Source organism: Barbatula barbatula (genome assembly GCF_947034865.1).
Source record: "Barbatula barbatula genome assembly, chromosome: 2".
NCBI lineage: Eukaryota > Metazoa > Chordata > Actinopteri > Cypriniformes > Nemacheilidae > Barbatula > Barbatula barbatula.
In genome coordinates this window covers 29,374,075-29,518,253 of record NC_136767.1, presented here as the reverse complement: position 1 = coordinate 29,518,253, position 144,179 = coordinate 29,374,075, and the positions used below count along the sequence as shown (strand labels likewise).

The 144,179-nt window shown below is 40.8% G+C and overlaps 6 protein-coding genes across 6 annotated transcripts in view; 5 read left to right on the top strand and 1 right to left on the bottom strand.

Annotated features, from left to right (window-relative positions):
* LOC306903012 (leukemia inhibitory factor receptor-like) overlaps window positions 1-5,138 on the bottom strand; it is a gene marked incomplete at both ends in the record, with an annotated part of 10,781 nt that extends 5,643 nt beyond the window's left edge. Inside the window, 8 exons of the mRNA XM_079471932.1 lie at window positions 259-409; window positions 620-753; window positions 1,701-1,861; window positions 2,170-2,299; window positions 2,559-2,822; window positions 4,079-4,217; window positions 4,304-4,443; window positions 5,120-5,138. Of these exons, the coding sequence (XP_079328058.1) occupies window positions 259-409; window positions 620-753; window positions 1,701-1,861; window positions 2,170-2,299; window positions 2,559-2,822; window positions 4,079-4,217; window positions 4,304-4,443; window positions 5,120-5,138 (1,138 nt within the window). The remainder of the gene's footprint in view (window positions 1-258; window positions 410-619; window positions 754-1,700; window positions 1,862-2,169; window positions 2,300-2,558; window positions 2,823-4,078; window positions 4,218-4,303; window positions 4,444-5,119) is intronic.
* Window positions 5,139-50,748: 45,610 nt separating this feature from the next.
* On the top strand, window positions 50,749-54,501 carry LOC306903001 (serine/threonine-protein kinase pim-3-like; the record flags this gene model as incomplete). Its single annotated transcript, XM_079471921.1, has 10 exons — window positions 50,749-50,810; window positions 51,486-51,632; window positions 51,732-51,814; window positions 52,041-52,088; window positions 52,408-52,783; window positions 52,995-53,165; window positions 53,253-53,354; window positions 53,498-53,583; window positions 53,917-53,968; window positions 54,374-54,501. The coding sequence occupies exons 1-10, from the start codon at window positions 50,777-50,779 to the stop codon at window positions 54,499-54,501; spliced, it is 1,227 nt and encodes a 408-aa protein (XP_079328047.1). The 5' UTR covers window positions 50,749-50,776.
* A 1,325-nt stretch (window positions 54,502-55,826) lies between these two features.
* On the top strand, window positions 55,827-57,543 carry LOC306905818 (uncharacterized protein). The gene is made up of 5 exons (XM_079476746.1): window positions 55,827-56,203; window positions 56,291-56,392; window positions 56,536-56,621; window positions 56,956-57,007; window positions 57,414-57,543. Exons 1-5 carry the CDS (start codon window positions 56,122-56,124, stop codon window positions 57,479-57,481), a joined length of 390 nt encoding a protein of 129 aa, XP_079332872.1. The 5' UTR covers window positions 55,827-56,121; the 3' UTR covers window positions 57,482-57,543.
* A 14,882-nt stretch (window positions 57,544-72,425) lies between these two features.
* On the top strand, window positions 72,426-84,230 carry LOC306902990 (leukemia inhibitory factor receptor-like; the record flags this gene model as incomplete). The annotated part of the gene is made up of 20 exons (XM_079471910.1): window positions 72,426-72,444; window positions 73,121-73,260; window positions 73,347-73,485; window positions 74,743-75,006; window positions 75,266-75,395; window positions 75,703-75,863; window positions 76,811-76,944; window positions 77,156-77,306; window positions 77,732-77,808; window positions 77,883-78,087; window positions 78,181-78,357; window positions 78,782-78,883; window positions 79,300-79,458; window positions 79,600-79,752; window positions 80,848-80,929; window positions 81,057-81,129; window positions 81,223-81,521; window positions 82,563-82,635; window positions 82,729-83,025; window positions 84,174-84,230. 20 exons carry the CDS (start codon window positions 72,426-72,428, stop codon window positions 84,228-84,230), a joined length of 2,892 nt encoding a protein of 963 aa, XP_079328036.1.
* A 2,175-nt stretch (window positions 84,231-86,405) lies between these two features.
* On the top strand, window positions 86,406-130,427 carry LOC306902979 (2-hydroxyacyl-CoA lyase 2-like; the record flags this gene model as incomplete). Its single annotated transcript, XM_079471899.1, has 15 exons — window positions 86,406-86,429; window positions 87,041-87,242; window positions 87,329-87,456; window positions 89,345-89,483; window positions 89,649-89,760; window positions 89,872-89,971; window positions 90,189-90,286; window positions 91,230-91,366; window positions 91,487-91,621; window positions 128,592-128,706; window positions 128,831-129,000; window positions 129,097-129,167; window positions 129,313-129,384; window positions 129,683-129,788; window positions 130,246-130,427. The coding sequence occupies 15 exons, from the start codon at window positions 86,406-86,408 to the stop codon at window positions 130,425-130,427; spliced, it is 1,791 nt and encodes a 596-aa protein (XP_079328025.1).
* A 3,565-nt stretch (window positions 130,428-133,992) lies between these two features.
* Window positions 133,993-144,179, top strand: part of LOC306902968 (2-hydroxyacyl-CoA lyase 2) — a gene marked incomplete at both ends in the record, with an annotated part of 77,688 nt that continues 67,501 nt past the window's right edge. The window contains 9 exons of the mRNA XM_079471888.1: window positions 133,993-134,001; window positions 138,927-139,128; window positions 139,215-139,342; window positions 141,222-141,360; window positions 141,515-141,626; window positions 141,738-141,837; window positions 142,055-142,152; window positions 143,123-143,259; window positions 143,380-143,514. Coding sequence (XP_079328014.1) covers window positions 133,993-134,001; window positions 138,927-139,128; window positions 139,215-139,342; window positions 141,222-141,360; window positions 141,515-141,626; window positions 141,738-141,837; window positions 142,055-142,152; window positions 143,123-143,259; window positions 143,380-143,514 — 1,060 coding nt within the window. The remainder of the gene's footprint in view (window positions 134,002-138,926; window positions 139,129-139,214; window positions 139,343-141,221; window positions 141,361-141,514; window positions 141,627-141,737; window positions 141,838-142,054; window positions 142,153-143,122; window positions 143,260-143,379; window positions 143,515-144,179) is intronic.

Genomic DNA, 144,179 nt, shown 5'->3' with positions numbered 1-144,179 from the left:
AAAGTAATGCCGAGTCAATATTATAAATGATAGAGACTCAGTGTTAATAATGTTTTTATTTCTGCTTTTTCAAATGTGTTTATAATGTTTTGGTCGTTTGAATGTCAATTCCATTCATATTTGTCTCTACAGGGCATCTTACAATTGTTATAAGTGGTGTGTTTCTATCATATTGTGACTCTAGGATTATATATTGTATTGAATTGTGAGCGGAGTGTATTTTTACAGACCTAAGTAACAGTGCTTCATGACTTCTACCTGTAAGAAAGGCTCTGGAAGGTGTCCATCGGCCCCAGTCATTGTCCTGTGTGGCGCAGCGACCCCTAGCGGTGTATCTCACGCTGGGCTGCAGTTTCTGTATCTCGAATGTGAAATGCTGAAGCGAATCTGAACCTTTCATCTGTAACTCCTGTTGGTACAGAACAAAGAACACATCATTGGACCGCTGACACTGGACGTTACTAGAGACGTACAAAAAAACGGGGGGAAAAAGGTTCATTTTTGCTCTGAGGTTTGGTTTTCACAAGAGGTTTCACACGCTCAGCCGAACAGGAAACTGCTTCCTGTCGTAATTTTGATGAGAATGATATGACGGTCAACACACGATGAGATGTTTTACCTGTGTCATCCCTCCTGGCTCCACTTCAATCTGACAAGTAATGGAGAGACCTTTAAAGCTTCCGTTCAACTGTAAGTCCATCACAGCATCCAACACACCGGCCGTCACTTCAGAACGCTCAGGGAATGGAAAAACTGGAACACATTTATATTCATAAATTATATTTTTTGATACCTTTGATACTTCTCATATGAATAGAAACCTGCGTTCTTTCAAACTATCAAGCTAAACATGTTCCTTGATAAGAAACGAGGAGATTCATTCAACTGAGAAAAGCTGTGCAAACATCATTCTTTTACATTTTACATACACTGTGACTGTGAATAATATTATATTGTGTATGTCGGGGAGACTTTCCTGTATCTCAGAGGTCAGAGCATGGTGCTAAAGGTCATGGGTTCATCCCACGGATTGCACGTCCTCAGAAACACATGTATAGTATCGTGCAATGTAAGTGGCTTTGGATAAAAGCGTCTGCCAAATGCATAAATGTAAATGTGATGTAAACGACAAGGGACGGTTGCTGCACGGTTTATTCCTCCGGTCAGGAATGAGCTGGTGTATGATGCTCATGGTTTGTTACTCTTTACTTTATAGAGTCAATTGAACTCTTCACACACGAACAAAAAAACAGAGTTCAGTTCAGTGCGCACAAGTATTTCAGTACATTTTCAGTATCTTGTTCTTTTATTTAAAATATTTTGCCAGTTTCACTTTTTAAAGACCCTGTTTGTTCACAAATAAAATAAAGAAATATCAAAATGATGTTATACAATAGTTTTATTACATATTAATGAATGTTGCAACCGTCCCCTGTTATGGGTCAGTTGACTTTGTATAAAGTGTATAAAGTGTGCGTATATTATCCTACATACACATGTTACAGAAGTGTAGGCGGATAGCTGACAGATGTGGGTTTAACAAATGATCGGCTTTCTACTAAAAACAGTCTCATAGAAACTGAAGGAAATACAAACACGTCCCCGGTCCGATGTGTATCACAATATCCACATTTCATGAATTTATAAGAATATCAGTGCCGGATCATGAACAGTTTGGATGAAGTTAAAATCATATTCACCTGTGTCTGTGATGTTGAATATGTAGTGTTCACTCTCTCGCCCCAAACTGTTTGTGACACATAAAGTGATGCTGTAAGTGACCTGCTGTTGGATGACTGGAAAACTGCAGGAGACCAGAAGATGACTGTTCTCCAGACTACACGTGACAACCTCAGAGTCCCTGTTCTCAAAAACAAAGTCATAGATAATAACCATTATTGGACTGAAGCTCGAGCAGCATTAAGGTTGTGGGGTTGATTCACACACGTACTGATGAATATATAACTTACTCAGTCGTCACTTTAGGTAAAAGCGTTTGCCAAGTGCATACATGTAAAAGACTAACTCGAAATGATTTATTTTACAGCCTTGCACGCTCTTTTAAATGATTCATATCTATCATGATGAAAAACAACAGATAACTGGATCAGGGTGCGTTTCGTCTTTGCTAGAATGTGTTTTTGTGAACCGTGATGAAATCTGAGTCACCTGATAAGTAATCTGTACTTCCTTTTGTGGCTTCCGCCGAGGTTTGGAGCTCTGCTTACTTTCCATGTGCAGGTGATGTTTCTCATGTCTGTGGTCTCACATCGAATACGATGAGGTTTCTCAGGAGGGACTAAAGAAGGAAATAAAAGTCAAGTGAAGTGTTTCGTAAATGCAGTGAGCACAAAAGTTACTGCACATTCAGTGACACTTCAAAACGCATGAATGCTGTTGCATTAGATAAGAAATTATTAAACCAGTTATTAAAAAAAGTGAAGACAAAACCTTTCTTACTGTAAAGGTAATGGTTAGATGTTAACGTGTCTACATATATTTAGGCGTTTACGAGGAATGATATCATTTTTATACGATTTATTTAAAAAGGGACTTACAGGTGACAAAGTTCAAAGCGACCCCAGAACTCTCTTTACTGCAGTTAAAACTGACACCGTACAGGTTTGTGGCGTTGATGTTTTCCACTCGAATGGCTTTGACCCGTGAGCTTATGTTGATGACTTTGTATTGGGTTTTGTTGAACAAGATATCCGTGATGTGAGCATCTTCTGAATAAACACAGCAGAACAGCAAAGTGGATCCTTCTTTCAGCACCTGGTGCTTTGGATACATCTTGACATCTCGAGACAAGTTCTCATCCCCTACAACACAAGCCAATAGAAAAGAACTACTGTAGGATAAACCACAGACATGAACTCATCACATCTTTTTAATATCTCAATTCTTTCTCATTGATGTGAATAGGATTTAATGGAAAGCAAATGGAAAATGTTGCTTAAAACTCATCTGCATCTCATATGTTTCTCCTGAGAAAATCTCACAAATGTCTCCATCAGAAGAGATCTCAATAATGTCTCAAACTGAGCTCAATAGTACTATTGAAGTTTTACTAAACTGACTCTCAATAGGCCTGTTAGGAGCTCAAGGTGTATCTGATAGCTCACGGGATCATTGTGTGATTCTAACAATCTAAAAAGACAACCAGCTTAGTTTTGTGTGAGGCGGGTCGACAAAAAAAGCTTATTCATCCCTGACAGTTGAGAGGCTCACAACAGACATGAACCATGTAAATGACAAAAAGAAGAAGTTCATATCCTACAACGTTACATCAGAAGTCAAATATGGTTTAGTGCTAAAAAAGTCTGGTTTGTTTGAACCCTTTGGGTAAAATATGGTTTATGGACATTTACATTTAGCCGACGCTTTTATCCAAAGCGACTTACAGACGGGTAAACAACGGAAGCAATTGGAACAAAATAAGGAAAACAAAAAGCACAAGTGCAATATAAAAGCTGGTCTCGCCTACCACAGTATACAGAGAAAAGACAGAAGTATTATTGTTTTTGTTTTAAAGAGTAAAAAAGAGATTGAAGTCAGAACTGATCGGTCAGGTGTTGGTGGAAGAGAATCTACAGATCTTGTAGCAGCGGGCAGATCCGATCCAGAGAAGGTACGTGAGAGAGATTAGAAAATGAACATTGAAAATGTCTGTATTTGACCCAAACTCGGTTTGAAACAACCCAACCTTTTTTTAAGCGTATTAATAATACTAAAAATATATTATTTATATACAATATATACAAAAACATATCAAATGTAGTTAACACGGATTCCATTTCAAACACCATTATGAACCATCAGTTGTTTACCATTAAAACCAGAACAACATTTCTTAATGTAATATGTGTTTTATTCCTGTAGGATTCAATGGTGTTGATAGGTTCTCATCCACCCAATAAAATCCCACCAATAGAACACAACACACTACCAGTAGAGACCCCCAGATACCATTAAAGCTTCCTTTAAAACCAATACAGCTCTCACTGTGAACATTTTTTTCAGCTGGGATGTGACGCACATTATTATCAGCACAGAAAACTGATTTTAAATTCCCCACCATAGTGAGTTTTCCATGCGCTCCAGGATCCAAGTGTTGAGTTATCAGAGATGCGTCTTATTCTCACAGAATGATCTGTGCAGTTCAGCGGTATCTGTGACGTCCAGATCACTGTGTCAGCAACAGCATTCAATGACATCTGTCAATGCACAGAAAATCATTACTGTCCATACGAATAAAAACACAAAACTCTGTGTCAGGAGGCAGTGGGACGGTTAAACTCACTCTGTCGATAGTTTCCATGTTTTTTGTGCGACCAACTTGTATTTTATACGTCTGATTTCTATGTTCTTCACTCGTCTTCATCTCCAGTCTCCACATGTCCAAAGCCCGAAGTTTGATGATGTTCGGCACAGTGATGTCATCTACAAGAATATCATCGAAATATGTAACATAAATAATGCTTTACATCGCTATATGCCTTACATATTTAGTGTGAATGTAAACATTAATACAAACAATGTTTGAAGAAAAGCAACTTGACAAAAGAACTAAAATGAGTATTTTTTAAGCAGAATGGACATAAGAAAAACAAATGATATAAAACAGCAATAAATTCATCTGACCTGAAGAATCACATCTCTTAACATGTTGAAAGATGATGATGAACATAAGTATGTTTGTCCAAGAGTAAATCATCTCGGTGGATGTACAAGACCTCATGTTGGATTCATCTCTGCTCTTCTGTTCCATGTGTCACTTTCTCCGCCTCCTGCTGTCTGCTCTTTACATTAAAGCCATAATGCCTGTGGAATCACATTGATATCACTTTGTATGAGTCAGAAAAGTGTTTCAATGATGTTTATTGTTTGGTGTTGAATGTTATTATATTCTGGTGTCGATCATTGATATGCTTTTAAACTCAACGCTATTATATGGATCCTTTATATAAACGAAGAGCTCCATCCACCGGTCATTAATGGAAATGCGTTTGAAGAATATTAATACATCATCCATTAAACTCATGAAAATACCAACAAACAACCCACAGATCTCACGAATGAACAATGTTGATCTTTAAGACGTTGTAAAAGCGCAGACTTTGGGGTTTGGACGACATGACGGTGAGTAAATAATGACTTCGAGGGGAACAAGGACGATCAGTGGAACCAAAACACTCGTGTGATTCCGTGAAAACTCACTAGATGTCAGCAAATGAACCGAATCACGAGGCTTGTTTTGGAGGAGAGAGGTTTGTGAAGCCTTCGGTTGTTTGGACAGATCATCGACGCGGTCTTTGCTTTGTACCGGCCGATGATCACGTGATAAATAGGTCAGGATAACCAAAGTGGTGTGAATGGAGCAAGGTGGGCTTTACGAGCCTTTGCGCATGCCCAGTAGCTACAGCGAGCTGAAAGTGTGTTTAGTGTCTGGTTAAACTGAAAGTGGCCATTATAAGAGACATTACAGATACTTAGCCGATTGCAGAGACTTTAGTATGACCCGGGTCAGATAACATCCTCCCAGAACACCTTAGCAACGCCTTAGCAACACTCTGCAGGTGCGGGCGGTTATTGTAGGGGTTTCTATTAATAACACAATAAATGATGATCATATTTATTAATAAACTTTTTTAGTACCAAACCAGCGATTCTCTCCAGTTAACTAAAGCCTCACATCTTCCACCTGTTTTTTTAACAGGGCCTAAAACACTCTTAGCTGTTATAAATACACTTGTAGCCCACTGCTTCTTAGGGCTTATTGCAAAGAAGCGGTTATTCCATATGCTTAGCAAGGTTTCATGAAATAAAGTAAATAAGTGATATTTAGGCTATGTAATGCAGCCAGCACTTATTAATCTGGATATTTTATAACAGCTCATAACACTCTGCTCAGCCAATCAGAATAAAGGACCAGAACTGACCGTTTTATCATTTTGTTTTAGAAGCCCCTAATGGACAAAACACTGGACACAGTTCCCCCCAAAATTTATCTCATATTGGGAATAGCCTTCGTTCAATGTAGACTGTTTTACAAAAACTTTTCAAGTGTGCATCTTGTAACAAATCAATGGCTCTGGTATATTTTAAGATATATTATTTTAAGGTAAGGTTTGTCATGTGTATCTATATGATTGTGTGTGTTAGACTTTGGTTCTCTTGTTCTTTGTGTCAGAACACATTACATGTTTCCTAACCATGTGTTCACATCTATCACCATCTATAACCAAGTCAACACTCACACACACACACACACACACACACACACACACACACACACACACGACACAGGACAATTCTGAAAATAGACTCAATGTCATGAAACCTGAGGAAAAACACCCCAAAAGAAATTATGTAAATATGTTTTTGTTTTACAGAAAGCTGAATCAAATTGTATACAGTATACGACTTAATGATCTGTATGTGAAATAAAACATCTAAACAACGGAAACAGGAAGTGCTTTGGTACTAGTGTTGTTTACGTCTTGTGAAATGCTCTATAGGAATGAAGAAGCTGTTTTTTGGTTGGAGGGGGCTTTGCGTTTTTAATAATAAAGTATATTTCAAAACGGTAAAGAAAAACTTGTTCTATTAAAAGCAACTTCATCTCTTTAAGTGGAATGACCTTTGATCAGAAGTATTGTGGATGATGCACGATTGTAAATTAAATGCGTTTCTTTGACTGTAAACAACACTATTATCATGACCATCAGAGAGCATTTCAGGATTTATTGCTGTGAGACTGTCAGATTGTAAGTCAGCGTAGTATGACGTATCCAACACGAGGAAAGTGAATATGCCTTTATGGGAAAAGGACTCAAGTAACAGTTTAAAAGTTGCTGATGTACTTCATGTACAGTGTTATTTGAAGCACGGTGAAGTGAACAGTATAAATGATTATAGTGATGGTAATGGCAGGGTGCAGGTCTTTTAGCGTGCCGATATGACTACAGGTAGGAATTCTGGTCCATAGCCTTTGACTTCAATAATCAAAAGTAATCTTTTAGCCTTTATCTTGTTCAGATGTCCTGTGTGGGATGGGTTCTCCTCCGCAGTAGATATTTCTCATTTGATAGGAAACATCTACTGGTTTAAACTTTTGCTTTACCTTTTCAGGAGTGACATGCCAAGTCTGTTCGCCGTTGAACATGGTGAACCTCAGGACTTCTCGCCCGAGGCTTTATAATATCTGCTGTGAGAGTTTGAGACAGGAATGAGTTTGTCTAGTGTTGAATGAGATAAGAGACGGACAGAGATAACACTTTCATCAGGAGACAAGATGACTTTGAAGAAAAGAGTCTAATGTGGGCCAATCTGAATCTAGGAGTTGCTCTCAGTTCATGCACATCTCAGCTTCCATCGGAGTTATTTCTTTGTGATTTGATGACAGAACAGTGATATTGAGTATAGATTGTGAAAATCAGTGATGAATCAGATTCTGTGTCTTTTGATTGTCATGTCATGAGTGTTTGTAGGTAAAGCTGGTACAGAACACGCACTTGTGTCTCTTTTGCACTCTTCTGTGAAATAACCTCAAAAACTAGTGAGACGTTTGTAATGTTTCTAAACTCACACGCTATGTCTGGTCTCTTCTGTGCACCGGAAACAACAACTTTTTCTGCCACGATATGGCACGACACGGATAATTCACAACACGGCAACAATGAGAACACTGCTTTTCTGTCTGATGTAATCCACAGATATCTGTGTAATGATGTTTTATTGGATTCTTGGACTTGTGGTTTTTGGAACAGCATTAAATGGTCAGAATGAATAAGTGCCATCATTTTCCTTTTTTACAGAATACACGGTTTCACTTTTTTGTAACTACGTCACATGTTCGATGGTACAATAGCTTGATCCTGAACAATGAGAAAGGGATTTGTTGAGATACAACATGGCTTTTGAAACACTTTAAACTTGAGAACCGCTTTGCATTGCCTGATGGGTCATTTTTGTTATTTCCATGGTGTTGATGGAGAACTTTTATTAAAAGCCCATAAATGTGTTCTATAGTTATTTGTTCTGTAACAAAGGGGCTAAATTTAGCCATTTAGTGAATAACTGTTGTAAAGAAATCACACTGTACAAGTTCAATCCAATGAGTTAAATTAAAACAAATATGTGTTTAACAGCCATCTGTGTCCGGGAGTGATAACATACATCCAAACTGTGTTTAAAGACATTTTCAATTTGTTATATTTATTTATTATATTGTTGAGAAGCAGATTTACAGGAAACATATATGAGAGAACCGTATGCATAAAATTAAAAATACAAAAATGTAACTAAATATGTTTAATATATTAAGAGTTTCATTCATAACTTTCATTCACAAATTTCAAACATGTATTTTTTTATTATTGTGCATTCCAATGAATATCAATCAAACTGCAGTTGGTTTGTTAAGCCATAATAAATAAAGAGATTCAGCCAACTACACAATAAAACAATAAAAACACAACAATAATGAAAAACAATGAGTTTTCTCATTATGAAACCAAACTCATCGTAGATACATATATTGCACATAAAACACATTTTTGCTCTCTAAGGATTTACCATAAACTAGTATATTATTAGCCGACCAACGTTACCAGCTGTCACCCGTTTGTCGCTTCATAAGCCTTCGTGCGGGTAAAGTAATTCCACATCATAATAGCAAACGTGAACTAAAACATCATAACTCGAAAACCATAAAAATAAACACTTAGTTTTACAGCGTCTATGAAAAAAACAACCCCTGTTTCTTTAAGAGCTCGTGACTCGCGCTTGTTACATTTCGTTATGACGTCATCAGAGGCATTTATATAGACGCGCTGAGCTTCAACTCTTCAGTTCTTAGCAGCGCTCGAGACGAGATCTCTACTGGTGACAAATGGTGTGTGACAGCACGTTCAACCGTTGCATCGCTGGTTCGAGGAGAAAAGGAAAATCATCCTGGTGTATGAAAATCCATCCACGAGCTTGAAGAAACACCTAAAGAACAGCGGGGGATTTCTGCATGAAGCGGAAGCACGTCTCTTATTAAAGCAGGCAGCTGAAGGTGTAAAACACACCCTGGACCACAGCGTTTTTCACCAGCAGATCTGGTCCAGAAAATTCTATATAGACAAGAGGACAAAGCTGCTCAAATTAAACCTCTTTGGCCGTAAGGAATTCCTCCCCTCCCTCGAAGAAATCCACGCATTCAAGGGTAAGTGTGAAACAACGTTTTGAACATCATGTACATCACATCCAAGCTTAGTGCTGCAACAATAACACTGTTGGAATTGACTGTGGGTTGGGTGCCATGACATATCCAATAGATATTCTCTAATCCAACAAGAGACTGATATCTCACTGTTGGCTGTCGGGCTAAACTGTGAAAATCTCTTAACTATGTTAACAGGTCGAGACATCGAGCTCGGCCACATGGAGGCCGAGAGACTCGATGCAGAAACATTAACAGTTTGGTGTCTTGGCAAACTGGCCTATGAAATGATGCATGGGCACGAGCCCTATAAAACCAAGAAGGGGAAAAAGACCAAGACACTAGACCTGGACTCCAGTTTATCCAGAGGTGAGAAACATACATGACAACATTAATGTGCCACATGAAGAGAACATGAGACGCATAACTAATGATCTTTTGTAAATTCTTTCACAGAGTGCCGTGATTTCCTCACCAAGTGCCTGAAGAAAAATCCAGTGTGCAGAATGGATCTGCAGGAGATGATGGCACACGAGTGGATGAATGAAGTACAGGAAGGTAAAGAAATATTGGCAGTGTAATATACAGTTTAACATTCAACCAGTGGCGGCTGGTGAAAAATATTTTAGGTGGGGCTGTTTGTGTGTGTGTGTGGGCATCTGGGGGGATCCTCCCCCAGAAATTTTTTAATTTCAAAGATGTGATTTCCTGCATTCTGGTGCATTTTAGTCCATGTCCCTTGCCTATACCAATAAAAGAACTCAAACCAGTCAATACCAATGGTCTAAAAAGACAATATTAATTGAACTGCCATGTAGAAATCAAGTCTCACAGGTAATGATAATGAACAAGTTACATCGCTCAGTGTCCAGATAGGAAAAAGTGAACAAAAAAAAACAAAGCAAGCATAGTTACATTACTATTAAGATCAATATTTTAATGGCAAATGTGTGTGAAATGTGGTGTGGTGAGTGAGAGACTGAGTGAGTAAGAGAATGACAGCGTGTGTGTGTGTGTGTGTCTTTCAAAGTGAGTGAGTTGGAGAGATAGATGGAGGGTGAGTGTGTGTGTGTGAGAGTGTGTGTGTGTGTGAGTGTGTGAGAGAGTGTGTGTGTGTGTGTGTGTGAGTGTGAGTGAGAGAGAGAGAGAGAGAGAGAGAGTAAAGAGTAGAGAGAGAGAGAGAGAGAGAGAGAGAGTGAGAGAGAGAGAGAGTAAAGAGTAGAGAGAGAGAGTAAAGAGTAGAGAGAGAGAGTAAAGAGTAGAGAGAGACTAAGATATGGTGTCTGTGACAGATTTGTGTATGAGAGAGGTAGATGGAGTGAATGCGGGGGGGGGGGTGAGTGAGTGAAGGGGATGGAGAACTCTTATTTGTACAGGAACTTTGCTCGTCTATCTTTCTGAGTGGCAAATCTCTCAATGACCCTTGTGTTGAAATCTGGAATGTCCCGTGTGAGTTTCTTCTCTATAGAGAGCATAGCCAGAGCGTCGAGGCGATCTTGTGCCATAGTGTTCCTAAGGAACGTTTTGATCCTCTTTAAAGTAGAGAAGCACCTCTCTGATTCTGCTGTTGTCATTGGTGTGGTGATGAGGATCTTGAGAAGACTTACAGTTTCAGTGAATGTGTCTTGAAGGTTATTTTCCATTACAACCTGAAAGAGAGCCAGTGCACCACTGCAACCCTGGAAGTCCTCATTTTCATAGATAAGGGACAGTTCTGTTTTAAGTCTGGCTTTGTCCAACATGGGATAGGCTTCCACCGTGGTTCCTAGTGCTGAATCTGGGAACTTTCTGCTGTGTTGTGGGAACAAGTCTCCTTGCAACAGAGTGGCACTGATGAGATGATTGGTGAAAGAAAACCTCTCCTTGGCATGGCTCATAATGGTATCACACACCTATGAAATTATACATAATTGTAGAAGAGTAAGCACAGAAAACATTAAGTTTTCACATTTCTCAGTTCAACAATACAATAAAATCAGCATATTCATAGCAGTTACAATTTTGTTATGAGCAAGTAAGTTTTATTAATTACAATACAGACACTAGCTCTCACTCACTCACTCGCTCGCTCTATTGGCGGTCTCTATCACTCTCTCACTCACTCGCTCTATTGGCGGTCTCTATCACTCTCTCACTCACTCGCTCTATTGGCGGTCTCTATCACTCACTCACTCACTCACTCGCTCTATTGGCGGTCTCTATCACTCACTCACTCACTCGCTCTATTGGCGGTCTCTATCACTCACTCACTCACTCGCTTTATTGGCGGTCTCTATCACTCTCTCTCTCTCGCTCACTCACACATACAAACCATATAGCACTAATTAATAAAATCACAAATGTGAAAAAAAAAGTAGATAGATTTGACAATTCAGAATACAAAAATGTGCAAACAAACACAAATACATATAGGCTATAGAATACAGAAACAGAATTTCTGTTACTGCTTACCTCTATTGCCAGATGCTGTTGCGTTTCTTCTCCCATTGCCCTCCGTCTCTTCGGGGGTGGTTCCTGTACGGGTCCCCTATACTCCTCATCCTCAACTAGAGAAGGAACGGAGTCCCTGATCCAAAATAAGTTTCACAAGTCACTGTCCACCCTGAAATTACTGTATCAGAAACCAACTTGCTAGAGATATAAACATAATTTTAATAAAACTGTATTAAAATATGTGCTATTGTTGTGTTGGGCCTAGTCAATGTTATCTAGATTCATCACAAATAAATTCACTAGTCTAACATGGTGGCGAAATTGTAATATTTATGATAGGTTCTGTTGTGCTAAGCCATGTGGATTTATGTTTTTATTGTTTAGGCTGCATAAGCATGTTTTTAGCCAATATGCAAAATCGTAGCCTACCTGATCACCTGTATGCTGTGAGTGAACCTCTGGGTGATCCCTGCGATGAAGACAGAGTCTATGTTCCTCTTCTGCAGATGGTTAAACAGCATGTCTACATGTGGCATGATTTTGTGGAATAACGCCAGGATGAAACAGAAAACCTCATCTTCCAACATTCTCATACAACCCCCGGCCTCTCTCTTCGATATGGCATCAAAGTCTCCTCTGTCTCGAATGGTTTGGAAGCACTTAACCAGTTCATCTTTGTGCTCGTAAACTGTGTTAACAGCACGACTGTGGAAGTTCCATCGCGTTGTTGAAGCACCTGGAAGTCTGTGTGCCACCACTTCATCCAGCACTGCCGTTCGTTTGAATGACTTGGAAAAAAATGTAGAAAACCCCCCAATGTCTGAAAAAAACTGCCCGATCTTTGGGATGTTGCCTGCTGCATAATGAGGTTCAACTGATGCGCATAACAGTGAACGTAGTATGCACTCCCGTAGACGTCTTGCACTATACGCTGCACTCCACCTGTAGCACCCCTCATCACTGCGGCACCATCATAGGCCTGGGCAATTAATTTTCTCTCTTGTCCCGCAGGAAGGATGGTGCTCAGCCTTTCCAATAATGCAGTGGCAATCGTATCAGCGGTCGCATTTGGAAGCGCGATAAACTCAAAAAAACGTTGTTGAATGTTGTTGTGGCCATCTATGTACCGTAGCACAAGCACAAGCTGACAATGAGTGCAGATGTCGGTTGTCTCGTCTGCCTGAATGGCAATATAGTCCGACTGTTTCACCTCTTCCAGAATGCGGTCTCTGAGAACTGACAACATGCGCAGTCTAACAGTTCATTTTGCACGGTCTTCGAAGTGCCTTTAAAAACAGTGGCGTTCTCCAGGTGCACCTCCAACTCACGGTCGATTGAGGCCATAAGATCAATTAGACCCAGGAAAATGCCAGGGTTTTCTGATGCGTCACTCTCATCGTGACCACGCAAAGCAAGTTCGAAGGCACCACAACATTTCACGGCATCAATGATCTTTGACAAAATATGCCGATTCCTGTCCACCTCCTCGTTGTGCCTTCTTATGGCAATGCGGTGTCCCTCATCTAGCTGTGTGGCTATACTAATTCAGCCTAGCATGGCTAGCTTCACAGAGTTGTCCATATGCACTCTTGCCCGTTCATGTTTCTTAATGCGTTCTGACATATGTTCAGGTCTGTCACCCCTGTCTGTGTCCACCAGCTATCACAAGCACTTGTTTTAAACAGTAAGCAAGGGAAGCAAAAGATTGCATTGGTGTAACCACAGCTAGTAAGCCAAACCTTTCGATCGAACCAACCTCGGGAAAAGGTTCTCTTGTAGGTTTTCTCCTTTTCTCGCGCCTTTTGCGTTATATTCACTTCTGGCTTGTCTGGTCCGAGTTCTTTTACAATTAGTTTTTCCGCTAATGTTCTTCTTTCGAATGGATACAGGTGTAGAGATTTTACTGAATTTCGCACTCCGCTCTGAGGTAAAAGGTAAAAAGTGGTGCACTGCTCTAATCTTGGTACTACGGGCGATATTTTCAGAGCCCCTGTATCCATTGTAGAGTATTTTCTCCATATATTTACCAAAGACGGTTTAAAAAATGCTGTTTGAAACTGCCTCTGTTTACAACTTCATGTGAGGCATAGATGTGGATGGTGCATATACTACATACAGTATATAACCATCACTGATGTTTCAGCTCTGCTTCTGCAACACCAGCACACGCTGCTCACACGTCAAATGAAGCATCTATGTATACAGTACAAATGTTACATTTCAGCCTTTTTAAGGCATGAATAAATCATAATCACAGGAAAAAACCTTTTACAGATGCTATTTCAGTGCTAAAAGATGAGTGACACAACGACACATTATTGAATGCGGTGGGACTTTGAGTGAATTAGCTAACCAAGCAACATACAATAGATTTTGTGTTTCAAAGCCTTTTTTTTCGCAGAAATGTATGGCAGCTGTTCATGGTGATCCTTACATGTTTCAACTTGTTTGACATCCCTTTGGACATGGCCTTTGAGGATATCCACGAAAGGTCAAACAAGATTTGGATGTCTGTTAATGTCATCTCAGACGTAGTGTGTTGTTTTGACATCTTGATAAACTTTCGAACGGGATTCTTCAATGAACATACTCGGGTAGGAAACCAGCCGTAACAGCGTTCTGGGTGAAAAACAAGAAACGAAATGAAAACTAAACCTTTGCATTAGCCAGATTACTGATGAACGCCTTAATAATGCCAATCACACATTTTTAGAAATAGTCCAGTTTAACTGATGACAACAACGTAAATATGATTATCTTACTTAGCTGCACCTGTCTATGTTTTTATATTCAAAACAGATTTTCAGTCCGCACTTTTTTGTTCCGTCTAGGTGCCCGTTCTTGATCCTCAGCTGATAAAGAAAAACTATCTAAGATCGTGGTTTGTTCCAGACCTGCTGGCTGCGTTTCCGGCTGATGTCTTCATCATAATTTTGGTGAGTTTGCTTATTCGGCCTTATTAATATCAGTCACATTGATGATATCAACTATTCGACGTCTTACTATAAAACCATATTTGATTTGTTTCAGGAAAACTATCACGTTGACACGAGCTCGCTGACGGCCTCAAAGATCATGAGGATCCTCATGTTTGTGAGGATTCTGAGCATGATACGTCTGCTCCGTGTCCCGAAACTCACCAGGTGTTTCTTGAAACTTGAAGAAGTAAGGAATAGCCAGTTTCTTGCATACAAAAGTAGACATTTTTGTTGTTGTATGGAGAGTGATTGTAATGGTTGCATGGTGTTTTCGTACGTGCTTGTGTGGTTTTACACATCCAGCTTGTAGCAGTGAGAAGACTCTTTAGAACCTTGTTTGGTGCAGTGGTGCTGTTTCTTATTATACACTGGAACGGCTGCATGCAGTTTTTCCTCTCCGGGCTGGGTGATTTTCCACCTGATAGCTGGGTCACACAAGAACACCTCCTGGTACGTGGTACATGGTTTTTAATATGGTGAGAAGTCACGTGAATTGAATGCCTGTTTTATTCTTTTTTTTGACACATTACGTAGAATGCCTCAATTGGAGAGAAGTACTCATCTTCTTTCTTTCGTGCATTCTGCCAAATGACCGGGACACTGTATGGAGCTTCTGACCCTCCGACACGTACGTCACACTTCCAACATGCATTCGAAATACTTAAATTCAGCGATGCTTGTGTTACACTTTTAAGAATGAAGCGATGTCATTTCCTTGGGCAACACGTTTATTTCTGTAGAAAACAGATAGAAAATACAGGTGAAATAAAGAGCAATTTCTCCGCACGTTCACCGCAATACATCTGGTGCTGAATACTACGTTCACTCTACTATCAGCGACTGATGCATGGTGTAAAAACAGGGTACATAACACTAGACACGTTACTCTCAAGAAATACATGCTCTAATTATATAAACAACACAACATAGGTCTGAACATGTACTGTGCCCTCTCTCACATGATAACGTGACAAATAATGCAATTAACGTACCACAGACTCTCTTAGCATGCATACGAGCGAGTTATAGGTTTAAACTCAAATATAACCCTGTCAATAGCACTTAGAATGAGTAAAATACAGACATTTACAATATTTTAGTCTAAATGCACATAACTAGTATTGATAATAACTGTACATATCTCTTAATACTCCTTCCAATCACTGTTTTAATTGTCTTCAATTCCGTTTTTTTATCTTCCAAGGAATATGCTAATGAACTAGATTTTAACAGATTAACGTTTACCGTGTTCTCACTATTAACGTACAAAATGATTAAATAAAAGCATTTTACCACTGTATCTGACTGGAGTTCTTGTTAACCGTATTGAATGCGCTTTTACATGTAATGGCTGACAAAGTTACGCTAAATGAGGGTTCACAGGTTATTTGTGGACTAAAAATAGACACGTGCGCCTGCTGAACTCAAACTGCCCAGACTTGCGCCTACACACGACTTAATCAATGTTCGTCCACATCTATTTGGTTGATTATCCCTCTTCTCACACTCCTCTCGAGTATGTATCATTTTAGGCTTTTATTCCTCCGTTTTGCTCACGTTAAAAGTTACTAGTTCTTCTCGTGAGTTATGAACACTCTCGTCCGCCATTTCACGCACGACACTCTTAATTACAGCTAACATTAAACTTTTCTCAACGTACCAGACACGAAATACAGCTCCATAAAAATATAACATTATTAGGCATCAATAATATAAAGATTATTGTCAGCTTACCTGTAGAAAACAGATAGAAAATACAGGTGAAATAAAGAGCAATTTCTCCGCACGTTCACCGCAATACATCTGGTGCTGAATACTACGTTCACTCTACTATCAGCGACTGATGCGCGGTGTAACTCTCGGGTGCCCTCTGCTGACGACTCTAAGGTTTGCCAAATTGAACAAAGTGTAATCAAGAAATGCAAGTAACTACCTAACAAGAATGATCACATTTGAGATTTAAAGGGGGTGCAATGTTATTTGTCCATTTTTACGTTCTTAGGGCTACACTCTCCCCCACAAAATTAAATGTCTCTTGACATTTCCGGGAACAAATCAACCGGTTCTTTAGAACACCTCAGCCATCCAAGGCCTCCAATAACCCCTAGTCTGTGTTACCTGACTCTCTGTTACCTTACAGTCTCTCTTTACCAAGGACGGTTGACCCAATGTATCATAACTCAGTACAACAGGCTGCTGTCTCAGTCTCTGTGGACGCTGTCTTTCTCCTTGCATCAGAACCAGCGGGTTGGCCTCTGATTCACTATTCTCAGGCCTGTCAGAACTCAAATCAGGTCTCTGAGATTGTAGTGGCACATCCTTTTCGCTATGTAGTGGCACATCCTCTTCGCTATGTAGTGGCACATCCTCTTCGCTATGTAGTGGCACATCCTCTTCGCTATGTAGTGGCACATCCTCTTCGCTATGTAGTGGCACATCCTCTTCGCTATGTAGTGGCACATCCTCTTCGCTATGTAGTGGCACATCCTCTTCGCTCTGCTGAGGGTGGAAGGGCTCTGCCAGGGGATTCAGTGAAGGATGTCTCTGTTGTCTCCCCCTACCGGGTCTCAGATTCCACTGGTAGGTACCCCTGCATTCATCCTCAGAGGTTTCACTTGGCTCTGGCTGCTGCCGGTGCTGTCGTCGTGACTTGGTTCTTTCCTTTGGGGAGCTCAGGCAGTCTTTGCATGGCTGACGCAGCCCTGTCGGTGTCTGATCAACGGGTAGGAAATCACAGGGCAGCAGCAGGTTTCTATGAACCACTCTGTCCCTTCCTTTGCCATTCTCTGGCACGATCTCATAAACAGGACTACCATCACCTTTCCTCTCTTTCACCTTGTACACTTGACTTTCCCAATAGGACTGAATCTTTCCAGGCCCCCCTCTGGGAGTTAGGTTTCTGAGTAGAACTCTATCACCTGGGTGAAGGTCTCTTCCCTGTACTTTCTTGTCGTAGAGGGCTTTTCCACGACTTGCACCTTTGACAGCTGCTTTAGCCGCAATCTCGTATGCCTCTTGCATTCTTTTCTTCCAATGACTCACATAGTCATCATAGGTGTCATGGGCCTCATCTTTTTCAAGTTTGAAAAACAGATCTATGGGCAGGCGAGGAGAACGTCCAAAGGTAAGGTAATAAGGCGCGTAACCCGTTGCCTCATTCTTTGTGCAGTTGTACGCGTGGACAACTTTAGCGAGGGACTCCTTCCAATCCTCCTTCTCCTCGTCCTCCAAGGTACGCAGCATGGATAACAGGGTACGGTTAAACCTTTCCACCTGCCCGTTACCCTGGGGGTGGTATGGTGTAGTGTGCGAGCCCTGGATGCCAGAGAGTTTCTTCAAGTTAGCCATCAGTTTGTTTTCAAACTCTTTGCCCATGTCGTGATGTAGTCTGCTTGGGAACCCGAACTTAAGTGCAAAGTCGTTGAAAATCTTGTCAGCTACCGTTTTGGATGATTTATTCCTTGTCGCATAGGCCTGCGCAAACCTGGTAAAGTGGTCCATGACCACTAATATGTACTCGAAGCCATGCTTGCATTTCTCCAAATGCAGGAAGTCTATGGAGACAAGCTGGAAGGGATAAGTGGTCTGGATGGACACCATAGGTGCACGGCTCTGCTTACTCGGCTTCTTCTTCTTGAGACATTCGCACACCTTACTGACAAAATGTTCAACATCCCTGCTCATCTGGGGCCAGTAGAACCGTTCTCGAATCAGGTCGAGTGTCCTCTCGACCCCCAGGTGACCCATGTCCTGGTGCAGTTCTTTAAAGACCAGCGGATGGTAAGCTTTGGGGAGCAGCAGTTGTTCTCGATGAGATGTTTTGCGGTGCAGGACACCATCTGGACCAACTTGAACCTTGAGCCACTGTTTCAGCAGTATGGCCACTGCAGGGCTCTCTGCTTTCACTTCAGTTCTACTTGGCCTCCTGTTTTGTAACTTGTACCAGAGGACTCTTGACAGGACTTCATCCTCCTCCTGAGCTTTGCGGATCTGATCTGGGGTGAGAGGTGTGCTGGTTTCACTGTCTTTCACCAGGCTCAAAGCACTAATCTGGATCAACCCAACACCCCGGCAAGGGTTTATCCTTTCCACCGCAACTCTCTCCATCGATGCACTTATGACCTCTTGACTGGCCTCAGCTGTGCAGCTACACATGTAGTCCTCAATTTCCAATGGCATCCGTGACAAACCATCTGCATCAGAGTTTTTTTTTGCCTGGGCGGTATCTGATCGTGAAGTTATAATCGGCCAACTCTGCCACCCATCTGTGTCCTGTAGCATTTAGTTTTGCGGTGGTGAGTACATATGTTAGTGGGTTGTTATCAGTATATACCACAAATGACGGGGCATTGTAAAGATAATCCCGGAACCGCTCACATATGGCCCACTTCAACGCCAAAAACTCCAGTTTTCCAGAGTGCAGATGGTACCTTTTCTCCGCTGGGCTCAGGGTGCGGGAGCCATAGGCGATCACTCTCATTTTCCCCTGCTGTCTCTGGTACAACACCGCACCCAGACCAACTTGGGATGCATCACAATGTAGTACAAATGGTTGGGTGAAGTCTGGATATCCGAGGACAGGGGGCTTTGTGAGTGCGTCTACCAGCTGATTCAATACTTCCTGGTGGGAGTTGGTCCACTGTATAGACGTCTGTGATGGTAAGTGACCCTTTTTTCTTTCGGTTTTGCTGGACCTCTTTATGCTCTGCTCTAAAGTGCAACTTTTTGGGTTTGGGATGGTGAGTAGGTTATACAGTGGGTGGGCCACGCAGGAGAAATTGGGGATGAAGGGTCTGTAGTAGGAGAGGAATCCAAGAATCTGGCGTACATCACCCACAGTTGCAGGGATCTTCTCTTTTAATGCGTGCACTGGAGCCATCTCTGCGGGGTCCATTGTATATCCCTCTCCTGTCACCAACTTGCCGAGAAACCTCACACTTGATTTAAACAGCTCACATTTCTTTGGGGTCAGCTTCACACCATGTTCCTTGTAACGCTGGAGAACTAGACGGATGTGCTCCAAGTGCTCCTCGAAGCTTCTACTGTGTACCAGGTTGTCATCAAGGTACGGAAGGCAAATTGTGTCTCTCAGGTCCGCCAAACAGTGCTCCATACTCCTCTGAAACTCTGCCGGTGCCGAACTCAGGCCAAAGGGTATGCGCACCCATTCATAAAGCCCCCAGGGTGTGATGAAAGCTGTGAGAGGGCGGCTTTTCTCATCCAGATAACCCTGGTGGTACGCTTTACCCTGGTCTAAGACCGAGAACCACGAGCTCCCACCCAAAGCATCCAACATATCCTGAATCCTCGGTATTGGGTGGCGGTCCGGGACTGACTTACGGTTGAGTTCTCTGAAGTCAACACAGAGACGAAGACTGCCGTCCTTCTTGCGGACACACACCACCGGCGACGAGTAAGGAGATCGAGAATGTGTGATCCACCCTCTTCTCAGTAGATCCTGTAAGTACTGCTTGACTTCATTGTGAAGAGGCTTTGGGACAGACATGTAGGTTTTTTGGACTGGGCTGGTATCTTGGAGGGTTATATGCATCTTGAGAGATGGTATACTGCCCACATCATCACCGTCAAAGGAAAAGGCCTCACATTCCTCCCTCAACACTCTCCTCACCGCCTCCTGCTGTCCCTCTGGGAGATGACAAAGCTCTACAGGGGGGTCCCATGACTTCGGTTTTCCTGCTTGCTTGTTATCTGGCTGTATGCTACTTGCTTTGCTAGGTTTTGTCCCTGTGTTGTCCATCATTATGGCTGTCGTCTCGTTCTCCTCTGTTAGTACAGGTGCTGAGTAAACGGTCTTGATGGGTTCCAGGTGTCCAACCACTCTGTGACGGTCCAGAAAGATTGTGTGATCAGTAGTGTTGGTCACGGAGATGGGTATGTATGGCACTCTCTTTTCTGGGATCTGCACCAGTACATCATTGTATATCACGCCTTCTGGTGAAGGATTAAGCATGTCGGGTGAAAAGAACATGTGTTGGCCTTGGGCTCGTGAACTCACATGCGCTCTTATATAGACGGTGGTGACTTGTTTCGCTGGAACGGGTACTCTTTTCCCGCCAGTACGAACTACACCAGTCTCTGAATCACCGTTCTGCATCAACTTCACCAAACGATGAGCCGTTTTTACTGTTATCGCAAAAGCTTTACTCACTTTGTGTGTCAACTGCTTCCTTTCACCGTCCGTGTTTTCCCCTTTTCTGTTGATGATGGCCTCAATGACGTTGTAACCGATGATGGGGTCACTGGCAACTGCTGGGTCGCTTGACACTAGTACTGGCACTTGTAAATCGTTTGTTTTGGTGTGGTCACTGTCTAGCCTGAAACTGACTTCAATCCAGCCGATATATGGAATGGGTGTTTCATTAGCAGCAACAACTGTCAGTGTCTCTTCCCCCAATAACTCTGAAATGGGTTTGACAACAGTGTGGGGGAGGTGGTTCAGTCGCCAGAGGTCATTCACAATGCTGGATTGTGCTCCCGTGTCCCACAGGGCTCTAACTAGGCAATTGTCCATAAAGCAATTCACAATACACCGGCTACCCACAAGGCTTATCAACTGTGGCTGGTGTCAAGATGGTATGTAGTTAATTGAACTTACAGCTGATGGGGTGCCAGGTGCTCTCTTTTCAAAGGCTGTTGTTGGTTGCATGACTGGGCTGGGTGATGGTCGCTCGTTTTGGGGCAATCGGCATTGGACTACAGCTGGCCCCACCTCAGTAGTCCCTGCCCGTTTCCCGACGTGGTTCTGCACCCGCGAGAGAAGTGGCCCTCCTGCCCACATTTAAAACAGTGCGAACAGTTCTCACCCGTTCCTTCATCCTTACACTTTTTACAGCCTCTCACTCCCTGCTTCAGTCCATGAGGGCGGGGACTCGCCTCCATTACAGTCCGAAACATCTGCCGCATCTCGTTGCGGAGCTCTTCCATCATCTGCTGCGCATTTATGCTGTCAGACTTAGTCTCATTCCGCCTTACAGTTTTAATTGACGTTGTTGAGTCGGACTCCATGTGTTTAGAGGGGTTCTGGCCAGGTGTGGATTTTAGATGAGAGTCTGCTTGAAGCTCCTGTACTTTGGGGGATTTACCAGCAGTGGATCTTTTCCGTTTCTCTTGTCTCTCACTTTCGACTTTTGCCGCCTCATCAACTTTCTGTATCAGTTCCTCATCTGTTATGCTCACATCGCTGAGATGGGGTAGAATTTGGAACTTCACAGAATCACTCAACAGTCCAGTTTCGATGGAGCGGAGGAACTTGCGCTGAATGACGGCTCCGCTGTACTCCTCATCTGTGTCTTCGTTCGCAGCTTTCCATAACAGTTTCTCTTTCAGCTCGATCGCACGGAATACAAAGTTCAGGGCAGTCTCTTTAGGCTCTTGGGAGATGTTAAGAAGCTGGTGGTAAAGCTCTGTTGAACTGTCTACTCGATAGTGGCCCTTCAAGATGGTGAGGAGTGCACTGAGTGTTAACCCCCGCTTGATTTCTAACATGTCTCTCAACGGCAGTCCTGGACTAACAGCCCTGATTACAGCCTCAACCACTTCAGTCTGTGTGTGCCCCTTCTGTGTTCCCAGCTCAATCTGGCGGACTAGACTGAGATACGACAATTTATCCCTCTGACCACTCTCTCCAATTTGCCCACAGATTTTAAACTCCCTTCGCAACGTTACCTCAGGCAATGGGCCAATTGGCTCTAGCCGGCTCTCGAATGGTGACCCCGTCTTTAAAAGAGAGTTGTGTGGTGAGACATACATTTTTTGTCCTTCTTTTGGAGCTTGCTTCTCTGATGGGTACACTTCATCTGGTTTACCACTTACTTCACTTTGTCTTTCAATGAATGTTAATAAATCAGCACAGTACCGTTCACCTTCATCGCCATCAAGTTTCTCCTCAAGCGCATCCAATTGACACTCGGCCATCCTGATGAGCGCCCTCCGTGTCCTGCTGAGGGACTCTTCACTATCCAGGCTATCACATTTCAGATACCGGCAGACATCCACGAGAGACTTTTCCCCTAGCTGCCACAGAGCTGCACTCACTTCATCACGTACGTTCTGACTGGAGTCCATCTTGTTAAAGGTTCGACTCTTTGGGAAGGAGGGGGTTAGTAGTGCTGGTCACTCTGTCGCCTCCTCCTGGCTGGCTCGCCAAAATATGTTACACTTTTAAGAATGAAGCGATGTCATTTCCTTGGGCAACACGTTTATTTCTGTAGAAAACAGATAGAAAATACAGGTGAAATAAAGAGCAATTTCTCCGCACGTTCACCGCAATACATCTCGTGCTGAATACTACGTTCACTCTACTATCAGCGACTGATGCGCGGTGTAACTCTCGGGTGCCCTCTGCTGACGACTCTAAGGTTTGCCAAATTGAACAAAGTGTAATCAAGAAATGCAAGTAACTACCTAACAAGAATGATCACATTTGAGATTTAAAGGGGGTGCAATGTTATTTGTCCATTTTTACGTTCTTAGGGCTACACTTGCATTTAGACGAACTCAGGGCTTTGACCAAATCCTTAACAATAAAACTTACCACAACCTAGTAAAAGCAAGCAGCACTCAAAAAGGATGTAAAAAGATGCAATAATGGCGTTTGCATGGATGTGTTTCTCTGATTTGTAGGTATTGAAGAACAATGGGCCGCCATCATAAGTACTGTGATTGGCCAATCGATGTTTATTGCACTTGTTGCATGGCAGATAGCAACATTTGCAGCTAGCAATGCGAACGTAAAAGAGGTGCTCTTTTGTAACATTTGCTCATTTTTATTAAATGAACTGAAGGTACGTCAGATAATATAATGGCATATTTGATATGTTACATCTGTAGCTGAAAAACTTCGAACATCTGCCCAAGGCATTGCGCAAGCGTGCCATTGCAGGCTACAGATGGCAACAGAAAAGGAGCTGTCTTGGCCTCCTGCAAGAATCGCTAAAAAAGGTTTGTCAAATTGAGAAAGTTAGATTTTTTAAAATATGAACTGATGTGTGCAGTTATACCATTTTGTCAAATGTTGTCACTGACCGATCAAAAGAGTGTAAATGTGTATACCTTCTAAACGTTTATTTTGTTCATGTGTAGGAGCAAATTAGCATATTCATGAGCTCAAAGCTAAAAGACATTCATGTTTCGTACTGTAGGATGTTATGAAAGTCATGTGCCCAAACTTGATGAAGGGATGGCTGTTTGCTAGTGGCGATATCACGCTGATCGAGGCCGTTCTGATGAAGCTGGAGTGCGAAATCTTCCAGACAGGCGACATCATCATCCAACGGAACGGTCCTGCTGACAGGATGTTCTTCATCGAGCGTGGACGGGTACACGAGGAGATCAAGTCTTTCCAGCAGGAGCTCTTGTCTGGAGAGTACTTTGGAGGTGGTGTATGAGAAACTTGCTTTAATTCAGTTTGAACTTTACAGAGACACACATCATATCATTTTTACCAAGAACTTCCTACTTTTGACAGGAAGCTGGTAGTATGTGTGAAAGAATTCAGACATAATTCGGACAACTTGGAAAACGACCGAAAAACCTTTAAGTGTGCCATTGGTATATTTAAAAGAAAATATACATACAGTATATACTGTACCGCCAGTCTACTTTTTATGTTGACTTACTGTAGATCTACTTGTTTTCATCATTTGATGGAGAAATGCCGTACTCTATAAAAGTGTTATGACGTATTTGGCTTGTAGTTAGGTTTCTTGCTTATATATTGAATGTTTTTTCTATTTGGATTTCTCTGTTATGTCTTTGCAGAGATCAGTTTGCTCTTGGGAGGACAGCAGCCTGCTCAACTTCGTGCCTTAAGTTCCTGCACACTTTTTTCCTTGTCTGTGGACAAGCTGCAGGAACTTGAGAAGAGCTTTCCTGATGTGATCGCTGATCTGCGGGAAGCGGCTCATCAGCACCTTTCAGATATCGAGCGTACGAAGCCTTTTCAAAGCAGTCAGACTGGGTGTAGTGGCTTTAAAAAAAATCTTTATGCTGAAAAAACAATGCGAGTGACGTTACAGTCCATTTAGCAATGCTCAAAACAAAGCTCAGAAGTTCAGCTTGTGTTGGTTTATTATGTGTGCATTAACTCTCTGCTAAAGTGTTTTGTTTGTGTGCTTTACAGAAGGTGCTGCGGAGGATGAAAATGAAGATCAAGTGTGAAGAAGATGGAGTGCTTATTAATTAAAACTAAGAAACGTTCACACACTTGTCTCTGATTTTTTGGGCTTCGTTGGTTCTTGTCAATACTAGTGTTAACATATGGAAACATTTAGTGGTTTGCCCTTTAGTGCTCAAGTCACAGTTTTGGCCATCTTATCTTTTAATTTGACATTATTTGAAGATGAAAATACCTTTGCAGTAGTGTAATGCTATGGAGGAAGGAGAAAGTAAGCGGGATTATAAATCCACATTTGGTGGTTATGACCTAAATCAGCTTTAAAGCGATCCTGGTTAAGGCCTTTGGTCCTAAAGCGGCTTCTTCAAATGCTCCAGAGACTCAGCTTGAGGCCGGACCAAGGAGACCAGGTTGTCCAGCAACCTTTACCAGAATCATCTTCTCCACTGGGAGCCCACTCACAAGCCCCAGAAGCTTCTGAATATCAGAAGGCGTGAAATAAGATGCTGTTCTCAATGATGTTTATGAGTCTTTCGTGATTTTATTGCAATCAAAACATCTTGATGAATTATATAACAATACCTTAATGATTCTGTGAATCACAAACCTGAGGAAAAGAACTGTGATATAGAAAGGTCTCAGATTGAAAAAATACAGACTACTTATTTCCAGAGGTTCTTATAAATATATTTTACGGTAATACTTAGATTAAAACTAACATGTTTCTAAACTTCAATTTGATGATCCACTGATTCCGTCATACAGTAAGCATGCACAATAACTGTAACTGCAAAGTCATGGTCTTCAGCTTCAGGCACACCATGCATATATCACACAAGCAGCCACACTAACACACAGATCAGTCCTTCATTGTCATATATTAATGTGCTTGGAAAAAATGAAATAAATATTGAAAGGACCACAACATTTCTGATCTTCCAAAGCGACACACTAAGGCACTGCTGCTCCTTAAGGAAATGGGTGAACTTCAAGAAAAAAAACATGTCCAGGCCACCGTATACAACTTATATTTTTCTTAAATAAATAATTTTTGCGATTGTGACATTGTGACCTACTTTAAGTACATTAATAAAAAAAATTCATTGTTATGGGTCCTGTATAGGAGGTTTCAATAATTCTCATTATTCTAAATGGTGATTCTCATACTGTAATACAGTACGTAATATAAATAAAATAAGCATAAATTAAAGCCAGTACAACAAATTCTACAACATGGTACTTGTCAAATTAAGTATTACAAGAAAAAAATAAGCCTTATTTCCCCAATACAACACTGAGACATTGGGTAAATGTATGTGCTTACTTATAAAATAATGTCACAATGTAAAAATGTATTAAACATCAGCTCTCTTTGAGCGAAATATTGTCTTATTTCTGGTGGAGAGAAAGATGACCACAACATGTCCTTTTTCTGAGTTTCACCCAATTTAACTTTAAAAACTGTCCTAGTTACAACACCGCTGCAATCTGGTATGTTGTTGCACACATTTGATACTCTGCTTCCATTCCAATAACTTAACTTCTTTTTGTTTTAACAAGTCAGTCTGTAAATGTACTGAAATGTGCACCGCATATAAATTAATTAGGCTTTAAAATTAAAACATAAAATTGAAATGTAAAACATAAAAGAGAACTTTGGGTTTCTAGGCAGGATCGTGCACAGTGTCGCTGTTTAGACGGAGATAGAGCCCTCCCTGAAGTTGGTTTTCCCAATCAGAACGTTTAACAGAATGGCTTTTCGCTCTCTACTTTCCTTCTGTGCCTTTTTAATGATGTCATCAAGTTGTGACTCATCCTGTCGCCCAACCAGGTAACCCTTGCCCCCATAGCCATCAGCTACGATGTGATAATCTGCAAGCAGAAAAAAAGAAAAAAACGAATTCATACTTTTGTATCCAAATACAGTATAGAAGAAAGTCAAATGTCAGTGCTGCTGTATTCCTTGAGTGTACAACTGCTGGACACTATGCAATCCTATAATGTCACAGGTGCTACGGAAGACTCAACAATAAATTACTAAATAACAAAAATGGTAAATAACTGTGACCCAGACTTCTCTTTTAAAGCGATTTTACACGTAGTTGAACTGTACGGTACAACAACATTCAAGTAAATCATTTCCCTGGTTAGTAATATGACATCACAGGTCAAAGAACATACATGCAACAATATCCTTTTTCTGAAAAACATCTTGATCCACATATTTTTTTGAAGACTCGGGAGGTGTAAATCCTACATTTATGACAACATTTTGAAAATATTATTAGAGTAAACCATCTCACCTGTGAAGGCGAGACCACAGGCTACATTGCTCCCGAGCAAAGGCACTTGTTCTCTGGAGATCTGACTCCAGCAGGCATCATTTCCGACCAGAGCGATCACCGGTGTCTGACATGACGTGAAAAAACAGCTCATTTACAATCGTTCTGGCTTATATACTGCATTTATGCATTATGCACTTACAATATAAGTCTATGGGGACAATCACATAACATGCTTCATCTGCTGTTGATCGCATATGGAAAGGGTTAAAAATGTTATGATTTTTTAATTCATTTGTAAATAAATCAAATGTAATCCAAAACCCTATTACGCCCTGTCCTGTCTTTTAAATAGATATGTAAACTACTTTGTCCCCAGTACATAAAAGGGATTTATATGTGAGGTTTGGCCGTGTTTTCCCCACCTTGTGGCGTGTAAAGGTATCAAATTCAGCTACACTGTATCCAAGGGAACCATCACCGTAAATGATCCAAACCTGTAACACACACATCGCACCACGTGGGAAAAGCTGTTTCAATAACTGGGGCAAATGTCACTACAGTCAGGTCAGCTAGGTCCTCTGGTCAAACAGAGATCAATATCAAAGCATTCAATACAATTTAACTTCTTTACAGTCTTACCTCAGAGTCAGGTCGACAGAGCTTGGCCCCCAGAGCAAAACCTCCTCCAACACCCAGAGTCCCAAAAGCTCCTGGAGTGAATAGCAGAAAACAGAATCATCAATTCCTTCAAAACGGTGCTTTAGATGTTCACAAACAGGTCAAAAAATATCGATAGTCCTGCTAAACTGGGTCTAGCCAGCGCAGCGGGCCCCGCGGCCTCATGATATAAGCAGCACTGCCGACAAAATCTCCCCCGGCGGCCACTATGATGCTGTCCTCATTCAAAAGCTCATCCACCCGGTGCAGAACATTCAGAGGATTCAGATGCATCTCTGTCTTCTCATCTGCTTTGGCTCTGAGATAAACAAATAGGCAGCGAGATGAAACTAAAGGGAGTTATAGGTCATAGGTTTACACATTCAGTCTCCTGAGACAAAGCTGACATGCAAGCAAGAATAGAAAAGGTGGGGAAAGTTCACCTGTTAGTTTTCTCTTTGACGTAATCTCCTTCTTTCAGACTTTGAGGCCATTCCTCTGGGCATCTGTGTCCCTTGAGGGCTTTAGAGAGACGCAGGAGGAAAGAGCCAGCATCGCCTGAAACATTTGGAAAATAAATTGTCAGTGTAGAACCCTTTTTTAGTAGTGTATATGTACTGTATGTATACACAGGTTATAACTTAAGTTATACAAATATGATGTAGCTGTAATCCGCTGAGCGGCTAAACTGGGAGTGCTGTATTTGTGACGCATCAAAAAGGACATCATACATACAAAAAACAGAAAGCTTTCCAATACTCCAATTATTACTCCACAAACATGTTGCAAAAATAAATTGCTGGTCAACAAAGAGTACACTTACTCCCCATTCACCCCCTCCTGACCCACAACAGGTGAGCAGGTGCCCGATAACCACTTCCTACATATCTCACGACCCCTCCCAAATCATGTGACGCATTTACCATTTCATGTCCACTACAGATGGATTTTGATTCTAGTTTATTTAGTGCAGAGCTTTTTAAACTTCAAAAGGTCCCAAAAGATATACATATTTTATATACATATAATATACACAATAAAGTACAGTCTCTTTACAAAACATTGATCACAAGATTGTAAGTGTGTAATGTAAATGATGTGCCCAAATGATAAAATACTGTAGTAGAGTATACTATAATATTTACTATAGTAAACTGTAGTAAAATGTCAAGATACTCCGGTATAGGGTGTTCAATTAAGTATAGGCCTATTACAGTTAATGAATTAAAACTAGTTAGATACTATAGTTAATACTATAGTACAGAGAATTTTATTTTCATTAATGTATTATACATTATGTATTCAGGAAAGAAATTAAACTGCACTTCTTCACCTTGAATGGCCACTGTTGGTTTCCAGAACATGTCCGAGTTCTTCAATAGCTGACTTCTGTCTCTGTTAACTGCAATGATTTTACTCCGTCGGTTCAGCACCCTTCCATAACCCAATCTGAAGTCACACACTGTGCCTACAAACCAAAACAAATCATGTATTGACATCTAGAAAAAGAATAGCTTAGTTTTCTAAGCATTCCGAACAGTATAAAACCATAGAAAATAAAAAGACACTAGATGGCGCTGTTACTCACCTGCCAGCAGCACAAGATCAGCATCTTTCAAGGCATCTCTCCTGTTCTGTCTGATGTGCAGTGGACTGTTCTTTCCCAGCATGCCCCGAGACATCCCACCCAGGAAGCAAGGAATGCCTAAAGACTCTAGGGCCTTTCTGTAAGACACACATCCAAAAAGAGAGTTCAAACTTCAACCATGAGTTACATGTCCGGGTGCTATAAATCAATAATTGTTGCCGTTTTTGGCTCATGCTTACACAACTAAAGCATTATTCTATATGATCAATTTATTCAATACATACAGTAACTGTGTTGGTTGCATATGGAGCATAAAAACCCTTTGGACCTAAAGCAGTGGTTCTCGAACTGGGGGCCCCAAGATTGATCCAGGGGGACACGGAATTTGTATCATACTTTTCACGCAATCAAACACTAGAAAAATAACCAAAATTATTTATGTTTCAGCATTGTATAACTGAATATGTTTTTGGTTTCTTAAAATTCTAGTTTAGGATTATGCGACTTTATTTTGGGGAGGGTCGAAAATGCACTGTACAACAAGGAAAACGTTTGAGAACTACGGACCTAAAGGGATAGTTCACACCAAGATTTAAACTCTTTTTCTGTAAGAAAAATAAATATTTGTTCTGCAGAATACAAAAGAAGATATTTGTTGGTAGCCAAACAACACCGCCCCATTGACTTGGCCCCAAAATGATTTCTCAACATATTTTCTTTTCCACATAAAAATGAACCAGAAGTTTTGAACCACATGAGAATATAATTTTTTGAGAAAATTTTTTTTGAGTGTTATTTTATACTTCTAATGCCCTTTATTGCAAAGAAAAATAAATAGTAAGCAGGTCTAAAGTAGCAGAACGGGTTTTTTCACGATATGATTTAAAAAAATGTAAAGGTGTCAACCAGTATATGTCAATATTAAATGTTTAATGTTTACTGTTTAATGAAGGAGGGGTGTCTTTAAATATCTAGACTGGCACCACAAAGACAATAGGTTTAATATCCAGAAGGGGATTGATGAACTACTCCATGAACGAGTATGACACAAACTGGGTAAAGACAGAATGGCTAAATGACCTGACATCATCTGCAGGTGTAGGCGGCAAGGTTGCTTGGCTGCCCAACAGTATGACGGGTTTCTTGGCTCGGCTCACCAGTTCCACACATCTTTGAATCTGGAAATGAATGAAACAACTTGAATACCGAGTCATGTAAATAAGATCTAATCTGCCATGTCTGAAGTAAAAGTCACAGCTTTCTAGATCGTTTCATTCTGCCCTGTTATGGTTCATGTTAAAGATGATGAGAATCAAATGAGATCTAATGTGACGCAACCATAAAAGCAATTAATAATACATCTCAAATGGCCATTAAACGATTGACAGGTCTCACCTCATCCTCTGTGGCCTGCGGGATGTGAACGGGAAGTGGGGAGGGATCACGGTTTTCCCAAGCTCCAGCAAATAAGTTAGATAAGTGATTTTTAAGATACCTGGCGGATAACAAACAAAAACACTTTCAACGTAAAAGTGATTGCCTTTCCTTTAATAATGAAATAAAGCGTAAGAAAATTGGAGGAAATAAAAAGTGAGAAATGTTTTACCATGCAGTGATTTTGCCCATAAGACCTTTGGGAGTGTTTTTAGGGGCAAACTCTTTTTCCACCACATGGAAAGGGTACAGCGTGTCTATGGGAAGCTCGATAAACACTGGGCCTGTGAAATTGTTATACACATCAAACTGTACTTATGCACACAGAGTCAGGTCATGTACTCTCTAAAAAGTGTGATTCACTATATCTTAACTTAAAAGTGACATGTTTCAATCACTCACAAAAATGATAAATGATTAAATGAAAAAATGGTCATTCGCAGCATTACCTGGTGTGCCAGACTGTGCCACGGCCAATGCTTTTCTCACAGTAGGAACGATTTCTCTCACTGTTCTCACTGAAGCACAGAACTTACAGAGGGGTTTAAAGAGAGACATCTGGTCAAAATCCTGCAGGGCTCCTCTACCCTAAAAAACACAAAAATCGAATGTCAAGAGGAAGAGTGGTGGGTTATTCTTGTACAAATTGTAGATTTTCATATTTATAACAGATCACAAAACCATCACATATGACACACACTTAAAATATTACTGTTCGCTGTATTAACATAAACAATTAATGTCTTAAGCTAGGATCTCTTCTACGTTACACACACGACTCAACAGAATGTTCATATCAAATGTATTTTACAGTAAGATATACTATGTCTGCAACTTTTCAGCACCAATGAGAATTTATGGGATCAGATTGACAACACATTCTTAGGAGGACAATACTCACATATTTATATCCACATCCTAATTTTATTTAAAAAAAGGAGTTTTATGTTCTTGCCATAAAGATCATCAGAAGTTAGAATAGCTTCACAGATGTTTTATACATGGGTCGACATAAATTGATAAAGTGATTTTGTGTCCATAGAAAGCACATTAAATATAAGTAAAATGTCTTTTTACTTACAACGTAAAGTTTCTTGGACAATAAAGTCACAATTTGGTTGAAATACTGTTACATTGTCATTCAGCGTAACACAATATGTACAAATTCAGAATTTTACTTAATTAAAATATATAAAATAATTAGGGGAGCATTTACATTTTATTGTGCTTTAAATATGTAAAAAAGATTATTGACCATTGGCCGAATTTTTTTTTTTTACAAATCATTAGCATTTAGTGTGAAAGTAACTATTCTCTTTTTATATGTGATAAATAGATTTTCGTGATAAATAGACTTATTTATTTTATGCTTAAACCCTTTTTCGTCAAAAATAAAAATTATTTTAGCAGTGCGGAATTTCATTTGAATATAATGATGATGATATAATGACATTCTTGTTCAGAGCAAGTCGAAACATTGAATGTCACAAGTATTCCGACAAATATAAAGTAACGACTTTATAATACAAGAATAAGTGTTCACAACATCATAATGCTAGCTAACAGTTTACTTTTAATAGCTTATTGTTTGGCATCATACGTCTTCCAGAAGGAAATATTATGCGCAAACAATGGTGTCAGAGACTCCTCTATATTAAATTATGAGCGAAAGAATCCCTCCACAATAATTGATCATTAATGTCACTCAACACATCGTGTTAATATATATATACATGAGAATGCGATGTGCTTGTTACACTGAAAGGTTTGATAGATAAGTATACTGTAAGCTCTTGACCGGGCAAGTAGAAACAAAGCATGTCATTTTATTCTTAAGAAAAAATGAAGCAAACATTGAAGTTTCTTCTTTAGCTCCGTTCCTTAAGCTTCATCCCTGTACACCTGTTCTTCTGTTCATACTGAAATGAGATCATTTGCTTTGTTATTTTCTTTCTAGTGCGTTTCTTCTCTTCAACATGCTTCGTAAGATCCCGGGTAGAGCGGTTCAATAATAATATAAAAGTAATTGCTGACTTATTTGCTCTCTGTGTGTACACTTGTACTGGGCGGGAGGAACCAGGAGAGTTAAGATAAGCCTTGAGGTGAGGTGATGAATACACATCCAGTTTACTGTGTCAGAGATACATGGAGATAAAACCCTGTAATTTCATCACTACCACAATCTCATGAGTGCAGAGAAAGCATGTTAAGCATTCTTATACACACAGTTGTTGACAGACTCAATATTAAACTCACAACTTGCGCATGAAATGTTATATTCAAGTTTTAGAATTAAATTCATAAAATGATTTCTACTTTCAGAGCCTCACTGTTGCGGTCAGGGGGTTACCTCTGTGACGGACAGTTACCTGATATAATCTCACACCAATAGCGATATGAGGAACAGATAAGGCAGAGGTGTTCCAGCACGCCAGGCTGAGCAGAGAGTATGTAAAGTGAACCTTGAAGTAACTTTCTGACCTGCAGTAGAGTAGCAGCTGCACCACCGATGAGAAGCAGAGGAGATTCGGCCATCTGAGCGTTCTTCACCGCAGTGACAGTGTTGGTCAGTCCAGGTCCGGCCGTGACTGCAGCCACACCCACTGTGCCTACAGGGGCAAAACACTAGATTATCACCATCTAACATCCTCATGCAACACGAAGGACCCTCTTGCTTTCTTAGATTTGTTCTTACCGGAAAGTCTCGCCACGGCATCGGCTGCAAACACAGCTGTGGCCTTGTGCCGCGTGTCGACGATGCGGATGCCCAGTTTCTCACAGGCCACCAGGATGGGCGAGATGTGTCCTCCCACCAACGTAAAGACGAATTTGACCCCGTGAGCCCGCAGGACCTCCGCCACGCTCTCTCCTCCATGCCGGGGACTCTTACTTTCTGTCTGGGTGTCACAGACGTTGACAGTTAGAATAACATTCCCTGGTGTATAATGCAACAATCTTTGTCACTGCGAGGGGAGGAGAATACGCCTCAAGAGAATAGAATAATAGACACATTGTCGGATTGTGGGAGTGGTGTTTCCCTGTCCTGATTTATGGATATCTGCCAAAACAGGTGTTCTGCACGAACGTGTTTACATGCAATGTTGCAGTAAAAACTTGCATTTTTGGCAATACAACAAGAATGCTTAAGTGTCAAATAGGCGCATGAGATCAAAGACAGCAAGGCTTGTGATGCAGTGAGCTGCGCGTGCACACCTGTCTGCCATCCCCTGGGATCCAACCCACAACCTTGCGATGTTAACACAATATCTTCCTCTTACCACTGAGATACAGGAAAGCTAGATGCAACGAGACCAGTTTACCGGTTTAGTCACGTGACATTGGACATATACCCTAACATTAGAAAACCAAATGCCAAGTGCTGCTGTGAATAGAGATTTCCCTCTTCTCCCTAACTTTTGTCTGTCTATCACCATCTATGTTAGAAACTAAATGTATAACCGGCTGACACGAGAGAGCGTGAATGGCTGAGGTACAGACTCAGGTTTACCGGGAATGTCTTTGCTTCTCTCATGATAGATCCGACTATATGCTTGCAGATCTTATAAATCCAAACTCCAGTTTGGCTAGTTCTCTCTTCGTCAGGAAATGACTAAATCAGAAAATATGAATACTGTGAACGAACCACCAGGTAGATACAGAGATGAAGGGAAGAACAGCAGGCAGGAGATGATGTGATGTTGAATAAAATGAAAATGATTTATTAAATAATCTCAGTTGTGCTCAGTCTCTGACTGCACAAAGATTCAATAGTTATTATTATATGAACCTAATGTATGTATGTTTCTACTCAGACCTGTCACTCACCTGAGCCAGAAGAGGAACCTCACACCATGGAAGCACATTCAGTTCCTAGACCATCACTACTGGCACCAAGTACAGGGGCAGCTACACCTCACTGAAAGACAAACCTGCTACTTCGTTGTGTGGACCACAAAAGACCACGTCATTATACCCGTAGCCCGAGATGACGCATGGATGTCAAACCTGCAGGTCCTGGAAAACTTCTTTAAAACCAAGATGCTTCCAAAGATGATGTGAGAAAAGTCATTTTATAATAAATATATAGTTTAGAAAGAGTCCCGGTTATTAGAGAGTTGACTCAAATATGATTATCATAAAAATGTATGTAAGGTAATGTTATTTGGGATATAAGATGGTTATTGTTAATAGTTGGTGGGTGGAGTCTCCTGTTTGTGTTGTTGTGTAATCCATTTTGTTAAGATTAAAAAAAACATTTAAAAAAATCTGAATAAAAAAGCTGTTGAATGATAAATACACAATGTTTACTCCCCTGTTGAAAAATGGTGAAAAATAAAAGATGTGAAATCAGAATTCAGCTGTCAATCTCAATATTATAGTGGTTCAGTTGTGCAGTAATATGCTGTAAAGCATTTTCTTATATATTATCATGCAGTTTGATGACCAGTCACAAACCAAATCATAGTTTTTCTCTAAAATATTCATAATAACTTTTAACCTTAAACCTTGATGGAAAATACACATAGTGTTATGCTTTAGCTGGCCACGTGACATGCGTGTGAATTTCAGCGCTCAAGTGTGAACGGATCACATGTGTTTGGTGTTTGTCTTTAGTTCTGTTGTGTTTTAAGAGTTGACTGAGGTTCTGTAAGACTGAACCTCTCTTCACATGTTCTACAACATGACCTTTGACCTCACACACATACACCGGTTTCATGGTGTCTTTACGTAACCTTAGTTTTTATCATCATTAATAATCTTCAGAGAAAGTAAAATAAAGGTCCCCATCACATGCTTTTAACCATGATTTTTCCAATAGTACACAATGCACCAAAAAACATGGTTCATTTCCGTAAGGTTTTAAAACATTTAGTCATTCTCTTTCATAAAAACAGACCAAAAGGTTTCAATGCATCATCGCGCACTACACACATTTCTGCACCACAGAATGAAAATGTCCCTTATGAACGTCACGTACCTCTGAACAACCTCAACAGAGACATACGGAGACAACAGAGCATTAAGGTTCTGAGCTTCCGCTGCTGTAGTAAAACTACATTTATCACAGATGTTTCACAATCTCTGTATCCGTTGCCACTTGGTTGGAGATGCATTTGTGCTTGTGTTCTGTATTTTTATTGTTATGTGATTCACTACTATGGTCCGTCATGACTCTTATATCATCCGTGTGATGGTTTCCAGCGCTATCTAGTGGTGTAGCTCATGATGGGCTGCGGTAACGTGTCTGAATCTGAACGTTTCTAAAAACAAACACAACATATGTGCTCGCTGTAGTGAAATATTCCCTAAAGTGGTACAAATGTTCAACCAATGTGTCATCTACAATACTGTATATTGACTGCGCACGTACGAGGTGTTTATCACTGTAAACACTTAGCAACTCAAACATGCACTGAATTTTTACAGATACTGAAACTATGTCAGAGATGTATAAACATGTAAATAGAGTCTTGACGATATTTCCAAATATATGAATGATCAATATACACTACCCGTCCAAAAAAAGTCTTATGACCACATCACCCCTATTATGAAGGCCCTTCACTGGCTGCCCATCCAACACCGAAGAGTTTTTTAAATCCCTTTATATGTCTATAAGCCCCCAGTTATTTGTCAGAGCCGCTGCATTCCTACATGCCTCAGGAACTTGAATCTCCTTACGGTCCCCCAGTCCAGACTTAAATGCAGAGGAGACCGAGCATCTTCTGTAGCTGGCCCTATGCTTTGGAACACTAGAGGTCAGAGTGACCCCCTCTTTTTTCATTTTCATATCACGTCTAAAAACGTATTTATTCGATCTGGCCCACCATTAAGGATGTTGATTTTCAGTTTTTTTATTGTATTTGCTTTTATTGCTGTTTTTTAGTCTGAGGTCTAGACTGACTTTGGTCAGTCGTGTGCTCTATAAATAAATGAACTGATAGAAATATATGAGTATACTCTTTATGCACATTGAGAATGTTTAAAAACACGTTTAGAAAAACAAAGTTATTGTTAGATTATTGTTAGATTGAAGATTTCATAAAGCTTTGCAGAATGAATGGAGTATATGAGGCACCTCACAGAAACATGCAGCGCAGTGGCAGATATCACGAGGATCAAACTGAACATCTGATGGCATTACACATGTGTTGTGTCATGATTCTGCTGCATCATGTCATGTTTCTCTTGGTTTAGTGGCAGGATCATGACATAACCTCATGTTAAATGTGGAGAGAGACAATTATTGTTCTTATGGCCTTCCATACTCTCTCCGGTCTCGTCATTGTTCCCATCCTCTTGTTACCTCGTTATTGATTATTGCCTACACCTGTTTCCCTCTTGATTTGCTCCCTTATTTAATGCCCTTGTGTCTTCTGTCTTGTGCTGGTTCATTGTGGTTTGTGTGGTGAGTTCACGTGTCTTGTTAGTTTAGTTCAGTCTAGTGTAGTTTTGATGTTCATGTTCATAGTTTATTTTAGTCTTGTTTTGTTATTGTACCCATGTTCTGTTCTTTTACCTCCACGTGGGTCTTTGTTTTATTATTTATTAAATATATGTTAACCCCTTACCCGCTGTCTGCACCTGGGTCCTCTCTCTGTGTCTCACCACTCGAGAATCATGACAGATGGGCTGCTTTACATGTTAAACTAGTGCTGTTAATTCAATCTGTTTATGTAGTTTAGAATATTGATATATTTGTTCAAAACTACCACCTATAATGTCATAAAAATACTTTAAGTAAACAAACAATAAATTCTTCTTCTAAAGCAAATGTTATAATGCGATTATTTCATTGCCTCAGATTGAACTTTATGAAAGGTTTGTACAGCTCTGGTTGAAGTGATCACATTATAAATGTTTCAGAATGCTTGAGATGTGACGTAATCACTTATAAACACAGAGTTCTTGGCCTCCTGCACTTTTTCATCCGTCTCAAACATCTTATCAGATAAATCCTGCTGTTCAGAAGACACATAAGTGAAGTTTGTGAGATCTGTGTTCTGACTGTCCCATATTCCTGTAGTGAGCTGGTGGGAGGACGTTACTGTGACTTTATGAGAAATGAACAGATGATTCAGATCCTCAGTGTCGGTCAGCCGTGTGTTCTGTATCATGGTGCTGTGATGGGCGTCTAAAACCTCAACATCACACCAATGACACTCCTCTATACTGAATGTACGGATCTTTTCACTCGCCTTGAAAAAAACAACAACATGGCAACAGTGACATTGAAGCTTAGAAATAACAAGCATGAGTTACATTAAAATATGTTTATAGTTATGAATTACGTCATAAAGATCTTCATCCAGGTCCAGCGCTTTTATGTGCAGAAATCTGAATTCTTCATGAATTTCTCTCAGTCTGGAAAAGATGAAACATTGAAACGTCAACATGATGAAGAGAAGAAAACAATAGTAAGTGCTGCATTCAATCGCAGGACATGTGATGATATTCAAATGATGTTCTTTAAATATATTAGAAGACTCACTTTTTCTGGCAATAACACAGACAAATGCAACAGCCGACCAACACCAGGAGCGAAACTAAAATCTTAGCTGACAGCAGATAATCTGTTGACAGAAGAATTATCACACAAATATAGACATATTTACACTAAACCAGGAGTCTCATTTATCAACAGTGAGTAGAAAAGGTTTTATATTTTGTCCTACGAATGAAAATTACAATGTGCCTACGTACAAAAAAAACTGTATTTATCAAATTTGCTTGCGTGGTTCTTACGCACACCCGTAATGAATCATTGATGATAAATCCCACATGTTCTTAAAGTCCCAGTGAAATAAAAAATGACAATTTCAATTTTCCACAAAATATTGCAGCTTTTATAGTAAAAGGTTTATCAATGTGGGTCATTCTCTTTTAAAATTCATCATCTTTAGTTAAAATATCATAATGCACTTCCGTCCTGTAGTGACTATTCATCTTAAATGACGTATGTTAGACTGCTTGGGTGGAGCATCCGTTAACTCCTCCCCTTCCACTGTCAATCTGCTGCCATTTCCAAATGCAAAGGCGGTTTTTAAACATCCAATGAAATCGCAGAGAAAGATAAATGACGCAGACACTATTTTTCTTGTTTCTTGTGACAAAAATGTCAACATACGGAAGTAAAATGATCTCAACTTCTGGTTCACGGGGACTTAAAGCACCATGCTCGTTCACGTTCATTTGCATTAGGAAACGGCTCCAATAAAGCTTATATGGTGATGACACCTCCCTTTATAAATCTCCATAACATGTTCTGTGCTCTCACCAAACAGATCAACTCGCTCTTTGAAAACTTTTTTGGCGCAATGCATGGTTTGCTCAGTTTGGTTTTTATTGTTTATTTCATAATATTTCATAATAATTCTCCAAAAAATAAAATGGTCGGAAAAGAAATCAAATAAGCAGTTATTTTGGTGGAATTGCAATGTTAATATGATTTTGGGCTTTATATCTGCGGAATGATGCAGGTGATAATTGTTAATGTAGTTTGTCTCGTGTCACACGAGACTTGAGATGAACGGTGTAGTTTAAAACTCAATATAGTCTGTCACCATTATAAACATTTTAAACCCAGACAGAATCTTTAAGTGTTCATCTGAAACCAGTTCATCAGATTGAATGTGATTTTTCTACAGGGGTTAAGCTCACAGTTTGTTCTGGTTGTGATGGTGGTGGAGGTCTCTGGTCCACAGCCCGCCGATGAACACGCAGACAGATGAAACGTGTACGACCGGTCTTCCTTAAGATCACTGAATGTAAAAGATTTACTGTGGGGTTTATTTATCATCTGTCTGTGAGAACCTGCGATAACACAAAACAGTAATATAACAACTTTGACAGCACAGTTGCATCAATCTTACCTATAAAGTTTCTATATATAATAGATCAGTTTATAAAGCTAAGAACATAACAGAAACTGGTTGAGTCATTTTGAACACTTACTCCGGGAAATATCACCATCTAACTCATCATGTACTGTAATCTCATATCCTGTGATGAATGCGGTGTGAGTCGGGTCGTCCTCATTGAAACTCCATCTTAGAGTCACAGAAGACCACGTTACGCTTGGATGAGGGTCCAGTGTGGGGCCCTGCGTGGGCTCTTCACCCGTCAGAAAGACAAATCACAGATTAATCTCTCGTTTATTTCTCCTGCAGAAATCCCTGAGATCAAATGGAGAGCAAACTTTTGTTAAGTCTCATCTGTGTCTCAGATATTTCTCTTGAAAAAAAGAGTCAGAATGTCTCTGTCATTAGAGTTTGAGAAGAGATGTCAAACTGAGCTCAGATTTGTCAAGTCTGTAACCCAAAGTCATTATTATTGAATATCTCAATATGAACTTAAACATTTCTCATCAGATTTACCCAAATCCAGATTTCATTCATTTTACACCTCTGAACTTTCTCTGGCCACCAAATAAAAAGCTTCTCTGAGGTCGCACATGTTGAGCAATGTTTCAGTGACATTTCTTAACACAATGTGTAGAGCAGGAAAAGGAGGATGTGTGTGTTTCTTACTTTGTTCTTCCAAGTATCCGATGAGTTTCTCGTGAGGTCTGTGTCCTTCTGCGTTACACCAGTAGACAGTAAAAGCGTATCTAACACCGGGTCTGAAATACTCTAGAAAAACAATCTTATTGTACAGTCATCTTGAACAATCATGGAAATTAATAAACATTTAACATGTGATTTCAATGACTTGTAGTTGTGATGCCAAACTTTTATTTTGTCTTTCTTGCGTGAAGTTTAAATAAGGAGAATTTAGATTTGATGGCGGCAGAGGAAAGACAAAAATCTTAAAGGATTTCAAATGTATATTGGAGTCTAAAAACAAGCCTCAGGTAGAAAACAAAAGTTAGAAAGGGCAGATGGATGGTGCCAAGTTTGGTGGAGACAGTTTGAAGAATCAAAAGATTTACGGTCATTTTACGGTACAAAAATGTCTGTAGACGTTGACAGAATGTTGAGATTGTGTTGTGACTTGTGTCGTGATGGTGTTCGTACGGATGTGTACTATGAGACATCACATGAAAACACATCTAACCTGCTTCGAGTGATAAGTAAGTCTGGTTAACCGGGACTTTTCTCCACTGTAAGGAGCAAGCGACTCCCAGCATGCACCACTCTACGATGTAGTCGCACGTGGAGGCCGATCTCCTCGTCCAGTAGAGCTGAAATCCCTCTGCGTTACCCACAATCCTCTTCTCATTCATCACAGCCTCTGCAGGAACAGCATGTTTGGGATGCACAAAATGAACTACAGATTGTACCTTAAACGCTGTATGATAACGTAAAGAAAGAAACGTATGTTTACCTGTATACGCTGAAGGAATAGTTATCTGTGATGGTACAGATAAACCCGTCTGAGAGACCGCCCGCACCGTGAGGTCACACACGTGGACATCAACGGGTAAATCCACACGTGTCTGTGTGACATTGATGCACTTATCGCTCTGTGGATCTGTGTGGTTTTCACAAACCTCATAGGCCTCAATATACACTTCTGGATTGCTTTGGACCTGAGAAACATGAAGTTGAGTGCGTGATAATGTCAGTGTATGTTGGGTTCAAAGGTTAAGAAACAGAAACATACAGTGCGCCAGAGAAGTGTGACGGTGCGAACCGGACCGTTTCTGATTTTCCTCCACACGTCCACCGTCACCAAAGGCCCTGTCCAGAAACTAGATTTACATGCTTGTGTAAAACATACAGCGCTGGTTCTTGAAGCGATGAGGTCATCATGTCGGAGGTCGGGTCAAGGTTTCACAATCTGGGATATTGTTTGGGTCGTTCAAGTTAACACATCAGTGGTTTTGATCCGTTTATGAACAGTAATAAAAGTAATGCCGAGTCAATATTATAAATGATAGAGACTCAGTGTTAATAATGTTTTTATTTCTGCTTTTTCAAATGTGTTTATAATGTTTTGGTCGTTTGAATGTCAATTCCATTCATATTTGTCTCTACAGGGCATCTTACAATTGTTATAAGTGGTGTGTTTCTATCATATTGTGACTCTAGGATTATATATTGTATTGAATTGTGAGCGGAGTGTATTTTTACAGACCTAAGTAACAGTGCTTCATAACTTCTACCTGTAAGAAAGGCTCTGGAAGGTGTCCATCGGCCCCAGTCATTGTCCTGTGTGGCGCAGCGACCCCTAGCGTTGTATCTCACGCTGGGCTGCAGTTTCTGTATCTCGAATGTGAAATGCTGAAGCGAATCTGAACCTTTCATCTGTAACTCCTGTTGGTACAGAACAAAGAACACATCATTGGACCGCTGACACTGGACGTTACTAGAGACGTACAAAACAAACGGGGGGAAAAAGGTTCATTTTTGCTCTGAGGTTTGGTTTTCACAAGAGGTTTCACACGCTCAGCCGAACAGGAAACTGCTTCCTGTCGTAATTTTGATGAGAATGATATGACGGTCAACACACGATGAGATGTTTTACCTGTGTCATCCCTCCTGGCTCCACTTCAATCTGACAAGTAATGGAGAGACCTTTAAAGCTTCCGTTCAACTGTAAGTCCATCACAGCATCCAACACACCGGCCGTCACTTCAGAACGCTCAGGGAATGGAAAAACTGGAACACATTTATATTCATAAATTATATTTTTTGATACCTTTGATACTTCTCATATGAATAGAAACCTGCGTTCTTTCAAACTATCAAGCTAAACATGTTCCTTGATAAGAAACGAGGAGATTCATTCAACTGAGAAAAGCTGTGCAAACATCATTCTTTTACATTTTACATACACTGTGACTGTGAATAATATTATATTGTGTATGTCGGGGAGACTTTCCTGTATCTCAGAGGTCAGAGGATGGTGCTAAAGGTCATGGGTTCATCCCACGGATTGCACGTCCTCAGAAACACATGTATAGTATCATGCAATGTAAGTGGCTTTGGATAAAAGCGTCTGCCAAATGCATAAATGTAAATGTGATGTAAACGACAAGGGACGGTTGCTGCATGGTTTATTCCTCCGGTCAGGAATGAGCTGGTGTATGATGCTCATGGTTTGTTACTCTTTACTTTAGAGAGTCAATTGAACTCTTCACACACGAACAAAAAAACAGAGTTCAGTTCAGTGCGCACAAGTATTTCAGTACATTTTCAGTATCTTGTTCTTTTATTTAAAATATTTTGCCAGTTTCACTTTTTAAAGACCCTGTTTGTTCACAAATAAAATAAAGAAATATCAAAATGATGTTATACAATAGTTTTATTACATATTAATGAATGTTGCAACCGTCCCCTGTTATGGGTCAGTTGACTTTGTATAAAGTGTATAAAGTGTGCGTATATTATCCTACATACACATGTTACAGAAGTGTAGGCGGATAGCTGACAGATGTGGGTTTAACAAATGATCGGCTTTCTACTAAAAACAGTCTCATAGAAACTGAAGGAAATACAAACACGTCCCCGGTCCGATGTGTATCACAATATCCACATTTCATGAATTTATAAGAATATCAGTGCCGGATCATGAACAGTTTGGATGAAGTTAAAATCATATTCACCTGTGTCTGTGATGTTGAATATGTAGTGTTCACTCTCTCGCCCCAAACTGTTTGTGACACATAAAGTGATGCTGTAAGTGACCTGCTGTTGGATGACTGGAAAACTGCAGGAGACCAGAAGATGACTGTTCTCCAGACTACACGTGACAACCTCAGAGTCCCTGTTCTCAAAAACAAAGTCATAGATAATAACCATTATTGGACTGAAGCTCGAGCAGCATTAAGGTTGTGGGGTTGATTCACACACGTACTGATGAATATATAACTTACTCAGTCGTCACTTTAGGTAAAAGCGTTTGCCAAGTGCATACATGTAAAAGACTAACTCGAAATGATTCATTTTACAGCCTTGCACGCTCTTTTAAATGATTCATATCTATCATGATGAAAAACAACAGATAACTGGATCAGGGTGCGTTTCGTCTTTGCTAGAATGTGTTTTTGTGAACCGTGATGAAATCTGAGTCAGCTGATAAGTAATCTGTACTTCCTTTTGCGGCTTCCGCCGAGGTTTGGAGCTCTGCTTACTTTCCATGTGCAGGTGATGTTTCTCATGTCTGTGGTCTCACATCGAATACGATGAGGTTTCTCAGGAGGGACTAAAGAAGGAAATAAAAGTCAAGTGAAGTGTTTCGTAAATGCAGTGAGCACAAAAGTTACTGCACATTCAGTGACACTTCAAAACGCATGAATGCTGTTGCATTAGATAAGAAATTATTAAACCAGTTGTTAAAAAAAGTGAAGACAAAACCTTTCTTACTGTAAAGGTAATGGTTAGATGTTAACGTGTCTACATATATTTAGGCGTTTACGAGGAATAATATCATTTTTATATGATTTATTTAAAAAGGTACTTACAGGTGACAAAGTTCAAAGCGACCCCAGAACTCTCTTTACTGCAGTTAAAACTGACACCGTACAGGTTTGTGGCGTTGATGTTTTCCACTCGAATGGCTTTGACCCGTGAGCTTATGTTGATGACTTTGTATTGGGTTTTGTTGAAAAAGATATCCGTGATGTGAGCATCTTCTGAATAAACACAGCAGAACAGCAAAGTGGATCCTTCTTTCAGCACCTGGTGCTTTGGATACATCTTGACATCTCGAGACAAGTTCTCATCCCCTACAACACAAGCCAATAGAAAAGAACTACTGTAGGATAAACCACAGACATGAACTCATCACATCTTTTTAATATCTCAATTCTTTCTCATTGATGTGAATAGGATTTAATGGAAAGCAAATGGAAAATGTTGCTTAAAACTCATCTGCATCTCATATGTTTCTCCTGAGAAAATCTCACAAATGTCTCCATCAGAAGAGATCTCAATAATGTCTCAAACTGAGCTCAATAGTACTATTGAAGTTTTACTAAACTGACTCTCAATAGGCCTGTTAGGAGCTCAAGGTGTATCTGATAGCTCACGGGATCATTGTGTGATTCTAACAATCTAAAAAGACAACCAGCTTAGTTTTGTGTGAGGCGGGTCGACAAAAAAAGCTTATTCATCCCTGACAGTTGAGAGGCTCACAACAGACATGAACCATGTAAATGACAAAAAGAAGAAGTTCATATCCTACAACGTTACATCAGAAGTCAAATATGGTTTAGTGCTAAAAAAGTCTGGTTTGTTTGAACCCTTTGGGTAAAATATGGTTTATGGACATTTACATTTAGCCGACGCTTTTATCCAAAGCGACTTACAGACGGGTAAACAACGGAAGCAATTGGAACAAAATAAGGAAAACAAAAAGCACAAGTGCAATATAAAAGCTGGTCTCGCCTACCACAGTATACAGAGAAAAGACAGAAGTATTCTTGTTTTAGTTTTAAAGAGTAAAAAAGAGATTGAAGTCAGAACTGATCGGTCAGGTGTTGGTGGAAGAGAATCTACAGATCTTGTAGCAGCGGGCAGATCCGATCCAGAGAAGGTACGTGAGAGAGATTAGAAAATGAACATTGAAAATGTCTGTATTTGACCCAAACTCGGTTTGAAACAACCCAACCTTTTTTTAAGCGTATTAATAATACTAAAAATATATTATTTATATACAATATATACAAAAACATATCAAATGTAGTTAACACGGATTCCATTTCAAACACCATTATGAACCATCAGTTGTTTACCATTAAAACCAGAACAACATTTCTTAATGTAATATGTGTTTTATTCCTGTAGGATTCAATGGTGTTGATAGGTTCTCATCCACCCAATAAAATCCCACCAATAGAACACAACACACTACCAGTAGAGACCCCCAGATACCATTAAAGCTTCCTTTAAAACCAATACAGCTCTCACTGTGAACATTTTTTTCAGCTGGGATGTGACGCACATTATTATCAGCACAGAAAACTGATTTTAAATTCCCCACCATAGTGAGTTTTCCATGCGCTCCAGGATCCAAGTGTTGAGTTATCAGAGATGCGTCTTATTCTCACAGAATGATCTGTGCAGTTCAGCGGTATCTGTGACGTCCAGATCACTGTGTCAGCAACAGCATTCAATGACATCTGTCAATGCACAGAAAATCATTACTGTCCATACGAATAAAAACACAAAACTCTGTGTCAGGAGGCAGTGGGACGGTTAAACTCACTCTGTCGATAGTTTCCATGTTTTTTGTGCGACCAACTTGTATTTTATACGTCTGATTTCTATGTTCTTCACTCGTCTTCATCTCCAGTCTCCACATGTCCAAAGCCCGAAGTTTGAAGATGTTCGGCACAGTGATGTCATCTACAAGAACATCATCGAAATATGTAACATAAATAATGCTTTACATCGCTAGTCCTGGTGCTTTACATATTTAGTGTGAATGTAAACATTAATACAAACAATGTTTGAAGAAAAGCAACTTGACAAAAGAACTAAAATGAGTATTTTTTAAGCAGAATGGACATAAGAAAAACAAATGATATAAAACAGCAATAAATTCATCTGACCTGAAGAATCACATCTCTTAACATGTTGAAAGATGATGATGAACATAAGTATGTTTGTCCAAGAGTAAATCATCTCGGTGGATGTACAAGACCTCATGTTGGATTCATCTCTGCTCTTCTGTTCCATGTGTCACTTTCTCCGCCTCCTGCTGTCTGCTCTTTACATTAAAGCCATAATGCCTGTGGAATCACATTGATATCACTTTGTATGAGTCAGAAAAGTGTTTCAATGATGTTTATTGTTTGGTGTTGAATGTTATTATATTCTGGTGTCGATCATTGATATGCTTTTAAACTCAACGCTATTATATGGATCCTTTATATAAACGAAGAGCTCCATCCACCGGTCATTAATGGAAATGCGTTTGAAGAATATTAATACATCATCCATTAAACTCATGAAAATACCAACAAACAACCCACAGATCTCACGAATGAACAAAGTTAAAGGTTTACATTTTACCTTAATTATTAAATCAATTATTTGATCATTCATAATGTATCTAATTGTTTAATTATACGTTTAGATTTGAATGTGTCATTAAATATGTTTGAATAAAAAACATAGTTTATAAAACTAAATACATAAAACATGTAAATACTTATTAGGTAAATTCGGCGAAATAGCAAAGGCTCATAAACATGCTCATCCCATTCTTCTGTTATGTACTCGATACTGGTGACACAAACATTATAAATTGTTATTATTATTTTTGTTTGTCTGTATTGAATTTTTTAACTTAACTTTAAACGCTTTATTTTCTTTAACCTTTATTTTGATGTCGGAAGAAACGTCAATGGCGTCGGTCACGTGATTTTCGGCGCCATGTTTGAATATGCGCATGCGCGACCAATTTGAGCTTCATCGCTTAACGTCAAAAGTGTGTCTGGTTAAACTGAAAGTGGCCATTATAAGAGACATTACAGATACTTAGCCGATTGCAGAGACTTTAGTATGACCCGGGTCAGACAACATCCTCCCAGAACACCTTAGCAACGCCTTAGCAACACTCTGCAGGTGCGGGCGGATTATTGTAGGGGTTTCTATTAATAACACAATAAATGATGATCATATTTATTAATAAACTTTTTTAGTACCAAACCAGCGATTCTCTCCAGTTAACTAAAGCCTCACATCTTCCACCTGTTTTTTTAACAGGGCCTAAAACACTCTTAGCTGTTATAAATACACTTGTAGCCCACTGCTTCTTAGGGCTTATTGCAAAGAAGCGGTTATTCCATATGCTTAGCAAGGTTTCATGAAATAAAGTAAATAAGTGATATTTAGGCTATGTAATGCAGCCAGCATTTATTAATCTGGATATTTTATAACAGCTCATAACACTCTGCTCAGCCAATCAGAATAAAGGACCAGAACTGACCGTTTTATCATTTTGTTTTAGAAGCCCCTAATGGACAAAACACTGGACACAGTTCCCCCCAAAATTTATCTCATATTGGGAATAGCCTTCGTTCAATGTAGACTGTTTTACAAAAACTTTTCAAGTGTGCATCTTGTAACAAATCAATGGCTCTGGTATATTTTAAGATATATTATTTTAAGGTAAGGTTTGTCATGTGTATCTATATGATTGTGTGTGTTAGACTTTGGTTCTCTTGTTCTTTGTGTCAGAACACATTACATGTTTCCTAACCATGTGTTCACATCTATCACCATCTATAACCAAGTCAACACACACACACACACACACACACACACACACACGACACAGGACAATTCTGAAAATAGACTCAATGTCATGAAACCTGAGGAAAAACACCCCAAAAGAAATTATGTAAAGTTGTTTTTGTTTTACAGAAAACTGAATCAAATTGTATACGGTATACGACTTAATGATCTGTATGTGAAATAAAACATCTAAACAACGGAAACAGGAAGTGCTTTGGTACTAGTGTTTTTTACGTCTTGTGAAATGCTCTATAGGAATGAAGAAGCTGTTTTTTGGTTGGAGGGGGCTTTGCGTTTTTAATAATAAAGTATATTTCAAAACGGTAAAGAAAAACTTGTTCTATTAAAAGCAACTTCATCTCTTTAAGTGGAATGACCTTTGATCTTTAGTGATAACACGTCATCAAAATGATTGTGGATTGAAGGAGAAATGCAGCTCATGTTTGTGTTCAGTCATTCTGTTTGTTCAACCATCATATTTAGAGAACAGATGTGACCCATTGATCTAAACACACACGGCTCTGAGAGGATATTGATTTGTTGACCTCTTTTAGTGGATTTAGTTGCATTTTGGATTCTTTTCTCCCGCAGAAGTATTGTGGATGATGCACGATTGTAAATTAAATGCGTTTCTTTGACTGTAAACAACACTATTATCATGACCATCAGAGAGCATTTCAGGATTTATTGCTGTGAGACTGTCAGATTGTAAGTCAGCGTAGTATGACGTATCCAACACGAGGAAAGTGAATATGCCTTTATGGGAAAAGGACTCAAGTAACAGTTTTAAAGTTGCTGATGTACTTCATGTACAGTGTTATTTGAAGCACGGTGAAGTGAACAGTATAAATGATTATAGTGATGGTAATGGCAGGGTGCAGGTCTTTTAGCGTGCCGATATGACTACAGGTAGGAATTCTGGTCCATAGCCTTTGACTTCAATAATCAAATGTAATCTTTTAGCCTTTATCTTGTTCAGATGTCCTGTGTGGGATGGGTTCTCCTCCGCAGTAGATATTTCTCATTTGATAGGAAACATCTACTGGTTTAAACTTTTGCTTTACCTTTTCAGGAGTGACATGCCAAGTCTGTTCGCCGTTGAACATGGTGAACCTCAGGACTTCTCGCCCGAGGCTTTATAATATCTGCTGTGAGAGTTTGAGACAGGAATGAGTTTGTCTAGTGTTGAATGAGATAAGAGACGGACAGAGATAACACTTTCATCAGGAGACAAGATGACTTTGAAGAAAAGAGTCTAATGTGGGCCAATCTGAATCTAGGAGTTGCTCTCAGTTCATGCACATCTCAGCTTCCATCGGAGTTATTTCTTTGTGATTTGATGACAGAACAGTGATATTGAGTATAGATTGTGAAAATCAGTGATGAATCAGATTCTGTGTCTTTTGATTGTCATGTCATGAGTGTTTGTAGGTAAAGCTGGTACAGAACACGCACTTGTGTCTCTTTTGCACTCTTCTGTGAAATAACCTCAAAAACTAGCGAGACGTTTGTAATGTTTCTAAACTCACACGCTATGTCTGGTCTCTTCTGTGCACCGGAAACAACAACTTTTTCTGCCACGATATGGCACGACACGGATAATTCACAACACGGCAACAATGAGAACACTGCTTTTCTGTCTGATGTAATCCACAGATATCTGTGTAATGATGTTTTATTGGATTCTTGGACTTGTGGTTTTTGGAACAGCATTAAATGGTCAGAATGAATAAGTGCCATCATTTTCCTTTTTTACAGAATACACGGCTTCACTTTTTTGTAACTACGTCACATGTTCGATGGTACAATAGCTTGATCCTGAACAATGAGAAAGGGATTTGTTGAGATACAACATGGCTTTTGAAACACTTTAAACTTGAGAACCGCTTTGCATTGCCTGATGGGTAATTTTTGTTATTTCCATGGTGTTGATGGAGAACTTTTATTTTAAAGCCCATAAATGTGATCTATAGTTATTTGTTCTGTAACAAAGGGGCTTAATTTAGCCATTTAGTGAATAACTGTTGTAAAGAAATCACACTGTACAAGTTCAATCCAATGAGTTAAATTAAAACAAATATGTGTTTGTCAGCCATCTGTGTCCGGGAGTGATAACATACATCCAAACTGTGTTTAAAGACTTTTTCAATTTGATATATTTGTTTATTATATTGTTGCGAAGCAGATTTACAGGAAACATATATGAGAGAACCGTATGCATAAAATTAAAAATACAAAAATGTAACTAAATATGTTTAATATATGAAGAGTTTCATTCATAACTTTCATTCACAAATGTAAATTTTTTTTTATTATTATTGTGCATTCCAATGAATATCAATCAAACTGCAGTTGGTTTGTTAAGCCATAATAACTAAATAAATTCAGCCAACTACACAATAAAACACAATAAAAACACAACAATAATGAAAAACATGATTTATAACTAATTTAAAAACGGAGTTTTCTCATTATGAAACCAAACTCATCGTAGATACATATATTGCACATAAAACACATTTTTGCTCTCTAAGGATTTACCATAAACTAGTATAATATTAGCCGACCAACGTTACCATAGTTACCAGCTGTCACCCGTTTGGCGCGTGATAAGCCTTCGTGCGGGTAAAGTAATTCCACATCATATAGCAAACGTGAACTAAAACATCATAACTCGAAAACCATAAACACAAACACTTAGTTTTACAGCGTCTATGAAAAAAAACAACCCCTGTTTCTTTAAGAGCTCGTGACTCGCGCTTGTAACATTTCGTTATGACGTCATCAGAGGCATTTATATAGACGCGCTGAGCTTCGACTCTTCAGTTCTTAGCAGCGCTCGAGACGAGATCTCTACTGGTGACAAATGGCGAACATCGAGATGAACCGCGTTGTGTTCGGTTCGTTACTATTTATTGAACTATTTATTGAACTTCCATGAAACTTTTGCAAACATTTGAAGACTGTTTGGCTCGTGTAATCGAGGAGTTCGCCAAATGTTTGGCTTTATAAAAATATCAAATGTAACGTTAACTGCCGCGCATTTCACATTAGCGTTGTATGCTAACTTTATTTCGGTTACATTGAGAGTAAAACTGACATTTTAACGTGTGAAAGCAAAACTGCTTAAATCTGTCGTGTTGAGATATTTTGTTAAGAAATGCAGTTATCGCCATCGCCACAGTTTTATCCCAAAACAAATGTAATGGGCGTGGCCTGTTTGTTACAGCTCTTAAGTCCGTTTTAACTTGTTTATTGTTTGTAAAGCAAAAACACAAACATGCAGAAGCTTTATTTGCTTTGAATCCCTTCATGTGTGAATCAGCCGCATTAAGTTTTTCCATGTGTTGTTTATGCTCTTAAAACAAGAGTTTTGAACATGTTTTTCCAAATATATATGTTCATTTGAGTCAAGCTCATCTGTAATCAAATAATGACTCAATGCATTATAATCAACTGTTTACTTGTCAACATTAAGCTTGTTTGTTGAATTCAACGTTGTAAACTAAAGCTGTAAATGATTGCCATCCTTTATTTTGATGTTTAGTCATAAGGTGTTTTTCTCTCTCTTTCAGATGAGTATCCATCAACTAGAAAACTACGTTTCTGCTTCAGAAATAAGTGGTTTGCCTTTAAAGAAGCTCTGGGCATTAGAGAGAAGCCTCGGGTGTATGACCCACTGCCTGTCATGCCCGAGTTCGATTTGACTGGGCCAACTAAAGGTGAGTCCACTTTTAATGATAGATTGTCATCATATGTATGGGATTCATTTTGGACAACTAGCATTGTGTATATTAACCATTTTATTTTGTGTTTTTCAGTTCCATTCAAAGCCATGTATGATATACAAGGGAAGGTGAAAAACGGAGTTCATGTGGCTCATCGGAGGTCTGATGGCCAAGAAGTAAGTGTCATTTTCCTAGCCGTGTACACCGAATAAAACATTAGAGTTTTGATTAATATTGAAATACGACTTAAAACATATTTTCGCAGTTTTATTAAGAATTTCTTACATTTGTTGTAGTTGTTAATGCAGAGCACTGCTATGAATGTTTATATAGATGTCACGTGTGCGGTGTGAGCGCAAATTTGATCATTTTACAAATGCTTGATACCTTTTCTCTTTGCAGGTCTTCGTCAATGCTTTGTTCAGCTATGAAGATTACGACATTAGATGTGTAAGTAGAAAAGATTGTACAAGATTCAAAGTAATGTAATTTACAGTGCAGTCCAAATGTCACACTGAAAATCGAAGGAAAACCTGAACATGAAAGTGAAGCTTTTTGTTTGTGAAAATGCATAGTAATCCTTGTCTTAATTATAATGTACGAGTGTTTATTAGTAACACATTCAGATCAAAATATCTCGTAAATTAAAAATATTTGTATTCGTTTTGTCAGACTTTTGGACCCCACTGTATCTTAATACAAACACTACATAGAAATGAAAGATTGTCCTTAGACAGCTAACCATTTGTTTGTTTAACATTTTCTCTAGCCTGGCTTCTACAGGTTATTAGATGAAGAAGTGGTTGTTAATGTGATGGTGTCAGGACGAGAGAGAAGCCCGCACGTTCAACCGTTGCATCGCTGGTTCAAGCAGAAAAGGAAAATCATCCTGGTGTATGAAAATCCATCCACAAGCTTGAAGAAACACATGAAGAACAGCGGGGGATTTCTGCCTGAAGCGGAAGCACGCGTCTTATTCAAGCAGGCAGTTGAAGGTGTAAAACACACCCTGGACCACGGCGTTTCTCACCAGAAGATCGGGCCCAGGAAATTCTATATAGACAAGAAGACAAAGCTGCTCAAATTAAACCTCTTTGGCCGTAAGGAATTCCTCCCCTCCCTCGAAGAAATCCGCACATTCAAGGGTAAGTGTGAGCACTTGTGTGCTGTGATCCGTTCACAAAGTTTTGAACATTATGTACATCACATCCAAGCTTAGTGCTGCAACAATAACACTGTTGGAATTGACTGTGGGTTGGGTGCCATGACATATCCAATAGATATTCTCTAATCCAACAAGAGACTGATATCTCACTGTCGGGCTAAACTGTGAAAATCTCTTAACTATGTTAACAGGTCGAGACATCGAGCTCGGCCACATGAAGGCCAAGAGAGTCGATGCAGAAACATCATCAGTTTGGAGTCTTGGCAAACTGGCATATGAAATGATGCATGGGCACGAGCCCTATAAAACCAAGAAGGTGATAAAGATCAAGACACTAGACCTGGACTCCAGTTTATCCAGAGGTGAGAAACATACATGACAACATTAATGTGCCACATGAAGAGAACATGAGACGCATAACTAATGATCTTTTGTTAATTCTTTCACAGAGTGCCGTGATTTCCTCACCAAGTGCCTGGAGAAAAATCCAATGCGCAGAATAGATCTGCAGGAGATGATGGCACACGAGTGGATGAATGAAGTACAGGAAGGTAAAGAAATATTGGCAGTGTAATATACAGTTTAACATTCAACATCTGGAACTAATAACGTGAAACGGGACTGTTATTGGAATTCATTAAGGATCATTCGCATTGTGTATATTGTGTAACGTTTCCTTTTGTATGTTTTGAAGCAACATTTGAAGATTTCACGGATCAACTAAAGGAAAAGCAGCTGTTCCAAGGAGCTTTTATGACTCGAATAGCTGATGGCAGAAAAGTAAGTGTTATTTTTGGATGCTAACATGTAGACTGATTAAAACAAGAAAGAAATTGCGTTTTGATTAATATATTGAAATGTGACTTAAATGCAATGAGAGATGAAATAGTTGTCGTTTGTTTTGCTATATTTTCTATTTCTTGTATTTGTTGAGGTGCTGATTCAGAGCACTTTTATTAATGTTTATATATGGCGTCTGCGGATTGAGTTGATGTACTAGAAGAGGTCCTGTTAAACACATTTTGTCATTCAGCTCAAATTTATACAAAAAACACAAGTGTAAGTTCAAGTTTTATCAATTTACAAATGCTTACGGACCTTTTCTCTTTGCAGGTCATTATAAAAGTTCTTATCCCGGATGGCAAAGGAGCGACGCATTCGTTGTGTAAGTTGACAAGATTTGACTGATTTAAATAATGTATCTACAGTTGTGTCCAAATATCACACTGAACATCTAAGAAAAACCTTGTCATGAAAATGAAGCTTTTTGTTTGTAAAAAAAACTGATATTGAAAATGTATGTAATGTCGTAATTACAAAGGACAAGTGTTTATTAGTAACATAAATATTTCTGGAATAACACATTTTAAATAAGAAACATTTAGTAATCAATGCATTTTAAGCTCAAATTTATATATTAATAATACAATTAATAATTATTAAATTCGAAGGATCAGAAATAGTATTTTTATGGCTTGTTTCAGGCTTTTGGACCCCACTGTGTCTTAATACAAATGCTTCATAGATAAGGTTTTGTAGTCAGCTAAACATTTGTTGAATATTTCTCTAGCCTGGGTTCAGGACGACCGTCAGGACATTCAACAGATGGATCTGATTTGCCAGAAAGAGGCATCCTTAGAGAGTTTACCAACCCAGCAACCCAGTAAGATAAGGCACTCGTGCTGTATATGCATGTGATGTATAGCATGTGATGTATAGCATGTGATGTATAGCATGTGATGTATAGCTTGTGGTGTATAGCATGTGATGTATAGCATGTGATGTATAGCATGTGGTGTATAGCTTGTGGTGTATAGCTTGTGGTGTATAGCTTGTGGTGTATAGCATGTGGTGTATAGCATGTGGTGTATAGCTTGTGGTGTATAGCTTGTGGTGTATAGCTTGTGGTGTATAGCACGTGATGTATAGCACGTGATGTATAGCACGTGATGTATAGCACGTGACGTATAGCACGTGACGTATAGCACGTGACGTATAGCACGTGACGTATAGCACGTGACGTATAGCACGTGACGTATAGCACGTGACGTATAGCACGTGACGTATAGCACGTGACGTATAGCACGTGGCGTATAGCACGTGACGTATAGCACGTGACGTATAGCACGTGACGTATAGCACGTGACGTATAGCACGTGACGTATAGCACGTGACGTATAGCACGTGACGTATAGCACGTGACGTATAGCACGTGACGTATAGCACGTGACGTATAGCACGTGACGTATAGCACGTGACGTATAGCACGTGACGTATAGCACGTGACGTATAGCACGTGACGTATAGCACGTGACGTATAGCACGTGACGTATAGCACGTGACGTATAGCACGTGACGTATAGCACGTGACGTATAGCACGTGACGTATAGCACGTGACGTATAGCACGTGACGTATAGCACGTGACGTATAGCACGTGACGTATAGCACGTGACGTATAGCACGTGACGTATAGCACGTGACGTATAGCACGTGACGTATAGCACGTGACGTATAGCACGTGACGTATAGCACGTGACGTATAGCACGTGACGTATAGCACGTGACGTATAGCACGTGACGTATAGCACGTGACGTATAGCACGTGACGTATAGCACGTGACGTATAGCACGTGACGTATAGCACGTGACGTATAGCACGTGACGTATAGCACGTGACGTATAGCACGTGACGTATAGCACGTGACGTATAGCACGTGACGTATAGCACGTGACGTATAGCACGTGACGTATAGCACGTGACGTATAGCACGTGACGTATAGCACGTGACGTATAGCACGTGACGTATAGCACGTGACGTATAGCACGTGACGTATAGCACGTGACGTATAGCACGTGACGTATAGCACGTGACGTATAGCACGTGACGTATAGCACGTGACGTATAGCACGTGACGTATAGCACGTGACGTATAGCACGTGACGTATAGCACGTGACGTATAGCACGTGACGTATAGCACGTGACGTATAGCACGTGACGTATAGCACGTGACGTATAGCACGTGACGTATAGCACGTGATGTTTATATATCTGGATGTTGTCCACATACACCGTGTAAACTCGCTTCTGATAAGCGCCCGGTTAACGTACGCGTGGATAGGCGCCCGGTTAACTATGGAAAGCCGTTTGGGTCATATTTCGCCATCAACCAGACGCCTGGTGTTCAGATGACGCCTGTTTTTACGCCATTCAAGACGTACAGACGCCGTAAATTACGGCGTTTGCGCCTTAGAAACGTTGTTAATAACAGAATAGAACATTATCAGTTTGGAGTCTTGGCAAACTGGCCTATGAAATGATGCATGGGCACGAGCCCTATAAAACCAAGAAGGGGAAAAAGACCAAGACACTAGACCTGGACTCCAGTTTATCCAGAGGTGAGAAACATACATGACAACATTAATGTGCCACATGAAGAGAACATGAGACGCATAACTAATGATCTTTTGTAAATTCTTTCACAGAGTGCCGTGATTTCCTCACCAAGTGCCTGGAGAAAAATCCAATGCGCAGAATAGATCTGCAGGAGATGATGGCACACGAGTGGATGAATGAAGTACAGGAAGGTAAAGAAATATTGGCAGTGTAATATACAGTTTAACATTCAACATCTGGAACTCTTAACGTGAAACAGGACTGTTATTGGAATTTATTTAGGATCATTCGCATTGTGTATATTGTGTAACGTTTTCTTTTGTATGTTTTGAAGCAACATTTGAAGATTTCACGGATCAACTAAAGGAAAAGCAGCTGTTCAAAGGAGCTTTTATGACTCGAATAGCTGATGGCAGAAAAGTAAGTGTTATTTTTGGATATCAACATGTAGACTGATTAAAACAAGAAAGAAAATTGCGTTTTGATTAATATATTGAAATGTGACTTAAATGCAATGAGAGATGAAATAGTTGTCGTTTGTTTTGCTATATTTTCTATTTCTTGTATTTGTTGAGGTGCTGATTCAGAGCACTTTTATTAATGTTTATATATGGCGTCTGCGGATTGAGTTGATGTACTAGAAGAGGTCCTGTTAAACACATTTTGTCATTCAGCTCAAATTTATACAAAAAACACAAGTGTAAGTTCAAGTTTTATCAATTTACAAATGCTTACGGACCTTTTCTCTTTGCAGGTCATTATAAAAGTTCTTATCCCGGATGGCAAAGGAGCGACGCATTCGTTGTGTAAGTTGACAAGATTTGACTGATTTAAATAATGTATCTACAGTTGTGTCCAAATATCACACTGAACATCTAAGAAAAACCTTGTCATGAAAATGAAGCTTTTTGTTTGTAAAAAAAAACTGATATTGAAAATGTATGTAATGTCGTAATTACAAAGGACAAGTGTTTATTAGTAACATAAATATTTCTGGAATAACACATTTTAAATAAGAAACATTTAGTAATCAATGCATTTTAAGCTCAAATTTATATATTAATAATACAATTAATAATTATTAAATTCGAAGGATCAGAAATAGTATTTTTATGGCTTGTTTCAGGCTTTTGGACCCCACTGTGTCTTAATACAAATGCTTCATAGATAAGGTTTTGTAGTCAACTAAACATTTGTTGAATATTTCTCTAGCCTGGGTTCAGGACGACTGTCAGGACATTCAACAGATGGATCTGATTTGCCAGAAAGAGGCATCCTGAGAGAGTTTACCAACCCAGCAACCCAGTAAGATAAGGCACTCGTGCTGCCCAAGTCACGTTGCCGTCTTTTGATCATTTTCTTCTAAGATAAGAAGCCTTAGAAATAGTATTTATGTAGCATGTGATATATAGCATGTGATATATAGCATGTGATATGTAGCATGTGATATATAGCATGTGATATATAGCATGTGATATTTAGTATGTGATATATAGCATGTGATATTTAGTATGTGATATATAGCATGTGATATTTAGTATGTGATATATAGCATGTGATATTTAGTATGTGATATATAGCATGTGATATTTAGTATGTGATATATAGCATGTTATATGTCAAGTCAGCTTTATTTATATAGCGCTTTTTACAATTTTCATTGTTACAAAGCAGCTATACAAGAAAAAAATGACTGAGTAAAACATAAAAGGTTGTGGAATTCAAAACACAGGTCAAATAGCAGACACACAATAAATTCCTATATGCATTGTTAATTTAAATAAGACTATCATATGTAGAGAAGCAAACTGAATTTTGTAGTAGTAGTGCATAGCTGGTTTATTTATATGCATATAAAAGTTGAATTTAAATTTGTATCCAATTATTTTGTGCACTCATTGCGCTCTTCGGGCAAATTTCCTAATCAAGTTTAAATTTTCAACTTGCATGGATTACCCAATTGAGACTAATATAAATCATTTGCGGCAATCGCACCACCCAATTTGCATCATTGCCGTCGCTGAAACAGTGGATATCAATGAGCTCTCCTTTGCTTGTGTGGAAGGCACTGTTAAAGCAAATATTGTATCTTGCAACAATCGTACTACCAAATTTGCGCCGTTGCCTGGCATGAGTTCATGTCTTTGCATTGACTAGTTCCGTTCACTCTTGGTGTTAACAGCATTACGCTGTAGATTCACTCCTTAATTTAAATGCTGTTGTCTTAGAATTTCTGTGAATTTGTATTTCACTGCACGTACACTCGTCGTCTTTATACAACACAGGCTGTGTGGACAAGTGTCTTCTTCATACAACGCGGACAAGCTTCCTCTTTAAACTGCGCGGACACATGTCCTCTCTATACACCACGTGCTATGCAGACATGGGTCCTCTTTATACAAAGCGGGCTGCACGGACACATGTCTTTAAACAACGTGGTCTGTGCGGACATTCGTCCTTTAAATACAGTGTGGACAAGCGTCCTCTTTACAATGCTGGCTGAGCGGACACGCATCCATATGGGGTGTGATAACTGAACCTACTTTTCTAACTAAGCAGCCAATCATGTCGTGGCTGCTGATATAAACGTGCATAAGCGCCTTGTTAACTTGCGCCTGCATAAGGGCGTGAATAACGTACATGTGGATAAGTGGCAGGAAATTATTACTATACTATTCGCTGTAGGCTACTTCCGTTGTGCCCAAAGAAGGTTTTAAATTGGAATGAAGTTTTAAAATATAAACCATATAAGTCCAGGGGTAGGGATTACATGGTGCTGTGTTTACATTTGTCTTTAACATGCGAACTGCAACGTTATCTGGATGTTGTCCACATACACCGTGTAAACTCGCTTCTGATAAGCGCCCGGTTAACGTACGCGTGGATAGGCGCCCGGTTAACTATGGAAAGCCGTTTGGGTCATATTTCGCCATCAACCAGACGCCTGGTGTTCAGATGACGCCTGTTTTTACGCCGTTCAAGACGTACAGACGCCGTAAATTACGGCGTTTGTGCCTTAGAAACGTCGTTAATAACGGCGTTTTAAATGCAATACGAAACGCCGTTCATTTCGCCGTTTGAACTTCCATATTACGCCGTAAATTACGGCGCTTCCGTGTAACAAAGACGCCGTAAAAAGCGGCGTTTTCTATAATATTAAAATCAGCCCAGCCTTTTCTACACAGTCCAGCCCCTCCAATGAACACAAAGACATGTGTAGTAGATTGTCGATCTGAATAACTGTTCCTGTTTTTAACTGTATTGCGAATAATGCTTAGACTTTTATCATGTGATATTTTTCCATTGGGCGCGTTTATCCTCCTTTCGAGCGGCATACTTTTGAGCGAGTGGGTTCATGACACTTTGTGCGTTTATGTTTCTGAAATCCATTGACTTCGAGCTCATCGTTGTCATACGCGGTGGCGTAGTGGACTGCGTGCGCAGCAGCGTAACTTCATTTCTTTTAACGATTGGAGTTCGACTCCGCGGTCCGACCATATTCTTCATTCCTTTTGAATTGTTCATCGTTTAGTTTGTCTGTTTTTTAAACTGTAGTAAAAATCTGCATAATAATTATGCACAACTGAAGTGTTTGCTACTTTAAGTCACATCTTCCTTTTTTAATAAATACTACGTATAATCATTTTCAGGTCTTGAGTTATTTATTAGTATTGGATTTATGGATTGGAATCGGAAACGTCGGAAACGTGTGCTTGGAAAAATATAACATCCGAAAATTCACTTCCAAATGAAATGTTCTAGGTTTTTTATTGCCATGAGAAGGCATATTAGAAATAAGCCATAGCTTTTTCTTAAAATATTTATTGTGTAGAAATATAAGAATTGCTCAAGAGAAGAATGATCACTTTAAACTGTGTGTCCTGGTTACGTTTCTCGTAAGAAGTCAGCAAGACAACTGACGTCTCTGTACTGCAACATGGGTCATTTCATAAATGACAGAAACAGTTCTGGCATGAAACTCTAGATGGCGCAGTCCTAAACTCTAATCCAATCTTAATAACTTTACTACACTGATAGTAAATCGGTTCCTTCCGTATCATCAGCCAATGAGCTCGCTGCTCTACGTTTAAATCTTGGTAAGTGATTGTTGTAGCAGTGCAGCGCGTTTTGTCACTACACGATCCGTTCCACCTGCACGATCCGTTCACGCATGCGCACAACGACATTGTAGAAACCGCTCATGCGCAAATGATGATTTTGTTTTGCGACGATTTACGACACTGCACGATCTGTTCCACGCTTGCGCAGCTTTGTTTTACTTTATTTATATTTTTTACTGTTAAATAAAATACAATACTCAATTTACTTCGCTTCGTTCCACCTGGTCCCATTTCACTATGCGTTCTGTCAAGTCAGTTTGAAATACTGTAATGTTTCCCCTGACTTTATAATTTACATGAAGAAAGAACTACAGTCTAGTTAGACATGCGTGTTATGTTCCTTATTGGCTTCTGTAAACGACATTGAAGGGATTATTTTACTAATTTAGATTAAATGGATAGATATATTAGCCTATATATAGGCCCATACTAATAAGTTACTACATAAAGTCAACTAGTATTATCAGATTTTAATTTAAAAAACGACACAAACTGTCTTTGACAATACTACTGACCTTAGATCGAAACACGGTAAGGTTAATAGACATGATACAGCAATGAATCGCAAAATGGAGTCTGGATGAAACTGAAGATTTGCAGTCGATAAAAATACTTTATTCCACATGAAACCAAAATCATCTATGTTCATGTAACAACTCTATTATTTTGGATTGGCAACCACATAAACACATCGTAATCATGGTAACGTAAGCGACATTTCAAAACGTAAAAAAAGAATATGCCGCCAGTTGTGCCACCTGCCGCCAAACGTTTCATCGCCTGCGTCACGGTACAAATAGTGTAGGAAAACCATGACGTTTTCTAATACGTAATTACGCGCATGTGTGAACGGATCGTGCAGGTGGAACGGATCGTGTACTGACACGTTTCACACACAGCAAGTCTCTGTACTTATATGCACACAGCAGTGTTTTGTGACCTTATTGGCAGTAGCAAGTCTCTGCACTCGCTCCTCGTCCGCAGCCTAGTAGATCTGTTCCGTCAAGACCAAATACATTTATATGATGTTTGATCTTTACTTCTTGGTCATACTACTGCCTTACTTATAAATATACATCATCATATGGTGTCCTGGTGGTGGGCATCCCCTTGTGTGGTGACCAGCTGGATCACATGGCTCAGGGGCTATAACATGATGACTCGAGACCTGTTAGACGGATTCAATGCTGTCGTAAGTCCCCTTTATAATCGATTGACAGGACTGTTGCTTCCAGTCTTAATATGTTCTAACTGTTGGACTTCACATGTTATGTGTAAAGTCAAGTATTTGCTGGCATATTACAACATGTCTGCAGGTGATTTTAAGATTTAGGTTTTTGGAGCTTGATAACGTGTCAATATGGTAAAATAATTTCTCAAAATGTCTTTTTTGTTATCTAAATGAAATCATACAGCTCTAGAATGTCATGGCGGTGAGTGTAGGTATAAATTGTCATTTGGAGTGACCTGTTCCTTTAACCAAAGACCGGTGATGTTAGTCACAACGCTTCTACATCTTATAAATGTACAACCCAACATCCTCTCTTAAAGATTTAAAGCCCTACGTTTACCCTTCATCTCACACACCTGCTCTCTCTCTCTAACCAGGTTTCCATTACAGATTTGCGCAAAATATAAGCGATGTTTTCTCAATGTCAGTTTGAAACAATATCTGGGAATGACTTCGTTTCCTTTTAATGGATGTTATGCGATTGAAGTGTATTTTGATTCTCACGATAAGTCATTCTGGCCGTACTTCTTCTTCGTACGTTTTATGGCAGGTTGCAAACCAGCTTTAGTGCATAGAGCCACCTACTGTGATGAAAGAGTGAAGAGAAATGTCTATATTTCCTATAAATGACCTCACTGTTCCTAATAAACCTCCACACTGCAGTCATTAGTTTTGCTGCATTTGTGCCATCATATGAGATATTATTTCATGTGAAATCTGTTCTTTCCAAATGTTCTGCCAAAACATACCGTGAATGGTCATGTGACACTTTTATACACGTGACTTGTAAATACGACAAAACTTGTTTCCATTGCAGTTTTGCGAAATATATCATGTGACGTGACAATGCTTTTGCGATACATGGAAGCTTTTGCTAAATTTATGTTTTATATTTCAATTTGCGTATATTGAAGGGTAATGGAAACCTGTCGCGCTCTCTCTGTCTCGCGCTCTCTCTCTCTGTGTCTCACTCTGTGTCTCGCTCTGTCTCGCTCTGTCTCTCTCTCGCTCTGTGTCTCTCTCTGTCTCGCGCTCTCTCTCTCTGTGTCTCACTCTGTGTCTCGCTCTGTCTCTCTCTCGCTCTGTGTCTCTCTCTGTCTCTCTCTCTCTCTCTCTGTGTCTCACTCTCTGTCTCGCTCTGTCTCTCTCTCGCTCTGTGTCTCTCTCTGTCTCGCTCTGTCTCTCTCTCTCTGTGTCTCACTCTCTGTCTCGCTCTGTCTCTCTCTCGCTCTGTGTCTCTCTCTGTCTCGCGCTCTCTCTCTCTCTGTGTCTCACTCTGTGTCTCGCTCTGTCTCTCTCTCTCTGTCTCGCTCTGTCTCTCTCTCTCCGTCTCGCGCTCTGTCTCTCTCTCTCCGTCTCATGCTCTGTCTCTCTCTCTCCCTCTCGCGCTCTGTCTCTCTCTCTCCCTCTCGCGCTCTGTCTCTCTCTCTCTGTCTCGCTCTGTCTCTCGCGCTCTGTCTCTCTCTGTCTCGCGCTCTGTCTCTCTCTCTCCCTCTCGCGCTCTGTCTCTCTCTCTCTGTCTCGCTCTGTCTCTCGCGCTCTGTCTCTCTCTGTCTCGCGCTCTGTCTCTCTCTCTCCCTCTCGCGCTCTGTCTCTCGCGCTCTGTCTCTCGCGCTCTGTCTCTCTCTGTCTCGCTCTGTCTCCCTCTCTCTGTCTCGCTCTGTCTCTCTCTCTGTCTCGCGCTCTGTCTCTCTCTCTCTGTCTCGCGCTCTGTCTCTCTCTGTCTCGCGCTCTGTCTCTCTGTCTCGCTCTGTCTCTCTCTCTCTGTCTCGCGCTCTGTCTCTCTCTCTCTCTCTCTCTCTGTGTCTCTCTCTCTCTCTCTCTCTCTCTCTGTGTCTCGCTCTGTCTCTCTCTCTCTGTCTCTCTGTCTCGCGCTCTGTCTCTCTCTCTCTGTCTCGCACTCTCTCTCTCTCTCTCTCTCTCTCTCTGTGTCTCGCTCTGTCTCTCTCAAGATTCAAGATTCAAAAAAGCTTTATTGGCATGATAAAAAAGTGTTTTACATTGCCAAAGCAGGAACATTAAATATAAACATTCTGTATAAAATAATATAAGAGTATCCTTTATAAGAAACAATATGTACACATCAATACAGACATAAAAGTGCGAAGTATTGACAAAAGTTCTGAAAGTGACACGATCCTGTCATAAGTGTCAGTGTTGTGTGTCAGTGTTGTGTGTCAGTGTTGTGTCTGTGTGGTGTGTCTGTGTGTCTGTGTTGTGTGTCTGTGTTGTGTGTCTGTGTGGTGTGTCTGTGTGGTGTGTCTGTGTGGTGTGTCTGTGTGGTGTGTCTGTGTTGTGTGTCTGTGTTGTGTGTCTGTGTGGTGTGTCTGTGTGGTGTGTCTGTGTGGTGTGTCTGTGTGGTGTGTCTGTGTTGTGTGTCTGTGTTGTGTGTCTGTGTGGTGTGTCTGTGTGGTGTGTCTGTGTGGTGTGTCTGTGTGGTGTGTCTGTGTGGTCTTGACGTATCTCGCCGTCAGGTTTGAGCTGATGGGCTTTTCTCCCAGTATGTATGAGATCTTGTCCTGTTATTGAAACTGGTTGAAGTCTTTGTGGAAGTTTGTGAACTGGGGGAAGAATGTTTCTCTGATGTCCGTATAGTTTGGACACGAGGTTAAGAAGTGCAGCTCTGTTTCCACTTGTCTCTGTGTGCAGTGTGGACACAGTCGCTCTTCTCTTGGAGTCCATGTCTGTCTGTGTCAGCCCGTCTCAACAGTGAGCTTGTGTTCACTGAGTCTGTACATGGTCAACACTTTTCTTAGTTTAGGGTCTGATACGCTTTTGAGGTATTCTGCCGCTTTATATTCTCTGTTTAATGACCGATAGCATTCACGTTTACTTTGTACTTTTTACTTTGTGATACCTCGTGGACACAGACAGGGGTGACAGACCTGAAACATATGTCAGAACGCATTAAGAAACATGAACGGGCAAGAGTGCATATGGACAACTCTGTGAAGCTAGCCATGCTAGGCCGAATTAGTATAGCCACACAGCTAGATGAGGGACACCGCATTGCCATAAGAAGGCACAACGAGGAGGTGGACAGGAATCGGCATATTTTGTCAAAGATCATTGATGCCGTGAAATTTTGTGGTGCCTTTGAACTTGCTTTGCGTGGTCACGTTGAGAGTGACGCATCAGAAAACCCTGGCATTTTCCTGGGTCTAATTGATCTTATGGCCTCAATCGACTGTGAGTTGGAGGTGCACCTGGAGAACGCCACTGTTTTTAAAGGCACTTCGAAGACCGTGCAAAATGAACTGTTAGACTGCGCATGTTGTCAGTTCTCAGAGACCGCATTCTGGAAGAGGTGAAACAGTCGGACTATATTGCCATTCAGGCAGACGAGACAACCGACATCTGCACTCATTGTCAGCTTGTGCTTGTGCTACGGTACATAGATGGCCACAACAACATTCAACAACGTTTTTTTTGAGTTTATCGCGCTTCCAAATGCGACCGCTGATACGATTGCCACTGCATTATTGGAAAGGCTGAGCACCATCCTTCCTGCGGGACAAGAGAGAAAATTAATTGCCCAGGCCTATGATGGTGCCGCAGTGATGAGGGGTGCTACAGGTGGAGTGCAGCGTATAGTGCAAGACGTCTACGGGAGTGCATACTACGTTCACTGTTATGCGCATCAGTTGAACCTCATTATGCAGCAGGCAACATCCCAAAGATCGGGCAGTTTTTTTCAGACATTGGGGGGTTTTCTACATTTTTTTCCAAGTCATTCAAACGAACGGCAGTGCTGGATGAAGTGGTGGCACACAGACTTCCAGGTGCTTCAACAACGCGATGGAACTTCCACAGTCGTGCTGTTAACACAGTTTACGAGCACAAAGATGAACTGGTTAAGTGCTTCCAAACCATTCGAGACAGAGGAGACTTTGATGGCATATCGAAGAGAGAAGCCGGGGGTTGTATGAGAATGTTGGAAGATGAGGTTTTCTGTTTCATCCTGGCGTTATTCCACAAAATCATGCCACATGTAGACATGCTGTTTAACCATCTGCAGAAGAGGAACATAGACTCTGTCTTCATCGCAGGGATCACCCAGAGGTTCACTCACAGCATACAGGTGATCAGGTAGGCTATGATTTTGCATATTGGCTAAAAACATGCTTATGCAGCCTAAACAATAAAAACATAAATCCACATGGCTTAGCACAACAGAACCTATCATAAATATTACAATTTCGCCACCATGTTAGACTAGTGAATTTATTTGTGATGAATCTAGATAACATTGACTAGGCCCAACACAGCAATAGCACATATTTTAATACAGATTTATTAAAATTATGTTTATATCTCCAGCAAGTTGGTTTCTGATACAGTAATTTCAGGGTGGACAGTGACTTGTGAAACTTATTTTGGATCAGGGACTCCGTTCCTTCTCTAGTTGAGGATGAGGAGTATAGGGGACCCGTACAGGAACCACCCCCGAAGAGAAGGAGGGCAATGGGAGAAGAAACGCAACAGCATCTGGCAATAGAGGTAAGCAGTAATAGAAATTCTGTTTCTGTATTCTATAGCCTATATGTATTTGTGTTTGTTTGCACATTTTTGTATTCTGAATTGTCATTATTAGACAAATCTATCTACTTTTTTTCACATTTGTGATTTTATTAATTAGTGCTATATGGTGTGTATGTGTGAGTGAGCGAGAGAGAGAGTGATAGAGACCGCCAATAAAGTGAGCGAGTGAGTGAGTGATAGAGACCGCCAATAGAGCGAGCGAGCGAGCGAGTGAGTGAGAGCTAGTGTCTGTATTGTAATTAATAAAACTTACTTGCTCATAACAAAATTGTAACTCCTATGAATATGCTGATTTTATTGTATTGTTGAACTGAGAAATGTGAAAACTTAATGTTTTCTGTGCTTACTCTTCTACAATTATGTATAATTTCATAGGTGTGTGATACCATTATGAGCCATGCCAAGGAGAGGTTTTCTTTCACCAATCATCTCATCAGTGCCACTCTGTTGCAAGGAGACTTGTTCCCACAACACAGCAGAAAGTTCCCAGATTCAGCACTAGGAACCACGGTGGAAGCCTATCCCATGTTGGACAAAGCCAGACTTAAAACAGAACTGTCCCTTATCTATGAAAATGAGGACTTCCAGGGTTGCAGTGGTGCACTGGCTCTCTTTCAGGTTGTAATGGAAAATAACCTTCAAGACACATTCACTGAAACTGTAAGTCTTCTCAAGATCCTCATCACCACACCAATGACAACAGCAGAATCAGAGAGGTGCTTCTCTACTTTAAAGAGGATCAAAACGTTCCTTAGGAACACTATGGCACAAGATCGCCTCGACGCTCTGGCTATGCTCTCTATAGAGAAGAAACTCACACGGGACATTCCAGATTTCAACACAAGGGTCATTGAGAGATTTGCCACTCAGAAAGATAGACGAGCAAAGTTCCTGTACAAATAAGAGTTCTCCATCCCCTTCACTCACTCACCCCCCCCCCCGCATTCACTCCATCTACCTCTCTCATACACAAATCTGTCACAGACACCATATCTTAGTCTCTCTCTACTCTTTACTCTCTCTCTCTACTCTTTACTCTCTCTCTCTACTCTTTACTCTCTCTCTCTCTCACTCTCTCTCTCTCTCTCTCTCTCTCTCTACTCTTTACTCTCTCTCTCTCTCTCTCTCTCTCACTCACACTCACACACACACACACACACACTCTCTCACACACTCACACACACACACACTCTCACACACACACACTCACCCTCCATCTATCTCTCCAACTCACTCACTTTGAAAGACACACACACACACACACGCTGTCATTCTCTTACTCACTCAGTCTCTCACTCACCACACCACATTTCACACACATTTGCCATTAAAATATTGATCTTAATAGTAATGTAACTATGCTTGCTTTGTTTTTTTTTGTTCACTTTTTCCTATCTGGACACTGAGCGATGTAACTTGTTCATTATCATTACCTGTGAGACTTGATTTCTACATGGCAGTTCAATTAATATTGTCTTTTTAGACCATTGGTATTGACTGGTTTGAGTTCTTTTATTGGTATAGGCAAGGGACATGGACTAAAATGCACCAGAATGCAGGAAATCACATCTTTGAAATTAAAAAATTTCTGGGGGAGGATCCCCCCAGATGCCCACACACACACACAAACAGCCCCACCTAAAATATTTTTCACCAGCCGCCACTGGTTGAATGTTAAACTGTATATTACACTGCCAATATTTCTTTACCTTCCTGTACTTCATTCATCCACTCGTGTGCCATCATCTCCTGCAGATCCATTCTGCACACTGGATTTTTCTTCAGGCACTTGGTGAGGAAATCACGGCACTCTGTGAAAGAATTTACAAAAGATCATTAGTTATGCGTCTCATGTTCTCTTCATGTGGCACATTAATGTTGTCATGTATGTTTCTCACCTCTGGATAAACTGGAGTCCAGGTCTAGTGTCTTGGTCTTTTTCCCCTTCTTGGTTTTATAGGGCTCGTGCCCATGCATCATTTCATAGGCCAGTTTGCCAAGACACCAAACTGTTAATGTTTCTGCATCGAGTCTCTCGGCCTCCATGTGGCCGAGCTCGATGTCTCGACCTGTTAACATAGTTAAGAGATTTTCACAGTTTAGCCCGACAGCCAACAGTGAGATATCAGTCTCTTGTTGGATTAGAGAATATCTATTGGATATGTCATGGCACCCAACCCACAGTCAATTCCAACAGTGTTATTGTTGCAGCACTAAGCTTGGATGTGATGTACATGATGTTCAAAACGTTGTTTCACACTTACCCTTGAATGCGCGGATTTCTTCGAGGGAGGGGAGGAATTCCTTACGGCCAAAGAGGTTTAATTTGAGCAGCTTTGTCCTCTTGTCTATATAGAATTTTCTGGACCAGATCTGCTGGTGAAAAACGCTGTGGTCCAGGGTGTGTTTTACACCTTCAGCTGCCTGCTTTAATAAGAGACGTGCTTCCGCTTCATGCAGAAATCCCCCGCTGTTCTTTAGGTGTTTCTTCAAGCTCGTGGATGGATTTTCATACACCAGGATGATTTTCCTTTTCTCCTCGAACCAGCGATGCAACGGTTGAACGTGCTGTCACACACCATTTGTCACCAGTAGAGATCTCGTCTCGAGCGCTGCTAAGAACTGAAGAGTCGAAGCTCAGCGCGTCTATATAAATGCCTCTGATGACGTCATAACGAAATGTAACAAGCGCGAGTCACGAGCTCTTAAAGAAACAGGGGTTGTTTTTTTCATAGACGCTGTAAAACTAAGTGTTTATTTTTATGGTTTTCGAGTTATGATGTTTTAGTTCACGTTTGCTATTATGATGTGGAATTACTTTACCCGCACGAAGGCTTATGAAGCGACAAACGGGTGACAGCTGGTAACGTTGGTCGGCTAATAATATACTAGTTTATGGTAAATCCTTAGAGAGCAAAAATGTGTTTTATGTGCAATATATGTATCTACGATGAGTTTGGTTTCATAATGAGAAAACTCATTGTTTTTCATTATTGTTGTGTTTTTATTGTTTTATTGTGTAGTTGGCTGAATTTCTTTAGTTATTATGGCTTAACAAACCAACTGCAGTTTGATTGATATTCATTGGAATGCACAATAATAAAAAAATACATGTTTGAAATTTGTGAATGAAAGTTATGAATGAAACTCTTAATATATTAAACATATTTAGTTACATTTTTGTATTTTTAATTTTATGCATACGGTTCTCTCATATATGTTTCCTGTAAATCTGCTTCTCAACAATATAATAAATAAATATAACAAATTGAAAATGTCTTTAAACACAGTTTGGATGTATGTTATCACTCCCGGACACAGATGGCTGACAAACACATATTTGTTTTAATTTAACTCATTGGATTGAACTTGTACAGTGTGATTTCTTTACAACAGTTATTCACTAAATGGCTAAATTTAGCCCCTTTGTTACAGAACAAATAACTATAGAACACATTTATGGGCTTTTAATAAAAGTTCTCCATCAACACCATGGAAATAACAAAAATGACCCATCAGGCAATGCAAAGCGGTTCTCAAGTTTAAAGTGTTTCAAAAGCCATGTTGTATCTCAACAAATCCCTTTCTCATTGTTCAGGATCAAGCTATTGTACCATCGAACATGTGACGTAGTTACAAAAAAGTGAAACCGTGTATTCTGTAAAAAAGGAAAATGATGGCACTTATTCATTCTGACCATTTAATGCTGTTCCAAAAACCACAAGTCCAAGAATCCAATAAAACATCATTACACAGATATCTGTGGATTACATCAGACAGAAAAGCAGTGTTCTCATTGTTGCCGTGTTGTGAATTATCCGTGTCGTGCCATATCGTGGCAGAAAAAGTTGTTGTTTCCGGTGCACAGAAGAGACCAGACATAGCGTGTGAGTTTAGAAACATTACAAACGTCTCGCTAGTTTTTGAGGTTATTTCACAGAAGAGTGCAAAAGAGACACAAGTGCGTGTTCTGTACCAGCTTTACCTACAAACACTCATGACATGACAATCAAAACACACAGAATCTGATTCATCACTGATTTTCACAATCTATACTCAATATCACTGTTCTGTCATCAAATCACAAAGAAATAACTCCGATGGAAGCTGAGATGTGCATGAACTGAGAGCAACTCCTAGATTCAGATTGGCCCACATTAGACTCTTTTCTTCAAAGTCATCTTGTCTCCTGATGAAAGTGTTATCTCTGTCCGTCTCTTATCTCATTCAACACTAGACAAACTCATTCCTGTCTCAAACTCTCACAGCAGATATTATAAAGCCTCGGGCGAGAAGTCCTGAGGTTCACCATGTTCAACGGCGAACAGACTTGGCATGTCACTCCTGAAAAGGTAAAGCAAAAGTTTAAACCAGTAGATGTTTCCTATCAAATGAGAAATATCTACTGCGGAGGAGAACCCATCCCACACAGGACATCTGAACAAGATAAAGGCTAAAAGATTACTTTTGATTATTGAAGTCAAGGGCTATGGACCAGAATTCCTACCTGTAGTCATATCGGCACGCTAAAAGACCTGCACCCTGCCATTACCATCACTATAATCATTTATACTGTTCACTTCACCGTGCTTCAAATAACACTGTACATGAAGTACATCAGCAACTTTTAAACTGTTACTTGAGTCCTTTTCCCATAAAGGCATATTCACTTTCCTCGTGTTGGATACGTCATACTACGCTGACTTACAATCTGACAGTCTCACAGCAATAAATCCTGAAATGCTCTCTGATGGTCATGATAATAGTGTTGTTTACAGTCAAAGAAACGCATTTAATTTACAATCGTGCATCATCCACAATACTTCTGATCAAAGGTCATTCCACTTAAAGAGATGAAGTTGCTTTTAATAGAACAAGTTTTTCTTTACCGTTTTGAAATATACTTTATTATTAAAAACGCAAAGCCCCCTCCAACCAAAAAACAGCTTCTTCATTCCTATAGAGCATTTCACAAGACGTAAACAACACTAGTACCAAAGCACTTCCTGTTTCCGTTGTTTAGATGTTTTATTTCACATACAGATCATTAAGTCGTATACTGTATACAATTTGATTCAGCTTTCTGTAAAACAAAAACATATTTACATAATTTCTTTTGGGGTGTTTTTCCTCAGGTTTCATGACATTGAGTCTATTTTCAGAATTGTCCTGTGTCGTGTGTGTGTGTGTGTGTGTGTGTGTGTGTGTGTGAGTGTTGACTTGGTTATAGATGGTGATAGATGTGAACACATGGTTAGGAAACATGTAATGTGTTCTGACACAAAGAACAAGAGAACCAAAGTCTAACACACACAATCATATAGATACACATGACAAACCTTACCTTAAAATAATATATCTTAAAATATACCAGAGCCATTGATTTGTTACAAGATGCACACTTGAAAAGTTTTTGTAAAACAGTCTACATTGAACGAAGGCTATTCCCAATATGAGATAAATTTTGGGGGGAACTGTGTCCAGTGTTTTGTCCATTAGGGGCTTCTAAAACAAAATGATAAAACGGTCAGTTCTGGTCCTTTATTCTGATTGGCTGAGCAGAGTGTTATGAGCTGTTATAAAATATCCAGATTAATAAGTGCTGGCTGCATTACATAGCCTAAATATCACTTATTTACTTTATTTCATGAAACCTTGCTAAGCATATGGAATAACCGCTTCTTTGCAATAAGCCCTAAGAAGCAGTGGGCTACAAGTGTATTTATAACAGCTAAGAGTGTTTTAGGCCCTGTTAAAAAAACAGGTGGAAGATGTGAGGCTTTAGTTAACTGGAGAGAATCGCTGGTTTGGTACTAAAAAAGTTTATTAATAAATATGATCATCATTTATTGTGTTATTAATAGAAACCCCTACAATAACCGCCCGCACCTGCAGAGTGTTGCTAAGGCGTTGCTAAGGTGTTCTGGGAGGATGTTATCTGACCCGGGTCATACTAAAGTCTCTGCAATCGGCTAAGTATCTGTAATGTCTCTTATAATGGCCACTTTCAGTTTAACCAGACACTAAACACACTTTCAGCTCGCTGTAGCTACTGGGCATGCGCAAAGGCTCGTAAAGCCCACCTTGCTCCATTCACACCACTTTGGTTATCCTGACCTATTTATCACGTGATCATCGGCCGGTACAAAGCAAAGACCGCGTCGATGATCTGTCCAAACAACCGAAGGCTTCACAAACCTCTCTCCTCCTCAACAAGCCTCGTGATTCGGTTCATTTGCTGACATCTAGTGAGTTTTCACGGAATCACACGAGTGTTTTGGTTCCACTGATCGTCCTTGTTCCCCTCGAAGTCATTATTTACTCACCGTCATGTCGTCCAAACCCCAAAGTCTGCGCTTTTACAACGTCTTAAAGATCAACATTGTTCATTCGTGAGATCTGTGGGTTGTTTGTTGGTATTTTCATGAGTTTAATGGATGATGTATTAATATTCTTCAAACGCATTTCCATTAATGACCGGTGGATGGAGCTCTTCGTTTATATAAAGGATCCATATAATAGCGTTGAGTTTAAAAGCATATCAATGATCGACACCAGAATATAATAACATTCAACACCAAACAATAAACATCATTGAAACACTTTTCTGACTCATACAAAGTGATATCAATGTGATTCCACAGGCATTATGGCTTTAATGTAAAGAGCAGACAGCAGGAGGCGGAGAAAGTGACACATGGAACAGAAGAGCAGAGATGAATCCAACATGAGGTCTTGTACATCCACCGAGATGATTTACTCTTGGACAAACATACTTATGTTCATCATCATCTTTCAACATGTTAAGAGATGTGATTCTTCAGGTCAGATGAATTTATTGCTGTTTTATATCATTTGTTTTTCTTATGTCCATTCTGCTTAAAACATACTCATTTTAGTTCTTTTATCGAGCTGCTTTTCTTCAAACATTGTTTGTATTAATGTTTACATTCACACTAAATATGTAAGGCATATAGCGATGTAAAGCATTATTTATGTTACATATTTCGATGATGTTCTTGTAGATGACATCACTGTGCCGAACATCTTCAAACTTCGGGCTTTGGACATGTGGAGACTGGAGATGAAGACGAGTGAAGAACATAGAAATCAGACGTATGAAATACAAGTTGGTCGCACAAAAAACATGGAAACTATCGACAGAGTGAGTTTAACCGTCCCACTGCCTCCTGACACAGAGTTTTGTGTTTTTATTCGTATGGACAGTAATGATTTTCTGTGCATTGACAGATGTCATTGAATGCTGTTGCTGACACAGTGATCTGGACGTCACAGATACCGCTGAACTGCACAGATCATTCTGTGAGAATAAGACGCATCTCTGATAACTCAACACTTGGATCCTGGAGCGCATGGAAAACTCACTATGGTGGGGAATTTAAAATCAGTTTTCTGTGCTGATAATAATGTGCGTCACATCCCAGCTGAAAAAAATGTTCACAGTGAGAGCTGTATTGGTTTTAAAGGAAGCTTTAATGGTATCTGGGGGTCTCTACTGGTAGTGTGTTGTGTTCTATTGGTGGGATTTTATTGGGTGGATGAGAACCTATTGAACACCATTGAATCCTACAGGAATAAAACACATATTACATTAAGAAATGTTGTTCTAGTTTTAATGGTAAACAACTGATGGTTCATAATGGTGTTTGAAATGGAATCCGTGTTAACTACATTTGATATGTTTTTGTATATATTGTATATAAATAATATATTTTTAGTATTATTAATACGCTTAAAAAAAGGTTGGGTTGTTTCAAACCGAGTTTGGGTCAAATACAGACATTTTCAATGTTCATTTTCTAATCTCTCTCACGTACCTTCTCTGGATCGGATCTGCCCGCTGCTACAAGATCTGTAGATTCTCTTCCACCAACACCTGACCGATCAGTTCTGACTTCAATCTCTTTTTTACTCTTTAAAACAAAAACAATAATACTTCTGTCTTTTCTCTGTATACTGTGGTAGGCGAGACCAGCTTTTATATTGCACTTGTGCTTTTTGTTTTCCTTATTTTGTTCCAATTGCTTCCGTTGTTTACCCGTCTGTAAGTCGCTTTGGATAAAAGCGTCGGCTAAATGTAAATGTCCATAAACCATATTTTACCCAAAGGGTTCAAACAAACCAGACTTTTTTAGCACTAAACCATATTTGACTTCTGATGTAACGTTGTAGGATATGAACTTCTTCTTTTTGTCATTTACATGGTTCATGTCTGTTGTGAGCCTCTCAACTGTCAGGGATGAATAAGCTTTTTTTGTCGACCCGCCTCACACAAAACTAAGCTGGTTGTCTTTTTAGATTGTTAGAATCACACAATGATCCCGTGAGCTATCAGATACACCTTGAGCTCCTAACAGGCCTATTGAGAGTCAGTTTAGTAAAACTTCAATAGTACTATTGAGCTCAGTTTGAGACATTATTGAGATCTCTTCTGATGGAGACATTTGTGAGATTTTCTCAGGAGAAACATATGAGATGCAGATGAGTTTTAAGCAACATTTTCCATTTGCTTTCCATTAAATCCTATTCACATCAATGAGAAAGAATTGAGATATTAAAAAGATGTGATGAGTTCATGTCTGTGGTTTATCCTACAGTAGTTCTTTTCTATTGGCTTGTGTTGTAGGGGATGAGAACTTGTCTGGAGATGTCAAGATGTATCCAAAGCACCAGGTGCTGAAAGAAGGATCCACTTTGCTGTTCTGCTGTGTTTATTCAGAAGATGCTCACATCACGGATATCTTTTTCAACAAAACCCAATACAAAGTCATCAACATAAGCTCACGGGTCAAAGCCATTCGAGTGGAAAACATCAACGCCACAAACCTGTACGGTGTCAGTTTTAACTGCAGTAAAGAGAGTTCTGGGGTCGCTTTGAACTTTGTCACCTGTAAGTACCTTTTTAAATAAATCATATAAAAATGATATTATTCCTCGTAAACGCCTAAATATATGTAGACACGTTAACATCTAACCATTACCTTTACAGTAAGAAAGGTTTTGTCTTCACTTTTTTTAACAACTGGTTTAATAATTTCTTATCTAATGCAACAGCATTCATGCGTTTTGAAGTGTCACTGAATGTGCAGTAACTTTTGTGCTCACTGCATTTACGAAACACTTCACTTGACTTTTATTTCCTTCTTTAGTCCCTCCTGAGAAACCTCATCGTATTCGATGTGAGACCACAGACATGAGAAACATCACCTGCACATGGAAAGTACGCAGAGCTCCAAACCTCGGCGGAAGCCGCAAAAGGAAGTACAGATTACTTATCAGGTGACTCAGATTTCATCACGGTTCACAAAAACACATTCTAGCAAAGACGAAACGCACCCTGATCCAGTTATCTGTTGTTTTTCATCATGATAGATATGAATCATTTAAAGAGCGTGCAAGGCTGTAAAATGAATCATTTCGAGTTAGTCTTTTACATGTATGCACTTGGCAAACGCTTTTACCTAAAGTGACGACTGAGTAAGTTATATATTAATCAGTACGTGTGTGAATCAACCCCACAACCTTAATGCTGCTCGAGCTTCAGTCCAATAATGGTTATTATCTATGACTTTGTTTTTGAGAACAGGGACTCTGAGGTTGTCACGTGTAGTCTGGAGAACAGTCATCTTCTGGTCTCCTGCAGTTTTCCAGTCATCCAACAGCAGGTCACTTACAGCATCACTTTATGTGTCACAAACAGTTTGGGGCGAGAGAGTGAACACTACATATTCAACATCACAGACACAGGTGAATATGATTTTAACTTCATCCAAACTGTTCATGATCCGGCACTGATATTCTTATAAATTCATGAAATGTGGATATTGTGATACACATCGGACCGGGGACGTGTTTGTATTTCCTTCAGTTTCTATGAGACTGTTTTTAGTAGAAAGCCGATCATTTGTTAAACCCACATCTGTCAGCTATCCGCCTACACTTCTGTAACATGTGTATGTAGGATAATATACGGACACTTTATACACTTTATACAAAGTCAACTGACCCATAACAGGGGACGGTTGCAACATTCATTAATATGTAATAAAACTATTGTATAACATCATTTTGATATTTCTTTATTTTATTTGTGAACAAACAGGGTCTTTAAAAAGTGAAACTGGCAAAATATTTTAAATAAAAGAACAAGATACTGAAAATGTACTGAAATACTTGTGCGCACTGAACTGAACTCTGTTTTTTTGTTCGTGTGTGAAGAGTTCAATTGACTCTATAAAGTAAAGAGTAACAAACCATGAGCATCATACACCAGCTCATTCCTGACCGGAGGAATAAACCATGCAGCAACCGTCCCTTGTCGTTTACATCACATTTACATTTATGCATTTGGCAGACGCTTTTATCCAAAGCCACTTACATTGCATGATACTATACATGTGTTTTTGAGGACGTGCAATCCGTGGGATGAACCCATGACCTTTAGCACCATCCTCTGACCTCTGAGATACAGGAAAGTCTCCCCGACATACACAATATAATATTATTCACAGTCACAGTGTATGTAAAATGTAAAAGAATGATGTTTTCACAGCTTTTCTCAGTTGAATGAATCTCCTCGTTTCTTATCAAGGAACATGTTTAGCTTGATAGTTTGAAAGAACGCAGGTTTCTATTCATATGAGAAGTATCAAAGGTATCAAAAAATATAATTTATGAATATAAATGTGTTCCAGTTTTTCCATTCCCTGAGCGTTCTGAAGTGACGGCCGGTGTGTTGGATGCTGTGATGGACTTACAGTTGAACGGAAGCTTTAAAGGTCTCTCCATTACTTGTCAGATTGAAGTGGAGCCAGGAGGGATGACACAGGTAAAACATCTCATCGTGTGTTGACCGTCATATCATTCTCATCAAAATTACGACAGGAAGCAGTTTCCTGTTCGGCTGAGCGTGTGAAACCTCTTGTGAAAACCAAACCTCAGAGCAAAAATGAACCTTTTTCCCCCCGTTTGTTTTGTACGTCTCTAGTAACGTCCAGTGTCAGCGGTCCAATGATGTGTTCTTTGTTCTGTACCAACAGGAGTTACAGATGAAAGGTTCAGATTCGCTTCAGCATTTCACATTCGAGATACAGAAACTGCAGCCCAGCGTGAGATACAACGCTAGGGGTCGCTGCGCCACACAGGACAATGACTGGGGCCGATGGACACCTTCCAGAGCCTTTCTTACAGGTAGAAGTTATGAAGCACTGTTACTTAGGTCTGTAAAAATACACTCCGCTCACAATTCAATACAATATATAATACTAGAGTCACAATATGATAGAAACACACCACTTATAACAATTGTAAGATGCCCTGTAGAGACAAATATGAATGGAATTGACATTCAAACGACCAAAACATTATAAACACATTTGAAAAAGCAGAAATAAAAACATTATTAACACTGAGTCTCTATCATTTATAATATTGACTCGGCATTACTTTTATTACTGTTCATAAACGGATCAAAACCACTGATGTGTTAACTTGAACGACCCAAACAATATCCCAGATTGTGAAACCTTGACCCGACCTCCGACATGATGACCTCATCGCTTCAAGAACCAGCGCTGTATGTTTTACACAAGCATGTAAATCTAGTTTCTGGACAGGGCCTTTGGTGACGGTGGACGTGTGGAGGAAAATCAGAAACGGTCCGGTTCGCACCGTCACACTTCTCTGGCGCACTGTATGTTTCTGTTTCTTAACCTTTGAACCCAACATACACTGACATTATCACGCACTCAACTTCATGTTTCTCAGGTCCAAAGCCATCCAGAAGTGTCTATTGAGGCCTATGAGGTTTGTGAAAACCACACAGATCCACAGAGCGATAAGTGCATCAATGTCACACAGACACGTGTGGATTTACCCGTTGATGTCCACGTGTGTGACCTCACGGTGCGGGCGGTCTCTCAGACGGGTTTATCTGTACCATCACAGATAACTATTCCTTCAGCGTATACAGGTAAACATACGTTTCTTTCTTTACGTTATCATACAGCGTTTAAGGTACAATCTGTAGTTCATTTTGTGCATCCCAAACATGCTGTTCCTGCAGAGGCTGTGATGAATGAGAAGAGGATTGTGGGTAACGCAGAGGGATTTCAGCTCTACTGGACGAGGAGATCGGCCTCCACGTGCGACTACATCGTAGAGTGGTGCATGCTGGGAGTCGCTTGCTCCTTACAGTGGAGAAAAGTCCCGGTTAACCAGACTTACTTATCACTCGAAGCAGGTTAGATGTGTTTTCATGTGATGTCTCATAGTACACATCCGTACGAACACCATCACGACACAAGTCACAACACAATCTCAACATTCTGTCAACGTCTACAGACATTTTTGTACCGTAAAATGACCGTAAATCTTTTGATTCTTCAAACTGTCTCCACCAAACTTGGCACCATCCATCTGCCCTTTCTAACTTTTGTTTTCTACCTGAGGTTTGTTTTTAGACTCCAATATACATTTGAAATCCTTTAAGATTTTTGTCTTTCCTCTGCCGCCATCAAATCTAAATTCTCCTTATTTAAACTTCACGCAAGAAAGACAAAATAAAAGTTTGGCATCACAACTACAAGTCATTGAAATCACATGTTAAATGTTTATTAATTTCCATGATTGTTCAAGATGACTGTACAATAAGATTGTTTTTCTAGAGTATTTCAGACCCGGTGTTAGATACGCTTTTACTGTCTACTGGTGTAACGCAGAAGGACACAGACCTCACGAGAAACTCATCGGATACTTGGAAGAACAAAGTAAGAAACACACACATCCTCCTTTTCCTGCTCTACACATTGTGTTAAGAAATGTCACTGAAACATTGCTCAACATGTGCGACCTCAGAGAAGCTTTTTATTTGGTGGCCAGAGAAAGTTCAGAGGTGTAAAATGAATGAAATCTGGATTTGGGTAAATCTGATGAGAAATGTTTAAGTTCATATTGAGATATTCAATAATAATGACTTTGGGTTACAGACTTGACAAATCTGAGCTCAGTTTGACATCTCTTCTCAAACTCTAATGACAGAGACATTCTGACTCTTTTTTTCAAGAGAAATATCTGAGACACAGATGAGACTTAACAAAAGTTTGCTCTCCATTTGATCTCAGGGATTTCTGCAGGAGAAATAAACGAGAGATTAATCTGTGATTTGTCTTTCTTACGGGTGAAGAGCCCACGCAGGGCCCCACACTGGACCCTCATCCAAGCGTAACGTGGTCTTCTGTGACTCTAAGATGGAGTTTCAATGAGGACGACCCGACTCACACCGCATTCATCACAGGATATGAGATTACAGTACATGATGAGTTAGATGGTGATATTTCCCGGAGTAAGTGTTCAAAATGACTCAACCAGTTTCTGTTATGTTCTTAGCTTTATAAACTGATCTATTATATATAGAAACTTTATAGGTAAGATTGATGCAACTGTGCTGTCAAAGTTGTTATATTACTGTTTTGTGTTATCGCAGGTTCTCACAGACAGATGATAAATAAACCCCACAGTAAATCTTTTACATTCAGTGATCTTAAGGAAGACCGGTCGTACACGTTTCATCTGTCTGCGTGTTCATCGGCGGGCTGTGGACCAGAGACCTCCACCACCATCACAACCAGAACAAACTGTGAGCTTAACCCCTGTAGAAAAATCACATTCAATCTGATGAACTGGTTTCAGATGAACACTTAAAGATTCTGTCTGGGTTTAAAATGTTTATAATGGTGACAGACTATATTGAGTTTTAAACTACACCGTTCATCTCAAGTCTCGTGTGACACGAGACAAACTACATTAACAATTATCACCTGCATCATTCCGCAGATATAAAGCCCAAAATCATATTAACATTGCAATTCCACCAAAATAACTGCTTATTTGATTTCTTTTCCGACCATTTTATTTTTTGGAGAATTATTATGAAATATTATGAAATAAACAATAAAAACCAAACTGAGCAAACCATGCATTGCGCCAAAAAAGTTTTCAAAGAGCGAGTTGATCTGTTTGGTGATAGCACAGAACATGTTATGGAGATTTATAAAGGGAGGTGTCATCACCATATAAGCTTTATTGGAGCCGTTTCCTAATGCAAATGAACGTGAACGAGCATGGTGCTTTAAGTCCCCGTGAACCAGAAGTTGAGATCATTTTACTTCCGTATGTTGACATTTTTGTCACAAGAAACAAGAAAAATAGTGTCTGCGTCTTTTATCTTTCTCTGCGATTTCATTGGATGTTTAAAAACCGCCTTTGCATTTGGAAATGGCAGCAGATTGACAGTGAAAGGGGAGGAGTTAACGGATGCTCCACCCAAGCAGTCTAACATACGTCATTTAAGATGAATAGTCACTACAGGACGGAAGTTCATTTTGATATTGAACGATGATGATGAAAGATGATGAATTTTAAAAGAGAATGACCCACATTGATAAACCTTTTACTATAAAAGCTGCAATATTTTGTGGAAAATTGAAATTGTCATTTTTTATTTCACTGGGACTTTAAGAACATGTGGGATTTATCATCAATGATTCATTACGGGTGTGCGTAAGAACCACGCAAGCAAATTTGATAAATACAGTTTTTTTTGTACGTAGGCACATTGTAATTTTCATTCGTAGGACAAAATATAAAACCTTTTCTACTCACTGTTGATAAATGAGACTCCTGGTTTAGTGTAAATATGTCTATATTTGTGTGATAATTCTTCTGTCAACAGATTATCTGCTGTCAGCTAAGATTTTAGTTTCGCTCCTGGTGTTGGTCGGCTGTTGCATTTGTCTGTGTTATTGCCAGAAAAAGTGAGTCTTCTAATATATTTAAAGAACATCATTTGAATATCATCACATGTCCTGCGATTGAATGCAGCACTTACTATTGTTTTCTTCTCTTCATCATGTTGACGTTTCAATGTTTCATCTTTTCCAGACTGAGAGAAATTCATGAAGAATTCAGATTTCTGCACATAAAAGCGCTGGACCTGGATGAAGATCTTTATGACGTAATTCATAACTATAAACATATTTTAATGTAACTCATGCTTGTTATTTCTAAGCTTCAATGTCACTGTTGCCATGTTGTTGTTTTTTTCAAGGCGAGTGAAAAGATCCGTACATTCAGTATAGAGGAGTGTCATTGGTGTGATGTTGAGGTTTTAGACGCCCATCACAGCACCATGATACAGAACACACGGCTGACCGACACTGAGGATCTGAATCATCTGTTCATTTCTCATAAAGTCACAGTAACGTCCTCCCACCAGCTCACTACAGGAACATGGGACAGTCAGAACACAGATCTCACAAACTTCACTTATGTGTCTTCTGAACAGCAGGATTTATCTGATAAGATGTTTGAGACGGATGAAAAAGTGCAGGAGGCCAAGAACTCTGTGTTTATAAGTGATTACGTCACATCTGAAGCATTCTGAAACATTTATAATGTGATCACTTCAACCAGAGCTGTACAAACCTTTCATAAAGTTCAATCTGAGGCAATGAAATAATCGCATTATAACATTTGCTTTAGAAGAAGAATTTATTGTTTGTTTACTTAAAGTATTTTTATGACATTATAGGTGGTAGCACGCAGGGCCGAAAGCAACGTGAACGAGCACGGTGCTTTAAGTCCCCGTGAACCAGAAGTTGAGATCATTTTACTTCCGTATGTTGACATTTTTGTCACAAGAAACAAGAAAAATAGTGTCTGCGTCTTTTATCTTTCCCTGCGATTTCATTGGATGTTTAAAAACCGCCTTTGCATTTGGAAATGGCAGCAGATTGACAGTGAAAGGGGAGGAGTTAACGGATGCTCCACCCAAGCAGTCTAACATACGTCATTTAAGATGAATAGTCACTACAGGACGGAAGTTCATTTTGATATTGAACGATGATGATGAAAGATGATGAATTTTAAAAGAGAATGACCCACATTGATAAACCTTTTACTATAAAAGCTGCAATATTTTGTGGAAAATTGAAATTGTCATTTTTTATTTCACTGGGACTTTAAGAACATGTGGGATTTATCATCAATGATTCATTACGGGTGTGCGTAAGAACCACGCAAGCAAATTTGATAAATACAGTTTTTTTTGTACGTAGGCACATTGTAATTTTCATTCGTAGGACAAAATATAAAACCTTTTCTACTCACTGTTGATAAATGAGACTCCTGGTTTAGTGTAAATATGTCTATATTTGTGTGATAATTCTTCTGTCAACAGATTATCTGCTGTCAGCTAAGATTTTAGTTTCGCTCCTGGTGTTGGTCGGCTGTTGCATTTGTCTGTGTTATTGCCAGAAAAAGTGAGTCTTCTAATATATTTAAAGAACATCATTTGAATATCATCACATGTCCTGCGATTGAATGCAGCACTTACTATTGTTTTCTTCTCTTCATCATGTTGACGTTTCAATGTTTCATCTTTTCCAGACTGAGAGAAATTCATGAAGAATTCAGATTTCTGCACATAAAAGCGCTGGACCTGGATGAAGATCTTTATGACGTAATTCATAACTATAAACATATTTTAATGTAACTCATGCTTGTTATTTCTAAGCTTCAATGTCACTGTTGCCATGTTGTTGTTTTTTTCAAGGCGAGTGAAAAGATCCGTACATTCAGTATAGAGGAGTGTCATTGGTGTGATGTTGAGGTTTTAGACGCCCATCACAGCACCATGATACAGAACACACGGCTGACCGACACTGAGGATCTGAATCATCTGTTCATTTCTCATAAAGTCACAGTAACGTCCTCCCACCAGCTCACTACAGGAACATGGGACAGTCAGAACACAGATCTCACAAACTTCACTTATGTGTCTTCTGAACAGCAGGATTTATCTGATAAGATGTTTGAGACGGATGAAAAAGTGCAGGAGGCCAAGAACTCTGTGTTTATAAGTGATTACGTCACATCTGAAGCATTCTGAAACATTTATAATGTGATCACTTCAACCAGAGCTGTACAAACCTTTCATAAAGTTCAATCTGAGGCAATGAAATAATCGCATTATAACATTTGCTTTAGAAGAAGAATTTATTGTTTGTTTACTTAAAGTATTTTTATGACATTATAGGTGGTAGTTTTGAACAAATATATCAATATACTAAACTACATAAACAGATTGAATTAACAGCACTAGTTTAACATGTAAAGCGGTCCAGCACATGTGTAATGCCATCAGATGTTCAGTTTGATCCTCGTGATATCTGCCACTGCGCTGCATGTTTCTGTGAGGTGCCTCATATACTCCATTCATTCTGCAAAGCTTTATGAAATCTTCAATCTAACAATAACGTTATCTTTGTTTTTCTAAACGTGTTTTTAAACATTCTCAATGTGCATAAAGAGTATACTCATATATTTCTATCAGTTCATTTATTTATAGAGCACACGACTGACCAAAGTCAGTCTAGACCTCAGACTAAAAACAGCAATAAAAGCAAATACAATAAAAAAACTGAAAATCAACATCCTTAATGGTGGGCCAGATCGAATAAATATGTTTTTAGACGTGATATGAAAATGAAAAAAGAGGGGGTCACTCTGACCTCTAGTGTTCCAAAGCATAGGGCCAGCTACAGAAGATGCTCGGTCTCCTCTGCATTTAAGTCTGGACTGGGGGACCGTAAGGAGATTCAAGTTCCTGAGGCATGTAGGAATGCAGCGGCTCTGACAAATAACTGGGGGCTTATAGACATATAAAGGGATTTAAAAAACTCTTCGGTGTTGGATGGGCAGCCAGTGAAGGGTCTTCATAATAGGGGTAAGACTTTTTTTGGACGGGTAGTGTATATTGATCATTCATATATTTGGAAATATCGTCAAGACTCTATTTACATGTTTATACATCTCTGACATAGTTTCAGTATCTGTAAAAATTCAGTGCATGTTTGAGTTGCTAAGTGTTTACAGTGATAAACACCTCGTACGTGCGCAGTCAATATACAGTATTGTAGATGACACATTGGTTTAACATTTGTACCACTTTAGGGAATATTTCACTACAGCGAGCACATATGTTGTGTTTGTTTTTAGAAACGTTCAGATTCAGACACGTTACCGCAGCCCATCATGAGCTACACCACTAGATAGCGCTGGAAACCATCACACGGACGATATAAGAGTCATGACGGACCATAGTAGTGAATCACATAACAATAAAAATACAGAACACAAGCACAAATGCATCTCCAACCAAGTGGCAACGGATACAGAGATTGTGAAACATCTGTGATAAATGTAGTTTTACTACAGCAGCGGAAGCTCAGAACCTTAATGCTCTGTTGTCTCCGTATGTCTCTGTTGAGGTTGTTCAGAGGTACGTGACGTTCATAAGGGACATTTTCATTCTGTGGTGCAGAAATGTGTGTTGTGCGCGATGATGCATTGAAGCCTTTTGGTCTGTTTTTATGAAAGAGAATGACTAAATGTTTTAAAACCTTACGGAAATGAACCATGTTTTTTGGTGCATTGTGTACTATTGGAAAAATCATGGTTAAAAGCATGTGATGGGGACCTTTATTTTACTTTCTCTGAAGATTATTAATGATGATAAAAACTAAGGTTACGTAAAGACACCATGAAACCGGTGTATGTGTGTGAGGTCAAAGGTCATGTTGTAGAACATGTGAAGAGAGGTTCAGTCTTACAGAACCTCAGTCAACTCTTAAAACACAACAGAACTAAAGACAAACACCAAACACATGTGATCCGTTCACACTTGAGCGCTGAAATTCACACGCATGTCACGTGGCCAGCTAAAGCATAACACTATGTGTATTTTCCATCAAGGTTTAAGGTTAAAAGTTATTATGAATATTTTAGAGAAAAACTATGATTTGGTTTGTGACTGGTCATCAAACTGCATGATAATATATAAGAAAATGCTTTACAGCATATTACTGCACAACTGAACCACTATAATATTGAGATTGACAGCTGAATTCTGATTTCACATCTTTTATTTTTCACCATTTTTCAACAGGGGAGTAAACATTGTGTATTTATCATTCAACAGCTTTTTTATTCAGATTTTTTTAAATGTTTTTTTTAATCTTAACAAAATGGATTACACGACAACACAAACAGGAGACTCCACCCACCAACTATTAACAATAACCATCTTATATCCCAAATAACATTACCTTACATATATTTTTATGATAATCATATTTGAGTCAACTCTCTAATAACGGGGACTCTTTCTAAACTATATATTTATTATAAAATGACTTTTCTCACATCATCTTTGGAAGCATCTTGGTTTTAAAGAAGTTTTCCAGGACCTGCAGGTTTGACATCCAAGCGTCATCTCGGGCTACGGGTATAATGACGTGGTCTTTTGTGGTCCACACAACGAAGTAGCAGGTTTGTCTTTCAGTGAGGTGTAGCTGCCCCTGTACTTGGTGCCAGTAGTGATGGTCTTTGCGCAAGCTGTTAGTATCTCCTTTCTTACTGAGACAGAAGCCCTTCATTTTCACTGAATCATTTATTGTCATGTCTCTTGGATTGTAGGGACACTTGACCTCCAATATTTCAGATGACCCCACCAGACCATCTGGAGACGCTCCCAACACTCCTGACGGAGAAAGCCACAAGCCGGACTCCTGGACTTGCTTCTGAGTTGAAGTGGTGAATGTCTGGATGGCATTACGCTCGTTCTCAATACCCCACTGTACAGCTGGATTACCCTCCAGGGCTTGATGCTTTCCCAACACCTTGTCAAGAAGTGAACCAGTCACATCACTTGACATAAGGACGTCTCCAAAGTTGCTGGCAGTCAGCCTCCCTCTCCTAAATAAAAGCCATTTTGGATTGTCGCGCTGACCGATTGTTGCCTCCTGAATGGCCTTCCGTTCCTCCTCCGTCAAAGCCATACTGTCCAGGATCACTTCAGGCCCCTGATGACCGACAGACTCTACAATGCTAGGAACTGAATGTGCTTCCATGGTGTGAAGTTCCTCTTCTGGCTCAGGTGAGTGACAGGTCTGAGTAGAAACATACATACATTAGGTTCATATAATAATACCTATTGAATCTTTGTGCAGTCAGAGACTGAGCACAACTGAGATTATTAAATAAATCATTTTCATTTTATTCAACATCACATCATCTCCTGCCTGCTGTTCTTCCCTTCATCTCTGTATCTACCTGGTGGTTCGTTCACAGTATTCATATTTTCTGATTTAGTCATTTCCTGACGAAGAGAGAACTAGCCAAACTGGAGTTTGGATCTATAAGATCTGCAAGCATATAGTCGGATCTATCATGAGAGAAGCCAAGACATTCCCGGTAAACCTGAGTCTGTACCTCAGCCATTCACGCTCTCTCGTGTCAGCCGGTTAAACATTTAGTTTCTAACATAGATGGTGATAGACAGACAAAAGTTAGGGAGAAGAGGGAAATCTCTATTCACAGCAGCACTTGGCATTTGGTTTTCTAATGTTAGGGTATATGTCCAATGTCACGTGACTAAACCGGTAAACTGGTTTCGCTGCATCTAGCTTTCCTGTATCTCAGTGGTAAGAGGAAGATATTGTGTAAACATCGCAAGGTTGTGGGTTGGATCCCAGGGGATGGCAGACAGGTGTGCACGCGCAGCTCACTGCATCACAAGCCTTGCTGTCTTTGATCTCATGCGCCTATTTGACACTTAAGCATTCTTGTTGTATTGCCAACACTGCAAGTTTTTACTGCAACATTGCATGTAAACACGTTCGTGCAGAACACCTGTTTTGGCAGATATCCATAAATCAGGACAGGGAAACACCACTCCCACAATCCGACAATGTGTCTATTATTCTATTCTCTTGAGGCGTATTCTCCTCCCCTCGCAGTGACAAAGATTGTTGCATTATACACCAGGGAATGTTATTCTAACTGTCAACGTCTGTGACACCCAGACAGAAAGTAAGAGTCCCCGGCATGGAGGAGAGAGCGTGGCGGAGGTCCTGCGGGCTCACGGGGTCAAATTCGTCTTTACGTTGGTGGGAGGACACATCTCGCCCATCCTGGTGGCCTGTGAGAAACTGGGCATCCGCATCGTCGACACGCGGCACGAGGCCACGGCTGTGTTTGCAGCCGATGCCGTGGCGAGACTTTCCGGTAAGAACAAATCTAAGAAAGCAAGAGGGTCCTTCGTGTTGCATGAGGATGTTAGATGGTGATAATCTAGTGTTTTGCCCCTGTAGGCACAGTGGGTGTGGCTGCAGTCACGGCCGGACCTGGACTGACCAACACTGTCACTGCGGTGAAGAACGCTCAGATGGCCGAATCTCCTCTGCTTCTCATCGGTGGTGCAGCTGCTACTCTACTGCAGGTCAGAAAGTTACTTCAAGGTGCACTTTACATACTCTCTGCTCAGCCTGGCGTGCTGGAACACCTCTGCCTTATCTGTTCCTCATATCGCTATTGGTGTGAGATTATATCAGGTAACTGTCCGTCACAGAGGTAACCCCCTGACCGCAACAGTGAGGCTCTGAAAGTAGAAATCATTTTATGAATTTAATTCTAAAACTTGAATATAACATTTCATGCGCAAGTTGTGAGTTTAATATTGAGTCTGTCAACAACTGTGTGTATAAGAATGCTTAACATGCTTTCTCTGCACTCATGAGATTGTGGTAGTGATGAAATTACAGGGTTTTATCTCCATGTATCTCTGACACAGTAAACTGGATGTGTATTCATCACCTCACCTCAAGGCTTATCTTAACTCTCCTGGTTCCTCCCGCCCAGTACAAGTGTACACACAGAGAGCAAATAAGTCAGCAATTACTTTTATATTATTATTGAACCGCTCTACCCGGGATCTTACGAAGCATGTTGAAGAGAAGAAACGCACTAGAAAGAAAATAACAAAGCAAATGATCTCATTTCAGTATGAACAGAAGAACAGGTGTACAGGGATGAAGCTTAAGGAACGGAGCTAAAGAAGAAACTTCAATGTTTGCTTCATTTTTTCTTAAGAATAAAACGACATGCTTTGTTTCTACTTGCCCGGTCAAGAGCTTACAGTATACTTATCTATCAAACCTTTCAGTGTAACAAGCACATCGCATTCTCATGTATATATTAACACGAAGTGTTGAGTGACATTAATGATCAATTATTGTGGAGGGATTCTTTCGCTCATAATTTAATATAGAGGAGTCTCTGACACCATTGTTTGCGCATAATATTTCCTTCTGGAAGACGTATGATGCCAAACAATAAGCTATTAAAAGTAAACTGTTAGCTAGCATTATGATGTTGTGAACACTTATTCTTGTATTATAAAGTCGTTACTTTATATTTGTCGGAATACTTGTGACATTCAATGTTTCGACTTGCTCTGAACAAGAATGTCATTATATCATCATCATTATATTCAAATGAAATTCCGCACTGCTAAAATAATTTTTATTTTTGACGAAAAAGGGTTTAAGCATAAAATAAATAAGTCTATTTATCACAAAAATCTATTTATCACATATAAAAAGAGAATAGTTACTTTCACACTAAATGCTAATGATTTGTAAAAAAAAAAAATTCGGCCAATGGTCAATAATCTTTTTTACATATTTAAAGCACAATAAAATGTAAATGCTCCCCTAATTATTTTATATATTTTAATAAGTAAAATTCTGAATTTGTACATATTGTGTTACGCTGAATGACAATGTAACAGTATTTCAACCAAATTGTGACTTTATTGTCCAAGAAACTTTACGTTGTAAGTAAAAAGACATTTTACTTATATTTAATGTGCTTTCTATGGACACAAAATCACTTTATCAATTTATTTCGACCCATGTATAAAACATCTGTGAAGCTATTCTAACTTCTGATGATCTTTATGGCAAGAACATAAAACTCCTTTTTTTAAATAAAATTAGGATGTGGATATAAATATGTGAGTATTGTCCTCCTAAGAATGTTTTGTCAATCTGATCCCATAAATTCTCATTGGTGCTGAAAAGTTGCAGACATAGTATATCTTACTGTAAAATACATTTGATATGAACATTCTGTTGAGTCGTGTGTGTAACGTAGAAGAGATCCTAGCTTAAGACATTAATTGTTTATGTTAATACAGCGAACAGTAATATTTTAAGTGTGTGTCATATGTGATGGTTTTGTGATCTGTTATAAATATGAAAATCTACAATTTGTACAAGAATAACCCACCACTCTTCCTCTTGACATTCGATTTTTGTGTTTTTTAGGGTAGAGGAGCCCTGCAGGATATTGACCAGATGTCTCTCTTTAAACCCCTCTGTAAGTTCTGTGCTTCAGTGAGAACAGTGAGAGAAATCGTTCCTACTGTGAGAAAAGCATTGGCCGTGGCACAGTCTGGCACACCAGGTAATGCTGCGAATGACCATTTTTTCATTTAATCATTTATCATTTTTGTGAGTGATTGAAACATGTCACTTTTAAGTTAAGATATAGTGAATCACACTTTTTAGAGAGTACATGACCTGACTCTGTGTGCATAAGTACAGTTTGATGTGTATAACAATTTCACAGGCCCAGTGTTTATCGAGCTTCCCATAGACACGCTGTACCCTTTCCATGTGGTGGAAAAAGAGTTTGCCCCTAAAAACACTCCCAAAGGTCTTATGGGCAAAATCACTGCACGGTAAAACATTTCTCACTTTTTATTTCCTCCAATTTTCTTACGCTTTATTTCATTATTAAAGGAAAGGCAATCACTTTTACGTTGAAAGTGTTTTTGTTTGTTATCCGCCAGGTATCTTAAAAATCACTTATCTAACTTATTTGCTGGAGCTTGGGAAAACCGTGATCCCTCCCCACTTCCCGTTCACATCCCGCAGGCCACAGAGGATGAGGTGAGACCTGTCAATCGTTTAATGGCCATTTGAGATGTATTATTAATTGCTTTTATGGTTGCGTCACATTAGATCTCATTTGATTCTCATCATCTTTAACATGAACCATAACAGGGCAGAATGAAATGATCTAGAAAGCTGTGACTTTTACTTCAGACACGGCAGATTAGATCTTATTTGCATGACTCGGTATTCAAGTTGTTTCATTCATTTCCAGATTCAAAGATGTGTGGAACTGGTGAGCCGAGCCAAGAAACCCGTCATACTGTTGGGCAGCCAAGCAACCTTGCCGCCTACACCTGCAGATGATGTCAGGTCATTTAGCCATTCTGTCTTTACCCAGTTTGTGTCATACTCGTTCATGGAGTAGTTCATCAATCCCCTTCTGGATATTAAACCTATTGTCTTTGTGGTGCCAGTCTAGATATTTAAAGACACCCCTCCTTCATTAAACAGTAAACATTAAACATTTAATATTGACATATACTGGTTGACACCTTTACATTTTTTTAAATCATATCGTGAAAAAACCCGTTCTGCTACTTTAGACCTGCTTACTATTTATTTTTCTTTGCAATAAAGGGCATTAGAAGTATAAAATAACACTCAAAAAAAATCCTCTCAAAAAATTATATTCTCATGTGGTTCAAAACTTCTGGTTCATTTTTATGTGGAAAAGAAAATATGTTGAGAAATCATTTTGGGGCCAAGTCAATGGGGCGGTGTTGTTTGGCTACCAACAAATATCTTCTTTTGTATTCTGCAGAACAAATATTTATTTTTCTTACAAAAAAAGAGTTTAAATCTTGGTGTGAACTATCCCTTTAGGTCCGTAGTTCTCGAACGTTTTCCTTGTTGTACAGTGCATTTTCGACCCTCCCCAAAATAAAGTCGCATAATCCTAAACTAGAATTTTAAGAAACCAAAAACATATTCAGTTATACAATGCTGAAACATAAATAATTTTGGTTATTTTTCTAGTGTTTGATTGCGTGAAAAGTATGATACAAATTCCGTGTCCCCCTGGATCAATCTTGGGGCCCCCAGTTCGAGAACCACTGCTTTAGGTCCAAAGGGTTTTTATGCTCCATATGCAACCAACACAGTTACTGTATGTATTGAATAAATTGATCATATAGAATAATGCTTTAGTTGTGTAAGCATGAGCCAAAAACGGCAACAATTATTGATTTATAGCACCCGGACATGTAACTCATGGTTGAAGTTTGAACTCTCTTTTTGGATGTGTGTCTTACAGAAAGGCCCTAGAGTCTTTAGGCATTCCTTGCTTCCTGGGTGGGATGTCTCGGGGCATGCTGGGAAAGAACAGTCTACTGCACATCAGACAGAACAGGAGAGATGCCTTGAAAGATGCTGATCTTGTGCTGCTGGCAGGTGAGTAACAGCGCCATCTAGTGTCTTTTTATTTTCTATGGTTTTATACTGTTCGGAATGCTTAGAAAACTAAGCTATTCTTTTTCTAGATGTCAATACATGATTTGTTTTGGTTTGTAGGCACAGTGTGTGACTTCAGATTGGGTTATGGAAGGGTGCTGAACCGACGGAGTAAAATCATTGCAGTTAACAGAGACAGAAGTCAGCTATTGAAGAACTCGGACATGTTCTGGAAACCAACAGTGGCCATTCAAGGTGAAGAAGTGCAGTTTAATTTCTTTCCTGAATACATAATGTATAATACATTAATGAAAATAAAATTCTCTGTACTATAGTATTAACTATAGTATCTAACTAGTTTTAATTCATTAACTGTAATAGGCCTATACTTAATTGAACACCCTATACCGGAGTATCTTGACATTTTACTACAGTTTACTATAGTAAATATTATAGTATACTCTACTACAGTATTTTATCATTTGGGCACATCATTTACATTACACACTTACAATCTTGTGATCAATGTTTTGTAAAGAGACTGTACTTTATTGTGTATATTATATGTATATAAAATATGTATATCTTTTGGGACCTTTTGAAGTTTAAAAAGCTCTGCACTAAATAAACTAGAATCAAAATCCATCTGTAGTGGACATGAAATGGTAAATGCGTCACATGATTTGGGAGGGGTCGTGAGATATGTAGGAAGTGGTTATCGGGCACCTGCTCACCTGTTGTGGGTCAGGAGGGGGTGAATGGGGAGTAAGTGTACTCTTTGTTGACCAGCAATTTATTTTTGCAACATGTTTGTGGAGTAATAATTGGAGTATTGGAAAGCTTTCTGTTTTTTGTATGTATGATGTCCTTTTTGATGTGTCACAAATACAGCACTCCCAGTTTAGCCGCTCAGCGGATTACAGCTACATCATATTTGTATAACTTAAGTTATAACCTGTGTATACATACAGTACATATACACTACTAAAAAAGGGTTCTACACTGACAATTTATTTTGTTAAAACAAAAAGAAGTTAAGTTATTGGAATGGAAGCAGAGTATCAAATGTGTGCAACAACATACCAGATTGCAGCGGTGTTGTAACTAGGACAGTTTTTAAAGTTAAATTGGGTGAAACTCAGAAAAAGGACATGTTGTGGTCATCTTTCTCTCCACCAGAAATAAGACAATATTTCGCTCAAAGAGAGCTGATGTTTAATACATTTTTACATTGTGACATTATTTTATAAGTAAGCACATACATTTACCCAATGTCTCAGTGTTGTATTGGGGAAATAAGGCTTATTTTTTTCTTGTAATACTTAATTTGACAAGTATCATGTTGTAGAATTTGTTGTACTGGCTTTAATTTATGCTTATTTTATTTATATTACGTACTGTATTACAGTATGAGAATCACCATTTAGAATAATGAGAATTATTGAAACCTCCTATACAGGACCCATAACAATGAATTTTTTTGATTAATGTACTTAAAGTAGGTCACAATGTCACAATCGCAAAAATTATTTATTTAAGAAAAATATAAGTTGTATACGGTGGCCTGGACATGTTTTTTTTCTTGAAGTTCACCCATTTCCTTAAGGAGCAGCAGTGCCTTAGTGTGTCGCTTTGGAAGATCAGAAATGTTGTGGTCCTTTCAATATTTATTTCATGTTTTCCAAGCACATTAATATATGACAATGAAGGACTGATCTGTGTGTTAGTGTGGCTGCTTGTGTGATATATGCAATAGTGTTGAATCTTTTTCATTCAACGGTGTGCCTGAAACTGAAGACCATGACTTTGCAGTTACAGTTATTGTGCATGCTTACTGTATGACGGAATCAGTGGATCATCAAATTGAAGTTTAGAAACATGTTAGTTTTAATCTAAGTATTACCGTCAAATATATTTATAAGAACCTCTGGAAATAAGTAGTCTGTATTTTTTCAATCTGAGACCTTTCTATATCACAGTTCTTTTCCTCAGGTTTGTGATTCACAGAATCATTAAGGTATTGTTATATAATTCATCAAGATGTTTTGATTGCAATAAAATCACGAAAGACTCATAAACATCATTGAGAACAGCATCTTATTTCACGCCTTCTGATATTCAGAAGCTTCTGGGGCTTGTGAGTGGGCTCCCAGTGGAGAAGATGATTCTGGTAAAGGTTGCTGGACAACCTGGTCTCCTTGGTCCGGCCTCAAGCTGAGTCTCTGGAGCATTTGAAGAAGCCGCTTTAGGACCAAAGGCCTTAACCAGGATCGCTTTAAAGCTGATTTAGGTCATAACCACCAAATGTGGATTTATAATCCCGCTTACTTTCTCCTTCCTCCATAGCATTACACTACTGCAAAGGTATTTTCATCTTCAAATAATGTCAAATTAAAAGATAAGATGGCCAAAACTGTGACTTGAGCACTAAAGGGCAAACCACTAAATGTTTCCATATGTTAACACTAGTATTGACAAGAACCAACGAAGCCCAAAAAATCAGAGACAAGTGTGTGAACGTTTCTTAGTTTTAATTAATAAGCACTCCGTCTTCTTCACACTTGATCTTCATTTTCATCCTCCGCAGCACCTTCTGTAAAGCACACAAACAAAACACTTTAGCAGAGAGTTAATGCACACATAATACACCAACATAAGCTGAACTTCTGAGCTTTGTTTTGAGCATTGCTAAATGGACTGTAACGTCACTCGCATTGTTTTTTCAGCATAAAGACTTTTTTTAAAGCCACTACACCCAGTCTGACTGCTTTGAAAAGGCTTCGTACGCTCGATATCTGAAAGGTGCTGATGAGCCGCTTCCCGCAGATCAGCGATCACATCAGGAAAGCTCCTCTCAAGTTCCTGCAGCTTGTCCACAGACAAGGAAAAAAGTGTGCAGGAACTTAAGGCATGAAGTTGAGCAGGCTGCTGTCCTCCCAAGAGCAAACTGATCTCTGCAAAGACATAACAGAGAAATCCAAATAGAAAAAACATTCAATATATAAGCAAGAAACTTAACTACAAGCCAAATACGTCATAACACTTTTATAGAGTACGGCATTTCTCCATCAAATGATGAAAACAAGTAGATCTACAGTAAGTCAACATAAAAAGTAGACTGGCGGTACAGTATATACTGTATGTATATTTTCTTTTAAATATACCAATGGCACACTTAAAGGTTTTTCGGTCGTTTTCCAAGTTGTCCGAATTATGTCTGAATTCTTTCACACATACTACCAGCTTCCTGTCAAAAGTAGGAAGTTCTTGGTAAAAATGATATGATGTGTGTCTCTGTAAAGTTCAAACTGAATTAAAGCAAGTTTCTCATACACCACCTCCAAAGTACTCTCCAGACAAGAGCTCCTGCTGGAAAGACTTGATCTCCTCGTGTACCCGTCCACGCTCGATGAAGAACATCCTGTCAGCAGGACCGTTCCGTTGGATGATGATGTCGCCTGTCTGGAAGATTTCGCACTCCAGCTTCATCAGAACGGCCTCGATCAGCGTGACATCGCCACTAGCAAACAGCCATCCCTTCATCAAGTTTGGGCACATGACTTTCATAACATCCTACAGTACGAAACATGAATGTCTTTTAGCTTTGAGCTCATGAATATGCTAATTTGCTCCTACACATGAACAAAATAAACGTTTAGAAGGTATACACATTTACACTCTTTTGATCGGTCAGTGACAACATTTGACAAAATGGTATAACTGCACACATCAGTTCATATTTTAAAAAATCTAACTTTCTCAATTTGACAAACCTTTTTTAGCGATTCTTGCAGGAGGCCAAGACAGCTCCTTTTCTGTTGCCATCTGTAGCCTGCAATGGCACGCTTGCGCAATGCCTTGGGCAGATGTTCGAAGTTTTTCAGCTACAGATGTAACATATCAAATATGCCATTATATTATCTGACGTACCTTCAGTTCATTTAATAAAAATGAGCAAATGTTACAAAAGAGCACCTCTTTTACGTTCGCATTGCTAGCTGCAAATGTTGCTATCTGCCATGCAACAAGTGCCATAAACATCGATTGGCCAATCACAGTACTTATGATGGCGGCCCATTGTTCTTCAATACCTACAAATCAGAGAACCACATCCATGCAAACGCCATTATTGCATCTTTTTACATCCTTTTTGAGTGCTGCTTGCTTTTACTAGGTTGTGGTAAGTTTTATTGTTAAGGATTTGGTCAAAGCCCTGAGTTCGCCTAAATGCAAGCATCACTGAATTTAAGTATTTCGAATGCATGTTGGAAGTGTGACGTACGTGTCGGAGGGTCAGAAGCTCCACATAGTGTCCCGGTCATTTGGCAGAATGCACGAAAGAAAGAAGATGAGTACTTCTCTCCAATTGAGGCATTCTACGTAATGTGTCAAAAAAAGAATAAAACAGGCATTCAATTCACGTGACTTCTCACCATATTAAAAACCATGTACCACGTACCAGGAGGTGTTCTTGTGTGACCCAGCTATCAGGTGGAAATTCACCCAGCGCGGAGAGGAAAAACTGGATGCAGGCGTTCCAGTGCATAATAAGAAACAGCACCACTGCAACAAACAAGGTTCTAAAGAGTCTTCTCACTGCTACAAGCTGGCTGTGTAAATCCTACAAGCACGTACGAAAACACCATGCAACCATTACAATCACTCTCCATACAACAACAAAAATGTCTACTTTTGTATGCAAGAAACTGGCTATTCCTTACTTCTTCAAGTTCCAAGAAAAACCTGGTGAGTTTCGGGACACGGAGCAGACGTATCATGCTCAGAATCCTCACAAACATGAGGATCCTCATGATCTTTGAGGCCACCAGCGAGCTCGTGTCAACGTGATAGTTTTCCTGAAACAAATCAAATATGGTTTTATAGTAAGACGTCGAATAGTTGATATCATCAATGTGACTGATATTAATAAGGCCGAATAAGCAAACTCACCAAAATTATGATGAAGACATCCGCCGGAAACGCAGCCAGCAGGTCTGGAACAAACCACGAGCTTAGATAGTCTTTCTTTATCAGCTGAGGATCAAGAACGAGCACCTAGACGGAACAAAAAAGTGCGGACTGAAAATCTGTTTTGAATATAAAAACATAGACAGGTGCAGCTAAGTAAGATAATCATATTTACGTTGTTGTCATCAGTTAAACTGGACTATTTCTAAAAATGTGTGATTGGCATTATTAAGGCGTTCATCAGTAATCTGGCTAATGCAAAGGTTTAGTTTTCATTTCGTTTCTTGTTTTTCACCCAGAACGCTGTTACGGCTGGTTTCCTACCTGACCATGTTCCTTGAAGAATCCCATTCGAAAGTTTATCAAGATGTCAAAACAGAACACTATGTCTGAGATGACATTTAAAGATAACCAAATCTTGTGTGAGCTTTTGTGGATATCCTCAGAAAAGGCCATGTCCAAAGGGATGGCAAACAAGTTGAAAGATGTAAGGATGATCATGAACAGCAGGTATACATTTCTGTGGAAAAAAAAAGGCTTTGAAACACAAAATCTGTTGTATGTTGCTTGGTTAGCTAATTCACTCAAAGTCCCACCGCATTCAATAATGTGTCGTTGTGTCACTCATCTTTTAGCACTGAAATAGCATCTGTAAAAGGTTTTTTCCTGTGATTATGATTTATTCATGCCTTAAAAAGGCTGAAATGTAACATTTGTACTGTATACATAGATGCTTCATTTGACGTGTGAGCAGCGTGTGCTGGTGTTGCAGAAGCAGAGCTGAAACATCAGTGATGGTTATATACTGTATGTAGTATATGCACCATCCACATCTATGCCTCACATGAAGTTGTAAACAGAGGCAGTTTCAAACAGCATTTTATTAAACCGTCTTTGGTAAATATATGGAGAAAATACTCTACAATGGATTCAAGTATTGAAATTGCACACGGTTTATCTTAAAGCGTATATAAAAACACGATTATCGATTAATCGATTGTTCAAAAGAGGGAGTTTAACTCAAATTAAATTCCTTTATGATTTTGTTTTCACATTTTCCTTCATATGCAAAGATATTTCTAGTAACAGAAAGTCCAGGGCCCTTTTCCAGTGGAAGGAATGAATGCCTTTCATGATTTAACCTCCTCAAATAAGCATTAATACAAATGATTTGTACCCCGACCCCCAAAAACACAAGATTTTGGTTAAATGTGGTGGTGCATTATTAATAAAATGAGATTTTTCCGGTTACCTGGCCCGACTCCGCGGATGTATAATACAAGTCTCTTTGTCAGACGGTTCTTTGCATTTCAATGGCATCCTTCCTGTAAACAAGTTTCAGCGAAAGGTGAAAGACGAACTCTTCTGATGCTGGTCGTGAAGCGAAGTGTACAGTTGACCGTTGCTTCCGTTGTTTTTTAAATTGCATCGAGTGAATTTGAATGATGCAGATCATCGTCATATTCATGCCGCTCCACCAGCAGCGACTCGCCCATAGAGGGCGCTGGGGTGCCGACCTCCCTTACAGTTTTTTATTTGTATTTAAAAAAAAAAATCTTTTAATAATCTCTCATTTTGAAAAATAATCTGTGTTAATTACATGATATTAATGGTTTTAATCTAGAATGTGTTTAGAACTCTCCAGAATGATATTTGGATGTTGGTGTAGTAGTAGTAGCCAATAGGCTGTCTTCCCTGGGCTCCAGTTCGCTCAGCCCTACAGTGCTGGAATTTAAGCCAATAGTTCCCCGGTTGCTACGCAAAAAAGTTTATATTTCGCCAATCATCGTCGTGTAATTTTAAGGTTTAGGGGCTCTGAAAATATCGCCTGTAGTACCAAGATTAGTGATGGGCGATACCACATTTTTTTGATGCGATACGATACCGATATTTTTTCTTTAAATTTAAGCGATACTGATACCGATACCGATACTGCTATCATTTTTAAAGTGTATGAGAATTTTTCATTTTTATAATAGAATATAATTACAATTAAAGACAAATTACGACTTGTACTGGCCATTAATAACATATTTATTATAAAAGGTTAATTTAACAAAAAATTTAAACGTTTAAACCACATTCTTCCAAAAATTATGATGAAATAACGTAAATCCTAAAAACATTAACTGTGCATTTTTTCACTGTCATTTTAAACAGGCCATTTTTCTTGAACTGTGTAACGGTCACCAGCTGGAGTGCCCTTGAAAACCACCAGAGGGCACTCCACATCAAACTTATCATTCACTCACAGACTACATTTCCCATAACGCACTACCCGGACTCATCAGCACTGATTTCACACACACCTGCATATCATTCACATTCACTCTATATATACCATGTGCACTTATTCACTCACTGCGAAGTCTTGTTAGCCTGTCTGCATTTCTGAGCGTTACCTGTGTCTATTCCCTGTCTTCTGGATTTGTGCCTTGTTCCCTGATTACCCTTTTGCCTCTGGTCCCTGCTTGTTTTGGTTTGTCTCTTTGTTTGGTTTGTTGCTTTGTTTGAACTGCCTGCCTGTGTATGACCCCTGCCCGTTATTTGGATTACGCCTTCGGATTACCCCCTAATAAAGCTGCAAGTGGATCTCACCTCTAAGTCTCGGAGCAGTTTCATGACAAACTGTTACACTTACTGTACAGAACTATTACTGAACTGTACTGAAGTTTCCTATCGCAAACTTTCATTTGTGTGCGCGCACAAACACACTTATTTTTATTTGCCTATTTGTACCAAGTGACAAGGGATTACACGTAATAGGTTAACTAATGACCAGCTCTTTGTACCTGGATACTTTTTGCCTCCCTGGAAAGTCTCCTGTAACGTCTTTTGTCGGACAGATGAAGACTGGGCAGAGGAAGACTGGGCACGGGCAGCTTGGTTTCGTTCAACCTCTTTATAAGTTTCAGGGTGTGTCGTTTGTAAATGTTTAAAAAGGTTGCTAGTATTATTGCTGTGTGCCACTTTTTTATCACATATATTGCATCGTGCAATATTGTAGAAAAATAGCACCACACCACGCTACTTTTCCTCTCTGCCATCGTGCCGCTCTGTTTAAAATGAATGCGTCGTCCACGTGACCACACAACTCACGCTGCACCATCAAAATACACCCGCAGTGCATGCGGGTATGACATCAATTACGTATGGGTAAAGTCCACTACGTCATCGCGCTACAGACTGCACGCACGCACGCACAGCCGGCTGGAAAGTTTTAACATTATAAACACCGTCACCGATTGACATAAACACTGCACAGCTTTGATAACATTTAGTCATGCCTTAATTAAGATATCGATACTTTATATGAAATATCGATACCTAAACAGTAGCTTTCGAGTATCGATATATCGATACTATAGCATCGATGTGCACATCCCTAACCAAGATTAGAGCAGTGCACCACTTTTTACTTTTTACCTCAGAGCGGAGTGCGAGTGCAGTATGGCGGCGCCGGCGACGTTGAATATCAATAATGTAGTCGTGGGAGTTAATCTTGCCCCAAATTCAGTAAAATCTCTACACCTGTATCCATTCGAAAGAAGAACATTAGCGGAAAAACTAATTGTAAAAGAACTCGGACCAGACAAGCCAGAAGTGAATATAACGCAAAAGGCGCGAGAAAAGGAGAAAACCTACAAGAGAACCTTTTCCCTAAGGTTGGTTCGATCGAAAGGTTTGGCTTACTAGCTGTGGTTACGCCAATGCAATCTTTTGCTTCCCTTGCTTACTGTTTAAAACAAGTGCTTGTGATAGCTGGTGGACACAGACAGGGGTGACAGACCTGAACATATGTCAGAACGCATTAAGAAACATGAACGGGCAAGAGTGCATATGTACAACTCTGTGAAGCTAGCCATGCTAGGCCGAATTAGTATAGCCACACAGCTAGATGAGGGACACCGCATTGCCATAAGAAGGCACAACGAGGAGGTGGACAGGAATCGGCATATTTTGTCAAAGATCATTGATGCCGTGAAATGTTGTGGTGCCTTTGAACTTGCTTTGCGTGGTCACGATGAGAGTGACGCATCAGAAAACCCTGGCATTTTCCTGGGTCTAATTGATCTTATGGCCTCAATCGACTGTGAGTTGGAGGTGCACCTGGAGAACGCCACCGTTTTTAAAGGCACTTCGAAGACCGTGCAAAATGAACTGTTAGACTGCGTGTTGTCAGTTCTCAGAGACCGCATTCTGGAAGAGGTGAAACAGTCGGACTATATTGCCATTCAGGCAGACGAGACAACCGACATCTGCACTCATTGTCAGCTTGTGCTTGTGCTACGGTACATAGATGGCCACAACAACATTCAACAACGTTTTTTTGAGTTTATCGCGCTTCCAAATGCGACCGCTGATACGATTGCCACTGCATTATTGGAAAGGCTGAGCACCATCCTTCCTGCGGGACAAGAGAGAAAATTAATTGCCCAGGCCTATGATGGTGCCGCAGTGATGAGGGGTGCTACAGGTGGAGTGCAGCGTATAGTGCAAGACGTCTACGGGAGTGCATACTACGTTCACTGTTATGCGCATCAGTTGAACCTCATTATGCAGCAGGCAACATCCCACATCCCAAAGATCGGGCAGTTTTTTTCAGACATTGGGGGGTTTTCTACATTTTTTTCCAAGTCATTCAAACGAACAGCAGTGCTGGATGAAGTGGTGGCACACAGACTTCCAGGTGCTTCAACAACGCGATGGAACTTCCACAGTCGTGCTGTTAACACAGTTTACGAGCACAAAGATGAACTGGTTAAGTGCTTCCAAACCATTCGAGACAGAGGAGACTTTGATGCCATATCGAAGAGAGAGGCCGGGGGTTGTATGAGAATGTTGGAAGATGAGGTGTCATGTCGCGAGTATTTTGTTTGAGCAGTTTGGCGCGATTTGTTTGTCCTGTTACTATAGCGACGTAATACAGGCGCCTCAGTCAGGAAGTAGATCGCTGCGGTAGTCAGCCGTTGTTGTGTGCGAGCTCTACCAGTTGCCCGTTTCTCCGGCGATCGCTTTTTCCTATCCTTTTTTGTTAAAGCAACATCTGTGAGTATTTCCTATCGTGGAATATTTAACAGTGCCTATTTTCATCCTTTGTAACTATCTTGAGACAGCTAAGTTAGCTTTATGTTTATTACTGCTGTGTAGATGATTCGCGTTGTTCTTTCTGTTACTTTGTATTTGTACTTAATATTAATATACATTTAATTTGTGTTGTATTACAGTTTCACAATAGTCTCAGTAAACTTTACGGAAATTAATCCTCTGTGTCCTGGAGTTTCTTGGGAATGTTTAAACTGAATGGAGCGCAGTCCATGAAAGTGAAAAGACGGCGACGCAGCTAATGAAGGATTTTAGGATCGCCATTTTATGCAGCAACTCTATACCAAGACTAACGCTACAGCGCCTTGTCAGCTACGTATCGTTTTCTTCCCCGGTTATTGACAACCCGGTGAGTCACCATGTCACAACGCAGCGACAGTAGAAAAGGCAATGAAGATATCCAGTCTGAGACTGCGCGTTCAAGAAGCAGCTCGAAGATTAGTATGGCTGTCGCCATGGCAAAGGCGAAGGCTGAAGCAGCGCAAGCTAGAGCAGCACACACGCAGAGGGAAATAGAACTTAAAGTAGAGCAGGCTCGCGTTCAAGCTAATCTTGACGCTTTAAATGATGAAAAAGAAAAGGATGCCGCCATAGCAGAGGCGAATGCCCTCGTGGACGGTCTACAGGATATGGGCTTTGAAATATGCAGTAAGGCTGGCAGCCAGGCTCCTCAATCGGTCAAAGACCAGCGAGTCGCTGCTTACGTGTCGGCACAAGCCAGCTTATGCAGCAAACGTTTATCAGACAGAAGAGGTAGTTATTATGCTTCACCAACGCCGCATTCTCCGCATCCTCAACCTAATAACGCTATCTTCTCAACGCCTCACCCACTTAACGTATGTCAAAACCAGGCTGCCGCTTCCGCAGACATTATGCAACAACAAATTCATCAAGCTCCTCTGCCCAGTGTTGCACCACTACGCCAAAGTTACAATCAAACGCTTAACTCTTCGCCAGTTCTTCAGTGTGGTCAATATCGTTCACAACAGAACGTGAAAGCGGATCCCTCACCTCCTGCGCGCACGCATGCTCACAAGACACCTTCTGGAGCTACATATGACCATTCTACATCCACTGGAGATCTCATCAAATACCTAGCTCGCAGCAGCCTGGTGACTTCGGGTCTTACCACATACGATGATCAGCCAATGAACTATTGGGCATGGAAAACATCGTTCCTGAACGCCATTGCCGATCTTGACCTGTCTGCTTCAGGAGAACTTGACCTCCTCACCAAGTATCTAGGGAAAGAGTCGACAGAACAAGTGAGAAGAATCAAAACAGTCAACATTAAGGATCCAGCAATTGGATTGCGCATGGCATGGGAACGCATCGATGAAATATATGGCTCTCCAGAGGCCGTCGAACAGGCTTTGTTCAACAAGCTAGAAAATTTTCCGAAAGTCGGAACTAAGGATCCACAAAGACTTAGGGATCTGGCCGACCTGTTGTCGGAGCTACAAGCGGCCAAAGAAGATGGCTACCTAGCAGGCTTGTCGTACTTGGATACCTCCAGAGGTATTAAGCCTATTATCGAGAAACTTCCATACAATGTGCAAGAAAAGTGGCTTTATCGTGGTACAAGATACAAACAGGAACATTTAGTTAGTTTTCCACCTTTCTCTGTGTTGGTAGACTTCATCGCCAAGGAGGCAAGGGTTCGCACTGACCCAGGTTTTAACTTCTTCACGCAAGCTCCAGCAGAGAGAAAGAGTAAATGGGAGAAACCTACTAAGACATCAGTATACGTTCACAAGACGCAAGTCTCAGGAACCGCTAAGGCCGAGTACAGAGAAAGTACAGAGCGTGTTGATCCTAACAAACACTGCCCTCTCCATAGAAAGCCCCACCCCCTGAGGAAATGCAGGGGCTTCCGCGAGAAGAGCATAAATGATCGCAAACAGCTTCTGAAAGAGCACTACATCTGCTTTCGCTGTTGTTCTTCCACAGACCATCTTGCAAAGAATTGCACCGCAGAGATAAAATGTTCTGAGTGTGGGAGCGTGGCTCATGTGACAGCACTTCACCCCTACTCACCTACCCGGAAATCTAACTCGTCTCCTTCCACTTCAGAGGATGGCGGGGAGGAGGACAAAGCAGACATCCAGGAGGTCAAGTCGACGTGTACTCAAGTGTGCGGTGAAGGATTGAGTGCCAGAACATGTGCAAAAATCTGCCTGGTCAGTGTGTTCCCAAACGGCTGCAGGAAGGAGTCCAAGAGGATGTATGTCATACTAGATGAACAGAGCAATCGCTCCCTGGCGCGGTCAGAGTTCTTCGAGGCTTTTAAGATCTCTGGAAGTTCCTACTCATATACCCTCAGGACCTGTGCGGGGTGTTCAGAGACGGCGGGGAGGAGAGCCAGCGGTTACACCGTGGAGTCGGTGGACGAGAAAATAAGCATACATCTGCCAACTCTCCTGGAGTGTAACCAAATCCCTAACGTTCGCTCAGAGATTCCTACGCCGGAAGCAGCCTACCATCATGCCCATCTCAAGCGCATTGCCGACAAGATTCCGCCTTTAGATCCGGATGCTAAAATTCTCCTTCTACTGGGCAGAGACATCTTACGAGCACACAAGGTGCGAGAACAGATAAGTGGCCCAGGAGATGCCCCGTTTGCGCAAAGGCTCGATCTAGGATGGGTCGTCGTCGGTGACGTGTGCCTTGGAGGTGCTCACAGAACACAAGAGGTGAGGAGCTATAAAACTGCCATTTTAGAAAACGGTCGTACTAGTTATCTCCAACCATGCAACAACCAGATCAGAGTGAAAGAGGCATTCGGTCCATCGTCCAGACATCAGCATCTTCCAGCAGCACCAACCTCCATCCATGGCTCAATGATGCTCAGTGGCGACTGCTTGGGGCAGACTGTCTTCACTCGTTCTCCCGATGACCATAAACTCGCTCCATCCATGGAGGATCTAGAGTTTCTGAAGATAATGGAAGCCGAGTGCTATCAGGACAGCTCCAAAAGTTGGGTTGCAACTTTACCCTTTCGGTCACCAAGGCGGCGGCTGCCTAACAACAGGAAACAGGTTTTCGAACGTCTTGTCTCACTCCGCCGCTCACTGGAAAAACGACCACAGATGAAAGCTGATTTCCTAGAGTTTATGGAGAAAATGTTCAAGAAGGCACACGCAGAAGTCGCCCCGCCAGTGCAGCCTGGACAGGAGTGTTGGTACCTGCCCCTGTTTGGCGTGTATCATCCAAGGAAACCAGATAGGATTCGTGTGGTCTTCGACAGCAGCGCATCATATGAAGGAGTGTCACTCAACGATATCTTGCTCACCGGTCCCGACCTTAATAATAGCCTGCTAGGTGTTCTCATGAGGTTTAGGAAAGAACAGGTGGCCATCACCGCCGACATCGAGCACATGTTCCACTGCTTTCTCGTCAAGGAGGACCACCGTGATTTTCTACGCTTCCTGTGGTATAGAAACAACGACCCCACCTCCGACATCGTGGACTACAGAATTCGGGTTCACCTTTTTGGGAATAGTCCCTCGCCCGCCGTTGCAGTGTATGGCCTGCGGCAGGCAGCTAAGGAAGCAGAAGCTGACTATGGTAACGATGCACGAAGATTCATCGACCGTGAGTTCTATGTTGACGACGCTTTAAAGTCCTTCAGCACAGAGGAAGAGGCTATCAGCGTCCTCGAGCGAGAACAGAAGATGCTTGCAGCTTCTAACCTCAGGCTACACAAAATTGCTTCAAATAGACCAGCAGTCATCGAAGCATTTCCACTTGAAGATCGCACTAAGGACGTCAACAGCCTGGGTCTCTTTGTTGATGATTTGCCCATACAACGTAGCCTTGGATTGTTCTGGAACATGCGCACTGACACTTTTACGTTTCAAATCGAAAATGACCAGAAGCCATTCACTCGCAGAGGAGTACTTTCGACCGTAAACAGCCTCTACGATCCTCTAGGATTCCTTGCGCCCATCACAGTTCATGGAAGGCTGATTCTCAGAGAACTGACTAAGCAAGCAGAGGATTGGGACACACCTCTTCCCAAGGACATGGAGGCTGAATGGACTAGATGGAAACGGTCACTCCGCGACCTGGAGGGACTCCAGATCCCACGCCCTTATACGTCCTTCTCCACTGCAGGTGCTGTAAGAAGAGAACTCTGTATCTTCGCAGATGCTTCGGTCAAGGCAATAGCAGCCGTGGCCTACATCAAGGTGACAAGCCACCAAGAACAGACCGAGATCGGGTTTGTCTTCGGGAAGGCAAAGTTGGCACCTCAGCCTGATTTAACTATCCCAAGACTCGAGCTTTGTGCAGCTGTACTCGCCGTCGAGATCGCCGAGATGGTAGTCACAGAGATGGACACAACGTTTGCCAACATCACCTACTACACAGATAGCAAGGTTGTATTGGGATACATCCAGAACCAGTCAAGGAGATTCTATGTCTACGTACACAACAGGATTCAACAAATCCGTCAATCACCCTGTTCCGGCCTGTGGAAGTACGTCCCAACGCACCTCAACCCAGCTGACACTGGGTCAAGAACCGTGACTTCAGACTTGCTTAGTAGCACAACTTGGTTCAAAGGGCCAGCCTTTCTTCATGACGTATCTTCACATTCACCCGAGCTTCAAGAGACTTACGATCTTATCGACCCTGACACTGACTCTGAAGTGCGTCCTCAGGTGGTAGCAAGTTTCACCCATGTTACCAGAGATGTAGTACATCCACAACGCTTCGAACGCTTCTCCAAGCTCAGCACTCTCCTCACAGCTATAGCTCACCTCATCCACGTGGCTCGTTCTTTCTCCCACTCTACCCAGGATGAATGTCGTGGGTGGCACGTCTGTCGGCCTACAGAGGAAGAGTTGTTGAAAGCCAAAGTGTGTATTGTGAAGAGCGTCCAGAATGAGTGCTATTCAGATGAACTTAAGTGTATCAGCTCAGGGTCCAACATTCCAACAAGCAGCAGCGTGTGGAAACTCCACCCCATCGTTGACCAAAATCGACTTCTTAGAGTAGGAGGTGGTATTGAGCAGTCGGATCTGAGCATGGACGAGGTTCATCCCATTATCGTTCCTGGCCGGCATCATCTAGCTATCCTGATTGTGTCTCACTATCACGAAGCAGTGAAACACCAAGGAAGACATCTGACCGAAGGTGCCATTCGAGCGGCAGGATTCTGGCTGGTGGGAGCTAAACGCTGTATAAGCAGTTTCCTTCACAGATGCGTCATTTGTAGAAGACTGAGGGGGAAAATTGAACATCAGCAGATGGCAGCTCTGCCAGCAGAACGGCTTCAAGTAGCACCCCCTTTCACCTATGTAGGTGTCGACGTCTTCGGACCCTGGGAAATTGTCTCACGCCGTACAAGAGGAGGAGTCTCAAACTCTAAACGATGGGCCGTGATGTTCTCTTGTATGTGTTCAAGAGCAGTCCACATCGAGGTGATTGAAGCAATGAGTACCAGTAGTTTATTAACGCCTTGAGGAGGTTCTTTGCTATCAGGGGCCCCGCGAAGCAGATCCGTTCCGACTGTGGAACCAACTTCATTGGCGCTTCTCGTGAACTGGAGATGGACCAGTCTAATCCAGGTTTCAAAAAAGTGGAAGAGTACCTGGACACTCAGAGCTGCACCTGGGTATTCAACCCGCCCCATGCGTCTCATATGGGCGGTGCGTGGGAACGCATGATCGGCATTGCCCGCCGTATTTTGGATTGCATGTTGCTTGAGCCGAGAAGGTCTCATCTTTCGCACGAAGTTCTGACCACCTTCATGGCCGAAGTAACCGCAATCATGAATGCTAGACCGCTCATCCCTGTGTCATCGGATCCGGAATCGCTTCTCATTCTCACTCCAGCGATGCTTCTCACACTCAAGACAGGTTCTGCACCTCCTCCTCCGTCAGGAAACTTTGAGGAAGCGCATCTTATCAGAGAAGAGTGGAAGCGAGTTCAGGGCCTAGCAGACATGTTTTGGAACAGGTGGAAACATGAATACCTCACAACCTTACAGCTTCGGCACAAGTGGCAAGGAAAGAGGCCGAATCTACGTGAAGGGGACATCGTTCTCTTAAAAGACAATCAAGCTAAGAGAAATCAATGGCCTAACGGCATCATCGCAAAAACCTTTCCAGGGGAAGATGGATTGGTTCGGAAAGTTCAAGTGGAAATTGTCAAGGATGGAACCAGAAAGACCTTTTCTCGGCCCGTTACAGAAGTGGTTTTGCTTTTTTCTCCAAAGACTGATTCTGTTAATTAATGTGGGCTCTTTAAAGACCCCAAGCGGGGAGTGTCATGTCGCGAGTATTTTGTTTGAGCAGTTTGGCGCGATTTGTTTGTCCTGTTACTATAGCGACGTAATACAGGCGCCTCAGTCAGGAAGTAGATCGCTGCGGTAGTCAGCCGTTGTTGTGTGCGAGCTCTACCAGTTGCCCGTTTCTCCGGCGATCGCTTTTTCCTATCCTTTTTTGTTAAAGCAACATCTGTGAGTATTTCCTATCGTGGAATATTTAACAGTGCCTATTTTCATCCTTTGTAACTATCTTGAGACAGCTAAGTTAGCTTTATGTTTATTACTGCTGTGTAGATGATTCGCGTTGTTCTTTCTGTTACTTTGTATTTGTACTTAATATTAATATACATTTAATTTGTGTTGTATTACAGTTTCACAATAGTCTCAGTAAACTTTACGGAAATTAATCCTCTGTGTCCTGGAGTTTCTTGGGAATGTTTAAACTGAATGGAGCGCAGTCCATGAAATGAGGTTTTCTGTTTCATCCTGGCGTTATTCCACAAAATCATGCCACATGTAGACATGCTGTTTAACCATCTGCAGAAGAGGAACATAGACTCTGTCTTCATCGCAGGGATCACCCAGAGGTTCACTCACAGCATACAGGTGATCAGGTAGGCTATGATTTTGCATATTGGCTAAAAACATGCTTATGCAGCCTAAAGAATAAAAACATAAATCCACATGGCTTAGCACAACAGAACCTATCATAAATATTACAATTTCGCCACCATGTTAGACTAGTGAATTTATTTGTGATGAATCTAGATAACATTGACTAGGCCCAACACAACAATAGCACATATTTTAATACAGTTTTATTAAAATTATGTTTATATCTCCAGCAAGTTGGTTTCTGATACAGTAATTTCAGGGTGGACAGTGACTTGTGAAACTTATTTTGGATCAGGGACTCCGTTCCTTCTCTAGTTGAGGATGAGGAGTATAGGGGACCCGTACAGGAACCACCCCCGAAGAGACGGAGGGCAATGGGAGAAGAAACGCAACAGCATCTGGCAATAGAGGTAAGCAGTAACAGAAATTCTGTTTCTGTATTCTATAGCCTATATGTATTTGTGTTTGTTTGCACATTTTTGTATTCTGAATTGTCATTATTAGACATATCTATCTACTTTTTTTCACATTTGTGATTTTATTAATTAGTGCTATAGAGCGAGGATCCCCCCAGATGCCCACACACACACACAAACAGCCCCACCTAAAATATTTTTCACCAGCCGCCACTGGTTGAATGTTAAACTGTATATTACACTCCCAATATTTCTTTACCTTCCTGTACTTCATTCATCCACTCGTGTGCCATCATCTCCTGCAGATCTATTCTGCGCATTGGATTTTTCTCCAGGCACTTGGTGAGGAAATGACGGCACTCTGTGAAAGAATTTACAAAAGATCATTAGTTATGCGTCTCATGTTCTCTTCATGTGGCACATTAATGTTGTCATGTATGTTTCTCACCTCTGGATAAACTGGAGTCCAGGTCTAGTGTCTTGGTCTTTTTCCCCTTCTTGGTTTTATAGGGCTCGTGCCCATGCATCATTTCATAGGCCAGTTTGCCAAGACACCAAACTGTTAATGTTTCTGCATCGAGTCTCTCGGCCTCCATGTGGCCGAGCTCGATGTCTCGACCTGTTAACATAGTTAAGAGATTTTCACAGTTTAGCCCGACAGCCAACAGTGAGATATCAGTCTCTTGTTGGATTAGAGAATATCTATTGGATATGTCATGGCACCCAACCCACAGTCAATTCCAACAGTGTTATTGTTGCAGCACTAAGCTTGGATGTGATGTACATGATGTTCAAAACGTTGTTTCACACTTACCCTTGAATGCGCGGATTTCTTCGAGGGAGGGGAGGAATTCCTTACGGCCAAAGAGGTTTAATTTGAGCAGCTTTGTCCTCTTGTCTATATAGAATTTTCTGGACCAGATCTGCTGGTGAAAAACGCTGTGGTCCAGGGTGTGTTTTACACCTTCAGCTGCCTGCTTTAATAAGAGACGTGCTTCCGCTTCATGCAGAAATCCCCCGCTGTTCTTTAGGTGTTTCTTCAAGCTCGTGGATGGATTTTCATACACCAAGATGATTTTCCTTTTCTCCTCGAACCAGCGATGCAACGGTTGAACGTGCTGTCACACACCATTTGTCACCAGTAGAGATCTCGTCTCGAGCGCTGCTAAGAACTGAAGAGTCGAAGCTCAGCGCGTCTATATAAATGCCTCTGATGACGTCATAACGAAATGTAACAAGCGCGAGTCACGAGCTCTTAAAGAAACAGGGGTTGTTTTTTTCATAGACGCTGTAAAACTAAGTGTTTATTTTTATGGTTTTCGAGTTATGATGTTTTAGTTCACGTTTGCTATTATGATGTGGAATTACTTTACCCGCACGAAGGCTTATGAAGCGACAAACGGGTGACAGCTGGTAACTATGGTAACGTTGGTCGGCTAATAATATACTAGTTTATGGTAAATCCTTAGAGAGCAAAAATGTGTTTTATGTGCAATATATGTATCTACGATGAGTTTGGTTTCATAATGAGAAAACTCATTGTTTTTCATTATTGTTGTGTTTTTGTTGGCTGAATTTCTTTAGTTATTATGGCTTAACAAACCAACTGCAGTTTGATTGATATTCATTGGAATGCACAATAATAAAAAAATACATGTTTGAAATTTGTGAATGAAAGTTATGAATGAAACTCTTCATATATTAAACATATTTAGTTACATTTTTGTATTTTTAATTTTATGCATACGGTTCTCTCATATATGTTTCCTGTAAATCTGCTTCTCAACAATATAATAAATAAATATAACAAATTGAAAATGTCTTTAAACACAGTTTGGATGTATGTTATCACTCCCGGACACAGATGGCTGACAAACACATATTTGTTTTAATTTAACTCATTGGATTGAACTTGTACAGTGTGATTTCTTTACAACAGTTATTCACTAAATGGCTAAATTTAGCCCCTTTGTTACAGAACAAATAACTATAGATCACATTTATGGGCTTTTAATAAAAGTTCTCCATCAACACCATGGAAATAACAAAAATGACCCATCAGGCAATGCAAAGCGGTTCTCAAGTTTAAAGTGTTTCAAAAGCCATGTTGTATCTCAACAAATCCCTTTCTCATTGTTCAGGATCAAGCTATTGTACCATCGAACATGTGACGTAGTTACAAAAAAGTGAAACCGTGTATTCTGTAAAAAAGGAAAATGATGGCACTTATTCATTCTGACCATTTAATGCTGTTCCAAAAACCACAAGTCCAAGAATCCAATAAAACATCATTACACAGATATCTGTGGATTACATCAGACAGAAAAGCAGTGTTCTCATTGTTGCCGTGTTGTGAATTATCCGTGTCGTGCCATATCGTGGCAGAAAAAGTTGTTGTTTCCGGTGCAGAAGAGACCAGACATAGCGTGTGAGTTTAGAAACATTACAAACGTCTCGCTAGTTTTTGAGGTTATTTCACAGAAGAGTGCAAAAGAGACACAAGTGCGTGTTCTGTACCAGCTTTACCTACAAACACTCATGACATGACAATCAAAACACACAGAATCTGATTCATCACTGATTTTCACAATCTATACTCAATATCACTGTTCTGTCATCAAATCACAAAGAAATAACTCCGATGGAAGCTGAGATGTGCATGAACTGAGAGCAACTCCTAGATTCAGATTGGCCCACATTAGACCCTTTTCTTCTAAGTCATCTTGTCTCCTGATGAAAGTGTTATCTCTGTCCGTCTCTTATCTCATTCAACACTAGACAAACTCATTCCTGTCTCAAACTCTCACAGCAGATATTATAAAGCCTCGGGCGAGAAGTCCTGAGGTTCACCATGTTCAACGGCGAACAGACTTGGCATGTCACTCCTGAAAAGGTAAAGCAAAAGTTTAAACCAGTAGATGTTTCCTATCAAATGAGAAATATCTACTGCGGAGGAGAACCCATCCCACACAGGACATCTGAACAAGATAAAGGCTAAAAGATTACATTTGATTATTGAAGTCAAAGGCTATGGACCAGAATTCCTACCTGTAGTCATATCGGCACGCTAAAAGACCTGCACCCTGCCATTACCATCACTATAATCATTTATACTGTTCACTTCACCGTGCTTCAAATAACACTGTACATGAAGTACATCAGCAACTTTAAAACTGTTACTTGAGTCCTTTTCCCATAAAGGCATATTCACTTTCCTCGTGTTGGATACGTCATACTACGCTGACTTACAATCTGACAGTCTCACAGCAATAAATCCTGAAATGCTCTCTGATGGTCATGATAATAGTGTTGTTTACAGTCAAAGAAACGCATTTAATTTACAATCGTGCATCATCCACAATACTTCTGCGGGAGAAAAGAATCCAAAATGCAACTAAATCCACTAAAAGAGGTCAACAAATCAATATCCTCTCAGAGCCGTGTGTGTTTAGATCAATGGGTCACATCTGTTCTCTAAATATGATGGTTGAACAAACAGAATGACTGAACACAAACATGAGCTGCATTTCTCCTTCAATCCACAATCATTTTGATGACGTGTTATCACTAAAGATCAAAGGTCATTCCACTTAAAGAGATGAAGTTGCTTTTAATAGAACAAGTTCCCTTTCTGTCGGTCTCTCGACGTTGTGTCGACAGAATGGGGTTTGACTTGAGAACCTACCTTCTCTGACTGACTTGAACAGGCCAATGAAAATTGGCGAATGAAATTTGCATGCCGGACTCCGCCCCCGGATATCCGGGTATAAAAGGGAGCCGGCGTGCCGCATTCATTCACCTTTTGTTCTTCGGAGCCTTCGCATCCTGATGCTGACGACTCTGCAGATACTATCTACGTGTTGCTGGTCTTACGACGTGGTGCAGCGGACTGTCCCTTTTCCTGTGACTTCCCCTGGGCGTCTCGGCAACTTCCAAGGCATCTCTCTAAAGAGCGAGCCCTTTTCAGGGCTTAATATTTCTTCAGCGCGGCATGTCCCGCTGTGCTCATGGGTGCGGCGCACTCATCGAGGAAGGGGACGGACACGATGTCTGCCTCGTGTGTCTGGGACTCCAGCACGCTGAGGCAGCGTTTGTGGATACATCTTGCCCGCACTGCGCGCGGATGGCTAGTCAGACGTTGCGTCACTGCGCGCGGATGGCTGTCCAGACGTTGCGTCACTGCGCGCGGATGGTAATTCAGACGTTGCGTTCACGGGTAGCTGCGTTCTTCCGAGAATCAGCCGCCACCTCGAGTGCTTCCCGTTCTGCGGCAGCAGTGGCATCAGCCCTGCCGTCCGCTTCGGCGAGCACCGAGGGTGATCGGGGAATTACCGTGAGCCTCAATCCGTCAGCCATCGGCTCGCGGACCGTTCACGCCCCGCCTCGCTCGTCTGACCGTCTCGGAAAAGGCGGTACGCCGCCTTGTTCCTCCGTCACGTACTCGGACACGGGGCGTGACGACGATGAGATGTCGCTCGCAGCATCGGAGGGCGTCCTCTTGGCATCCGACCCTGACGATTCCTTAGAGCTTCCCCCTCCGGGGGGTCGAGCTCAGGATGAAGCGGACGTTGAGATGTCAACCATGCTTTCCCGGGCCGCGAGTGTTGGGCTGCAGTGCACCGCACTGCCAGGTAAGTCCGCCCAACGCACGTGGTATCTGGGGACCGGCCACGGTCGGCACCGGTACCATTCTTCCCGGAAGTGCATGAGAAGCTCAGTCGGACCTGGAACGCCCCTTCTCGGCGCGTGCACGTCAGACTAGCTCGGTCGCCCTGACTTCCCTCGATGACGGGGCAGCTGAGGGCTACGTCGACATCCCTCAGGTGGAACGTGCAGTCGCGGTGCACCTGTGCCAGCAGACAGCTGCCACCTGGAGAGATCGACCAAGGCTCCCTTCCAAGGCTTGTAAGTTTTCGGCATCGCTGGTGTCGAGGGCTTACAACGCTGCGGGTCAAGCTGCCTTGGCTCTTCGCGCCATGGCCATCCTGCAGGAGGCCAGGGCGTTGGAGGAGTTGCACGAGGGAAAGTCCGACCCTGGGCTACTGCCGCACTGCCACTGACCTCGCTCTTCGGGCGACAAAGGTGGCGGCGCGAGCCCTGGGGTCGTACGATGTCCACACTGGTGGTCCAGGAGAGACACCTTTGGCTGAACCTTGCACAGATGCGGGACGCTGAGAAGGTTCGCTTTCTCGGCGCTCCCATCGCGCAGGGTGGGCTGTTTGGTGATACGGTCGAGGGCAGCAGTTCTCGACTGTACAGAAGCAGACGGAGGCGATTCTGCCCCGCCGCGACCCGGCCGCCTATCGTCCGTCGAGGTCCCGCGCGGCGTCTGCTTCCCAGCAGCCCCGCCCCTCTCCGACTCAGACTCCGGCCCCAGCGCCCCCTGCACAGGCGGCCTCCCGGAGAAGGACGTCGAAGAGGAGAGCACCATCCCGTCACCAACCTCCGCGGAAGCAGAAGCGTTCCTGACGGGGTGAACCCAGGGAGATCGAGTTCACCGGGCCCGACCCTGGCAACTACATCGCTAGAGGGTCGGACTGGGACGGTGCCTGCCCCGTCCCAGCAACACCAGCCGGGTCCTTTTCAGGGCCTGGCGCCCACTTTCTCACAGAAAGAGCTTTCTCTCTCCCTGGGTCTTCTTCACAGCCGCTCTCACCCTCCGCAGGACGGTGTTCGGCAACCCCACGTTGTGTTTCGGCGAGACACACGGTTGGGTATACTCTCAGTGGCCACCAGCACCCTCAGTCAGACGGTGCGGTATGCCGCGATATCGCCCGACAGGCACCTCGGCAGAGCCGCTCTCCTCCCCGGGGTCCCCCCCGCGTCGAGGGAGCCGTACTGCCAGCCATCGAACCACCCCCCACGGGGGCAGTGAATCAGATCGAACCTCTGGTCCCCCTGTCTCGGTACCTGGGAGCCTGGTTGGCTCTTCCCAGACCGGCACGCTGGCTAGAGCGAACGATCCGTCTCGGCTATGCGCACCCGAGTTTCGGGACGTCCTCTTCACATCAGTGGGAGTAGATGCTCCCGTGCTTCGGGCCGAGGTCGCTACCCTTCTGGCGAAGGGGGCGGTCGAGCTCGTCCCTCTGGCTGAGATGTACTCCGGGTTTTACAGCCCGTATTTCATTGTCCCCAAGAAAAGTGGCGGGCTGCGCCCCATCTTGGACCTGCGTACCCTGAACAAGCACCTACACAAGCTGCCGTTCAGGATGCTAACGCAGAAGCGCATTCTGACGTCCGTCAGGCGTCAGGATTGGTTCATGGCGATCGACCTGAAGGACGCGTACTTCCATGTGTCCGTCCTCCCTCGTCACCGGCCGTTCCTACGGTTCGCTTTCGAGGGACAGGCATATCAGTACCGCGTCCTCCCATTTGGTCTGTCCCTGTCTCCTCGAGTCTTTACGAAGGTCGTGGAGGCCGCCCTCACTCCCCTCAGGGAGCAGGGGGTGCGCATACTCAACTATCTCGACGACTGGCTCATCTTGGCGCACTCGCGAGATCTGTTGTGTACACACAGGGACCTGGTGCTCCGGCACCTAGACCATTTGGGGTTACAGGTCAACCGAGAGAAGAGCAAGCTCTCCCCTGTGCAGAGCATCCTTTTCCTCGGTATGGAACTCGACTCTGTCTCCATGACTGCACGTCTTTCTTCCGAGCGTGCCCAGTCAGTGCTGACCTGCCTGAGGAACTTCAGGCAGCAGCCAGCGGTCCCGCTGAAACTTTTTCAGAGGCTCCTGGGACACATGGCGTCCTCGGCGGGGGTGGTCCCCCTCGGGTTGATGCACATGAGACCGCTACAGCACTGGCTACAGAGCAGAGTTCCTTGGAGTGCGTGGCACACCGGCAACAGGCGCGTCGCGATCACGCCCTTCTGCCGGCGCACCCTAACCCCATGGTCTTCAATGACCTTTCTGCGGACAGGGGTCCCTCTTGGGCAGGTTCGGGGCGCGTCGTGGTGACGACAGACGCCTCCCTGCAGGGTTGGGGTGCTGTGTGCAACGGGCACGCAGTGTCGGGTCTCTGGACGGGCCCCCGCCTGCGCTGGCATATCAATCGCCTAGAGTTGTTGGCGGTGCTGCTTGCACTGAGGAGGTTCCTTCCCCTCGTGCAGGACAAGCACGTGCTGGTCCGGTCGGACAGCATGACTGCCGTGGCATATATCAACCGACAGGGTGGTATTCGTTCACGGCAGCTATCGCAACTCGCCCGACGCCTCCTCCTGTGGAGCCAGCAGGTGACCAAGTCTCTGTTAGCCACGCACATCCCGGGCGACCTGAACCAGACAGCCGATGCGCTCTCTCGTCAGTCGACGCCCTGCGGAGAGTGGCGGCTCCACCCCCGCGCCAGCTCATTTGGGTGCAGTTCGGGCAGGCACAGGTGGACCTGTTCGCCTCCCTGGACACCACCCATTGCCCGCTTTGGTACTCCCTGACTGAGGGCCCCCTCGGCACGGATGCCCTGGCGCACAGCTGGCCGCGGGACAAGCGGAAGTACGCCTTCCCCCCAGTGAGCCTCATTGCACACGTCTTGTGCAAAGTCAGGGAAGAGGAGCATCAAGTGCTACTAGTTGCGCCTTACTGGCCCAACCGGACTTGGTTCTCGGAGCTAATGCTCCTGACGACAACTCCCCCCTGGCCGATTCCCCTGACGAAGGACTTCCTTTCTCAGGGGAAGGGCACGTTGTGGCATCCGAGTCCAGACCTCTGGAACCTCCATGTCTGGCCCCTGGACGGGACGAGGAGATCCTGAGTGGTCTACCCCCAGCGGTGGTAGAGACCATTGTTCAGGCTAGGGCCCCAGCCACGAGGCGGTTATACGCTTTTAAGTGGCGCCTCTTCTCGTCCTGGTGTTCTTCTCGTGGAGAAGACCCACGGATATGCTCGATCGGGAGCGTGCTGTCCTTCCTGCAGTCGAGACTCGAGAGCAATCTCTCCCCTTCCACGCTGACGGTGTATGTAGCCGCAATTGCCGCTCATCACAGGCCAGTTAGTGGGAAGTCTCTGGGACAGCACGACCTGGTCATTAGGTTCCTGAGGGGCGCGAGAAGGCTGAATCCGGCCCGTCCGCGCTCCGTTCCCTCTTGGGACCTCAATGTGGTCCTGGCGGGCCTCCAGAGGCCCCCCTTCGAGCCCCTCAGAGATGCCGCTCTTTCTCATCTCTCGATGAAGACGGCTCTCCTAGCGGCGCTCGCCAAGAGGGTAGGGGACCTACATGCATTTTTCGTGGCCACGGATTGCCTAGAGTTCGGGCCTGGTCAATCTCACGTTATCCTGAGACCCCGGCCTGGCTACGTGCCCGAAGTTCCCACCACTCCCTTTCGGGACCAGGTGGTGAACCTGCGGGCGCTCCCTTCTCGGGAGGAAGACCCAACCCCTTCCGTGTTGTGTCCAGTGCGCGCGCTGCGCCTCTGCCTGGACTGCACGCAGAGCGTCTGGAGCTCTGAGCAGCTTGTTTGTCTGTTTTGGGAGGTCAGCACAAGGGGAGGGCTGTCTCCAAACAGAGGTTGGCGCACTGGATCGTGGACGCCATCAATGGCTTACCGATCACAGGATCTCCCGTGCCCGCTTGCAGTGAGGGCACACTCCACCAGGGGTGTGGCCTCCTCGTGGGCACTGGCTCAGAGCGCCCCTCTGGCAGACGTATGTAGAGCTGCGGGTTGGGCTACGCCCGGCACCTTCGCGAGGTTCTACAGCCTCCGCGTGGAACCGGTATCAGCCAGAGTCTTACGAAGCACCGCCAGGTAAGTCCGGCAGCCGGTGGGCGTACGCCTGCGATAGCACTCCTCCATAGGTGAGACGTGGTGCTATCCAGCCTCCCCTCTTCCCCCCACGTGGGCGAAGAGTAGGCATTCCATCCATCACTAAGCACTCCTCGGCGTCGGGCTCGGCGGAGCAGCCCTGCCTCCCTTGGCCTGTTTCTGAGCTCTAGCAGTGACTCAAACAAGGCCTAGTGCTCCACACGTAGTAACCCCCCCACAGGGCGGTTCCGTCTGATGTCTTCTCATGAATGGCTCTCAATCGATGGCCCATGACCTCTCCCAGGTGTACTTCACCTGCTCGCGACACCATCTCGTGTCTGCATGTCTCCCACGTGCTCTCCCCTATCCGGTGAGACCGTGTGTGAATCTCCACTAAGCTCCTCCCTGCGGTAGGAAGTGGTCTCCGTAGCGCGTTCCCTCAGGGGGGAATGACGCTTCCCAGTGGCCTTACGGTGCCGGGCGGCTTCTCGCTGTTAAGAGAACTAGGCCGCCGTCCGTGACGGCCGGTGGAAGGGGCTCCCATCTTTTTTGAAAGCTCTGGACTCCTTCCCTTCCGCTGGAAGGTTGCAATTCATGCTTAGCGCTCACGTCTGACACGCCCAGGCCAGTCAGCGTCGCTTCGCGAGGAATTGTGACGCGGCACAGCGCTGTGGCGTTTTCCGAGGAACCCCATTCTGTCGACACAACGTCGAGAGACCGACAGAAAGGGAACGTCTCGGTTACGTATGTAACCTCCGTTCCCTGATGGAGGGAACGAGACGTTGTGTCCTTCATGCCACAACACTGGCCGCCCGCTGCAGCAGTCGGGGCAAGATCCTCAGGCTCCTCAGCACAAAAGGTGAATGAATGCGGCACGCCGGCTCCCTTTTATACCCGGATATCCGGGGGCGGAGTCCGGCATGCAAATTTCATTCGCCAATTTTCATTGGCCTGTTCAAGTCAGTCAGAGAAGGTAGGTTCTCAAGTCAAACCCCATTCTGTCGACACAACGTCTCGTTCCCTCCATCAGGGAACGGAGGTTACATACGTAACCGAGACGTTTTTCTTTACCGTTTTGAAATATACTTTATTATTAAAAACGCAAAGCCCCCTCCAACCAAAAAACAGCTTCTTCATTCCTATAGAGCATTTCACAAGACGTAAACAACACTAGTACCAAAGCACTTCCTGTTTCCGTTGTTTAGATGTTTTATTTCACATACAGATCATTAAGTCGTATACCGTATACAATTTGATTCAGTTTTCTGTAAAACAAAAACAACTTTACATAATTTCTTTTGGGGTGTTTTTCCTCAGGTTTCATGACATTGAGTCTATTTTCAGAATTGTCCTGTGTCGTGTGTGTGTGTGTGTGTGTGTTGACTTGGTTATAGATGGTGATAGATGTGAACACATGGTTAGGAAACATGTAATGTGTTCTGACACAAAGAACAAGAGAACCAAAGTCTAACACACACAATCATATAGATACACATGACAAACCTTACCTTAAAATAATATATCTTAAAATATACCAGAGCCATTGATTTGTTACAAGATGCACACTTGAAAAGTTTTTGTAAAACAGTCTAGATTGAACGAAGGCTATTCCCAATATGAGATAAATTTTGGGGGGAACTGTGTCCAGTGTTTTGTCCATTAGGGGCTTCTAAAACAAAATGATAAAACGGTCAGTTCTGGTCCTTTATTCTGATTGGCTGAGCAGAGTGTTATGAGCTGTTATAAAATATCCAGATTAATAAATGCTGGCTGCATTACATAGCCTAAATATCACTTATTTACTTTATTTCATGAAACCTTGCTAAGCATATGGAATAACCGCTTCTTTGCAATAAGCCCTAAGAAGCAGTGGGCTACAAGTGTATTTATAACAGCTAAGAGTGTTTTAGGCCCTGTTAAAAAAACAGGTGGAAGATGTGAGGCTTTAGTTAACTGGAGAGAATCGCTGGTTTGGTACTAAAAAAGTTTATTAATAAATATGATCATCATTTATTGTGTTATTAATAGAAACCCCTACAATAATCCGCCCGCACCTGCAGAGTGTTGCTAAGGCGTTGCTAAGGTGTTCTGGGAGGATGTTATCTGACCCGGGTCATACTAAAGTCTCTGCAATCGGCTAAGTATCTGTAATGTCTCTTATAATGGCCACTTTCAGTTTAACCAGACACACTTTTGACGTTAAGCGATGAAGCTCAAATTGGTCGCGCATGCGCATATTCAAACATGGCGCCGAAAATCACGTGACCGACGCCATTGACGTTTCTTCCGACATCAAAATAAAGGTTAAAGAAAATAAAGCGTTTAAAGTTAAGTTAAAAAATTCAATACAGACAAACAAAAATAATAATAACAATTTATAATGTTTGTGTCACCAGTATCGAGTACATAACAGAAGAATGGGATGAGCATGTTTATGAGCCTTTGCTATTTCGCCGAATTTACCTAATAAGTATTTACATGTTTTATGTATTTAGTTTTATAAACTATGTTTTTTATTCAAACATATTTAGTGACACATTCAAATCTAAACGTATAATTAAACAATTAGATACATTATGAATGATCAAATAATTGATTTAATAATTAAGGTAAAATGTAAACCTTTAACTTTGTTCATTCGTGAGATCTGTGGGTTGTTTGTTGGTATTTTCATGAGTTTAATGGATGATGTATTAATATTCTTCAAACGCATTTCCATTAATGACCGGTGGATGGAGCTCTTCGTTTATATAAAGGATCCATATAATAGCGTTGAGTTTAAAAGCATATCAATGATCGACACCAGAATATAATAACATTCAACACCAAACAATAAACATCATTGAAACACTTTCTGACTCATACAAAGTGATATCAATGTGATTCCACAGGCATTATGGCTTTAATGTAAAGAGCAGACAGCAGGAGGCGGAGAAAGTGACACATTGAACAGAAGAGCAGAGATGAATCCAACATGAGGTCTTGTACATCCACCGAGATGATTTACTCTTGGACAAACATACTTATGTTCATCATCATCTTTCAACATGTTAAGAGATGTGATTCTTCAGGTCAGATGAATTTATTGCTGTTTTATATCATTTGTTTTTCTTATGTCCATTCTGCTTAAAAAATACTCATTTTAGTTCTTTTGTCAAGTTGCTTTTCTTCAAACATTGTTTGTATTAATGTTTACATTCACACTAAATATGTAAAGCACCCAGGACTAGCGATGTAAAGCATTATTTATGTTACATATTTCGATGATGTTCTTGTAGATGACATCACTGTGCCGAACATCTTCAAACTTCGGGCTTTGGACATGTGGAGACTGGAGATGAAGACGAGTGAAGAACATAGAAATCAGACGTATGAAATACAAGTTGGTCGCACAAAAAACATGGAAACTATCGACAGAGTGAGTTTAACCGTCCCACTGCCTCCTGACACAGAGTTTTGTGTTTTTATTCGTATGGACAGTAATGATTTTCTGTGCATTGACAGATGTCATTGAATGCTGTTGCTGACACAGTGATCTGGACGTCACAGATACCGCTGAACTGCACAGATCATTCTGTGAGAATAAGACGCATCTCTGATAACTCAACACTTGGATCCTGGAGCGCATGGAAAACTCACTATGGTGGGGAATTTAAAATCAGTTTTCTGTGCTGATAATAATGTGCGTCACATCCCAGCTGAAAAAAATGTTCACAGTGAGAGCTGTATTGGTTTTAAAGGAAGCTTTAATGGTATCTGGGGGTCTCTACTGGTAGTGTGTTGTGTTCTATTGGTGGGATTTTATTGGGTGGATGAGAACCTATCAACACCATTGAATCCTACAGGAATAAAACACATATTACATTAAGAAATGTTGTTCTGGTTTTAATGGTAAACAACTGATGGTTCATAATGGTGTTTGAAATGGAATCCGTGTTAACTACATTTGATATGTTTTTGTATATATTGTATATAAATAATATATTTTTAGTATTATTAATACGCTTAAAAAAAGGTTGGGTTGTTTCAAACCGAGTTTGGGTCAAATACAGACATTTTCAATGTTCATTTTCTAATCTCTCTCACGTACCTTCTCTGGATCGGATCTGCCCGCTGCTACAAGATCTGTAGATTCTCTTCCACCAACACCTGACCGATCAGTTCTGACTTCAATCTCTTTTTTACTCTTTAAAACAAAAACAATAATACTTCTGTCTTTTCTCTGTATACTGTGGTAGGCGAGACCAGCTTTTATATTGCACTTGTGCTTTTTGTTTTCCTTATTTTGTTCCAATTGCTTCCGTTGTTTACCCGTCTGTAAGTCGCTTTGGATAAAAGCGTCGGCTAAATGTAAATGTCCATAAACCATATTTTACCCAAAGGGTTCAAACAAACCAGACTTTTTTAGCACTAAACCATATTTGACTTCTGATGTAACGTTGTAGGATATGAACTTCTTCTTTTTGTCATTTACATGGTTCATGTCTGTTGTGAGCCTCTCAACTGTCAGGGATGAATAAGCTTTTTTTGTCGACCCGCCTCACACAAAACTAAGCTGGTTGTCTTTTTAGATTGTTAGAATCACACAATGATCCCGTGAGCTATCAGATACACCTTGAGCTCCTAACAGGCCTATTGAGAGTCAGTTTAGTAAAACTTCAATTGTTGCCTCCTGAATGGCCTTCCGTTCCTCCTCCGTCAAAGCCATACTGTCCAGGATCACTTCAGGCCCCTGATGACCGACAGACTCTACAATGCTAGGAACTGAATGTGCTTCCATGGTGTGAAGTTCCTCTTCTGGCTCAGGTGAGTGACAGGTCTGAGTAGAAACATACATACATTAGGTTCATATAATAATACCTATTGAATCTTTGTGCAGTCAGAGACTGAGCACAACTGAGATTATTAAATAAATCATTTTCATTTTATTCAACATCACATCATCTCCTGCCTGCTGTTCTTCCCTTCATCTCTGTATCTACCTGGTGGTTCGTTCACAGTATTCATATTTTCTGATTTAGTCATTTCCTGACGAAGAGAGAACTAGCCAAACTGGAGTTTGGATCTATAAGATCTGCAAGCATATAGTCGGATCTATCATGAGAGAAGCCAAGACATTCCCGGTAAACCTGAGTCTGTACCTCAGCCATTCACGCTCTCTCGTGTCAGCCGGTTAAACATTTAGTTTCTAACATAGATGGTGATAGACAGACAAAAGTTAGGGAGAAGAGGGAAATCTCTATTCACAGCAGCACTTGGCATTTGGTTTTCTAATGTTAGGGTATATGTCCAATGTCACGTGACTAAACCGGTAAACTGGTTTCGCTGCATCTAGCTTTCCTGTATCTCAGTGGTAAGAGGAAGATATTGTGTAAACATCGCAAGGTTGTGGGTTGGATCCCAGGGGATGGCAGACAGGTGTGCACGCGCAGCTCACTGCATCACAAGCCTTGCTGTCTTTGATCTCATGCGCCTATTTGACACTTAAGCATTCTTGTTGTATTGCCAACACTGCAAGTTTTTACTGCAACATTGCATGTAAACACGTTCGTGCAGAACACCTGTTTTGGCAGATATCCATAAATCAGGACAGGGAAACACCACTCCCACAATCCGACAATGTGTCTATTATTCTATTCTCTTGAGGCGTATTCTCCTCCCCTCGCAGTGACAAAGATTGTTGCATTATACACCAGGGAATGTTATTCTAACTGTCAACGTCTGTGACACCCAGACAGAAAGTAAGAGTCCCCGGCATGGAGGAGAGAGCGTGGCGGAGGTCCTGCGGGCTCACGGGGTCAAATTCGTCTTTACGTTGGTGGGAGGACACATCTCGCCCATCCTGGTGGCCTGTGAGAAACTGGGCATCCGCATCGTCGACACGCGGCACGAGGCCACGGCTGTGTTTGCAGCCGATGCCGTGGCAAGACTTTCCGGTAAGAACAAATCTAAGAAAGCAAGAGGGTCCTTCGTGTTGCATGAGGATGTTAGATGGTGATAATCTAGTGTTTTGCCCCTGTAGGCACAGTGGGTGTGGCTGCAGTCACGGCCGGACCTGGACTGACCAACACTGTCACTGCGGTGAAGAACGCTCAGATGGCCGAATCTCCTCTGCTTCTCATCGGTGGTGCAGCTGCTACTCTACTGCAGGTCAGAAAGTTACTTCAAGGTTCACTTTACATACTCTCTGCTCAGCCTGGCGTGCTGGAACACCTCTGCCTTATCTGTTCCTCATATCGCTATTGGTGTGAGATTATATCAGGTAACTGTCCGTCACAGAGGTAACCCCCTGACCGCAACAGTGAGGCTCTGAAAGTAGAAATCATTTTATGAATTTAATTCTAAAACTTGAATATAACATTTCATGCGCAAGTTGTGAGTTTAATATTGAGTCTGTCAACAACTGTGTGTATAAGAATGCTTAACATGCTTTCTCTGCACTCATGAGATTGTGGTAGTGATGAAATTACAGGGTTTTATCTCCATGTATCTCTGACACAGTAAACTGGATGTGTATTCATCACCTCACCTCAAGGCTTATCTTAACTCTCCTGGTTCCTCCCGCCCAGTACAAGTGTACACACAGAGAGCAAATAAGTCAGCAATTACTTTTATATTATTATTGAACCGCTCTACCCGGGATCTTACGAAGCATGTTGAAGAGAAGAAACGCACTAGAAAGAAAATAACAAAGCAAATGATCTCATTTCAGTATGAACAGAAGAACAGGTGTACAGGGATGAAGCTTCAGGAACGGAGCTAAAGAAGAAACTTCAATGTTTGCTTCATTTTTTCTTAAGAATAAAATGACATGCTTTGTTTCTACTTGCCCGGTCAAGAGCTTACAGTATACTTATCTATCAAGCCTTTCAGTGTAACAAGCACATCGCATTCTCATGTATATATTAACACGAAGTGTTGAGTGACATTAATGATCAATTATTGTGGAGGGATTCTTTCGCTCATAATTTAATATAGAGGAGTCTCTGACACCATTGTTTGCGCATAATATTTCCTTCTGGAAGACGTATGATGCCAAACAATAAGCTATTAAAAGTAAACTGTTAGCTAGCATTATGATGTTGTGAACACTTATTCTTGTATTATAAAGTCGTTACTTTATATTTGTCGGAATACTTGTGACATTCAATGTTTCGACTTGCTCTGAACAAGAATGTCATTATATCATCATCATTATATTCAAATGAAATTCCGCACTGCTAAAATAATTTTTATTTTTGACGAAAAAGGGTTTAAGCATAAAATAAATAAGTCTATTTATCACAAAAATCTATTTATCACATATAAAAAGAGAATAGTTACTTTCACACTAAATGCTAATGATTTGTAAAAAAAAAAATTCGGCCAATGGTCAATAATCTTTTTTACATATTTAAAGCACAATAAAATGTAAATGCTCCCCTAATTATTTTATATATTTTAATAAGTAAAATTCTGAATTTGTACATATTGTGTTACGCTGAATGACAATGTAACAGTATTTCAACCAAATTGTGACTTTATTGTCCAAGAAACTTTACGTTGTAAGTAAAAAGACATTTTACTTGCATTTAATGTGCTTTCTATGGACACAAAATCACTTTATCAATTTATTTCGACCCATGTATAAAACATCTGTGAAGCTATTCTAACTTCTGTTGATCTTTATGGCAAGAACATAAAACTCCTTTTTTTAAATAAAATTAGGATGTGGATATAAATATGTGAGTATTGTCCTCCTAAGAATGTTTTGTCAATCTGATCCCATAAATTCTCATTGGTGCTGAAAAGTTGCAGACATAGTATATCTTACTGTAAAATACATTTGATATGAACATTCTGTTGAGTCGTGTGTGTAACGTAGAAGAGATCCTAGCTTAAGACATTAATTGTTTATGTTAATACAGCGAACAGTAATATTTTAAGTGTGTGTCATATATGTGATGGTTTTGTGATCTGTTATAAATATGAAAATCTACAATTTGTACAAGAATAACCCACCACTCTTCCTCTTGACATTCGATTTTTGTGTTTTTTAGGGTAGAGGAGCCTTGCAGGATTTTGACCAGATGTCTCTCTTTAAACCCCTCTGTAAGTTCTGTGCTTCAGTGAGAACAGTGAGAGAAATCGTTCCTACTGTGAGAAAAGCATTGGCCGTGGCACAGTCTGGCACACCAGGTAATGCTGCGAATGACCATTTTTTCATTTAATCATTTATCATTTTTGTGAGTGATTGAAACATGTCACTTTTAAGTTAAGATATAGTGAATCACACTTTTTAGAGAGTACATGACCTGACTCTGTGTGCATAAGTACAGTTTGATGTGTATAACAATTTCACAGGCCCAGTGTTTATCGAGCTTCCCATAGACACGCTGTACCCTTTCCATGTGGTGGAAAAAGAGTTTGCCCCTAAAAACACTCCCAAAGGTCTTATGGGCAAAATCACTGCACGGTAAAACATTTCTCACTTTTTATTTCCTCCAATTTTCTTACGCTTTATTTCATTATTAAAGGAAAGGCAATCACTTTTACGTTGAAAGTGTTTTTGTTTGTTATCCGCCAGGTATCTTAAAAATCACTTATCTAACTTATTTGCTGGAGCTTGGGAAAACCGTGATCCCTCCCCACTTCCCGTTCACATCCCGCAGGCCACAGAGGATGAGGTGAGACCTGTCAATCATTTAATGGCCATTTGAGATGTATTATTAATTGCTTTTATGGTTGCGTCACATTAGATCTCATTTGATTCTCATCATCTTTGAATTGAACCATAACAGGGCAGAATGAAATGATCTAGAAAGCTGTGACTTTTACTTCAGACACGGCAGATTAGATCTTATTTACATGACTCGGTATTCAAGTTGTTTCATTCATTTCCAGATTCAAAGATGTGTGGAACTGGTGAGCCGAGCCAAGAAACCCGTCATACTGTTGGGGAGCCAAGCAACCTTGCCGCCTACACCTGCAGATGATGTCAGGTCATTTAGCCATTCTGTCTTTACCCAGTTTGTGTCATACTCGTTCATGGAGTAGTTCATCAATCCCCTTCTGGATATTAAACCTATTGTCTTTGTGGTGCCAGTCTAGATATTTAAAGACACCCCTCCTTCATTAAACAGTAAACATTAAACATTTAATATTGACATATACTGGTTGACACCTTTACATTTTTTTAAATCATATCGTGAAAAAACCCGTTCTGCTACTTTAGACCTGCTTACTATTTATTTTTCTTTGCAATAAAGGGCATTAGAAGTATAAAATAACACTCAAAAAAAATCCTCTCAAAAAATTATATTCTCATGTGGTTCAAAACTTCTGGTTCATTTTTATGTGGAAAAGAAAATATGTTGAGAAATCATTTTGGGGCCAAGTCAATGGGGCGGTGTTGTTTGGCTACCAACAAATATCTTCTTTTGTATTCTGCAGAACAAATATTTATTTTTCTTACAAAAAAAGAGTTTAAATCTTGGTGTGAACTATCCCTTTAGGTCCGTAGTTCTCGAACGTTTTCCTTGTTGTACAGTGCATTTTCGACCCTCCCCAAAATAAAGTCGCATAATCCTAAACTAGAATTTTAAGAAACCAAAAACATATTCAGTTATACAATGCTGAAACATAAATAATTTTGGTTATTTTTCTAGTGTTTGATTGCGTGAAAAGTATGATACAAATTCCGTGTCCCCCTGGATCAATCTTGGGGCCCCCAGTTCGAGAACCACTGCTTTAGGTCCAAAGGGTTTTTATGCTCCATATGCAACCAACACAGTTACTGTATGTATTGAATAAATTGATCATATAGAATAATGCTTTAGTTGTGTAAGCATGAGCCAAAAACGGCAACAATTATTGATTTATAGCACCCGGACATGTAACTCATGGTTGAAGTTTGAACTCTCTTTTTGGATGTGTGTCTTACAGAAAGGCCCTAGAGTCTTTAGGCATTCCTTGCTTCCTGGGTGGGATGTCTCGGGGCATGCTGGGAAAGAACAGTCTACTGCACATCAGACAGAACAGGAGAGATGCCTTGAAAGATGCTGATCTTGTGCTGCTGGCAGGTGAGTAACAGCGCCATCTAGTGTCTTTTTATTTTCTATGGTTTTATACTGTTCGGAATGCTTAGAAAACTAAGCTATTCTTTTTCTAGATGTCAATACATGATTTGTTTTGGTTTGTAGGCACAGTGTGTGACTTCAGATTGGGTTATGGAAGGGTGCTGAACCGACGGAGTAAAATCATTGCAGTTAACAGAGACAGAAGTCAGCTATTGAAGAACTCGGACATGTTCTGGAAACCAACAGTGGCCATTCAAGGTGAAGAAGTGCAGTTTAATTTCTTTCCTGAATACATAATGTATAATACATTAATGAAAATAAAATTCTCTGTACTATAGTATTAACTATAGTATCTAACTAGTTTTAATTCATTAACTGTAATAGGCCTATACTTAATTGAACACCCTATACCGGAGTATCTTGACATTTTACTACAGTTTACTATAGTAAATATTATAGTATACTCTACTACAGTATTTTATCATTTGGGCACATCATTTACATTACACACTTACAATCTTGTGATCAATGTTTTGTAAAGAGACTGTACTTTATTGTGTATATTATATGTATATAAAATGTGTGGTCTTAAAGCACATGGGACATCTTTTGGGACCTTTTGAAGTTTAAAAAGCTCTGCACTAAATAAACTAGAATCAAAATCCATCTGTAGTGGACATGAAATGGTAAATGCGTCACATGATTTGGGAGGGGTCGTGAGATATGTAGGAAGTGGTTATCGGGCACCTGCTCACCTGTTGTGGGTCAGGAGGGGGTGAATGGGGAGTAAGTGTACTCTTTGTTGACCAGCAATTTATTTTTGCAACATGTTTGTGGAGTAATAATTGGAGTATTGGAAAGCTTTCTGTTTTTTGTATGTATGATGTCCTTTTTGATGCGTCACAAATACAGCACTCCCAGTTTAGCCGCTCAGCGGATTACAGCTACATCATATTTGTATAATTTAAGTTATAACCTGTGTATACATACAGTACATATACACTACTAAAAAAGGGTTCTACACTGACAATTTGTTTTCCAAATGTTTCAGGCGATGCTGGCTCTTTCCTCCTGCGTCTCTCTAAAGCCCTCAAGGGACACAGATGCCCAGAGGAATGGCCTCAAAGTCTGAAAGAAGGAGATTACGTCAAAGAGAAAACTAACAGGTGAACTTTCCCCACCTTTTCTATTCTTGCTTGCATGTCAGCTTTGTCTCAGGAGACTGAATGTGTAAACCTATGACCTATAACTCCCTTCAGTTTCATCTCGCTGCCTATTTGTTTATCTCAGAGCCAAAGCAGATGAGAAGACAGAGATGCATCTGAATCCTCTGAATGTTCTGCACCGGGTGGATGAGCTTTTGAATGAGGACAGCATCATAGTGGCCGCCGGGGGAGATTTTGTCGGCAGTGCTGCTTATATCATGAGGCCGCGGGGCCCGCTGCGCTGGCTAGACCCAGGTTAGCAGGACTATCGATATTTTTTGACCTGTTTGTGAACATCTAAAGCACCGTTTTGAAGGAATTGATGATTCTGTTTTCTGCTATTCACTCCAGGAGCTTTTGGGACTCTGGGTGTTGGAGGAGGTTTTGCTCTGGGGGCCAAGCTCTGTCGACCTGACTCTGAGGTAAGACTGTAAAGAAGTTAAATTGTATTGAATGCTTTGATATTGATCTCTGTTTGACCAGAGGACCTAGCTGACCTGACTGTAGTGACATTTGCCCCAGTTATTGAAACAGCTTTTCCCACGTGGTGCGATGTGTGTGTTACAGGTTTGGATCATTTACGGTGATGGTTCCCTTGGATACAGTGTAGCTGAATTTGATACCTTTACACGCCACAAGGTGGGGAAAACACGGCCAAACCTCACATATAAATCCCTTTTATGTACTGGGGACAAAGTAGTTTACATATCTATTTAAAAGACAGGACAGGGCGTAATAGGGTTTTGGATTACATTTGATTTATTTACAAATGAATTAAAAAATCATAACATTTTTAACCCTTTCCATATGCGATCAACAGCAGATGAAGCATGTTATGTGATTGTCCCCATAGACTTATATTGTAAGTGCATAATGCATAAATGCAGTATATAAGCCAGAACGATTGTAAATGAGCTGTTTTTTCACGTCATGTCAGACACCAGTGATCGCTCTGGTCGGAAATGATGCCTGCTGGAGTCAGATCTCCAGAGAACAAGTGCCTTTGCTCGGGAGCAATGTAGCCTGTGGTCTCGCCTTCACAGGTGAGATGGTTTACTCTAATAATATTTTCAAAATGTTGTCATAAATGTAGGATTTAGCACGAGTTTGAAGTTTACAGTACACCTCCCGAGTCTTCAAAAAAATTTGTGGATCAAGATGTTTTTCAGAAAAAGGATATTGTTGCATGTATGTTCTTTGACCTGTGATGTCATATTACTAACCAGGGAAATTATTTACTTGAATGTTGTTGTACCGTACAGTTCAACTACGTGTAAAATCGCTTTAAAAGAGAAGTCTGGGTCACAGTTATTTACCATTTTTGTTATTTAGTAATTTATTGTTGAGTCTTCCGTAGCACCTGTGACATTATAGGATTGCATAGTGTCCAGCAGTTGTACACTCAAGGAATACAGCAGCACTGACATTTGACTTTCTTCTATACATGTATTTGGATACAAAAGTATGAATTCGTTTTTTTTTCTTGTTTTCTGCTTGCAGATTATCACATCGTAGCTGATGGCTATGGGGGCAAGGGTTACCTGGTTGGGGGGCGACAGGATGAGTCACAACTTGATGACATCATTAAAAAGGCACAGAAGGAAAGTAGAGAGGGAAAAGCCATTCTGTTAAACGTTCTGATTGGGAAAACCAACTTCAGGGAGGGCTCTATCTCCGTCTAAACAGCGACACTGTGCACGATCCTGCCTAGAAACCCAAAGTTCTCTTTTATGTTTTACATTTCAATTTTATGTTTTAATTTTAAAGCCTAATTAATTTATATGCGGTGCACATTTCAGTACATTTACAGACTGACTTGTTAAAACAAAAAGAAGTTAAGTTATTGGAATGGAAGCAGAGTATCAAATGTGTGCAACAACATACCAGATTGCAGCGGTGTTGTAACTAGGACAGTTTTTAAAGTTAAATTGGGTGAAACTCAGAAAAAGGACAGGTTGTGGTCATCTTTCTCTCCACCAGAAATAAGACAATATTTCGCTCAAAGAGAGCTGATGTTTAATACATTTTTACATTGTGACATTATTTTATAAGTAAGCACATACATTTACCCAATGTCTCAGTGTTGTATTGGGGAAATAAGGCTTATTTTTTTCTTGTAATACTTAATTTGACAAGTACCATGTTGTAGAATTTGTTGTACTGGCTTTAATTTATGCTTATTTTATTAATATTACGTACTGTATTACAGTATGAGAATCACCATTTAGAATAATGAGAATTATTGAAACCTCCTATACAGGACCCATAACAATGAATTTTTTTGATTAATGTACTTAAAGTAGGTCACAATGTCACAATCGCAAAAATTATTTATTTAAGAAAAATATAAGTTGTATACGGTGGCCTGGACATGTTTTTTTTCTTGAAGTTCACCCATTTCCTTAAGGAGCAGCAGTGCCTTAGTGTGTCGCTTTGGAAGATCAGAAATGTTGTGGTCCTTTCAATATTTATTTCATGTTTTCCAAGCACATTAATATATGACAATGAAGGACTGATCTGTGTGTTAGTGTGGCTGCTTGTGTGATATATGCAATAGTGTTGAATCTTTTTCATTCAACGGTGTGCCTGAAACTGAAGACCATGACTTTGCAGTTACAGTTATTGTGCATGCTTACTGTATGACGGAATCAGTGGATCATCAAATTGAAGTTTAGAAACATGTTAGTTTTAATCTAAGTATTACCGTCAAATATATTTATAAGAACCTCTGGAAATAAGTAGTCTGTATTTTTTCAATCTGAGACCTTTCTATATCACAGTTCTTTTCCTCAGGTTTGTGATTCACAGAATCATTTAGGTATTGTTATATAATTCATCAAGATGTTTTGATTGCAATAAAATCACGAAAGACTCATAAACATCATTGAGAACAGCATCTTATTTCACGCCTTCTGATATTCAGAAGCTTCTGGGGCTTGTGAGTGGGCTCCCAGTGGAGAAGATGATTCTGGTAAAGGTTGCTGGACAACCTGGTCTCCTTGGTCCGGCCTCAAGCTGAGTCTCTGGAGCATTTGAAGAAGCCGCTTTAGGACCAAAGGCCTTAACCAGGATCGCTTTAAAGCTGATTTAGGTCATAACCACCAAATGTGGATTTATAATCCCGCTTACTTTCTCCTTCCTCCATAGCATTACACTACTGCAAAGGTATTTTCATCTTCAAATAATGTCAAATTAAAAGATAAGATGGCCAAAACTGTGACTTGAGCACTAAAGGGCAAACCACTAAATGTTTCCATATGTTAACACTAGTATTGACAAGAACCAACGAAGCCCAAAAAATCAGAGACAAGTGTGTGAACGTTTCTTAGTTTTAATTAATAAGCACTCCATCTTCTTCACACTTGATCTTCATTTTCATCCTCCGCAGCACCTTCTGTAAAGCACACAAACAAAACACTTTAGCAGAGAGTTAATGCACACATAATACACCAACATAAGCTGAACTTCTGAGCTTTGTTTTGAGCATTGCTAAATGGACTGTAACGTCACTCGCATTGTTTTTTCAGCATAAAGACTTTTTTTAAAGCCACTACACCCAGTCTGACTGCTTTGAAAAGGCTTCGTACGCTCGATATCTGAAAGGTGCTGATGAGCCGCTTCCCGCAGATCAGCGATCACATCAGGAAAGCTCCTCTCAAGTTCCTGCAGCTTGTCCACAGACAAGGAAAAAAGTGTGCAGGAACTTAAGGCACGAAGTTGAGCAGGCTGCTGTCCTCCCAAGAGCAAACTGATCTCTGCAAAGACATAACAGAGAAATCCAAATAGAAAAAACATTCAATATATAAGCAAGAAACTTAACTACAAGCCAAATACGTCATAACACTTTTATAGAGTACGGCATTTCTCCATCAAATGATGAAAACAAGTAGATCTACAGTAAGTCAACATAAAAAGTAGACTGGCGGTACAGTATATACTGTATGTATATTTTCTTTTAAATATACCAATGGCACACTTAAAGGTTTTTCGGTCGTTTTCCAAGTTGTCCGAATTATGTCTGAATTCTTTCACACATTCTACCAGCTTCCTGTCAAAAGTAGGAAGTTCTTGGTAAAAATGATATGATGTGTGTCTCTGTAAAGTTCAAACTGAATTAAAGCAAGTTTCTCATACACCACCTCCAAAGTACTCTCCAGACAAGAGCTCCTGCTGGAAAGACTTGATCTCCTCGTGTACCCGTCCACGCTCGATGAAGAACATCCTGTCAGCAGGACCGTTCCGTTGGATGATGATGTCGCCTGTCTGGAAGATTTCGCACTCCAGCTTCATCAGAACGACCTCGATCAGCGTGACATCGCCACTAGCAAACAGCCATCCCTTCATCAAGTTTGGGCACATGACTTTCATAACATCCTACAGTACGAAACATGAATGTCTTTTAGCTTTGAGCTCATGAATATGCTAATTTGCTCCTACACATGAACAAAATAAACGTTTAGAAGGTATACACATTTACACTCTTTTGATCGGTCAGTGACAACATTTGACAAAATGGTATAACTGCACACATCAGTTCATATTTAAAAAAATCTAACTTTCTCAATTTGACAAACCTTTTTTAGCGATTCTTGCAGGAGGCCAAGACAGCTCCTTTTCTGTTGCCATCTGTAGCCTGCAATGGCACGCTTGCGCAATGCCTTGGGCAGATGTTCGAAGTTTTTCAGCTACAGATGTAACATATCAAATATGCCATTATATTATCTGACGTACCTTCAGTTCATTTAATAAAAATGAGCAAATGTTACAAAAGAGCACCTCTTTTACGTTCGCATTGCTAGCTGCAAATGTTGCTATCTGCCATGCAACAAGTGCAATAAACATCGATCGGCCAATCACAATACTTATGATGGCAGCCCATTGTTCTTCAATACCTACAAATCAGAGAAACACATCCATGCAAACGCCATTATTGCATCTTTTTACATCCTTTTTGAGTGCTGCTTGCTTTTACTAGGTTGTGGTAAGTTTTATTGTTAAGGATTTGGTCAAAGCCCTGAGTTCGTCTAAATGCAAGCATCGCTGAATTTAAGTATTTCGAATGCATGTTGGAAGTGTGACGTACGTGTCGGAGGGTCAGAAGCTCCACATAGTGTCCCGGTCATTTGGCAGAATGCACGAAAGAAAGAAGATGAGTACTTCTCTCCAATTGAGGCATTCTACGTAATGTGTCAAAAAAAGAATAAAACAGGCATTCAATTCACGTGACTTCTCACCATATTAAAATCCATGTACCACGTACCAGGAGGTGTTCTTGTGTGACCCAGCTATCAGGTGGAAATTCACCCAGCCCGGAGAGGAAAAACTGGATGCAGGCGTTCCAGTGCATAATAAGAAACAGCACCACTGCAACAAACAAGGTTCTAAAGAGTCTTCTCACTGCTACAAGCTGGATGTGTAAATCCTACAAGCACGTACGAAAACACCATGCAACCATTACAATCACACTCCATACAACAACAAAAATGTCTACTTTTGTATGCAAGAAACTGGCTATTCCTTACTTCTTCAAGTTCCAAGAAAAACCTGGTGAGTTTCGGGACACGGAGCAGACGTATCATGCTCAGAATCCTCACAAACATGAGGATCCTCATGATCTTTGAGGCCATCAGCGAGCTCGTGTTAACGTGATAGTTTTCCTGAAACAAATCAAATATGGTTTTATAGTAAGACGTCGAATAGTTGATATCATCAATGTGACTGATATTAATAAGGCCGAATAAGCAAACTCACCAAAATTATGATGAAGACATCCGCCGGAAACGCAGCCAGCAGGTCTGGAACAAACCACGAGCTTAGATAGTCTTTCTTTATCAGCTGAGGATCAAGAACGAGCACCTAGACGGAACAAAAAAGTGCGGACTGAAAATCTGTTTTGAATATAAAAACATAGACAGGTGCAGCTAAGTAAGATAATCATATTTAAGTTGTTGTCATCAGTTAAACTGGACTATTTCTAAAAATGTGTGATTGGCATTATTAAGGCGTTCATCAGTAATCTGGCTAATGCAATGGTTTAGTTTTCATTTCGTTTCTTGTTTTTCACCCAGAACGCTGTTACGGCTGGTTTCCTACCTGACCATGTTCCTTGAAGAATCCCATTCGAAAGTTTATCAAGATGTCAAAACAGAACACTATGTCTGAGATGACATTTAAAGATAACCAAATCTTGTGTGAGCTTTTGTGGATATCCTCAGAAAAGGCCATGTCCAAAGGGATGGCAAACAAGTTGAAAGATGTAAGGATGATCATGAACAGCAGGTATACATTTCTGTGGAAAAAAAAAGGCTTTGAAACACAAAATCTATTGTATGTTGCTTGGTTAGCTAATTCACTCAAAGTCCCACCGCATTCAATAATGTGTCGTTGTGTCACTCATCTTTTAGCACTGAAATAGCATCTGTAAAAGGTTTTTTCCTGTGATTATGATTTATTCATGCCTTAAAAAGGCTGAAATGTAACATTTGTACTGTATACATAGATGCTTCATTTGACGTGTGAGCAGCGTGTGCTGGTGTTGCAGAAGCAGAGCTGAAACATCAGTGATGGTTATATACTGTATGTAGTATATGCACCATCCACATCTATGCCTCACATGAAGTTGTAAACAGAGGCAGTTTCAAACAGCATTTTTTTAAACCGTCTTTGGTAAATATATGGAGAAAATACTCTACAATGGATTCAAGTATTGAAATTGCACACGGTTTATCTTAAAGCGTATATAAAAACACGATTATCGATTAATCGATTGTTCAAAAGAGGGAGTTTAACTCAAATTAAATTCCTTTATGATTTTGTTTTCACATTTTCCTTCATATGCAAAGATATTTCTAGTAACAAAAAGTCCAGGGCCCTTTTCCAGTGGAAGGAATGAATGCCTTTCATGATTTAACCTCCTCAAATAAGCATTAATACAAATGATTTGTACCCCGACCCCCAAAAACACAAGATTTTGGTTAAATGTGGTGGTGCATTATTAATAAAATGAGATTTTTCAGGTTACCTGGCCCGACTCCGCGGATGTATTATACAAGTCTCTTTGTCAGACGGTTCTCTGTATTTCAATGGCATCCTTCCTGTAAGCAAGTTTCAGCGAAAGGTGAAAGACGATCTCTTCTGATGCTGGTCGTGAAGCGAAGTGTACAGTTGACCGTTACTTCCGTTGTTTTTTAAATTGCATCGAGTGAATTTGAATGATGCAGATCATCGTCATATTCATGCCGCTCCACCAGCAGCGGCTCGCCCATAGAGGGCGCTGGGGCGCCGACCTCCCTTACAGTTTTTTATTTGTATTTAAAAAAAAAAATCTTTTAATAATCTCTCATTTTGAAAAATAATCTGTGTTAATTACATGATATTAATGGTTTTAATCTAGAATGTGTTTAGAACTCTCCAGAATGATATTTGGATGTTGGTGTAGTAGTAGTAGCCAATAGGCTGTCTTCCCTGGGCTCCAGTTCGCTCAGCCCTACAGTGCTGGAATTTAAGCCAATGGTTCCCCGGTTGCTACGCAAAAAAGTTTATATTTCGCCAATCATCGTCGTGTAATTTTAAGGTTTAGGGGCTCTGAAAATATCGCCCGTAGTACCAAGATTAGAGCAGTGCACCACTTTTTACCTTTTACCTCAGAGCGGAGTGCGAGTGCAGTATGGCGGCGCCGGCGACGTTGAATATCAATAATGTAGTCGTGGGAGTTAATCTTGCCCCAAATTCAGTAAAATCTCTACACCTGTATCCATTCGAAAGAAGAACATTAGCGGAAAAACTAATTGTAAAAGAACTCGGACCAGACAAGCCAGAAGTGAATATAACGCAAAAGGCGCGAGAAAAGGAGAAAACCTACAAGAGAACCTTTTCCCGAGGTTGGTTCGATCGAAAGGTTTGGCTTACTAGCTGTGGTTAAGCCAATGCAATCTTTTGCTTCCCTTGCTTACTGTTTAAAACAAGTGCTTGTGATAGCTCGTGGACACAGACAGGGGTGACAGACCTGAAACATATGTCAGAACGCATTAAGAAACATGAACGGGCAAGAGTGCATATGGACAACTCTGTGAAGCTAGCCATGCTAGGCCGAATTAGTATAGCCACACAGCTAGATGAGGGACACCGCATTGCCATAAGAAGGCACAACGAGGAGGTGGACAGGAATCGGCATATTTTGTCAAAGATCATTGATGCCGTGAAATTTTGTGGTGCCTTTGAACTTGCTTTGCGTGGTCACGATGAGAGTGACGCATCAGAAAACCCTGGCATTTTCCTGGGTCTAATTGATCTTATGGCCTCAATCGACCGTGAGTTGGAGGTGCACCTGGAGAACGCCACTGTTTTTAAAGGCACTTCGAAGACCGTGCAAAATGAACTGTTAGACTGCGTGTTGTCAGTTCTCAGAGACCGCATTCTGGAAGAGGTGAAACAGTCGGACTATATTGCCATTCAGGCAGACGAGACAACCGACATCTGCACTCATTGTTGTCAGCTTGTGCTTGTGCTACGGTACATAGATGGCCACAACAACATTCAACAACGTTTTTTTTGAGTTTATCGCGCTTCCAAATGCGACCGCTGATACGATTGCCACTGCATTATTGGAAAGGCTGAGCACCATCCTTCCTGCGGGACAAGAGAGAAAATTAATTGCCCAGGCCTATGATGGTGCCGCAGTGATGAGGGGTGCTACAGGTGGAGTGCAGCGTATAGTGCAAGACGTCTACGGGAGTGCATACTACGTTCACTGTTATGCGCATCAGTTGAACCTCATTATGCAGCAGGCAACATCCCAAAGATCGGGCAGTTTTTTTCAGACATTGGGGGGTTTTCTACATTTTTTTCCAAGTCATTCAAACGAACGGCAGTGCTGGATGAAGTGGTGGCACACAGACTTCCAGGTGCTTCAACAACGCGATGGAACTTCCACAGTCGTGCTGTTAACACAGTTTACGAGCACAAAGATGAACTGGTTAAGTGCTTCCAAACCATTCGAGACAGAGGAGACTTTGATGCCATATCGAAGAGAGAGGCCGGGGGTTGTATGAGAATGTTGGAAGATGAGGTTTTCTGTTTCATCCTGGCGTTATTCCACAAAATCATGCCACATGTAGACATGCTGTTTAACCATCTGCAGAAGAGGAACATAGACTCTGTCTTCATCGCAGGGATCACCCAGAGGTTCACTCACAGCATACAGGTGATCAGGTAGGCTATGATTTTGCATATTGGCTAAAAACATGCTTATGCAGCCTAAACAATAAAAACATAAATCCACATGGCTTAGCACAACAGAACCTATCATAAATATTACAATTTCGCCACCATGTTAGACTAGTGAATTTATTTGTGATGAATCTAGATAACATTGACTAGGCCCAACACAACAATAGCACATATTTTAATACAGTTTTATTAAAATTATGTTTATATCTCCAGCAAGTTGGTTTCTGATACAGTAATTTCAGGGTGGACAGTGACTTGTGAAACTTATTTTGGATCAGGGACTCCGTTCCTTCTCTAGTTGAGGATGAGGAGTATAGGGGACCCGTACAGGAACCACCCCCGAAGAGACGGAGGGCAATGGGAGAAGAAACGCAACAGCATCTGGCAATAGAGGTAAGCAGTAATAGAAATTCTGTTTCTGTATTCTATAGCCTATATGTATTTGTGTTTGTTTGCACATTTTTGTATTCTGAATTGTCATTATTAGACATATCTATCTACTTTTTTCACATTTGTGATTTTATTAATTAGTGCTATATGGTGTGTATGTGTGAGTAAGCGAGAGAGAGAGAGTGATAGAGACCGCCAATAGAGCGAGTGAGTGAGTGAGTGAGTGATAGAGACCGCCAATAGAGCGAGCGAGCGAGTGAGTGAGAGCTAGTGTCTGTATTGTAATTAATAAAACTTACTTGCTCATAACAAAATTGTAACTGCTATGAATATGCTGATTTTATTGTATTGTTGAACTGAGAAATGTGAAAACTTAATGTTTTCTGTGCTTACTCTTCTACAATTATGTATAATTTCATTGGTGTGTGATACCATTATGAGCCATGCCAAGGAGAGGTTTTCTTTCACCAATCATCTCATCAGTGCCACTGTTCTCTCTCTCACACACACACACACACACACCAGGGAATGTTATTCTAACTGTCAACGTCTGTGACACCCAGACAGAAAGTAAGAGTCCCCGGCATGGAGGAGAGAGCGTGGCGGAGGTCCTGCGGGCTCACGGGGTCAAATTCGTCTTTACGTTGGTGGGAGGACACATCTCGCCCATCCTGGTGGCCTGTGAGAAACTGGGCATCCGCATCGTCGACACGCGCCACGAGGCCACGGCTGTGTTTGCAGCCGATGCCGTGGCGAGACTTTCCGGTAAGAACAAATCTAAGAAAGCAAGAGGGTCCTTCGTGTTGCATGAGGATGTTAGATGGTGATAATCTAGTGTTTTGCCCCTGTAGGCACAGTGGGTGTGGCTGCAGTCACGGCCGGACCTGGACTGACCAACACTGTCACTGCGGTGAAGAACGCTCAGATGGCCGAATCTCCTCTGCTTCTTATCGGTGGTGCAGCTGCTACTCTACTGCAGGTCAGAAAGTTACTTCAAGGTGCACTTTACATAGTCTCTGCTCAGCCTGGCGTGCTGGAACACCTCTGCCTTATCTGTTCCTCATATCGCTATTGGTGTGAGATTATATCAGGTAACTGTCCGTCACAGAGGTAACCCCCTGACCGCAACAGTGAGGCTCTGAAAGTAGAAATCATTTTATGAATTTAATTCTAAAACTTGAATATAACATTTCATGCGCAAGTTGTGAGTTTAATATTGAGTCTGTCAACAACTGTGTGTATAAGAATGCTTAACATGCTTTCTCTGCACTCATGAGATTGTGGTAGTGATGAAATTACAGGGTTTTATCTCCATGTATCTCTGACACAGTAAACTGGATGTGTATTCATCACCTCACCTCAAGGCTTATCTTAACTCTCCTGGTTCCTCCCGCCCAGTACAAGTGTACACACAGAGAGCAAATAAGTCAGCAATTACTTTTATATTATTATTGAACCGCTCTACCCGGGATCTTACGAAGCATGTTGAAGAGAAGAAACGCACTAGAAAGAAAATAACAAAGCAAATGATCTCATTTCAGTATGAACAGAAGAACAGGTGTACAGGGATGAAGCTTAAGGAACGGAGCTAAAGAAGAAACTTCAATGTTTGCTTCATTTTTTCTTAAGAATAAAATGACATGCTTTGTTTCTACTTGCCCGGTCAAGAGCTTACAGTATACTTATCTATCAAACCTTTCAGTGTAACAAGCACATCGCATTCTCATGTATATATTAACACGATGTGTTGAGTGACATTAATGATCAATTATTGTGGAGGGATTCTTTCGCTCATAATTTAATATAGAGGAGTCTCTGACACCATTGTTTGCGCATAATATTTCCTTCTGGAAGACGTATGATGCCATACAATAAGCTATTGAAAGTAAACTGTTAGCTAGCATTATGATGTTGTGAACACTTATTCTTGTATTATAAAGTCGTTACTTTATATTTGTCGGAATACTTGTGACATTCAATGTTTCGACTTGCTCTGAACAAGAATGTCATTATATCATCATCATTATATTCAAATGAAATTCCGCACTGCTAAAATAATTTTTATTTTTGACGAAAAAGGGTTTAAGCATAAAATAAATAAGTCTATTTATCACAAAAATCTATTTATCACATATAAAAAGACAATAGTTACTTTCACACTAAATGCTAATGATTTGTAAAAAAAAAAATTCGGCCAATGGTCAATAATCTTTTTTACATATTTAAAGCACAATAAAATGTAAATGCTCCGCTAATTATTTTATATATTTTAATAAGTAAAATTCTGAATTTGTACATATTGTGTTACGCTGAATGACAATGTAACTGTCAAATTGTGACTTTATTGTCCAAGAAACTTTACGTTGTAAGTAAAAAGACATTTTACTTACATTTAATGTGCTTTCTATGGACACAAAATCACTTTATCAATTTATTTCGACCCATGTATAAAACATCTGTGAAGCTATTCTAACTTCTGATGATCTTTATGGCAAGAACATAAAACTCCTTTTTTTAAATAAAATTAGGATGTGGATATAAATATGTGAGTATTGTCCTCCTAAGAATGTTTTGTCAATCTGATCCCATAAATTCTCATTGGTGCTGAAAAGTTGCAGACATAGTATATCTTACTGTAAAATACATTTGATATGAACATTCTGTTGAGTCGTGTGTGGAACGTAGAAGAGATCCTAGCTTAAGACATTAATTGTTTATGTTAATACAGCGAACAGTAATATTTTAAGTGTGTGTCATATGTGATGGTTTTGTGATCTGTTATAAATATGAAAATCTACAATTTGTACAAGAATAACCCACCACTCTTCCTCTTGACATTCGATTTTTGTGTTTTTTAGGGTAGAGGAGCCCTGCAGGATTTTGACCAGATGTCTCTCTTTAAACCCCTCTGTAAGTTCTGTGCTTCAGTGAGAACAGTGAGAGAAATCGTTCCTACTGCGAGAAAAGCATTGGCCGTGGCACAGTCTGGCACACCAGGTTATGCTGCGAATGACAATTTTTTCATTTAATCATTTTTGTGAGTGATTGACTTTTCAGACAAGTTAAGATATAGTGAATCACACTTTTTAGAGAGTACATGACCTGACTCTGTGTGCATAAGTACAGTTTGATGTATATAACAATTTCACAGGCCCAGTGTTTATCGAGCTTCCCATAGACACGCTGTACCCTTTCCATGTGGTGGAAAAAGAGTTTGCCCCTAAAAACACTCCCAAAGGTCTTATGGGCAAAATCACTGCATGGTAAAACATTTCTCACTTTTTATTTCCTCCAATTTTCTTACGCTTTATTTCATTATTAAAGGAAAGGCAATCACTTTTACGTTGAAAGTGTTTTTGTTTGTTATCCGCCAGGTATCTTAAAAATCACTTATCTAACTTATTTGCTGGAGCTTGGGAAAACCGTGATCCCTCCCCACTTCCCGTTCACATCCCGCAGGCCACAGAGGATGAGGTGAGACCTGTCAATCGTTTAATGGCCATTTGAGATGTATTATTAATTGCTTTTATGGTTGCGTCACATTAGATCTCATTTGATTCTCATCATCTTTAACATGAACCATAACAGGGCAGAATGAAATGATCTAGAAAGCTGTGACTTTTACTTCAGACACGGCAGATTAGATCTTATTTACATGACTCGGTATTCAAGTTGTTTCATTTATTTCCAGATTCAAAGATGTGTGGAACTGGTGAGCCGAGCCAAGAAACCCGTCATACTGTTGGGCAGCCAAGCAACCTTGCCGCCTACACCTGCAGATGATGTCAGGTCATTTAGCCATTCTGTCTTTACCCAGTTTGTGTCATACTCGTTCATGGAGTAGTTCATCAATCCCCTTCTGGATATTAAACCTATTGTCTTTGTGGTGCCAGTCTAGATATTTAAAGACACCCCTCCTTCATTAAACAGTAAACATTAAACATTTAATATTGACATATACTGGTTGACACCTTTACATTTTTTTAAATCATATCGTGAAAAAACCCGTTCTGCTACTTTAGACCTGCTTACTATTTATTTTTCTTTGCAATAAAGGGCATTAGAAGTATAAAATAACACTCAAAAAAAATTCTCTCAAAAAATGATATTCTCATGTGGTTCAAAACTTCTGGTTCATTTTTATGTGGAAAAGAAAATATGTTGAGAAATCATTTTGGGGCCAAGTCAATGGGGCGGTGTTGTTTGGCTACCAACAAATATCTTCTTTTGTATTCTGCAGAACAAATATTTATTTTTCTTACAAAAAAAAAGAGTTTAAATCTTGGTGTGAACTATCCCTTTAGGTCCGTAGTTTTCAAACGTTTTCCTTGTTGTACAGTGCATTTTCGACCCTCCCCAAAATAAAGTCGCATAATCCTAAACTAGAATTTTAATAAACCAAAAACATATTCAGTTATACAATGCTGAAACATAAATAATTTTGGTTATTTTTCTAGTGTTTGATTGCGTGAAAAGTATGATACATTTTTATATTTCATAAAATGCCACAAATTCCGTGTCCCCCTGGATCAATCTTGGGGCCCCCAGTTCGAGAACCACTGCTTTAGGTCCAAAGGGTTTTTATGCTCCATATGCAACCAACACAGTTACTGTATGTATTGAATAAATTGATCATATAGAATAATGCTTTAGTTGTGTAAGCATGAGCCAAAAACGGCAACAATTATTGATTTATAGCACCCGGACATGTAACTCATGGTTGAAGTTTGAACTCTCTTTTTGGATGTGTGTCTTACAGAAAGGCCCTAGAGTCTTTAGGCATTCCTTGCTTCCTGGGTGGGATGTCTCGGGGCATGCTGGGAAAGAACAGTCCACTGCACATCAGACAGAACAGGAGAGATGCCTTGAAAGATGCTGATCTTGTGCTGCTGGCAGGTGAGTAACAGCGCCATCTAGTGTCTTTTTATTTTCTATGGTTTTATACTGTTCGGAATGCTTAGAAAACTAAGCTATTCTTTTTCTAGATGTCAATACATGATTTGTTTTGGTTTGTAGGCACAGTGTGTGACTTCAGATTGGGTTATGGAAGGGTGCTGAACCGACGGAGTAAAATCATTGCAGTTAACAGAGACAGAAGTCAGCTATTGAAGAACTCGGACATGTTCTGGAAACCAACAGTGGCCATTCAAGGTGAAGAAGTGCAGTTTAATTTCTTTCCTGAATACATAATGTATAATACATTGTGAGATTCTAGAATCTTGGTCATTGATGGTTCCCATACATTTACTCGCTTTAAGTAACCTAGGAGGATAATATATGTTTCCTCAGATGATATATGCTTCCTTAAAAGGATGTATCTCATGGTGTGTTATAAGTGGCACCGGACATTTAACCAAGCACTAATAAATTATCCTAGACAGGAATAACTAACAATGTGTGATATATGTGCTGTGCACCAATGTGAAGGATTTGAGCCCAAATCTCACTTCCTCTTTTGCATATATATAAACTGAACCCATTTGGAATAAACTTTGACTTTGAGTGAACTGTACTTCGGTGTCTGTTTCATTCTTGGTCCCCGGGCTCGGTTCTTCTGATTGTTCCATCGACTAGACTCATCAACTCGTAAAAGCTATTATCTAGACAAAGTAATAATCTTACAATTTGGGGGCTCGTGCCGTGAAAGGGGGAAAAACCTCTTCGAACCAAGTGACCAAAGCTGAGCTGAGGCAACAGGCGCACCGACGATCGGGCACAGACCTACAATTAAAAGGGTAAGTGTTTTAAAATATTTCTTTGACAAATATTTGATTGACAAATTTTGGTTGAAGTAAATATGACGCTTACCCTGTAGG

Excerpts from the sequence above, each read along its gene's own strand:
- LOC306905818 (XM_079476746.1), top strand. The coding sequence starts at position 56,122 with ATGATGCATGGGCACGAGCCCTATAAAACCAAGAAGGGGAAAAAGACC. Across the intron at positions 56,622-56,955 it reads GAATAGCTGATGGCAGAAAA|GTCATTATAAAAGTTCTTAT; the intron begins GTAAGTGTTATT and ends TTCTCTTTGCAG. Across the intron at positions 57,008-57,413 it reads AGGAGCGACGCATTCGTTGT|CCTGGGTTCAGGACGACTGT; the intron begins GTAAGTTGACAA and ends ATATTTCTCTAG.